We start from the raw sequence: 121196 nt of genomic DNA, 5'->3' as shown, positions 1-121196 counted from the left end.
AGATCAAGCCCCACATTGGGCTCTGCACTCAGCGGGAGTCTGCTTGAGATTCTTTCCCTCTGCTCCTTCCCATCTGTCCGCTACCTCCCCTCACTTGCACAAAACACGTGCATACTCTCTCTCTCGCTCTCAAATAAATGAATAAATCTTTAAGAGAGAGAGAGAGAGAATCAGGGTCGGGGAGTGGGTGGGAGCATAAATGAAGAAAGAATGGTTATGAATTGATAATTGTTGAATCTGCATGATGAGGAGGGTCATTATACTATTCCCTATACCTCTGTATATATTTAAAATTTTCTATTATAAAAGATTTTTAAAAAATTCTTTATAATTACTGACTTGGAGGTCTAAAAACATAAGTGAGAAAAGGAAACTACAAAAACTTATGTAAAGATTATACTACTTACTATCATGGTCTAGTAGGGGAGATAAGCAAGTAAACATGCAATTATGATACAATGCAATTAACTTCTATAATAGAAGTATCACAGGGTAGTAGGTGTGTAGGTGAAGGTCACTCCACCTAGTCTGGAGTATCCGGGAAAGAGAAAGATTTGGAGAATAGTACTCTGCCCAGGGTTGAAATGTAATATAGCTCTGTTTGGCTCCTATGATGACAGACCCAAGTGTACCTCCAACTGCTCCTACCACCGGCCTCTGTTTTAATCATTCTCTTTATGAGCTCTGAGGTATCTGTTCATTTGAAAATACAGTCTCATCCTGTACCCTCTGCACCTTCTTGCCTTAACAGAAGGCTGTCTCTCCCTGTGGACCTTCCAGATAGAGGCCATTTATTTTCCCACACCGTGGTCCCTGTGGCTGAGGGCAGACATGACACTGACTTTCTTCTTCTGGATACCATCCCATCTCCTGCCACCTCCTGTTCCTCTTTCTCCTCTTATGTCCTCAATGTCTCATCTCCATCGGTCCCTTATTGTTCAACAATGGTCAAGTTTTTGCATCCTAGGGTGCCTGGCTGGCTCAGTCAGTAGAACATTTGACTCTTGATCTCTGGTCTTGAGTTCAAGTCCCACATTGGGTGTGGAGCCTACTTAACATAAAAAAAAAAAGTCTCTGCATCCTGAAAACAGAACCAGAAGAAAAGAAGAAGAAAAAGAAAAACAAACCCTAACTCTGTGGGCCACACCCCCACTAGTAACCACATCTCTCTCTTTCCCTTCATAGCCAGACTTCTTCAAAGAATAGTCTATGCACATCTGCCCTTCCTCACCTCCCAGGCACCCATTAGGCTTTTAGCCTCAGTGCTAGTTCTTCTTGAGTCAATTTTGATAGTTTCTGTGTTTCTAGGAATTTGTCCATCTCTTCTCAGTTATCTACTTTGTTGAAATATAGTTGCTCATAGTATTCTCCTACAATCCTTCATTTCTGGAGGGTGAGTAGAAAAGTCCCCTCTTTCTTTTTTTTATTTTATTTTATTTATTTTTTTAAGATTTTATTTATTTATTAGACAGAGAGAGAGAGAGCGTGCACAAGTAGGCAGAGTGGCAGGCAGAGGAAGAGGGAGAAGCAGGCTGCTCTCTGAGCAGAAAGCCTGACATGGGACTTGATCCTCGGACCCTGGGATCATGACCCGAGCTGAAGGCAGACGTTTGACCGACTGAGCCACCCAGGCACCCCAAGTTCCCTCTTTCTTCTTCTTCTTCTTTTTCTTCTTCTCCTCCTCCTCTTCATTTTAAATATGTCAGTCTTTATTTTTATTTATTTATTTTAAGTAAGTTCCATGCCCAACATTGGGCTTGAACTCATGACCCCGAGATCAAGAGGTACATGCTCTACCAACTGAGCCACCCAGGTGCTCCATAATATTCCCTCTTTCATTTCTGATTCTAGTACTTTGAATCTCTTTTCTTTTCCCTTGGCCACCCTCACTAAAGATTTGTCAACTATGTTGATCTTTTCAAAGAACCAATTTTTGAGTTGATTGATTTTCTCTATTGTTTTTCTTTGCTCTATTTAATTAATTTTTGTTCTACTTCTGATTATTTCCTTTCTCTGCTTGTGTTAGGTTTAATTTGCCTTTCTTTTTCCAATGTTATAAGGTGAAAGCTTAGCTTAATAAGTTTCTTAATAAGGTTTCTTCTTTCGAAAAGGCATTTAGAGCTATTAATTTCCCTTGCAGCAAATATGTGAGCTCAAATTTGTTATCATTTTCATTCATCTCAAAGTATTTTCTAATTTCCTTGCGATTTCTTCTTACTGAAAGTAGTGCTGCAATTTCTTTTTTTTTTTTTAAAGATTTTATTTATTTATTTGAGAGAGAGAATGAGATAGAGAGAGCATGAGAGTGGGGAGGGTCAGAGGGAGAAGCAGACTCCCTGCTGAGCAGGGAGCCTGATGCGGGACTCGATCCCAGGACTCCAGGATCATGACCTGAGCTGAAGGCAGTCGCTTAATCAACTGAGCCACCCAGGCGCCCAGTAGTGCTGCAATTTCTAAATGCAATGGCCACATTAGGTGTACTCAGTGCACATTAGACACTAATTACTCCCCCTTTAAGATTCTCTCTCCTCCTAAAGTTAAACAAAAAAAAAATTTAACTGCTTTTCCTCTACCTATTTATTCTTGTTCAGGTACTTCCATGGATTCCTCTTCTTCCACTAATCCATTAAATATTAATGTTCTTTGTCATTTCTCAGCAGGACAAAAATAGACCGGTGTCCCCAGAATCAGGATGAAGCTGAAGATGTCCACCTTGCTTCAGTCTATTGTGCTTTCTATGGGTTTAAACAAATGTATAATGACATATATCTATCATTATAAGATACAGAGCATTTTTTTTTTCTTTTTAAAGATTTTATTTATTTATTTGAGAGAATGAGATAGAGAGAGATAATGAGAGAGGGGAGGGTCAGAGGGAGAAGCAGACTCCCTGCTGAGCAAGGAGCCCAATGCAGGACTTGATCCTGGGACTCCAGGATCATGACCTGAGCCGAAGGCAGTCGCTTAACCAACTGAGCCACCCAGGCGCCCATAGAGCAGAGTATTTTAATTCCCAGAAAAATTCTCTGTGCTCTGATGTCATCAGATGTATATTCATCACTGCCCTCACTCTCAACTCTGGCACCACTGATCTTTTTACTGTCTCCACTATTTTGCCTTTTCCAGAGTGTCATATAGTTGGGATGGTACAGTATGTAGCCTTTTCAGATTGGCTTCTTTCACTGAGTGGTATACATTTAAGGTTCCTCTATGTCTTTTCATGGCTTGATAGCTCATTTATTTTTAGTGCTGACCAGTATTCCATTATCTGGGTGGACCACAATTTATTTGTCCATTCACCTACTGAAGGACCTCTTGGTTGCTTTGCAGTCTTGGCAATATAAATAAAGTTGCTATAAACATCCATGTACAGGTTTTTGTGTGGACATAGGTTCTCAACTGCTCTGGGTAGATGCTAGGAAATGCAACTGCTGGATTTGTATGGTAAAAAATATGTTTAGTTTTATAAGAAGCCGCCAAACTGTCTTCCAAAGCGGCTGTACCATTTTGCATTTCTACCAGCAATGAATGAGAGTTCCTGTTGCTGCAAATCCTTGCCAGTGTTTGGTGTTGTCCGTGTTCCAGATTTTGGTCATTCTACTACATGTGTACATTTCATTTACTTTTCACAATATCCCCAGATGTTATCTAATTTATGGAATATCAAGCAACTTATAAGAGGTCATGATTTAAATGTGGTTATTTAGATTTCAAAACCTGAGCTCTTTATTATGCAACAATACAGACTCTTGCAGAATCTTCCACATTATCTGCATGTACAAATAGCTTTTTTAAAAAAAGATTATTTATTTATTTATTTATTTGAGAGCGAGAGAGAGAGTGTGTGTGTGAGCGGGGGGAGAGAGAATCCCAAGCAGACTCCTAGCTTCCTAGCTGCGCTCAGAGCCCGATGCAGGGCTTGATATCACCATCCTGAGATCCGTAATATATAAGGTGAAAGCGGAAACCAAGAGCCGCTCAGATGCCCTTTATCTGCACATATAGTATCTTGACATAGAGACAGATGTAGCTCCACATGTGATTCAGTAGCATGTCTGGCATGAAAGCTTTCTTGTATTATTATTATTCCCTTTAAATGCATGTAGTAGGGCTCCTGGGTGGCTCATTCAGTTAAGCATCTGCCTTCGGCTCAGGTCATGATCCCAGGGTCCTGGGATCAAGTCCTGCACCAGGCTCCCTGCTCAGTGGGGAGTCTGCTTCTCCTTTTCCCTCTGTCCCTCCCCACTCATGCTCTCTCTCATGCTCTTTCAAATAAATAAATAAAATCTTTTTTAAAAAATAAAGTAAATAAAAGAATTTTAAAAAATAAATGCATGTAGTAGTTTTCTATTGCTGTGTAACAAATTACCACAAACTTAGCAACTTAACCTTCATTTATGAGCTTAGAGTTGTATACTTTTAAAAAAGAATATTTATTAAGTTAAATTACTGTTTGCTAGAATTTCCCCTGATATGGTCCAGAAAACACTCTTCTTGAAAGACAGTTTGTGAAGTAAGGGTTCTACAATTTAAGCTGTTGGAGAAATCTCACATTCATTTCCCCTCTGAAGCACTATATTCATAGTGTTGCATAGCAAATTGTAGGCTCTGAGAAATCCTGCAGTACAGAAACCTGCTTACCTTTTTTTTTTTTTTAAGATTTTCTTTATTTATTGGGAGAGAGAGAGTGTGCAGAGAGAGAGCGAGAGAGCGCAGGAGCTGGGGGGAGGGGTAGAGGGAGAAGCAGACTCCCCTCTGAGCAGGGAGCCCAATGTGGGGCTTGATCGCAAGACCCCGAGAGATCAGGACCTGAGCTGGAGGTAGATGCTTAACCAACTGAGCCACCCAGGAGCCCCGAAACCTGCTTACCTTTAAATCAGTTATTTATCAAACGTATTTGACCACACAACCATTCTGTGAGGAAACATACGTTATCATCTAGGAGAACAATTTCTGGGGGGTTTACTTTAAAAAACACAGATATGGACAATTTGCTCATTTCTCCAACAAACACAGGGCGGCCACTGTGCAGTACTCTGTTGGGCACTCATAGGAAGAGGCAGGACCAGAGTTTTTTTTCTTTCTTTTTTTATTTGCACATCTTTTTATTTTTAGAAGTAATTTTCTTATTTTCTTATTATACTTATTTTATATATTATAAGTATATTATATACTTATATCTTATTTTCTTATTATACTTCTTATACTAAGAAGTATTTTCTTATTATCTCTAAATGAGCATTGTTGTCAAAATTTTATAAACTGTAGACCCTAAAAAAGAATATTAAAGTCATCCTCAGTCCCAAGACATCAACATTATTAATAATGATACGTATGTCTTTGTGGACATTTTTCTATGCATATATTGATTACTAAAAATTAGGATGGCATTATATTTTTTTGAATGACTTACTTAAAGTAACATTAACTCTAACAGCATACTATATTTGTGTTTATGATTGTAGGCATATGCCATCATTTACTTAACCATTATCTTATTGAAGGAAATGGGTCTTTTTTTTTCCTTTAAGTTTTTTGGTCCTCTTTAGCTCTCTGAATTCACCCCCCACGTCCCCAGATTCCATGTTTGTAAGCCTTGGCCACTGTTCGGCTGGCCTTCGTGGGAGAGCAGAGGCCGTGGACGTGAGAGTTCTCATCCCTGGCAGGGGGCGCAGCCTCAGGAGGGCAGAGGCGCACACAGCTCCTGTGCATACAGGTCTGTGACTGCAAGGACCATAATTTCTTGACACCTTCACACTAGATGGGGAGCCAGACAGGACATAAATCGTCATCAAACATGAATAAAAACTGTGATAAGCACTATCAAGAAGTGTAGGGAACAGGAGAGAATGTCATTTAGACTGGGAGAGGGTCAGGGAAAGCTCCTTGGACACAGTGACGTTTAAGCAGAAGTCTGCAAATCGGGTAGAAGCCAATCAGGGATTGAGGAGGGAGAAGCATTCTAGGTGAGGAGGACAGCATGTGTAAATGCCTCCCGGAGTCCGCAAGATATTGGGTGGGTGGGTGGATATTGACAATATTAATTTGGGGAGAAAGATCAAGAATTTTCAGTTTTGGGGGGGCGCCTGGCTGGCTCAGTCAGTAGAGTGTGTGACTCTTGATCTCAGAGTCGTGAGTTCAAGCCCCAGGTTGGGCAAGGAGCCCACTTAAAAAAAAAATTAACAGAAAAAAAAGGATCTTCAGTTTTGGATATGACTCCTTTGAGATGTTGTGACATAAAAAAAAATACGCATTTGGTGTCTGCTCCCAGTTCCTGGCACAGAGCTTCTAAAACCCTTGTAACTTCCTGAGTGATAGGGTGAGAGGTTATTATTCATAAGAAGCCCCTTTCAGCCACACCTGGTTTTATGCTAATGAGGTGGCTCTTAGAGGATGGAGGCTGGTTGCCAGAGGGTTGGCACCTTTAAATCTCCCCTTACCCCCAGAAGGAGGAGAGGGGCTGAAGATGGACTTTATCACCATGGCCAGTGAATTAATCAATCATGCCAATGTAATGAAGCCCCCATAAAAACCTAAACAACAGGATTTGGAGAGTTTCTGAGTGGGCGAATACATGGAGATGCTGAGAGGGTGGCATACCCAGAGAGGGCGCGGAAGCTCCCTCATACACTCCTCCCCATACCGTGTCCTATGCATCTCTTCCATGCGGCTGTTCCTGACTTGTATCCCTCCATAACAAACCAGTAATAGTGAGTAAAATGTTTCTGAGTTCTGGGAGCCATTCTAGCAAGTCATCAAACCAGAAAAGAGGGTCATGAGAATCCCTCTGTCAGAAATACAGGTGGCATGGGGCTCCTGGGTGGCATAGTCGATTGATCATCCAACTCTTGGTTTCGGCTCAGGTCATGATCTCAGGGTCCTGAGATGGAGCCCCGCATCAGGCTCCCTACTCAGTGGAGAGTCTGCTTCAGGATCCTCTCTCCCTCTGCCCCTCCCCCTGCTCTCTCGCGTGCACTCTCTCTCTCTCAAATAAATAAAAAAGTCTTTTTAAAACATTTCTTAGTGTGGAAAAAACCCCACACATTTGGTGTCAGAATCCTGAATCTAGACAAAATTTTTTTTTCCTTTTAGATGCCCATGAGATATTTAAGGGGAGATGTAATAGATAATTGGATATGAGTTTGGAGCTAGAAAATAGATTGAGACTAAACAGCTAAATTATAATTTGGCTATATTTCAATAGAAATTTACTAAAATTACAGTAACTGGAAAAAAAAATCACTGGTGAGTATATGAGAAATTAGTCACCAAATTTTGTGCCCTTTCTAACCAGGGGGAGAATATCTGAGTGTGCCTTTAATTTAGTCTTAACAGAACAAAGCTTTAGTCTGGTGATTAACACTCTTAACGCCCCGGGAGTCCCAGCTGGCAGCCATAGTAGCTGTTTCATATCCAAGGAGGAAACGTGTTTGTGTCTGCTTAAAAATGGAGTAATTAATGATGTGGGAAGAAATTTTTCCTTTATTTGCTTCTCGGCATGACGGTTTTGTATGAAAAGGGATAGAGTGTTAGGATGGAATATGAATATTGCTAGGGAAAACACATGTGAGCTGATATGTCTGTGTTACATGAAGAATGCTCAGATGTTCAGAAGATAAGCTGCAAAGATCAAGATGGCATCTTAAAATGACTAGAGAGTTCTAAATATAAAACTCCTAGAAAATGATAACATCCACATGGAGTTTTGGACACCTCAGCACATATTTTTTTTTTTTTAAAGATTTTATTTATTTATTTGAGAGAGAGTGTATGAAGGACAGAGAGAAAGAAGTAGCAGGGGTAGGGGCAGAGGGAGAAGCAGACTCCCCGCTGAGCAGGAAGCCAGACTCAGGGGCTCAATCACGGGACCCTGGGATCATGACCTGAGCTGAAGGCAGATGCTTAACTGACTGAGCCACCCAGGCGCCCCTGACACCTCAACATATTAATAAGAATTGGGAAAGTAGGGTTATTGCAAGGGGGAGTGCTGGACAAGTTTTCCTGGTAACAAAGCAATGGTGGGAATTGTTTCTTCAGGAAGAGGACATGGGAATGTTGTGGACTAGCAGCATTGAAGAGAAGATGCAACTTCTTTGCCCATTGCCTTCATGCAGTTGCTTCACGTTCATCCTTGATCTCAGCTCAAATTTAAGGAAGCCTAGCCTGCTCATCTGCCATCCCCTTCCCCCCCCACCATCCAGATGAGGCCCCTGTCCTAGGCTCTCATAGAATCCATCCTTCTTTGACAGTATGTAACACCATTGTGGTTACATCATTCACTTTGTAGAGAAGTAAAGATCCTAGTCCACAGCTTAGGTGAGCAAGAAATGTAACTTAACTTATACTTCAAGATCCCCTTCAACCATGGTGGTAGAAATGATATTTGGGGTCCCAAAGGGTTCTACAGTTATGTAGGATTAAGTTTCTATAGTTGGAGGGAGGAAGAGGAGGAAAAGAAGGTATTGGGGGATGATCACTTTGTCTTTGGTGTTATCTGTCCATGAAGTTGTCTTGTTAAGATACTTAGAGCCCAATCTGGTTCTATTTCCTTAAATACCTAGCCATTGGACAACAGAAGCCAGAGAAACCCTTGGAAAAACTTTTTGCCTTGCCATACCTCCTCTGGAGCAATAAACACAGCTTCACTATTTGAATAGGGACAAAGCAAGGAAAGGAAAGCTAGAGAGGGAAAATACTGGTTAATATAAATATATTTTTATTTTAAAGATTTTATTTATATGTCAGAGAGAGCGAGCATAAGCAGGGGGAGTGGCAGGCAGAGGGAGAAGCAGGCTCCCTGTGGGACTCAATCCCAGGACCCTGGGATCATTACCTGAGCTGAAGGCAGATGCTTAACCTCCTGAGCCACCCAGGCATCCTTTTTTTTTTTTTTTTTTAAGAGAGTTTATTTATTTGGTTAATATTTAAAATAGTAGTTCAAACACATATTTACTCTGTCTGGGAATGTGTAGTGAAATTTATGTGGAAGAAATAATTTGCCAGTCTTTACCAGTCTAGTGTGGAAGCTTATTTGAGTCTAGCGTGGAAGCTTAAACTTCTTTAAAAGAAAAGAAAGTTTAAAAATATTCAAAGGTGGAAGCAACCCAAGTGTCCACTGATGACTAGCTAAACACAATATGGTCTGCACATATGATAAGATTTGTTCAGCCTTAAAAAGAAAGGAAATTCTGTCACTTGCTCCAACATGGATGAACCTTGACAACATTATGATAAGTGAAAGAAGCCAGTCATGAAAAGACATACTGTATGATCCACTTACATGAGTGTCGTCTAATACATAGAGACAAAAAGCAGATTGGTGGCTGCCAAGGGCTGGGGGAGAATGGGGAGTTTGTGGTTAACGGGTACAGAGTTACGGTTTTGCAAGGTGAAAAGAGTTAAGGAGATGGAAGGTGGTGATGGTTGCGCAACCATGTAGATGTACTTACTGCCACTGAACTGTACACTTAAAAATGTTTAAATCTACATTCATTGGAATATAGGCAAATTTAATAAGAAACACAACATAGTGGCTTAACTAATTTTTATGTTGTATATATTTGATCACAATAAAAATATTATCCAGGGGGTGTACCCAGCTGGCTCAGTTGGAAGAGCATGTGACTCTTGATCTTGGGGTTGTGAGTTCAAGCCCCACGTTGGGTGTAGAGATTACCTAAATGAATAAATAAAAACTTAAAAAATATTATGCAAATATATTTTTTGCATATAATATATGCAAAATATTATGTGTAGTTAGTTGTTTAATATCTTTCTCCTCAGCTAGAAGAGAAGCTCTGTAAGAGTGGGATCTCATCCATCTTATTCACTGCTCTATGCCCATCATTCGGCACAGTGCCTAGAATGTAGCAGTAACTCCATAAATTTGCCAAATGAATAAATAGTCCTAGGAGTGGGATTTGGGGAGCAAGGTATACCTCAGGAAAGCAATACCCCATATAATGAATTACCTAAGAATCATTGGCAGGATATTGCATAATTTGCAACTGACAATATTTAGTTGCCATAGTGCTTGGGCATTTGTGAACATATATCTTGATTAAATACAGAAAGAGAGGAAAAATAAGTATCACATTACATACCTTTAGCCACACTTTTTTTTAATTTTTAGAAGATTTTATTTATTTATTTGAGAGAGAGACAGAGCATGAGCAGGGGGAGGGGCAGAGAGAGAGGGACAAGCAGACTTCCCACTGAGCAGGGAGCCCTATGTGGGGCTCGATCCCAGGACCTTAGATTATGACCTGAGCTGAAGTCAGATCCTTAACTGGCTGAGCCACCCAGGCACTTTTAAAAAAGATTTTATTTATAGGGCGCCTGGGTGGCTCAGTTGTTAAGCATCTGCCTTCGGCTCAGGTCGTGATCCCAGCGTCCTGGGATTGAGCCCCGCATCGGGCTCCCTGCTCAGCGAGAAACCTGCTTCTCCCTTTCCCACCCCCCCTGCTTGTGTTCCTACTCTCACTATCTCTGTCAAATAAATAAATAAAATCTTAAAGAAAAAAGATTTTATTTATTTATTTGAGAGAGAGAGAGAGAGAGAGAGAGAGGAGATGTTGGGGGAGGGGCAGAGGAAGAGTATAGCCACATTCTTAATCACTCAATCCCTTGCCGAAGAGGGCTTCTTCCTGTTGAGGCTTTTAATATGATGATGATTCTTAAAATAATATTTATTGTATTTTCAGAGATTAGCACAAATATCTTACATCTTAGCCTATTAGATTAGACCTAAAATAAACATGCCAACTTTTTAATTAGGGAAGATAAAAGACAGGAAGAATATAACTGGGAAGTGAGGAAAGAGAAGAACTGTAGGGAGTGGAGGGAGGAGAAGGCTGGCTCTAGGGAAGCAAGCAACTGCAACTGAAAATAATATTTATTAAAATTAAAAATTCATCTCTCTTTTGAAAGCCTAAACCTGGGAATATCCCCCAGAGACAAAGCTACTCGTTCAAGAAGATACATGTACATGGATGCCATTGTAGCATTACTTGTTGTGACAAAAAGCTGGAAACAAAGCCCATGGCTGAATAATTTATAGTACACAACACCATAAGTTATTATTCAGGCATTAAAGAGACTGAATTAAATCTAAACCAGTTGAGTTGGAGAGATTTTCATGAGGTACTGTTGAGTGAGAAGAGATAGATGCAGAAAACATTTATAATGTGATCCCACATCCGTAAAGCAAAGAAAGAGATAAAAATCCTCCAAATCTCTATACCCAAGTTTGGGGGCATGGAGGAGAAAATCTGGGAGAACGCACAGTTGGTTGGTGATCCGGTTTGTGTGTGGGTTGGTGTGGGAATGTCTGGTGCCAGAGGGGAGGAAGAAGAAGACGAAAGGAAGGAGGAAACCAAGTAGAAAAGAAAAAACATGTACCAAAATAATAAAAGCATATACGATTTGCACTTATGTAAAATTATATGTGGCATAGAAGAAAATTAAGTTAAAAATTATGTAGAAAAAGCTAAATTGTTTCCTCTTCAGGTAAAGGTTCAGAGCCATTCTTCAGCTCTGAGCCTTCATCTCTGAAATGCTTGGTTAATGGCAGAAGGACAAGATGGCTCTTTGGTGATGGAGACTCAAGTTCTTTTCATTTCTTCGTCCCTGTCAAGGCGAAGGCCATTCACTATTGTATTTGCCTTCCAGCCCGTTAGAGGAAGACAAAGGAAAGGGGAGGGCGTGCTCTTTCCTTCAAAAGGCTACGCTCAGAAGGTGAACTCGGTCCCATTGGCTAGGCGCTAGTCCTATGGCCACACCTAGCTGCAAGGGATGCTAGGAAATATGGTCTCTGGCTGGTTTGTGTCCCGCTAAAACTTTCATTACTCAGGAGGACAGGGAGATAAGACATTTACCCCAAACTCTCAGAACTGTTTCCTAATAAACTGTGACAAAATGGTAGAGTGAACTCTGAAAGTATAAAGAGGAATCCTGATGCATTCGGGAGGATGGGGGGCTGGGGACAGAGAATTGACTTTTTCCTGAGGCAATGATTTTGAACAGAGGTCCAAGGGAGTTAACTACTTGAAGCAAGGACGAGGGCTCTAGGAGGGAATAGTGTGCACAGAGGCCTGGAAATGGGAGGGACAAGCATGTTTGAGGAACTGAAAAGAGGTTTAATTTAAGCAAATACATAAATCAGGTCTCTTCTCAAGGGCCAGAGGCTGGCTAGTGAAATATATTCTAACGTGCACATCAGCTCTCAAAGACGCTATTTATTTTCTGTGGCTTAGAACTATCCCAGTGTGGTGCAGCTGACAGCCCAGAGAAAGCTGACATTGGTTTGGGAAAGTCGAACTATTCCTTATGTAAGACCTGAGTAAATGAGTAAAGTCTTTGTGTGTGTTGCCTTAGAAGAATTCGGCAAAGTGTGCCCTGTTTGTGTTATTTATGATTTTAAGTAACATAACAAAATAGGCCTATAATTTTCTATAATACATTGAAATGTGGTAGCTTTGAAAATCATTTGCCTTTTCACATCAAAGGAACACATTGGCAGTTGGGTAATGGATCCACCTTGCCATGTGGGAGGTGAGAGCTACAGTAATCGTTGACTCAGAAACTCATTTCCATACACAGCACATGAAAATCCATTTCATTACTTTATCGTTTCACCTCCTATTAAAGCCCTGTTAAGTGTGAGTCATAATAAACTTGAGATCCTAGAATTCGAGAGAGCCCTGTATAAAAAATTCATGAAATCTTTCTGCACTGCTTACTCTACTTTTCCTTGTTGCTACTGGGTAATTGTTTTTATTTTTTATTTTTATTTTTTTTTAAAGATTTTATTTATTTGACAGAGAGAGACACAGTGGGAGAGGGAACACAAGCAGGGGGAGTGGGAGAGGGAGAAGCAGGCTTCCTGCGGAGCAGGGAGCCTGATGTGGGGCTTGATCCCAGGACCCTGGGTAATTGTTTTTAGAATATTAATGTGCTTCTCTCCTTTGCTTTCCCAAGGACATAATCTTCCCCTTAGTTGGTTCTAGGCATATATCTGATTTGGAGGAGATGAAACTCTGTTATGGGAGCAAAGCAAAGAGGAAGACTGGGTAATTTCCAATTTGGGCCATTTATAGCCAGGATTTGGCAATGATGCTCTTGTCTTGAAGATGGATTTTGCATGTTAGCGTTTTTAGTGAACTCAGTAACCAGGCCCTGGTATAGTACAGGAAAGTGTGGTATCATATAGAAAAGATAGCCCTAAGGAGGGTTGCTAGATAAAATGGAGGATGCCCTGTTAAATTTGAATTTCAGATAAACAATGAAAACTTTTAAAATATAAGTATGTTCTCATTATTGCATGGGACATACTTACACTAAGAAATTATTTGCTGTTTATCTGAAAATCAAATTTAACTGGGCATCTTGTATTTTTATTTGCTAAGTCTGGCCTAATCCTATCCCTAATTTCCAGGACAGCCAGGCAAGTAATACTATGTAGTAGGAAAATAAGATGTGAGGGAAGTCTAGGGCATGCCAGTCAGACCGGCCATACAAGCTTTGAAGCCCTTTTCCCTATTTGAGCAGAGCCTGCCCCTACTATAGAACTAGAAAATACCAGGAGCACCTGGGTGGCTCAGTCAGTTAAGCATCTGCCTTCAATTTAGGTGATGATCCCAGAGTCCTGGGATTGAGCCCCGCGTCGGGCTCCATGCTCAGTGGGGAGCCTGCTTCTCTCTCTCTTACCTGCTCATGCTCTATCTACTCTCTCTCTCTCAAATAAATAAATAAAATCTTAAAAAAAAAAAGAATAAAAAAAAAGTCTGGCTAGACTCTCCACTGGTGTGGCTCCTCGTCCAAATGATGAGCTTTCTTCTTCCTTCCAATCTTTGACCCAAACTGAGTCCCCTGTCTGAAAGGAATGTGCCTGAGACCCTAAGGAGATTGGGGCCCTCTCAAAGATGTACTTTTGTAATTTATTTAGGGTGGCCCCCAGGGCCTGAAGCTGCTCCTTTATCCCTTTATCTCCAGCCTGATGCAAGTTTCCTGGAAGGCTTCCCAAGCATGGGGGAGGCCATCCATATATTAATTCGAATGGGGAGAAACCTGATGTCCCGGGTGTGCAGCGAGCACACAGGAGAGCTAGGGGGTAGCAGATCTGGCCATGGAAGTTAGTCTCCTGACAAAACTTTGCTAAGGTTCCCTTGAGGGTGTGAGTCATTCCCTCTACTGTTCAGAGACCCCGTCTCCTCTTGCCTTGGGTTCAATCGGAGGCTAGTGTGTCCAGTGGGCTCAAAGGTTATCTGAGCCCTAAGCTTGGAGAGTATGTCTCAGCCCAGGAGAGGGATGGGGCAATCACACAGATAAAGGAATTCATGTCAGACCTTGTGGCCCCCGAGTTCACACTGGTGAGCCTGGCAAAAGGGCTGTTGTATTGCCCGCATCCCAGTGGCCCCAAGGATGGTTGCAGTCCTTTTGCTGAAAGGGGCCACTGGGGAGGTGACAACAGAGTGCTTGGTCCCAGTATGAACCATAAAAGTCACTGGTTGGCCCCTCACCTTCATTCTGACCATGGGCTCAGGGGGGCCAAGGAGGAAAGAGCCTGGTCCCCCTCAGTCTGAGTCCATTCCCTCAAGGCCTAGGAGGTCCTCCTTTTGGGGTTCTTCCTTGTAGCGGCTGGGCATTTGTTTTTCCACTGCCCTTTCTCTTTACAGTAGGCACATTGATCCCTTGCCAAGGGGGTTCTGGGCTTCCCCCCTTTCGGTGGTTGGGGTCTCCCTGTCTTTGTGTTGTCCTTTTCTTTCAGGGTGGCGGTGAGGAAACTGGCTTTCCTTTTCATCTTTTTGTTGGCTTCCCGTTCGGCTGTGACCTCCCTGTTCATGTAGACCTTATTGGCAATCTCTATCAGTTGGGTGATGTTCATCCTGGCAAAATCCTCTAGTTTCTGAAGTTTTTTTCTGATGTCTGGGGTGGCCTGAGCCATGAAGGAGGTGTTTACCATCTGTTGGTTTTCCTGTGCCTCGGGGTCAAATGGAGTGTATATCGTGTAGGCTTCACATAGTCTTTCGTAGTAGTCCCCGGGGGACTCCCCTGGTTGTTGAGTGACTGACGATACCTTAGTCACGTTCTGGGTTTCTTAGCTCCTACGCAGACCCCCCGGAGGAGGGCCTCCTGGTACTGGTGGATGTGGGCCTGTCTCTCGGTTGTGGTGAAGTCCCATGCTGGACGCTCTTCGGGTGCAGCTATATTAGCCCAGGTAGCAGGGTTGATGACTCCTGCTGGTGTGTGCTTTTCCAGGTACTGACATGCACCTTTCATTATTCTCCTCCTTTCCTCTGTGTTAAACAGGGTGCGGAGTAACTGTTGGCAGTCTTCCCAGGTTGGCCGGTGAGTCTGGAAGAGGGATTTTATGAGGTCTACTATGGCCTGTGGTTTCTCAGAGTAGGATGGGGTGTTATGTTTTCAGTTGAGGAGGTTGGTTGTGGAGAAGGGCTGATAATACATCATGGAACGGCTGGGTTGGACCATCCCATCTTCATCACGCCTCTCGGGTTCCCACGTCTCTTGTCAGCTAGGATTTGTGGAGACGAGCTTTTGCTGATTTTCTTTAGGTCACTTGGATGAGGCGATTAAGACCCTGGCCTGTCCCTGCCTATTGCAAGCAGATCGCACCCAGGGGGGAAGGGTCTGAGCAATTTCGTACAGGAATCAATATACGGAAACTGGTCAGGGTGTTCTGGTTCTCCTGTTACGACTTGCCATACTTGATGAATCGTTGGGACATCCAATGTCCCTTCTGAAGCCCACCTGACATCAAAGGTGGGCCATTCCAGTTCACGTAGGGTTCTCAACTTTCCGGGGTTCATCCTGACTCCATAGTCTCCTGAAAACCCCTTTCCCTGAACTTTGGGGCCAGTAAGCAGTGTGGTCTCCAGGTGATGTTGAGAGATTTGGTCAAGACCTGTACAATGTCTGCCACAAATGCGGGTCCATTGTCACTATGGATTGTTAATGGCAGGCCGAACTGGGGCACGATCTCCTGCAAGAGGACTTTAGCTACTTCCTGGCTTTGCTCCGTCCTGGTCAGGAAGGCTTCAACCCACCCAGAGTATGTGCATACTATTACTAGGAGATATCTGAACCCCCTGCTTGGCTGCACATCTGTGAAGTCTACCTCTAGATCTTCAAAGGGGGTTGCTCCCATCCTCTGGACACCTGGCGGGGGCTGTGGTGCAGACTGAGCATTATTTGTAGCACATGTTATGCATTGTTCACTTGTTGCTCAGCATAGTGCTGGCAGCTGACTGATGTAGTGCTTCTTGAGAAGGGCTCTCATGCAGTTTTTCCCAGCTAAGTGAGTTGGTGGTATTCCTTGACTAGATGCCCTCCAGTTGCTGTTGGAACAAAGATGCACCCATTTGGCATCATCCACCATCCCTTTTCAGTCTGGGTGGCCCCCTCAGCCATGGCCCATTCCTTTTCCTTTTTAGTGTAACTGGGCAGAGGAACTTCTTCTGGGGCTGTTAGGGCCATGATGAGGGGAAGGGGCTCTGTCCATGTCCTCACTGGCTGCAGTCTTGGCTGCCTCATCTGCCAGATGACTTTCCCATGCTATGGGGTCATCTCCTTTCTGGTGTCCCTTACAGTGCAGGATTGCTACTTCCTTTGGAAGCCAGACAGCTCCACGGAGTCTCAGTATCTTCTCTTTGTTCTTGATAGCTTTTCCTGCTGCTGTTAGGAGACCCCTTTCCTTGTAGATGTCTCCATGTATATGTATAGTAGTGAAGACGTACTGAGAGTCGGTATAGATGTTGACTCGCTTACCTTCACCGAGTGTGAGGGCTCAGACTAAGGCATATAATTCAGCCCGTTGAGCTGACCATCCAGCTGGTAATGCCTTAGCTTCTAGAACTTCAGCGGTTGTGGTTACTACATAACCTGCTGTCTGGGCACCCTCTTGTAGGTAACTGCAGCTATCGCTGAACAGCATGAGCTCTGGATTCTTTATGGGTTGATCCCACAGATCTGGACAGCTCGTGTAGACTTCATCAGTCACCTCGGAGCAGTCATGGTCTGGTTCCCCCTCTTCCGTGGGGAGAAAGGTTAATGTCCTTACTGTTTCGAGGGTGACCCGTGGGTTTTCACAGAGGAGTCCTTGGTATTGTGCTAGCCGAGAGCTGGAAGGGATCGGTGTCCCTGTGCGTTCATGAGGGACACAACTGCATGAGGGACCTTGACGTTAAGTTCTTGCCCCAGGGTAAGTTTGTCCGCCTCCTTGATGAGTACGACTGTGGCTGCCAGGGCCCTGAGGCACGGTGGCCATCCTGCTGCCATGGGGTCCAGCTTCTTTGACCTGTAAGCAACTGGCTGTTGCCAGGGTCCAACAGTCTGGGTGAGTACCCCAAGTGCTATTTTTTCCTTTTCAGTCCAGGCAGGGGGTTCTTGATCTGGTCCCACTAAGAGATCATAAAGGGGTCTTGCTATTGCCAAGAACCCAGGGATCCAGATATGGCAGAATCCTGCAGCCCCAAGGAATTCTCATAAGCCCCTTTTTGTCTGGGGCTGTGTCAGGGAGATGATGACCCTTTCCCTCTACAGCCCTAGTTCTCTTTTCCCTTGGGTAAGGAGAAAACCAAGGTATCAGACCTGTTGTTGGCAGATTTGTGCCTTCTTCCATGAGGCTCGGTATCCCGAGTCTGGCAGTTTTTTTCTGAGCCACTTAGGTGCCCCCAGGGGTTGCATTTTAAACACAGCTTCTGGGATATTCCCCCCATCCCACCCATTTTGATTCAGTGGGTTTGCATAGGCCGGATAGTATTATACCAGTGCTCATCACAAGACGTGCCCTCCGTAATACCCATCACCTGGCTACCCCATCCCCCAAATAGTTGCCTTTTTAACAAGGTCCTCCCAGGTGAAGGTTGTTTGGAAACAATGTCTAAGCCTTGCTGTTCAGAGTTCGGCCAGTGGACCAGCAGGATCTGTATCACCTTGGGTATCGTTTAAATTGTCAATGTCAGCCCTACCCCAGACAGACAACTGGAATCTGCCTTTGAACAGTGTAGTAGCTTGGCTTTTGATCTGACCTCTTCTCTGTTTTCATTTTAGTAGGGTTCCTCCGCCGACTTCCTTGCCCCAGTCCTCTCCAGAAGAGCCAGTGTCCCCTGCCTCTCCCTACCTGAGACCTTTCCCATCCCTGGGGGATGCTCGCCCCAACCTCCCACCACCCAGAGACAACAGGGAAATGTGCTCTGTGAAGCTAAAGAACCTAAACATCTGGAGATCTTGCCTTGTTAGAGAAGGCCGACTTAACTCCCAGGTCCTCCGACCTCTGCAAATTCCAGACCCCTGAGCCTGTCTCATGATCTCAATTTTGATTGCTCCGCTTTGTCTCCATCAAGTGTTCTGAAGCATTTCACACACGACTGGGCTTAGGCAATTTGGCCAGACCTTGAAATTTTTGATCATGGTCTCCAGAACTGTAGGTTTACTCTGCCCTGACCCCACGGTGATGTCCCCGTGTGTGGTGGCGCAGAGAAAGACAAAGGGGAGGGGGTGCCTCCTGAGGTGAGGAGACCAATCAGATGCCTGTCTGGCCTTGTCCCAAAGGAGGTTAGGTGAGGCTTAGCCGTAGAGGTCTCAGCGTTGTGACTTATGATCGGAAACTATTCCGATGCCAGCATAGACCATATGCAGTTCACCACGGAATTGCAGATGGGCCCACTCAGACTCCGTGGGCTTCCGGGGACCTTAAGGGTGCCCGCCCGTGGAGTCACAGAATCAGTCCGCTTGAGCAAGCCAGGTGGGACTGCACATTCACTCACACATTCACACTCCAGGGGTTATTACATTCCCTCCCTGGGAATCCCTACCTGTGAGACCTCTAAGAGGTTTCTGGGAGGTGATCAGGCTCCCCTTCCATCCCAATGGGGGTGGGCCTGTCTGGGTCCTGGGGCCCCAGGCCTTACCAGAATCCGACGTCGGGACCAGGTCCTCACCTGCCAAGTCTCCTCGAGTCTGGCGGGAACAGTGGAGCAGGGCCAGCCCGAGGCGACCGGGGCAGAAGGCTGCTGAAAATTAGGCAGGGCGTGCCTTCTCCCTTAAGATCCCTCGTTCCATCACCGCCTTGCTGTTGCCCCCAAACCGGTGGCAACGATGGGCCAGTAAGGTTGGGTTTCCCGGTCAGGAAACTAAATGTCATGGAACCTGGGCTGGATCGCTGGACGGAAGAACCAAGCGGCACCCGGAGATCTTGGAGGACAGGAGGTTTATTTAACGCTGGCAGCTCAGGAAAGTGGTCTCCAAAGGTCTGAGCCCAAGCACAACAAAGGGGGAAATTTGTACACTTCTACTTCCGCACACTCGGCACTTCTGGCGCGTGCGCGAAGCGGGGCAGGGAGAAGACCCCGGATTGGTGCGCGCGGGAAGCCGAGCCGGGAGAAGAACCCGGAAGAGCCCCGGGGCCAGGACTGGGACTCTCTCGCTGCCTCGCTTGGCCATCTCAGGACACAGATTTTCCTTTTCACTCCCTCCTTGTAGTCCCTTTCTGTGTCTATATTCTGACTACTCTAGATACATCATATAAGTAGAATCATATAGTTTTTGTTCTTCTGCATTTGGCTTATTCGTGATACCCTAAAGGTTCGTTCATTGTGTAGCACATGACAGGATTTCCTTCCTTTTAAAGGCTGAATAACATGCCGTTGTATGTATATGTTACATTTTCTTTATTCATTCATCCATCCATCCATGGACACTTGGGTCACTTCCATGTCTTGGCTAGAGTGAAAAATGCTGCTATGAACATGGGAGTGCAGATATCTCTTCAAGGGCTTTTAAGTATTTTGAGTTGCTCCTGGGTGCATCCTAATTTTGAATTGCTCCTAACCATCCCATCTTGGTTAGGCAGAGGGAGTCTCTGAGGTTTAATGGCCAAAGGTGTCCTTGATTCCAGTATGGCACAGGTAAAATGTAGGGTTCAGCTGAGGAACTCAAGATGTGGTGAAGATATTGCTCTATAGCAAAGTTCTGTGCAGGGTAGAGCGCCCAAGCGAGGGTCGATAGGGAATCACAGACCTCAGAGTGTGGGGGACCCAATGAGGGCTCAGAGTCCAGGGAGTGCTGCTGGCTGGCTGGGTCCAGCTAAGTCAGACCAAAGTAACCATGGACGTTCAGCCTCAAATGCCAGCATAGTAGACAGCACCCAAAGGGAAAGAGGGCTGTCACAGCTTCTTAAGGCCCCAGTGCTATCTGGACATCTTGAGGTTGTAAAAACCATAATCCTCAGCACTCTCTTGGGAAGAGAAACAGAGGGCAAGGTGAGCTATCTGAGAGACAAATGTCACCTACACGGATTGTGAAACTGCTCTATTAACTGTCTAGTTACTTCCGTTCTTGGCAAAGGTGTGCGTAGGGCAGAGAAGGAAGACTAGAGCGGTGATAGATTAAATTAAAAATTATTTTTCCTTCTGCATATCCAAGAAATGTGTGTTTACTTGTTGGGACTCTGCTGTATTTCCCCACTTCCCAACCAACATCGTGTGCCCCAGCCACACAGGACCACACATCACCCCACTCGGGCCCCGGAAAAGCCCGTGGGGCTCTAAGCAAATCGCTCAGCTGTTGCTGTGCACGTCCTGGAGAAAATCAATGGTTTCCAAGGTGCCTCAGCTGCGAATTCTATGTGCTTCTTCTGTTCGTTCTGTTCTCTCGCTGTGGAACTCTCCCTTCCCCACTTGAAAAAAATCATTAGCCCTTCAAGAGCCATACCAAATGCCACTGGGAAATTTATTGAGGTCTGCGCTCCATCCTGTGTTCTCTAACCAGGCAGAATTAATCACATCGTTTTCCCCTCCTGCCTTTTGCATTTGATGGTTGTCTATCTGTCTGGCTCGCCAGGCCATGAACACATGAAGGACAGAGAGCACATGGTTTCAGCTGCTGACACAGGACCTGGCAGAGCTGGGCCCTACAAGTGTTAGCTGAACAAATTGAATGAGCTCTCTCCTTTGTCTTTCCCGTTTTAACCACCCCAATCTCACATCCAAATGGCCTTTATATTTATCTTTGATCTAAATACTGGCAAGTGTCTATTCCTACCCATTTATTATAGCATTTATTGAAAGAGCTTGCATATAACAGCTACTCATACAGTGGTTGATTTGACTGGATGTCTTGGTTTCATGCCTTTGCTCACAGAATGTCGGTATTGGAAGAGACCCCCAAAGCACCTAGTACAACCGCCACCTGGTGTTGGTGACGTCTGCATGCCCCTGCGTTTGTGTCATCCGTGTGGGTATCTATACTAACACATCCCTGTGGCTCTATGCTGCTGGATGGTCAACTCTTTTTGTTCAGTTATTAACAGCATTTGGTGGGTGCTTTCTTTTTTTAAAAAAATATTTTATTTATTTATTTGAGAGAGACAGAGATAGTGAGAGAGAGCTCGAGCAGGAAGGAGGGGGAGAAGCAGGCTTCCCGCGGAGCAGGGAGCCCGATGCGGGGCTCCATCCCAGGACCCCGGGATCATGACCTGAGCCGAAGGCAGAGGCTTAACCATCTGAGCCACCCAGGCGTCCCGTGGTGTGTGCTTTCTGATGTTGATGGCGGTGATGAACAAGTTGAGACAGCAGTTCTAGAAAGAAGGGATGGAAGGTGCTAAGCAAAGAAGTGTGAGCAAAATGCTTGGGGCCATTAGTACATCTGGAGTTCAGTATTGTAGCCGCAGAGCTAGAGAGGCAGAGGTTAGGGAGGTAGAGAGAGACAGCTGATGAGGCTGGAGAGAGACAGGGGTCAGGTCATGAAGGGCCTCCTCTCTTGTTATTCAAAGGAATTAGTTTTCTTTATGTTGGCATTGAGGATCTTTGAGGACTTTTGAGCAAAAGATTGATATGTATATTAGAAAGACCTTGCTGATATCATTATGCTTGATAGGGTTGAGGCGGAAGGTAAGGAGGTAATTTTAATATTGCAGAAAAGGACGAGGGCCTGGTCCAAGGCAGTGGTGGGGGGGATGGGACGAGGAGCAGGAAGAAGTGGTATTTAAGATACACACGTAAGGGGTCCTGGTGAGGTGGGTGAGAGGCAGAGACTGGAGGATGACTTCTGGTTTGGTAATGGGCTCCTGGGTGGAGGGCAGTGGTGAGCTGAAGAGGAGAAGGAGCCTGCGGACCCTCTAGGTCACAATGGTTAATCTTCATTTTCATCTACTGCTCTGAAACTCGGAAGAGAGTTGTGGCTAAACATACAGACACAACACTGACTGTCCCTAGGGAGAGGAGGCCCAGGTTAAGGACCTCCAGGGACACCCAGATGTAAGGAATAGGCAGCAAGGGAGGAGCCAGCAGAGGACATGGAGGAGGAGGAGCCAGAGAGTGGGAAGAACAGGAGGTCATGCCAAGGTGAACGTATTACAGGGTAGAATGCCATCAATGGAGTTAAGTGCTACAAAGAGGAGTAGGATCGGTACCTTAACAAGGTCATTTATTTTGTTTTGTTTTGTTTTGTTTTGTTTGTTTATTTATTTATTTAGGTACAGATGGAGAGACATGGAGGAAGGAGGAGAAGGTGAGAGAGGGAGAGAGAGAGAGGGAGAGGGAGAGAGAGAGAAGAAGGAGGAAGAGGAGGAGGGGGAGGTGAAGGGTGTTGGGAGGAAGAAAGGAAGGTAGGAGGAAGGAAGGAAGGGAGGGGAGGGAGGAAGGGAGGGCACAAGGTCATTTATTTTAGAATTTGGAGGGGCCACGGGGAGAATAGTTGCAGTAGAGTGTTGAGTCAGGAAGCCTGAAGGTGGAGGTAGAAAATGCTCTAGGACTTTGGCTATGAAAAGGAGAGAGAGGATGACAAGCAGAGAGAGTCACATTTTTTTTTATTTTAATAAGATAGGAGAGACTTGGAGCTACTGACATGCTGAGAGGAAAGTGCAAATGAGAGGAAGGATTGAAGATCAGGAAAAAGGGAATCATTGGGGGAGCAGGGAACCTGACGTGGGGGTGGGGGGCGGATTGGAGGAAAGTTGATTCTTTCCTCAAAAGCCCCAAGGAAGGCTATTGGGACAGGTGCTGGGCAAGATGTTGGTTAGTGTGGCGAGTGCAGGGGTTGAACAGGAGACATTTGAGGGGGTCCATGCCCGGGGACTCCATGCCCGTGGACTCCGTGCCCGTGTGAAGTTATCCTTAGATAACCTAAAGGGATAGGCTTTGTTTCCCTTTTATAGAAGAGGAACCTTGAGATTTGGAGAATTCCAGTGACTTGCCTAGGGGCATGTGCTGGTCAGCAGCAGGGACCAGTGATTTGACTCCAGCGCCCAATCTTTTAACCACAATGGGGTACAAAACACACCACAAAGCAGCTCACAAACCAGACTGTCACCAGGCTTTTGAGGCGGCGGTTGCGGGGAGTGATGGGGTTGTGGCTTGCGCTGGGAAAGCACAAAACACGTGGGATAAACGGAATGGTCTGGCTTTGAGAAGCACTTCTAGGACATTGGCTAGGGGAAGTTGCCTTCCAAATGACAAAAGGCTCCTTCACATCTCACTGGAAACACAAAGCCAAATTCTGATGGATTCTGGTAAAGAAGCCTTTTGATAAATAGAACCTTTATTCAAGGACTTGGCTCAGCATTAAAGCTAATGGAACAGATAATGTGTATTATCTGGAAAACATATATGGCAGCATCCAGCAGAGTGCCCAGCACACCATGGTGATTAGCATGTGTTTACGGAATGAACGTCTGATTAAGTGATGGCTCTGTAGATGTGGTAAGGGGGTGGGGAAGAGATTTGGGGGATCCTTTAGAAATTAGTCTAACAGAGGAAGTCCTATTAAAAACCTTTCTCTCGAACAGTTTAAAGTGTTGGCAGTACCTAGAAATTGCTTAAAATGTCTGTAAAATTCTCACCTAAACAATTGAAATCACTCAACCATATTAGCTCTCCTAACAGCCAAGCCCCACCAGCTTCTAGGCGGTAATGGCCCAGCTGGTTTAAATGGGTCTCCATGGTTACAGGCATGCTCTGGTTTCCATGGTTACATTTCCCAGTCCCTTGCAGGAGTTAGATATATGTATTTGAAATTTCAAAGGATTTTTTCCCCTCTCTCGCCAGCCTACACAGAAATCCAGGGTTCGAAGGTCTGAGATGAAAGTGTCAGTGACCTCTGGGGAAGGAAAGGCGGAGATGGTAATAATACTCATGACAGTTGTCATCAATCATTGAACAAGGAAGGAAGGATCCCGTGGGGACCCATTGTGGCAGTAGAAAGATATCCCCATATTACGAGCTTCAGTATTTTGCTTAATTAGCAGAAGAGGAAACCTGGGGTCAGGGAGCAATATATTGTTGCCTGGATCTGGCTCCCCAGGGCAGAGGGGATGTTGTCCAGGGGAGGAGGAGGGAATTCTTCCATGTTAGAGTCCCTCTAGAGGGCCATCCATCTCTTTGCCACAGCGGCGCTGTAGCCTCCTTGCATTAATTTCCCCCACAGTCGTCCTTTCGAATCATCTCTCTTGGCCTATTTTGCCTCCACCAGGCACCAGCCCAGGTCGAGACACTCCGTTGGATCTGGCTTTTCTCGGCAGAGGGAGCCCCGGTGGAATTCTAGCGCCTCCTGGTGGTATCTCCGACGTTTCCAGTTCTACCTCACCCTCCAGGAAAAAAATCCCAAACCGAGGTGTTAACTGCTAGCATGTAGGAAGCAAAAATGCATCTTTCTCCATGCATTAAGGTATCCGTCCTTCTCTCCTTCCCTCCCACAAACTTTCCTGGGTATCCATTACATTTCAGCTAGGCCCTAGAAATAGTACTCCTAAAGAAGCGGGTATTGCCTTCACAGAGCTCACAATCCGGGTGCGGGGAAGGGACGGAGCAAGTGAACAGCTCCCAATAGTCATAGGAGCAAATGGGACAATGACAGCGGGAGGGACCCACCTGCCGGGGAAGCCGTGTCAGCTACGAAAGTAGAAGGCTTTTTTGAGCTGGATGTTCAAAGTTGAAAGATGAAATAAAGACAATGATTTCATCGAGCAGGGGTTCTGTCATCAAAACGAAGCGGAGTCTACTACGCAGTAATACCCATCTTTATGTGGGTCCGTGTGCTTGCTCCTCTGCAGTCAGAAGCAGGTAGAGATGGGGCTGGTGGCAACACCCGAGAAGGTGTCGGTAGCAGACTGAATCCAACACAGCGCCACTGGCTGACAGTTATGGGCAGGGACGGTAGGCACCTCTTGGAAGGACCAGCTTGTTCACGGGGCAGAAGGTGGGGTGTGTGGGAGCCGAGAGGCATGCGTTCACATGCACAGGGGGAGGGACAGAGGGAGAGGGAGAGAAGCAGACCCCTGCTGAGCGTGGGGCTCCACGTGGGGCTCCACAGAGTGGGGAGGGGGGCTCAACCCCGGACTCAGTCTCATCATTGAGATCATGACCAGAGCCGAAATCAAGAGTCAGATGCTTAACTGACTGAGCCACCCAGGCGCCCCTTCACTTAATATATCTTGAAGATGGTTCCATATCAGGATATATACAATTGACTCATTCTTTTAAAGTGTTGCAATTTCTTTATAGCCAGTCCCCTATGATGGGCATTTATCTCTTGCTATTACAAACAATACTCAATTTGAAATGACATGTCATTTTATACTTGTGCGAGTATACTTGTAGGCTAAATTCGTAGCGGTGGAATTACTGTTCTGTTGTATGTAATTTTTATGAATATTCACAAATCACCAAAAAGTCCACACCAGTGTACAGTCCTTCTAACAATGGAAGAACACATTTCCTACCACCCTTGTGTTTTAATATTTTTTACTTTTCCTAACCTATTAATTAAAAAGTGATTTCTTATTGTAGTTTTAATTTGCATGTCTTTTTTATAAGCAAGGTTGAGTTTCTCTTCATATATTTAATCTTACACTATTTTGCTTCTATGAATCGTGCTCATACTCTTTGCCCATTTATCTTTTGGCTTGTTGATTTTTTTGTTGTTGAATTTTTTTTTTTTTTTTTTTTAATGTAGGCTCCACACCCAGCATAGAGCCCAACGCAGGGCTTGAACTCACAAACCTGAGATCAAGATCTGAGGTTGAGCTCAAGAGTCGGATGCTTAACTGAGCCACCCAGGTGCCCCTTGTTGTTGTTGAGTTTCTTATTGACTTTTATCAGTTATTCAAATGCTAAGAAAATCACACTTTTGTCTGTGATGTGAGTTACAAATACTCATTTGTCTTTTGACTGCTCTCTATGCAGAATTTTTCTTTAATATCATCCAGTTTATCAACTCTTTGTTTTAGGACTTCTAGGTGTTACGTTATCTTTTGGCAGTCCTTGCCCATTCTGAGATTATGAAATTAAGTTTTCTCACATTTTCTTCCAGTACTCTTATGGTTTCATTTTTTTACATTTATTTATTTATCAGAGAGAGAGAGAGAGCACACACAAGCAGGGGGAGCAGCAACCAGAGGGAGAAGCAGGATCCCTGCTGAGAAAGGAGCCCAATGTGGGACTCGATCCCAGAACTCTGAGATCATGACCTGAGTTGAAGGTAGACGTGTAACCGATTGAGCCACCCAGGCATCCCTCCTCTGTTCTGTCTTTTCTTAAGGTATAGAAGTTAGAACAAGAAACAGTTTTCTAGGTAGACACACCATAGGTTTGTCCAAATGTAGCACTACTTTTTTGCCTTGTATTTCTTTTCTCTCTTATGTAATAATCTATTAGCTTTAAAAAGATTATTACTATTATTATTTTGGCTATAGCTACACACTGCATTGGTCTAAATGACTCCTGAACCCTTTTCTGCATTATAACTAGGAATTCAAAGCTCATACTCTAATAAGTATCACTTGTATTTTTAATGCCTCAATTAATGTGATTACTGCTCACATTGAAGTGCAATTGCTTGGGAGGCAGTACAAACAAAGCTCATTTAAAAAGAGTTACCTAGGGCGCCTGGGTGGCTCAGTTGGTTAAGTGACTGCCTTCGGCTCAGGTCATGATCCTGGAGTCCCGGGATCGAGTCCCGCATCGGGCTCCCTGCTCAGCAGGGAGTCTGCTTCTCGCTCTTGTGCTCTTTCTCTCTCTCACTCTCTCTCTCAAATAAATAAATAAAATCTTAAAAAAAAAAAAGTTACCTATGTAAGAAAAAAAAACCCACCTTATTTTTTTTTTTAAGATTTTCTTTATTTGAGAGAGAGAGAGAGAGAGAGAGCATGAGCAGGGTGAGGGGCAGGGGGAGAAGCAGACTCCCTGCTGAGCAAGGAGCCCAATGCAGGACTTGATCCCAGGACTCTGGGATCATGACCTGAACCGAAGGCAGACGCTTAAACTGAGCCACCCAGGCACCCCCAAACCCCCAACTTATTATCTTTAGAAACATACATTCACAAATTATCTAATTGCAACGTATAGGAGGCTGGCAGCACTATGGTAAAAAATTTGATTGCTAATTTTAAACAACTATTAAAGAACTTCTTCCACTTGACAACACTTAAAAAAATCCATTTCTCGTTACTCCCTGTCAGGCTTTTTACTTACTGTTTTGTTTGTTTTCAAGATTTTACCTGCCTAGAATATATTCCCTTCTTTAGGTAAAAATACCTCCAGTTTCCTTTAAGGAAACGTTATGGCACAGAGACTAGAAACCAGCGGAGTACGTGATGAATCGGTGGCCCATCAGTGCCCTCAGTCAATGCCCACGGCCAGCTAGAAGTTGCTAACACGAGGCCGCCATCTTGGCCCTGAAGCAGCGAGGGTGACTTCAGTTCCTATTTGGTCATTGGTTTTTGCGGACTGCTGCAAAAAAACCTGCCACAACTTGGCAACTTAAAACAACAGAATTTATCTTTCACAGTTGTGGGGGCCACAAGTCCGAAATCAAGGTGTGTCAGCAGGGCCACACTTTCTCTGAAGGCTCCAGGGGAGAATCGTTCCTCCCTTCTTCCGGCTTCTGGTGGCTTGTAAAGTTCCTTGGCTTGTGGCAAATAGGAACTTTCTCTAGTAAGGATACCAGTCACTGGAGGTAAGGCCCACCCTCAGTCCAGGCTGATCTCATCTTGAGATCCTGAGTTTAATTACATCTGCAAAGACCCTTACTCCAAACAAGTCACATTGTGGTGCTCTGGGTGGATATGTCTTTTTAAGGTTCTCTGCTGCCTCCTGCCCTTGGCAGTTCTCCGGACCTAACCTCCAGGTGCTCAGGAGGGAATTTGAGACTCTCCCATCTCCCTTCTTGCTGACACCTACTTTTATGACTTAGCGGGTTGTGGTCCCCACTCTGGCTCTCCCCTCTCAAGAGCTGCCTCAGACTTTGAACACCTTCTATCCGAGATACATGATTAATTGGCAAGGTCAGGCAAGCTTCTGTGCTATTGATTGGGTTGAAGCTGGCAATTTTTCATAATTTGTCATTTCCCTTTCCTTTTTCTTGTCTTGTTTATAAAAAGAAAGGCTAAATAAAGCATTTTGAATTGTACTGTGATTCATACATTGCGACAGATTGTATTGTGATTTGTCCATTGCAGTAGAATGTGGTGAATACGCTGTGATGCCTTCATTTGTCATCTACGTTGTGCTTCTTGATGTCAGAGGATTTGATGGAAGCCAAGAAATAGGAGACAAGCAGGACTGTCTTACTGGGTGGAACCTTACCTGGCTCAGGTATCTGTAAAGCACTTCAGTGTATGCATGCTCCCTCCCCATACCTCCCCACACACAGACTCATCACTGAGACCTGGACCAGAAGATACCTAATGGAAAGGAGATTCACCATGTGCAGGTAATAATAGTGATAACCTGGGGAGAACTGAGAGGCATGTGGGTGGTATCCCATTTTAGTAAACAATACTGGTATTCCGACTAGAAAATTGGTAGGATGAAAACTGGAATGGGGGCTAATGCAAGCCTCAGCTGTTTTGCCTTTGTAGCATGTGTTGTTTTGTTTCCAGATATAGCACTTTCATTTTCTATTAGGCAACTACCCTCCCAACTTTGAAGTCTGTGTGGTTGGGTAGGCTTTAGCTCCATAGAAAGGGGACGTGAACCAGCCTGGGATACCGGATGCTGGGTCTCCTGGCCATGATTGATTCAGGGATGAACAAATGACCAAAGCTTGTCCTTGGAGCCAATTAGCATTAGTCCTTGGGCTTTGGCTGGATTTAATGGGAAGAAGCAAAGCTGGTAGGATGTCGCTTTAGAGGTGCTGCTATCCATGTTTGTCACCAACTAGAAAGCCCATGTAACAATGAAGTCCACACAAAGGAAACCAGGCTGAGGGACAGGGACAGAATCCTGATGGCATAATTTGAGCATTTAGATCCAGTTGTACCTAAAGCCAGGGCTACCTCCTGGACTTTTCATAACATGAGGGGATAAATTATCTTTTTTTTGCTTAAGCCAGTATGAGTTAGGTTTATTATCACTTGCTGCCAAGAGCCCTGATAAATATAGGACTACTCTGAGATTCTAAGAAATGAGTGGATATGTCTACAAAAGTCTGAGAGGGTTCATCATCCAGGGGTCTACAATGATAACCATCATTTATTGTTGGATTTTGTGCTAATTGTTTACATGTGTCATCTCCGTAATCCTCATAACAGACTGTGAGGTATTACTGGTCTCATTTTAAGACAAATTATGGCTGAAATAGGTTAGGGAACTTTCTCAAGTCTACAGAGCCAGTAGCAGGGCCCGGATTCCGATCCAGGCTGCTCTTTCCAATGTTTCTGCTCTTAATTAGCATAGTGTAACACCCCTATGTTAGTGACGGCTCTTGTGCCCAGTGATAAAAGGAGCACATCCGTTTCCATCTCAGAGCATTGACTGTATGAAGAGAAAACTTCAGGACTAACTACCTTATCATATGGCCTGTTTGGCCAACATTACTCCATCCTAAGGAAACCAAATGGAAGGGCTGGACAGTAGAAAGGTGGTTATCAGAGAGACTTGAAATTAGTTTTGCAGTTCTTTTTAATATTCTAGCATGGGCCCTTGAAATTTTTCAGCCTTAACACCGACTGAACCACCCAGGCATCCCAAGATTCTTCCATTTTAAAAGGAGCCTAAGAGAAGGCAGTCTCATGAAACCAAATTATCATTGACAGGAGAATCTTGAAGCCTGTAGTAGCTGGCTGGTAAAAATGTTTGACAGAAATGACAATTCAGGCACCTGGGTGGCTCAGTCGTTGGGCATCTGCCTTCGGCTCAGGTCATGATCCCGGGGTCCTGGGATCGAGCCCCGCATCGGGCTCCCTGCTCGGCGGGGAGCCTGCTTCTCCCTGTCCTGCTTCCCCTGCTTGTGTTCCCTCTCTCGCTGTGTCTCTGTCAAATAAATAAATAAAATCTTAAAAAAAAAAAAAAGAAATGACAATTTTTCTCCACTCTTCATAATGCAAGTTATTGCTGGTACTAGTGATTGTAGCCATGCAACATAAAACGACTATGTAGATAACAAGTGCAGTGATTCTCAAACTTGAGTTTATAAAGACTGACCTGGGAAATTGTTAAAAACAGAGATTCCCGGACTCTAACCTCAAAGATTCCCATTCAAGAGAGGCGGGCCTGGGAACCTGCATTTAATCAATCTCCTCAGGTGATTCTGATGGTGGTTCAAGGATCACGAATTAAGAAAAAGATAAATGAAAATATTCTTCCATGCCCTGGCATTCTAAAGATTAATTACTCAATTGATATCTGTTGCATTCATCTGGTGCTATTTAGCTCTTAAAAATAATGTATATAATCCTTAATAATTAGGCCTATGAGGAGGAAATGAGCAATAATTCATAACAGATTTTGAAAAATAGAAAAACGACCCCAGCTCTACTTAAAATAATTAGTTTTGGTGACAGGTATGGGCAGAAGTTCAATGTGCTAATTTTCTGCTGGGATGACATAAGTGGAGTACATGCTGTCTTCAGAGCAAGGGCCTAAAGGGTGAATTCAGACATGGTTGGGAAATTCTAGAAGGCCGGTAGGGTAGATCTTTGATTTAGGACCCATCTAGCTAACTCCTGGGTGATGTTTATGACTTGGCTAAAGTATACTCTCCTCTGGGAGGCTTCCTTTCATCTTCTAAAACTGGGTCAGATGCCCTTATATGGGGTTCCTAGTATTAGTAGCAAGGACCAACCCTGAGCCCCCGTATTTCTTATATACCGCCCACACTGGTGCAGTTCTTCAAACACTTCAGAACTAATGCTTCAAGCCTTTGCATGTGTGGTCAGTCACTGTTCACACTGCTAGCATCTTTTTCTTTTTTAATTTTATTATGTTATGTTAATCACCAAACATTACATCATCAGTTTTGGATGTAGTGTTCCACGATTCATTGTTTGCGTATAACACCCAGTGCTCCATGCAGAATGTGCCCTCTTTAATACGCGTCACCGGGCTCACCCATCCCCCCACCCCCTCCCCTCTAAAACCCTCTGTTTGTTTCTCAGAGTCCATTGTCTCTCATGGTTCATCTCCCCCTCCGAATTACCCCCCTTCATTTTTCCCTTCCTACTATCTTTTTTTTTTTTTTAACATATAATGTATTATTTGTTTCAGAGGTACAGGTCTGTGATTCACCAGTCTTACACAACTCACGGCGCTCACCATAGCACATACCCTCCCCAGTGTCTATCACCCAGCTACCCTATCCCTCCACGTCTCTTCAGAAAGACTTTCCTTATCATTTTACCTAAAAAGTTTCTCATCCTCAACTAACCCTATATAATAAAAAATTAGGACTTTATAAAAAAGGGGGATAACTTCCCCACCCCAAATTATAAAAGAACACATGCTTTCTGAAAGAATTTGGGAAGTAGAGAGAGGAAAAAAAAAAAAAGCTGATAATCAAACACCCCTGAAAACACCTACCGTTATAAAACCTTATGATACATAGAACAATGGAATCTTGGTTATAAGCCTGTTCTAGTTCCTCTTGGGCCATGGTGCTCTTAAGAGCATTTCCAATTTGTTTTGCATGTCTAAAGAAACAGTTACTAATTGTAGTTATATTGGGATAATGAAAACTTGGCAAGTGAGTTTTCTTCCTAAAATGATCTGATTGGCCAGAATATATTTTTGTGGAATACTCTCTTTGCCAATATTGCCTGCTTCAGAGGAGTTAATTATATTAAAACAGAACAAAAATAAAAGACCACAACTTCTTGGATAGAGATGAAACTTTATTTATACATAACAAATTATACATCAGGAATTCTTTTCTAAAAACAGTCTTTTCCTGTAAAGTTCAAAATGAAAAGATTCAAAGGGGCAGTGTATAGCTCTTTATAATACTTTACAAACTAGAGTCACAGTTAGACAATTTTTTAAGCTGCAAAAAAATATACCTCTCCTATAATAGGAAATGCATGGCCTCTGTAAGTGCAGACGTAAATCTCATGATGGTGTCAAAAGCCAAAGTAAAATAAATTAATACCATGAAACAGAAGACTTGGCACCGATGTTACAGTGGCCCCATCTCTAACCACTTCCCACCACGTTAATTCTTCCTCTTAGGTACATAACTCAACAGAAAACTGTTTTTTCTAATAATACTTATCATTACCATGGAAGGAGTACAAAAGAGACGTGATAGGACTCTTGTGGATAGTTTAACAACATATCTCCCATGATCATATGTTTCTTGAGTAATAATATTAACATTATCCTCCCTATATAAGAAATAAAAAGTGCCATCATGTTTGGGGACCAAATAATTTATAGAATAACTACTAATCTATTCTGGAGCATGTAAGCTTCAGTACCATGTCAATCTCAACCTCACTTCTAAAAAAAGTCATTAATTCAAAGAACTATTAAAAGTTCAAGAGATAAATTAAATGTCAAATGGTTGCTATATCCAAATACGATTAAAAACTCTTAGAAAGACCATGGCTTTTTTTTTTTTTTTTAAGAGCAGGGCTTAATTTACAATATTTTGCCCAATATAAGAAGGCTTTAATTTACCTGATAATGACTGGGTGAAACCATCATCTCTCACCTTCTGTCCCCACTTCCAATTCCCTCACTTGCTAAAGCCACCATTTATTTATCAGTAATGTGGTTACTTTGTGGAAGTAATCTATCTGAGATGACGATTTATAGAGGTGGACAAAAATCATGTAATTTCAGGTACAATGAACTTAGATGTTACCTTCAACAGAAAAGAAAGCTGAAGTATCTGCTTGACCTTTTGAACTTAGTGTTGCTCTTTTTTCTTCTTCATTTTTAAGTGTCAAAGGAGGTCACAGTTCTATAAAACTTAGCCAAGACGTATAGGAAATTAAAAAGTTCTTATTAGAAGATGTCAACAATGCCAGTTTTCTGCCAGATGGATGGAGACTTGATTTAAGTAGGTTTTTTACCACTTTGGAAGAGGGGAGGGGCAGACATGGGCACCTTTCCATTCTGTGTAAACAACTCTGTTCTTTTATTATCAATGCTGTTATATTGGGCGTAGGCTCTCTGAGGGGCATAAAACCTCTGGTCTGGCCTTACATTTCATTAAAACTGTCCTGGGGTGGCATGAAAGAGCATTACATCCAAGTGAGCAGTAAGGTGGTAACTCATGGAAAGCATTAGGCAGAAAGAAGAGGTTTTTCTCCCTTTTGCTGAGGACAAAGACGCTTCAAGGCGAGGGGAAAAACAGCAAATATGTGATATGGAAATATCCTATCCCCTTAAGGTGAAGAAAACAAAAATAAGTAATGAAAGGTGACATTTTTACTTTAAAAAATTCCAAGTTTCTCAAAAATATATGTTAGAAATTTATATAAGGGTGAGGAACTTTTGAAAACATTTTTTCCTTTCATCGGGGAAAAATTATAACAAAATTAAATGAGCGCAATGGATGCTTTGCACAAAGTTTTGTGTTCAGAAAATATTACTCATTAAAAATGACACCTTAGGCAAACAGTGGTTCTGTTCAATTTTGCTTAGACAAGAAGCTTTTTCAGTTTGCTTAGGAGAATAATTCATCTTTTTAATAGCTACGCTCCTTGAGTAGGCTACTGTTTATGCTGGTATCATAAAAGCAAAGAATAATTTGTGCCATAATTTGAACAGTTCACTCAATTGTCATAAAGCCTAAATGAACTAGGAGTCAGAACGTTTTTCCATTAAAACCTCACACTTTCCACCTAGTCTCTCATTTTGTGTTCTTTTTTCCCCACAGAAAACAAAAAACAAAACCTCTCATGCTTTATCAAAACTACAACATAGAACTAGTGAACAGTTAGGATGGCTCTGTAAGAAAACATAACTTAGAGAATTCGAATTTAGGCTTTAACTGTTTAGAATGTTCTATTTAACATCTTATAGACTACCTCAAGCATTACAAACTTACATACTCTCATTAGGGTGGTTATGATTAGAGTTTCCATTTATATTTTTGTATTCAGGGATTATGAACTTGATTTTTTTAAAAGACTATTCATGACTGATATAAAAGATCAGTCCCCAATAAATGAGCTAAAATCTGTTAAATATAAATGGGTAAAATAAGATCATTGCACAGCAAAGTTTAAAGACTTAGAGAGCTTTGGCTGAGACCATGGAGACCAAGTCTTAGACTTCACACTGCTAATGCTTAATGGCATATTTTTTTAAAAAAGATTTTATTTATTTATTTGACAGAGAGAGACATAGTGGGAGAGGGAACACAAGCAGGGGGAGTGGGAGAGGGAGAAGCAGGCTTCCTGCTGAGCAGGGAGCCCGATGAGGGGCTTGATCCCAGGACCCTGGGATCATGACCCGAGCTGAAGGCAGCCACTTAACGACTCAGCCACCCAGGCGCCCCTTCATGGCATATTTTGTCCCTCAGATTGCCTCCCCTAGAAATACTTATTAAAGTTGGAAAAATCAAAATAGTTTTTCCTTAGCACATGAGATAATGCAGAGGCCCTTCTTTCTGACTTAAAAACCAACCAACCAACCAACCAAAACAAAAGCCCAAGCAACAAATAAAAAGCCCTGATTGTCCAAACAAGCAAAATGTGAACAAAACAGATGAAACCTCCAAGCCCTCTATTCGTAAATGTGTATTCAGAGGCTGCAGTTTAGAGGGAAACCCAAACAATTTCAAATTCATGGATTGACTACAAGGACCTGACACACTTACTCCAGGGCAGGCAAGTAATATTTGATGAGGAGGTCTAAGCTCTGGTGGAGATTCAGTGGATAGTCCTGACCAGATCTTATAGGATACTTGTGAGACACCACAGAAATTAAGGAATAGATGGGTCCTCCAAATAATTATTTGAAGAAAAGCCCACACTTCCTCAGAAGCCAAAGACACATAAAATTCTATTCCACATAAGAAATACTGACTTTAGGTTTTCACAGGACTTACAGGACGTACAGCACAAGGTAAGTTTGTATGCTTTTTAAGACTAAAGTCACCTCTAATCTTAAGGAACTCAAAACAAAGGGATAAAGATAGATAGACAGATAAAAAGAGTATTCTTCAACTTTTCTTCATTGCACAGGGAAATCCCCCTGAAGAATAAGAAAGTTCAGTAAGTTGGAAAATATTTCTAACTTTAACTGTATTTTCCTTTTAATTTTTTTAGATTTTATTTTTAAGTAATCTCTACACCCAACATGGGGCTTGAACTCACAATCCCGAGATCAAAAGTCGCATGCTCCACCGACCGAACTAACCAGGTACCTCTGTATTTTCCTTTAAAGCCACATTTTAATATTGATGTAGGTTTCATACAGTTAAAAATGATAAAGATTTTAAGAAGCAACCTTAGCTCTTAAGTAATTCCTTACTCACCTTTACGAACCCTTGTTAGATTGAGCTGTGGATGAAGGATATAAGGATTTTGAACCTTAATTTATAGAGAGGCTTTCAAAACAATGAACGTTTTCTAGCTGTGATCTTGTTTAACACACGGATTATAAACACATCTCCTTTCTCTGTTCTTTACGAAAGCTTGCATATTTACCCAAGCTTCAAACCACTCTTTCCTTTGCCATTTCTTATAAACTAAACTTTACTTTTAGTGTCCTTAATGGCAATGCCTGAAGACAAAAGCTACTCTTCTGGTAAAACTACATTTTTTATCCCACCAGGGCTGAATATTCAAAAAAAATCATGGTTGACTTATCAAAAAAGATTTTCAGGTTTATAATCTACTTTATTATAAAAGGAAATAGATTTTTACACACAATTATTTATGGATAACAGAGCACTCAGAAGAGTTTAAATTTATCAGTTTGAAAGTATACCTCACTGAAATACTTACTTATAAAAACATACTGCCTTTGCCATGGGAAAATCTGGTGTTTAGTTCTCTAGATTTCTTGATCAGAGCTTTTTTCTGAGCTTCGTCAAACCGATTAACCTTGAGATCTTTATCACGGTCAAATGGTATTCTTTCTTGGGGATTATTTTTCTCTTCAGCAGCCTTATTCTTTAATTTTTTATGATGAATGTCCATAAGAGATTCTGATCTTTTTGATTCCTGGGGGAAAGCAAGAGAGTAGAAATGAAAATCTTTCTTTGTATAGATTATGGACAGAATATGATCATGAAGCAAAATGATTAAGCAGTAATGATGAACATTAAGGAGGGCTTTTTACAAACCCTGTCAGGTTTTGCCAAATCCAAGACAGGATCTATGAAGAAGATCTGTATCAGAGGGAAATTCAATTCAACCAAAATGAAGACATCTACTAACTACCATTATTATATAATAGTAATAAAAAAAAAGCAAGACAGAGAGGAAATAAACTTTGAAATAACCATGTGTGGTGTGTCATAATTAGAGTCCAAGCCAAGAACATGGGTGAGAAGGAAGAGCAATTACATTGTCACCGAGGAGCCTGGGTAAAGTGTCATGGATGTGCTGGTCTGCGAAGCCTGAACAGGCGGATAGGAAGGAAAGGGCATGGCTAGGCTGAAGCAGAAACAAGGGCAAATGCAAAAAATAATGGCACAGGAGTGACAAAATTCACGGCCCGCTCAGGATATACTGGCATATTCCATAAGCTAAGAGATTTTTGTTCCTTTCAGTTTTCTGTTTTCTCCTACATCCCTCATTTTCTTTCTTCTTAGTTGGGACAGGTGCTCACGGTTTCAAATATACCTAGTAGGATGAGGTCTGAGCAAAGGCCATTGGTTTCATCAACTAGAGAGTCATTCTAGACCTTCCAGTATTGATTCAAGTACAAGAAAGAATGGCCCTGAGTTAAAGGAGCAGGGAGTGGAATGCAGCAGTGGTTCCAGGCAGTACAGACCGGCAGCCTTCAGAGGTGGGCAGACGTGGGCCTGCGGGCTACAGAGAGTGGGGTCCATGTGGTATGGAGGCGTGGATAATTTTAAGGTTATCCACCCACAATGCTCAACTTCTTCATGTACCCTCACTTAAAATTGATTTGCTCCATAAGGCATCTTGTTATCTTGATCTCTCCCCTTTTATTTTAGCCCTTTACCACTTCACAAAGGAGAGGCCTCTCAGATCCTTACTGTAAGAATACTGCCCAGGAGACCAAGTCTCCATGGTTTCAAACAAAAATGTGAAATACTGGCAAGAGGAAACTTCCTCTAACTGAGGTACTGTAAACCCAGGGAGGCTTTGTATTCTTCTATGTCTTTTTTTTTTTAAAAGACATTTATTTAGAGAGTAGGAGGGGGGGGGGCAGAGGATCTTTTTTTAAAAAAAGACTTATTTAGAGAGACAGAAAGGGAGAGAGAGCGAGCCTGAGCAGAGGGAGAGAATCTCAGGTAGACTCCCCACTTACTGGGGAGCATGAAGTGGGGCTTGATTTCACAACCCAGAGAGTGTGACCTCAGGGGAAATCAAGTCAGATGCTTAACTGACTGAGCCACCCAGGCACCCTGTTCTGTATCTTAAACATATTTCTCCTTTTTTTTTTTTTAAAGATTTTATTTATTTATTTGAGAGAGAGAGAATGAGAGAGAGCACGAGAGGGAAGAGGGTCAGAGGGAGAAGCAGACTCCCTGCTGAGCGGGGAGCCTGAGGCGGGACTCAACCTCGGGACTCCAGGATCATGACCTGAGCCGAAGGCAGTCGCTTAACCAACTGAGCCACCCAGGCGCCCATACATATTTCTCCTAAGTGTGTGGTATCCCTCAGAAATTGGTGTTTGGTTTTTGTTCGAATGTTCTGTGCTCAGACTGAATAGAAGGGCAGTGGAAGAAAGGGTCATTTTTGCTTAGCAACCACATCACTTCCAGGCCCTACCCTGTTAATGAATGTGTTTGAGAGCAAAGAAGTTAAAGAGAGCTTAGTGAAAGCAACATAAGAAGGCACTGGTAAGAAATGCTGAAAATGTAGCATCCTATTTCATCCAAGAGACAAACTATCATGCCTACCTCTCTACTTTAGAATTCAGAAGTGTCACTGGAATAATCATCAACACATCTATCTGAATGGAAAAACGAAGCGAGATTTTCTGACAGAAAGTAAGTCTTACTTTGGCTGATCTGACAACCAGAACCGACTTTGTCAATTAGGTTATATGGTAGTTATTCTCAATCAACTGAATAAGCTCAATCTGGAGCTATGGGGTTTAGCAGAATGTACAAAAGATACTATGTTGGGATGCCTGGGTGGCTCAGTCGGTTGAGGGTCTGCCTTCAGCTCAGGTCATTATCCCAGGGCCCTGGGATCAAGCCCTACATTGGGCTCCCTGCTCCATGGGAAGCCTGCTTCTCCCTCTGCCTGCCACTCCTCCTGCTTTTTACTCTTGCTCTCTCTCTCCCCCCCAAGCTCTCTCTCTGGCAAAAAAAAAAAATTTTTTTTAATCTTAAAAAAAAAAGATACTATATTAGTTAGGTATGTATTTGAATTACCACTACTTCCATTTTCCTAATCCCTCTCATTCATTTCATAAATCTTGGTAAAATCTTTTAGAAACAAATTGATTTGCAAGTCAAGTGCTTTCCAATTCTTTTTTTTTTTTTTTAAAGATTTTATTTATTTATTAGACAGAGAGAAACACAGTGAGAGAGGGAACACAAGCAGGGGGAGTGGGAGAGGGAGAAGCAGGCTTCCCGCTGAGCAGGGAGCCTGATGCGGGGCTCAATCCCAGGACCCTGGGATCATGACCTGAGCTGAAGGCAGATGCCCAACGACTGAGCCACAGAGGCGCCCCTCCAATTCTTTTTTTTTTTTTAAAAAGATTTATTTATTTATTTTAAAGAGTGAGCGAGCGTGAGGTGGGGAGGGGCAGAAGGAGAGGGAGAGACACTTGTCAATATAATCATAAAAGATTTTCAAGCGTAAGAGACTTTCATTATGATAAAATTCTGTGGCAGAAGAGAAATAAAATTATGAATTCAAGGAGAAAAAGGGATGAAATAAAATTTCCAAATGTTATGAAAGTGCTTGTTCACGTATATATATATATATATTTTAAAGATTTTATTTATTTATTTGAGAGAGAGAGAATGAGAGAGAGGAGGGTCAGAGGGAGAGGCAGACTCCCTGCCGAGCAGGGAGCCCGATGTGGGACTCGATCCTGGGACTCCAGGATCATGACCTGAGCCGAAGGCAGTCGCTTAACCAACTGAGCCACCCAGGCACCCTTGTTCATGTATATTTTTAATGGATAATAACTGATATTGAATTGTTATGGCACTTGGATTCCATTTGAAACATTTAACAGAGTAATGCCCTATAAAATACATTCTTGGTAACTATTGAAACTTACAATAAAAATTTTTAGATGTGAAGGATAAAGGTTTCTTTTAGCGGTTACCAAGCAAAAACACCTGAAGACTGCTGGTCTCCACTCCTGACTGACTGAAAAGAAATAGATTCCTGAGCCCCATTGTAGATTTCATCAATCTAAATTGCCAACTGTGAGTCTCAGAAACCCGTGCTTTTAAAAATCACCCAGGTTCTCAGACAGGTGACCCACCAGATGTGGAACCTGCTATGTAGATCATTCTTTCTGGTGACTGGCTATTAATAGAGAGGAGAGGGAAAGCAACACAAAGGACATGAAGAGCAGGGTTAATTGTATGATGGAGGAACTATAATGTAACAGAATTATATATGAATGTATAAATGTAAGAAAGCCATACTAGAAAACCTTAATCTTTTAGCATCATTTCTCCACATTTTCCCTCCCTTTCTCATGAATGAGAAAATACCTCATTAATGGGGTAATAAGGATGAAGGTAGACAGGCTATCAAGAATTGGAAGGGGAAAGGCGTGAGGATCTAAGAAGGTGCTAGAGAAAACAGAGAACAAGGTTTGGAGGAGATGTGAGAAAGAATGAAGCCGTAGAGGCCCTACTTCACCTAGAGGAACAGGATTGATACTGATGATCAAAACTGCACAAAAGGATGGGGGCGCCTGGGTGGTGTAGTCAGTTAAGTGTCTGACTCTTGATTTCAGCTCAGGTCATGATTTCAGGGTCGTGAGATCAAGCCCCCAGTCAACTTGCTCTTCCTCTCCCTCTGCTCCCCCATCCCTCTCTTAAAAACAAACAAACAAACGTACTGTACAAAAGGTAACAAAAGCAAACAAAAATGGAGAAATAAAGATAGCAGGTTTCAATTTACTGATCCCCTATATTAGTAAACTAAACATCAATAAAAAGAGGAATACATTAAACCACTGGACTACTACAATCAATTCCAACAATTCAAGTGCTCAAATTTGTTATGATAAATGAACTGTTCTTCCTGCAGCTTCAGGGATACTGTTTCTGCATAATTTGCACATTGTGACACCCATGACCAAACCAATGCTGGAGCTATAAAAAAAATAACGAAAACAACCAGAAACAGTTCACTAAAAATCACCCTGAGGACAATTCATGTACAGAGTAATTTGCTAAATGGCCAATTTCTGATTTACCAAATTTAATCATTTAACAAAATGTGTGTTTTATAACAATTTATAAAAGCCAGTGCAATTTATTTAGAATGAGATAATTTTTTAGCTGCTTTTGAAAATTCATGCTAAGAGTCTAGTTCTTTGGTTTTTTTTTGTCTTCATGTCTTAATGTCTTAATACTTTAAAGAGTGTTTGATTAATCCAAACCAAGAGTTAGACGGTAGTTTTTAAGACTATTACTATTTTGAAAAGTAAATCTTGTGAATAAAATTTCAGCATAAGATTATAACTCTAATCTTTTTGGCATATTTTTAAAATTTATTTTATTTTATTTTAGAGAGAGCGAGACAGAGTGTGCGAGGGGAGCTGGGGGAGGGGCAAAGAGAGAATCTTAAACAGGCTCTATGCCCAGCACAGAACCCAACTTGGGGCTTGATCTCAGGACCCTGAGACCAGACCTAAGCCGAAATCAAGAGTTGGATGCTTAACTGACTGCACCACCCAGGCACCCTTTGATGCATTTAAAAGTAAACTGCAGACATCATTACACATATCCCTAAGTACTTCAGCCTTCATTTCATTAGCTAGAATTCAATATTTATTCATAATTTTTTCCTTTAAGGTAAATTTACATATAATGAAATGCACAAATCTTAACTGTTACATTCACTGAGTTTTATAATACAAAATCTTATCAAAATCTGGAACATTTCTATCACTGAGAACACTTTGCCCCTTCCTGGTCAATGCCCACACCCCCCTCCAACAGCCAGTATTCTGATTTTTTTCAACCACAGACTCATTCTGCTTAATGTAGAGCATCACATAAATGGAATGGTGCAGTGCAGTATGTATTTCCTTGTACATACTTCCTTGTACTCAGTATAATGACTTTGAGACTCATCCAAGTTGTTCCATTTATTTGTAATTTGTTCCTTTTTTTTTTTTTTTTAAAGATTTATTTATTTATTTGACAGAGAGAGACACAGCGAGAGAGGGAACACAAGCAGGGGGAGGGGGAGAGGGAGAAGCAGGCTTCCCGCAGAGCAGGGAGCCCGATGTGGGGCTCGATACCGGGACTCCAGGATCATGACCTGAGCCGAAGGCAGTCGCTTAACCGACTGAGCCACCCAGGCGCCCTGTTCCTTTTTATTGCTGAGTAGTATTTCACTGTATTCAGTTTTTCTTTCTCTTACTGATGAACATCTGAGCTGTCCACAGAATGTTGCTAATATGAATAAAGCTTCAATGAACATTCTTGTAGAAGTCTTTTTTCCAATGTGCAAATCTTTTTTGTTAATTTAAATTCAGTTAATTAACATATAGTGTATTATTAGTTTCAGAGATAGTTTCCTTTTTTTTTTTTTAAGATTTTATTTATTTGTCAGAGACACAGAGAGAGAGAGAGAGCACAAGCAGGGGGAGTGGCAGGCAGAGGGAGAGGGAGAAGCAGGCTTCCCGCAGAGCAGGGAGCCTGATGCGGGACTCGATCCCAGGACCCCGGGATCATGACCTGAGCTGAAGGCAGACGCTTAACTGACTGAGCCACCCAGGCATCCCGAGGTAGAGTTTCTTGTAGAAGTCTTTTTGAGAACATTAAAAATAAAGCATATTCAAGTCTTTGTGTGGACAGGTTTTCATTTGCTTTAAGTAGATAGATGCCCAAGGATGAAACTGTAGGGTCACGGGGTAGATATATGTTTACTATAGGAAATGCCTATTTGGAAAAAGGCCCAGCTTATTGATTTTTAGCTCTTCTTTTCTAACAGAACTCACTAGAGCTATAATTTTGCCTCTAAGTACCACCTGATAGTGCAGTGCACATATTTTTGATATTTGGTATTTTTGTGTTATTCACATCTACGTATTTTCTAACTTCCATTATCATGTTGTCTTTCATGGAAAATTTAAATTCTGAATTTTTCTAATTTCCAGTTGTACAAGGCTTTTAAATTCTTCTGAATTTTAACTTAAATTCCTTGTGGTCAGAGAACATGGTTTTAATGACAGTAATTCTTTCAGTTGTGTTGAGATTTGACTCTTAAGCTGGTCAGTTTTCATAAATGTTCCACTGTGGTTTGAGTTTTGGTCAGTTTCAAAAAATGTTTCATGTATGCTTCACTGTTTGTGTACTGGTCTACATATGTCCAATTAATCATGCTAATTATATTTTTAATGCTTATGGAACTTTTCATTAACTAATACATTGGGAACAGAGGTAATTTTCCTTAAACACCTGAACACTGCAGGGGCCAAAGGGTTTAGTGATTTACATTTAGCTGGACCACTCATCAGTTTTTGTTTTTTTAATGCAAGAGCATATAATGAAATAACAAAATGTCAAATGAATACTGTTTATAAATTTAGACTGAACTGTATCTTAAAAACCATTTTTGTCCCATATTTAAATCCTCACATTGAACATTCCAAATCTGCTTATAATTTAAAATATGAACTGAGGATCTCTAGGAGTTAGTAGGGCTCTTGCTTTCTTTTGTTGCTGTTGTTTAGTTTTTATGCCATAATCATAAACTTAACTCTGCAATCCAGCTGGACTTGGGAGGGGAGCAAGGAAAACATGGAACCCATAGCACTGCAGCAAGAGCACAAAGATTACTGGATATTTCAAGCAGATCGAGTGAAACGGGGCTCTCTTGAGCTACAGAAGGAATGGTGTGGTAGTTAAGGTAAAATACAAGTCAAATTTATTAGATTTGTCTACAGTCAGCAATAGTGATCTTAGTGATCTTGCTGGTCTTGCCGTTCCTGGGCCCAAACTGCTCCACGGCTTGCACAGAATTCCTGCCCTCTCTCACCTTGCCCGAGACCACCGGCCTGCCATCCAACTACTCAGTGTTGGCAGTGCCGATGAAAACCTGGGAGGTGTTTGTGTGGGGTCCAGCCTCTGCCATGGACAAGATGCCAGGACCCGTGTTCTTCAGGATGAAATTCTCATCGCCAATTTCTCCTCATGGATGGACCGGCCGCCAGTGCCAGTACGGCATGTGAAGTCCCCAGCCTGGCATGTAAGTGCCGGAATGATCCTGCGAAAGCGGGCACCTTTATCACCAAATCCTTTCTCCCCAGCGCTCAGAGCACGAAAGTTCTCTGCAGTCTCTTTGGAACTTGATCTGCAAACAGCTTGAAGGTGATGTGGCCTGAGGGCTCCCCGTCCACCACAACCTCAGAGAAAGTGGTGGGACTGACCATGGCCGGGCGGTGCAGGCAGCTTGGGGGGGGGTGGGGGGGGGAAGTACATGGCTGCAAGACCAGGGCTCTTGCTTTCTGATCATCTGTTACTAATCTCTACAAATTAAATTTCTAATTTATGACTGAAGTAAATAAAATACAAACTGAAAAGATTACATGAATATAAATCCTATAAAAAGGGTTTTATATAAATATATATAACACAACAGAGTGGAATATTTCTCAGGGCAGATGTACAGAAAAAAACTGAGGTAAAAAGGAAAACATATAAAAGAAAGAGAAAAAATATGGGAAGAATACTGTAGGGAAAAAAAAAAGCTTACGGGCTCCTGGGTGGCACAGTCGGTTAAGTATCTGACTCTTGGTTTTGGCTTAGATTGTGATCTCAGGGTTGTGGGATCGAGGCCCAAGTTGGGCTCCGCACTCAGTGCGGGGTCTGCTTGGGATTCTCTCTCTCCCTCTCTCTCTGCCCCTCCCCCCATCATGCATGCTCTCTCTCTAATAAATAAATCTTTAAAAAACAACAACAAAACTTATGACCACTCTGTTAAAAAAAAGAAAAGCTTATATATTTTATTCTTACTTACATTGTATGAGGATATCTGCTCAGCCAATCTCTTTTCCCTTCCTGACAGTATATGTTCTTCATCCTTCTTATTGAATGACTTCTTTGCTTCTTGTGTTTCCTGAAAATGAACATAGGTAACACATTACTGAACCATATAGTTAAGAAAAACTAAAAAAGAAATACTATTATTTTTACTCATACTGAGTAATAAGAGACTAAACTAAGATTGTTGAATCTTTTCCCACTAAGAATATATATACATATAGTTGATAAGGGATCCGTTCGTGTTTTACTTCATGATTTTCTTGAAAACAAGAAAAAAACCTATACAATCAACTAACTGGAAGAAATCACTTACTTATCAAACTCACAAAGGAGTATGACAAACAATGATGAAATGTAGGAGAGAAAATTAGGCTTTAAAAGAAATCTTACAGGGGTGGCTAGCTGGTTCAGTCAGTAGAGCATGTGACTCTTGATTTTGGGGTTTTAAGTTTGAGCCCCACGGTGGGTACAGAGATTACTTAAAAATAAAATCTTAAATAAAAAAAAAAAAAAGAAATCCTACATTATCTGTTTTTAAAACTAGTAAAATCACTTTTAAGGGAAAAAATAAAGAGAAAAGGTTTAAAAAGTTTGGAAAAAAAATAATAAAACTATCTTTATTCACAGATGACATGATTGTTTATATAGAAAACTCCAAAGCATCTACAAAAATACTCCTGGAACTAATAAGCAAGTACACCTATAACAAAGCTGCAGGACACAAGGTAAATATACAAAATATACTGGCAATGAACAACTGGAATTTGAACTTAAAAAATTAACAATAGTGCATATACAAGATGAAGTACTGAGGTAAATTTCCAACAAATATCAAAGCTTTTTTTTTTTTTTTTTTTTTAGATTTTATTTTATTTATTTGAGAGAGAGAGAATGAGAGACAGAGAGCACGAGAGGGAAGAGGGCAGAGGGAGAAGCAGACCCCCTGCTGAGCAGGGAGCCCGATGCGGGACTCGATCCCGGGACTCCAGGATCATGACCTGAGCCGAAGGCAGTCGCTTAACCAACTGAGCCACCCAGGCACCCTCAAAGCATATTTTTATACTGTTGTTATCTGCTTAAGAAAACCAAGGAGGTCATGTACAATTTTTATCTTAATAATGTACAAAACAGGGGTGCCTGGCTCGCTCAGTCAGTAGAGCACGTGACTCTCAATCTCAGGGTTGTGAGTTCAAGCCCCATATTGGGCGTGGAGCCTACTTAAAAAAAATTATACAAAACAATGCTGTCTTTAATAAAGTACTGTTAAAAACGCAGGAATAGCTCAGCTCTTATTTTCTCATAAAAATTTTCCTAGAAAACAGATGCTTTCATTTACAAATCTTAAGGAAAAAATAATGTTATGGTAAGATAGAGATAAAAACCTGACCATTTAATATTAATTTTTTTTTTTTTTTTTTTAATTTGCGAGAGAGAGAATGAGAGACAGAGAGCATGAGAGGGAGGAGGGTCAGAGGGAGAAGCAGACTCCCTGCTGAGCAGGGAACCTGATGTGGGACTTGATCCCGGGACTCCAGGATCATGACCTGAGCCGAAGGCAGTCGCTTAACCAACTGAGCCACCCAGGCGCCCTGACCATTTAATATTAAGAGTTAATCTAGTCAAGACTGGGAGGTGAGGACATGATAGATGTCAGTCAATTTATATCGAACACTTCCATTTTTTTCTAAAGAGCAATCTTACTTCTTTTAGGCCATGTTGGCTAAGTGAATGTGAGAACTTAGTAGCATGGGAGATTATGCTGGGAAGTCAAATATTAAAAAAGAAAGATGAGTAGAAGAAAAAAAATACATGGAAATAAATGCAAATGAAAACACAATGGTCCAAAACCTTTGGAATGAAGCAAAAACAGTCCTCATAGGGAAGTGTCTAGCAATACAGGTCTACCTCAAGAAGCAAGAAAAATCTCAAATAACCTAATCTTACACCTAAAGGAGCTAGAAAAAGAACAAAAAATGAAGCCTAAAGCTAGCAGGAATAGTAAAGATTAGAGCAGAAATAAATGACAGAAACTAAAAAATAGTAGAACAGATCAATGAAACCAGGAGCTAGTTCTTCAGAAAAAAAAAAAATTTAATAAAATTAATAAACCTCTAGCCACACTTATCAAAAGAAAACAGGAAGGACCCAAATAAATAAAATCATGAGAGGAGAAATAACAACCAACACCCCAGAAATATAAACAATCATAAGAGAATATTATGAAAAACTATATGCCAACAAATGTAGACAATCTAGAAGAAATGGATAAATTCCTAGAAACATATAAAATACTAAAACCGAAGCAGAAAGAAATAGAAAAGATGAACAGACTGATAACCAGCAAAGAAATTCGATCAGTAATCAGAAACTCCCAACAAACAAAAGTTCAGGGCCAGGTAGATGGTTTCACAGAGAATTCTACCAAACATTTAAAGAAGAGCTAAGACCTATTCTCAAAAAAATAGGAAAAAAACTTTCAAATTCATTCTATGAGGCCGGCATTACCCTAATACTAAAACCAGATAAAGATACCACTAAAAAAGAGATGGTACAGGGGTGCCTGGGTGGCTCAGTCAGTTAAACATCCAACACTTGATTTCAGTTCAGGTCTTGATCTCAGGGTCGTGAGTTCAAAGCCCTGCACTGGGCTCTGCGCTGGGCATGAAGCCTACTTAAAATAAGTTAAAAAATAAAAAAAGGTGAGAACTACAGGCCAATATCCCTGGTGAACATAGATGTAGAAATTCTCAATAAAATACTAGTAAACCAAATCAAACAATACGTTAAAAAAATCACTCACTATGATCAAGTGGGATTTATTCCTGGGTTGCAAGGGTGGTTCAATATTGCAAATCAATCAATGTGAGACAAGACATTAATAAAAGAAAGGATAAGAACCATATGATCATTTCAATAGATGCAGAAAAAGCATTTGACAAAGTACAACATCCATTCATGATAAAAATCCTCAAAAAAGTAGCTTTAAAGGGAACATAACCTCAACATAATAAAGGCCATATATGAAAAAAACCACAGCTAAGATCATCCGAAATGGGGAAAAACTGAGAGCTGTTCCTCTAAAGTCAGGAACACCACAGGGATGTCCACTCTCACCACTTTTATTTAACATACTACTGGAAGTCCCAGCCATAGGAAGCAGACAACAAAAAGAAATAAAAGGCATCCAAATTGGCAAGGAAGAAGTGAAACTTCCACTATTTGCAGACGACATGATACTCTATATAGAAAACCCAAAAGACTCTACCAAAACACTGCTGAACTGATAAATGAATTCAGTAAAGTCACATAGAACAAAAATCAATGTACAGGAATCTGTTGCATTTTTATACACCAATAATGAAGCAAAAGAAAGAGAAATTAAGGAATCAATTCCATTTACAACTGTACCAAAACCAGTAAGATACCTACTAATAAACCTAACTAAAGTACTCTGGAAACTATAAAACATTGATGAAAGAAATTCAAGATGACACAAAGAAACAGAAAGACATTCCAGGCTCATGGGCTGGAGTAACAAATATTATTAAAATGTTCATACTACCCAAAGCAATCTACACATTTAATGCAACCCTTATCAAAATACCAACAGCATTTTTCACAGTGCTAGAACCAGTAATCCTAAAATTTGTATGGAACCACAAAAGACCCCAAATAGCCAAAGCAACCTCAAAGCAGAAAAAGCTGGAGACATCACAATTCTGGACTTCAAGCTCTATTAAAAGCTGTAGTTATCAAAACAGTATGGTACTGGCACAAAAATAGATACATAGATCAACTGAACAGAATAGAGAGCCCAGAAGTGAACCCACAAGTATATGGTCAATTAATCTTCAACAAAGCAGGGAAAGAATATCCACTGGGAAAAAGAACGTTTCTTCAACAAATGGTGTTGGGAAAACCGGACAACAACATGCAAAAGAATGAAACTGGACCACTTTCTCACACCACACACAAAAATAAAATCAAAATGGATTCAAGACCTAAATGTGAGGCCTGAAACCATAAAAATCCTAGAAGAGAACACAAGTAGTAACTTCTTTGACATTGGCCTTAGCAACGTCTTCTAGGTATGTCTCCTGAGGCAAGGGAAACAAAATAAAAAATAAACTACTGGGACTACCTCAAAAATGAATAGCTCTCTGATACTGATACTATATAGTTTATGCCACAAATAAAGTCTGTGGTACTATATGCTTAACACAGTATAGCATAAAATTTAAGGAGTATTAATAATCCCTTTATGAGTTCACTATAAAACTGAGCAAAACACTTTCCGTACTGAAAAGGATCGAAAGAACTAAAACACAGGGCCTAAAATCACTGTGTTGTCTAATTTCCATTTGCTCCATTTTCTGTGATACTGTCCTCTGAAGAAGACTCCCTGCATATCTGGCTGTAGGCTAGACATCTATTTTCCTGTAATGAGGAACAGAAGGACAGAGAAAAGCACAACTAAATGTAGGCATGATTAGATCCACGTAAACAAGGGAATGTCTTTTTTGAAACAATCTTAAAGGCTAACTTATAAAAATGCCAGTATGTTATTTTTATAAAACACCAGTTAAGAAAGAGTAGACAGGCACTCCAACACGAGTCATCCGAAGTGTGCAGCTCACTTCCACATCTCCTCTTTTGTGGCCTCCTCTGCTGTTACAGAAAGGTCTAGAATAGAATTCTTGTTCATTACTTACCAGTCCTCTAATTCCAGAAAAGTTGACCTCATAAAAGTTAGTTTCTCCCTCTAGAAAATGAAGTCAGTAAGTCCATGTCTCTGGGTTTTCTTGAGATTTAAATGAGACAGTTCACTGGGACATAGTAAGCAACTGGTGTCACTTCCGTTATTTTCTTTCAGGGGGAAATCTATATTTTCCCTTTGGAATCATAATTTTAAAAATAGTACCCTGAAATAATTATGCTTTATCTCCTTTCAAAATAGAGCGGACATGGGCAGAAATACATGAACAAACAAACCCTCTCACCTTGGCTTGCTTCTCCCTGTCTGCTGGGGTGTCTGTCCAGACTGATCGATCTCCAGATCTGTCATCGGCTCTTCTCTTAAAAGTTCTGGGCCCAAGACCAAAGTCTTTCATTTCTGGAGGAAGCTCAGTCATCCATGATTCTCTTGTCATTGGTTTAGATGAATCCTTTAGGAGAAATAAAAAGCCAGAAAAAAGATAAAAAAATCGGTAGCCTGGACTCTGGTGTGTGTGTGTGTGTGTGTGTGTGTAAAATATTCTATAAGTGGCCATGTTTCTCAGTTGAGGCTTTAAGGTTAAAAAATACACTTTAAGAGAAAGAATTTAATATAAAGGATTGATATTTTGTCATATATGTTACAAATACCTTCATCTAATTTATTATTTTTTTGACTCTGTTATGTTTTGCCATACAGAAATTTTTAGATAGGCAAATCTGCCAGTCTTTTCCTTTTCCAGCTTCTGGGTTACCTTGCTCCTAAATTTTCTTTATATACATTCGTGCATATACTTTCTTTCATGTCTATTTTTAAAATTTAGATTTTTAATCCATTTAGCTTAGCTCTCAGAGTATAGTCTCTTTAAAACTTACATTGTCTCCTTTGGTCAGTTTTTCTTTCATTCGCTGGGCCCTTTTCTCAAACTCTGTCGTGACGCTATAGTTAACTGGTCCTTTTGCAGGCATTGGTCCAACAATGTCCTCATCTTCACTGCTATCTGTTTCCTTTTGAGATAAGACATTACCTTTAAACCAGGAACAGAGCCACAGGTTATAGAAAATGATCCTAAATTACTTAAAATTTCACCGAAACTGATTACCTAGAGACACTAAAACAAAAATGCAAACAACGCACTGCTGGCTAATCACTGAGCAATGAGGACTTTTTCCTCGCCTTCCTAAAGTACACAGTACTTCCTCGTACTTCCTAAAGTACAGAGATGACAAATACACGTAATGTGGATTGCCTCCACCCTCCCATTTCCACAGCAGACCTCATTAAATTATTTCAGTTCTCTTCCTGATGGACACAGATGTGGCTTCACAATTCCTCTCAATGTAATAGTCTAGGTAATTATTACTAGTTAGTTAGAGATGACAAAAGTTGAAACCATTTTCATTCCTGGTACAGAAAAAGCTCTTTGGAATAAGACACACACAAGTAAGACATTCTTGGAAGCTCTATGAGCCTTCATGACTCAGCACAGTGCACGGAAATACAAATGCTTTCAACAGCCCACAAATACTGGCCCAAACGAGTTAACTTTGTTCCCAAAGCACCCCCTTTATCCTAAAGACCTAACAGTATTGTAATAAGTGAATTCAATTTGTTCTCAAGCAATCGTTTGAATAAAGGGTTTGTATGTAAGACTGTTAAATGCTATATACTCTAGGGCTTCAAGCAGTCCTTGTTCTCAAGGAGGAGACAGGTTAAGATAAACAACAATAAGACATTTGTCCTCCAGCTCTGATGGGCAGCTTCTTGCTTGTCTTTTTTCAAACTATCAGAATCAAGTTCATTTGTGTTGTTTACATTTTCCCCACTAGCTACTCAGTGTTAACGTTCTATTTGCGGTTTCTTCTCTGCACCCTTAATGCAATTGCTATTGGTACAAATAATTACATAACTACATGTTATCTCTTGGCTTACTCTAAATCACTCACACATACACATACACCCACTTTCTCTAACTATGGACTTTGGTATACAATGCATCATTTGATCCTTATAACAACTGTGAAAAGGCATTATTATTCCTATTTTCTTTTCCAGGAAACTTAGGTTTGGAGAAGTATATTTAGAAAGGTTAAACAACTTGTTCAAGGTTATTATTATTTTTTTTTAAAGATTTTTTATTTATTTATTTGACAGAGAGAGACACAGCAAGAGAGGGAACACAGGCAGGGGGAGTGGGAGAGGGAGAAGCAGGCTTCCCACAGAGCAGGGAGCCCGATGTGGGGCTTGATCCCAGGACCCTGAGATCATGACCTGAGCCAAAGGCAGACGCTTAACGACTGAGCCACCCAGGTGCCCCTGTTCAAGGTTATTTAAGATGAAAATATTCTAAGATTAAGGACAGTATGTTTTCAACTTACACTAGAGAATCCCCTCTATTTTTTTTTTTACTTCAACTGTTAATGTTTAACCTTAAGTGTTTATAGCTCATCTCTACAAAGGTAAGCTCTTTGATGTCAAAGATATTATCTTAAACATATTTATAGCCCTTACAAAATAATACTTGGTGACAGAAAATGAGGAAATATAAAAGATACAATGAACTTTTACAACTATGAGAGGCATGACATTAATATTGTATTAAAGCATAAGATGATGGGATAAGCAAATGTTGTTTTTACTTCCATCTAACATGAGATGATTTTATAAAGATAGAATTCGGCACATCTTGCACGTCTTGGTAGGATGATGCGTGGAATTTTTAGGAATAGAGATCACAGAGTGTTGGGAGTTATAAACTAAGGGAGCAAAATGAAAATCAGGCTCAACACACTAAACTGAAAAAGAGAAACTGGGATCATAATCCAAATCCAATCTAGCTATCTAATTATTTTGGTGTCCTGGTTGAGTTAAAATTTTTTTTTGTGAAGATTTTATTTATTTGACAGAGAGAGAAACAGGAAGAGAGGGAACACAAGCAGGGGGAGTGGGAGAGGGAGAAGCAGGCTCCCCACTGAGCAGGGAGCCCGATGTGGGACTCGATCCCAGGACCCTGGGATAGTGACCTGAGCCGAAGGCAGATGCTTAACAACCGAGCCACCCAGGCGCCCCGAATTAAATTTTTTTTTTAAAGGTGAGCTATTTTATACAGAAATACAGTAGAAATTATATATCTTACTGACTTATACTGTGGACTGCAGTTAGAACTAGTTTCAAGGCCTCAATTTGCTATCGTATTAGCATGTGGCTTCGGACGTGCTATTTAGCCTTTTTAGTAAAGGTCTTGGTTTTTTGTCTTTTATTTGTTTATGTATTTTAAGATTTATTTATTTGAGAGAGAGAGAGATGGGGGGGGAGAGGGAGAGAGAATCCTCAAGCAGACTCCCTGCTGAGCATGGAGCCTGACGCGGGGCTTGATTCTGGGACCCTGAGATCATGGCCTGAGCCGAAATCAAGAGCTGGCTGCTTCACTGACTGAGCCACCCAGGTGTTCTGGTTTTTGGTCTTTTAGATCGGGATTATAACAGCTCCAACCAGTAACTGTAACTCCTCTATTTTTAAGAGAACCCATGTTTTGTTCATCCTCTTTGGAGCCATGTCTTTCTCAGGAACCTGGGGACTTCTCTAACTCCTGCGGAAAAATGTTGGTAATTCTGAGCCAATCAATTTGGTTGAATTCCTCTTGCCCAACTGACTAGCCAAGGCGTGGGCATGTGATCCAATTCCGGCCGAGGAGACCTGAGGAGAGGCCTATAGGAAACCTGGAAAGGTGTTCCTTCCTCTACAAAAGGGGCACAGGGTAGGATCATTCCCTCCTCTGTCTGGACATTGGCATGTGTGTGGGAATCTTAGAACTTTGACAGGCTTCCTGGTATAACGAAGGGTCACCCTAAGAGGAATTAACATACTGTAGATGACAGAAAAGACAGAAAGAGGTGCAGGCCTGGATATCATTTAGGCTGTTCAATCAACCAACCTAGAATGACCCTAGTTCTATACCTTTTATTACATATGAAACACATTTTCCTTATTTTGGGAATATAGATTATAGATCACCCAGGCAATTACGTAAACAGCCCATTTGCTAACTAAGTAGGTTAAGACAAAGTTCCATTTTGAGTAGGATTTTCTGTTATTTGCTGCTAAAAGCTTTCTGGCTGACACACCATTTCCCAGGATTGCTGTTTCGATTAAATTAAGTTTATGCGGCCTGGGAATATAATTAAGTCATGCAAATATATGTTTATGTTGTGCTTTGCAGTGTCAGGCTTATGGCAATCGCTCCACAAATGCTAACAATTAGTATTATTGTGTGTGTCTTAATTTAGGGGTATATGTTGTGAATGAGAGACTAAAAGAAGTCCCTCTTTGAAAAAGTAAAATATGAAACAAAAAAAGTATTTTTTTGAAAAGGGTTTAGTTAGAGGGAAATTATAAAGTAAATGATTCAGAACCAAGAGTACAACCAAGTACAACAGGTATACAATGGTGTAAGCCCTGCCCTACCCTTACCCCTCACCTTTTGCTAAGAGAAGTAGAAAATATAGAAGAGATACCACCAGGGAATTATATAAACTATCCACCTGCTGTCTAGGTGAATTAGGACAAAATTCCAAGCATGAATAAAGCTGAATTATGCTACAATTTAACAATTTTTTTGGAAAATGTAGTTCACAACTAACACCCATGTATCCTCACCCAAATTCATCAGCTGCTAACATTTCACCATATTTATCTTTCTTTCCCCATTCCCCTGCCCCTCTGTGTGTGAGGCAGACAGACAGACATATTGGGAATCATCTGAGAGTAGGTTATGGAGAGCATGGAACTTCCTTCCCACTTTCGATGGGCCGCAGGTTATATTTCTCCAGGACTCTTTTTGCAGACAGAGTGGAACTATGAGGCTGTGGGTTTTATTCAGAGACTCAATTCCCCCTCCTCTGCCTGCACAGCTGAAGCTACAGCTCTGTTCCCCAAGCCCAACTCTAGGGCTATGGCTGGCTTCCCTAAAGCCACCCTGGTCCTCTGCTGTGTTTCCTGCCCTAGCTTTGAATTCTCTCAATGTCACTAGCACCTGCAGACTTCCCTTTCTTTCTTTTGAGCTTTGCTATGTATTAACTTTGTTGCTATTTCGCCCCTGCATTTCTTTGTGTTTTTGGCAGGGAGACCGGAGCATGACCTGCCAGCTCAGTCTTCCATATGCCTGAAGGTACTTCCTCTGGGAATTTATTCTTGTATTTAGCAACCTTGCTAGAAGGATTCCTTATACTTAGACTAAATTTTTCGAAGATACTCTCATGACATCAGTAGTGAAGATGGTAAGAATAATGACAATGATGAGAGCTACTGTAAGTTGAATACCTACTGTTCTGACTTAATCCTTGCAACAACCCTCTAAGATAAGGATAACAACCAGCATGATACTGACATGAAACTAAACTCACCCAGGATTTGAAGCTCCAGGGGCTCTTGCCTTCTCCTTCTTTCCACGCTAACCACGCTGGACTTCTTAAACCCTAACTCTCCCTCCCCACACTCTTTTGCCTTCAAAGAAGCTATCTGTACTTTCTGGAACAATCTTTCCTGCCCTCTTTGCTGAGATATCTCCAACTCATCAATCTTTAGACATTTTCTCAGAGACAAAGACTTTTTCTCATTTCTTCAGATTAGTTTAAAGTCGTCTGTCATGCTTCCACTATGTTTTGTCTTGCCTTCTGAAGCACTCATAATGTTGGATGTTTGTTTAATGGCTGGATTCCCCACTACACTGCAGGTGTGATTAGCTGGGACTATGTCTAACTTATTCATTCATTCAACAAACACTTCTGAATATATACTAGAGAGAAGACAAAAATCTCTGTCCTCAATGGACTCATATTCTAGGGGGAGAGGTCAACAATAAACAAAAAGGAGCAGTAAAATAAATGGTATCTGAGGTGGTGATAGATGCTCTGGAGAAAATTAGAGGAGGGAAGGAGACAGGAGTGAGGGGAAGACGAGTTAGCAATTCTGAATTAGGAGGTCAGAAACTACCTCATTAAGGTGACATTGCAGCCAAAACTGAAGTTCTGGTAGGCAAGCCACACAGATATCTAGGGAAGACCATTTTGGAGAGAATTACAGGCATCAATACTCAGGGGTAGGAGCCTGCCCAGCATATGTGAGGAGGTAGAGCAAGGAGCACAGTGTGGTCAGATTAAAGTAAGAGAGAAAATCAGGGAGCTAAAGGAGACTAGGTTGTAGAGGTTCCTGTAAGGGCTTTTTTTATTTTTCATTTTTTTTTTTTTTTAAAGTAATCCCTACACCCAAGGTGGGGCTCAAACTTATGGCCCTGAGATCAAGAGCTGCGTGCTCTACTGACTGAGCCAGCCAGGCACCCTGGGCTTTGGCTTTTATGCACAGACAGGAGGAGCAATCCGATGGTTTTGAGTGTGAGTGACATGATCTGACTTCATTTTATCCGAGCCACTCTAGCTGCTGTGTTGAGAAGAGGTAGCAGAAAAACAAGGGCTAAAGTATCAAGACCAATAAAACAGGTGAAATATGATATTGACTTAGACAAGGGTGGTCACAGAAATGGCTGGATTGTGGGTATCTTTTGAAGGTAGAAACAACAGGATCTGCTGACAGACTCATTTCTTTGACTATGTGCCTGATACATTGTAGGTGCTCTATAAATATCTGTTGAAGTAATGAATAAATGACTCTGAAGTTCATGGTCTTAATCACTGCGTTACATTTTCCTTAGTAACAACCTCAGTGTAACTGCTGAATTCTCAGTAGAGATGAATGTACAGGAAGCTACTGTAGAATAATAGACTGAACAGGTGATCTAAAGTCTTAAGAACTGAGTTTAAGGGCGCCTGGGTGGCTCAGATGGTTAAGCGTCTGCCTTCAGCTCAGGTCATGATCCCAGGGTCCTGGGATCGAGTCCCACATCGGGCTCCCGGCTCAGCGGGGAGCCTGCTTCTCCCTCTGACCCTCTCCCCTCTCATGCTGTTTCTCTCTCGCTCTCTAAAAAAAATAAATAAAATCTTTAAAAAAAAAAAAAAAAGAACTGAGTTTAAGGGGCGCCTGGCTGGTTCAGTTGGTAGAGCGAGTGCCTCTTGATTTTGGGGTTGTGGATTCAAGCCAGAGTTGAGTGTAGAGATTACTTAAAAATAAATCTTAAAAAAAAGAACTGGGTTTAAGCCTTGGCTTTGATAAGTATAAACTGCAATCTTGGGATCTTGGGTAAGTTAACTAATTTCTGTTTTTTTTTTTTTTTTTTTTAAGCATCTGTAAGATGGCGGATCATATCCAGCGCATACAGTTGAAGAGAAGATAAAAATAATATCCATCCACAGATAGGGAAAAAGCATTACAAGTTATAAAGGACTCTATAATTCTCAGCTATTGTTAAGGACTAGGCCCCTAGGGGCGCCTGGGTAGCTCAGTTGGTTAAGCAACTGCCTTAGGCTCAGGTCATGATCCTGGAGTCCCAGGATCCAGTCCCCCATTGGGCTCCCTGCTCAGCAGGGAGTCAGCTTCTCCCTCTGACCCTCCTCCCTCTCATGCTCTCTCTCTATCATTCTCTCTCTCAGTAAATAAATAAAAATCTTAAAAAGAAAAAGAAAAAGAAAAAGAACTAGGCCTCTGACAAGAAAACAGCTTTTATACTTGACTCTCATATCATTTGACCTATCTTTTCATAAAATCACTTAACTCCCAGCTTTGTTATATACAGACACCAGAGCTGTATAGGTAAGAGCTGATTTCAAGGCAAAGATCATTGTCAACAAATTCCTCAGCTTTCTCTTTTTCAGATCAACTCAATGATTCTTTAAACTTTTCATCATGTTCTATTCCCTAGCACTTTAAAGCTTCCCTCTAAAGGTAAGGCCTTTAGGTAACGCCCTTGTCACCATGTAACTGCCTTATTCTTCTTCTAACATTTCGGTTCTGGGAGAAGCTTTTGATTTCATCTATCTACCTTACAATCCTAGATTAATGGGAATAGGACTGCGTATTTGTTACATTTGAGCCAAATGATTACATTACTCTGTAGAATCTTGAGTTTGCTACATCTTATTCTTTAATCAAAAATTTTCCAAACCTCAGAGTTGAAATATGATGATACTTGTTGTCCTGGATCATCTCTGCTTTTGTCACTTTTCTGTGTAGATTTAATAAAACCAGGTGGTAGTGCAGGACCTATTATAGGCCTGAAAAATAAAATGTACCTTTAGCATTCTCCCTAACTTCAAAAAAAGCAGTTTTTAGAATCAAAGATCACAAATATAAAGCCAAATAATAGCAAATGTTGAAAATGAGAACTTTAACATATTATTTTTATTTTATAACCTAGTATTTTCCCATTTAGTTGTATCTTTAAAAAAATCTAATTTTATCATTTTTACTTTCTATTTGTTAGTCAATGCTAAGATACTAAACCAGTAATTCTCAAATCTTTGTGGCAGTGGTGTATACCCACTTCCTAAAATAACTACATTAAAGAAAAATAACAATTTCTTAAAAGTCCTTATTAAGAATTAAAGCCTGTGAAGATCTTTTTCTATTTTGTGCTTTGGCTTTCACTTTTGATCGTCACTGTCCATTGACACATTCTTCAGGGGCAATCTAACTATAGTCAGAACTCCTTAAGTAGAAATTGAGTTCTAAGAATGTAAACAGCACATGCACACAGCAGATGTTGGCAATTTATGGCTACGTGTGCCAAGGTAGTATAAAAATCTAACATCGTCCTCGCTAATGATCTAATAAATACGTGGAGGTCTACAAGAATGAATGTAAGTCACGTGAGACCTCCAGACAAGGGAAAAGGTGCTATGCTAACCACATGTCAACCAGAGCACCTTTCTGTTTCCTTCAAACAACCCTGGTTGGTATAAGTCACTCCATCTTCTAGGTGAGCAAAATCATGCCCAAGGACATCACAAATTAGTAAGTGGCTGAGCTAGAGTTTGAACCCTGGTCTCCTTGATGCCAAAGTTCATTTTCTTTCAAGCTGCCCCACTGCCACATTTTTGAGGGAACAGACATCAGTCCAGATGGGAGAAGTGCCTAAAATCTGGGTCTTAAAAAGAGAAAGCCTTACGTCAGGGAAAAAAATAACAGAGACAAGATATTTTCTCCTTTCTTTTGTGCTTTTCAGTTTCTTCATCCTTTCTTTCATACCAGTGTTTTTCCCAGAGATGTCACTGTGCCAGGATTACCAACCAGCATGGCACTGAAGTCCTAAGCTGAATTTTCCAGGTTGCACTGTGTTCAACTAGAGCCTCAGAGATAAGCTTCTTGGCAGAGAAAAAAATACTACCCAGAGTCAGCAGGTCTGGGTTCTGATCCTGGCCATTTAATAGCCAAAATATAACTCTCAAGAAAGAATTTGCTGTACATCTAATAATGTGTTTTCTTGAAAGGAATGTTATGCCCCAGTGGTCAGCAAATTTTCTGTAAAAGGCCAAATAGGACATTTAAGGCTTTGAGGGCCATCTATAGGGCTCTTAGGCATGCCTGTCTTTGTTCTTTAAATGATCCTTTAAAGATTATTCTTGGCTTGGGGGCCATATAAAATCAGTGGAGAGTCTATCCCTATTAATCTAAAAGGACCAAAGTAATATGAAAATTGGAGCTGACGAATGTGATTACAAAGTTTGAATGTAAAAAGTACAATGTACTTTTCTATTTGCTCTTGCGTATTAGTAATAGTGTTCTGGTATAAACAATTTGGTGTGCAACTTCATATCCAGCATTTAAAAATTTTTAATTCTGAGAAGAAGATAGGAATCAATACTTACTATATACTTACTTGGGGCCAGGCATCACGTAAGAGACATACACACACACGTGTATATGTATGTAAATATGAAATCTCAATCATCACAACAGTTTTGAAAGGTACTTGTTGTTATCCTATTTTTCAGATGGCAAATTTGAGGTACAGGGAAGTTAGTCAACGTGGCATACAGGAATTATTTCTTCTGTCACCAAATAACTAAGAAAGCATCTGATTTTAAAGTCAAATACCAGGATTCCAGCCCCAGGCCAGATAGGATATTAACTATGTGTGCAACCTTATCTATTTAAAAAAAGGGGGGAAGAAGGATAATGTTCCAGTCTACTATAAAACACTCTTATGAGCACTAACTAAGAGATGTGGAAGTTTTTTTATAAACTACAATTAAATAATCATTTTTGTTATAGGAAACAACTACTTTTCCCTATGCATTTCAAATGTTATATAAATCTCTAAGTTAACAACAATTTCGGACAACTCTTCAGTGAATTAACAAACACTAATTGAAATATTTAAAAAGACAGGCTTGAACTATCACACATTATTACCTTGGAGGAGAATCATCCTGCTTTTTAAATCCAGGAGGAAGAGCTGGTCCAAAAAACCCTTCATCATCATCGTCGTCGTCGTCATCTTGATTTCTCCTCTGTTTTCTAAAAACACAGTAGCGCAACTTTATGCAATTTTTTTTCATAGAGAAATTTTAAGTTTTAAAGGAAGCACTAACTCCCAACTAGTTGTATAAATACTGAAACAATAAATTACTCTTGCCCAGTAAGAACAAATGGATACCACAGTAGATCTTGTACTAACCTTTTCCTGGAATTTATTTTTTGGTTGATTCTCTACAGCAGGAATACTTTATCAGTTTTCTGTATTTTCTACAGTGTTAATTAAAGATTCCACTTGCTGAGGTTTTGAACCTCAGTCTACATGCTGAAAGTTTTTGAGCAAAAAGTTCATGACTCTTGATTTTAATCTCATTCAGCAAGGGTTTTAAGTTGCTATTTCTGTCTCATAATCTTTAAAATGCATCAAAAAAAATCTTGCACCCAATACTAAACAAAGATTCCACTTCTTATGTTCATGGACCTATAGTAAGTAAGATTGTTAGAGGGAAATCATTCATTTACTTAAGCAAAAACCATCCACTGCATAAATAATTTTTAAAAGAAATGCTATGGCTTATTTAGAATATTTAGTCACTTCAGTAATCCCTTCGGAAAAAATCCTTTTTATAAGAATTTAATTGAAATCCTAGGAATCTCCACAGCTATCTGCTACTAGAATACATTTCTTTCTCAAAAGTATAGTTCATGAGGCAATACCATATGAAAGGATTTCTTTTTGTGCTGTAAAAATACAGATACGGTGTTCTCTGACTAGCTTCTGTTCCAGCCAATGTATACTAGGTTTGAAGCTTGGTTTATCATTTAATTTAAGTGACTGACCTTGCCACTGGACTGGTGTCATCTTCTTCAGATTCTTGATTTTCTTCTTCATATAATGAACTACTGTCCTCATCGCTGTCTGAGGACTCCGAGCTACTGCTTTTATAATTAGGGGGTAGAGCTGGCCCTGCAACTAAAGAAAATTTCATGTGTAAGTCCTAGCTAGCCACAACTGTTTCAATGAACCCCTTAGCTGACATCTTATATTTTCTTTTCTGAAATTCACAGCACTCGCTATCACTTATTACGAACTTTAATTTCATTTGTTCCTATTTTGTGTGCGGTGGTTTTGTCTTTCCAACTCCAGGAGGGCAGAAATCATGTCTTATGTAGTATGAGATTCACAAAAAAATTAATACCCAAACTTGTAACTATAACAATGGCACATAACTTCCCTGACATCTTACAATTTTTGCATTGGTTGCCATTTTGGTTGGTGCAACTGCCAAAATAGTTTCATGAGTTTTTGTTCTTACAGACAGCATCTGGTAGACAGTATTTATGGAATGGTGCTAACCAAGCAACAAATTTGCCATTGCATACTCTAATGTATCAATCATCAAAACTATCCATTCTGGTTTCTGATTAAGAACCACCGCTTTAAAAAGTATCTTTTCTGGCATCACCATACTTCTCAGTTTTTTTAAGATTTTTATTTATCTGAGAGTGAGTGAGAGAGAGAGTGAGAGAGAGAGAGCACGCACAAGCAGGGGCAGAGGGAGAGGGAGAGGGAGAAGCAGATTCCCCTGCTGAACAGGGAGCCTGACTCGGGGCTTGATCCCAGAACCCCAGAATCATGACCTGAGCTGAAGGCAGATGCTTAACTGACTGAGCCACCCGGGTGCCCCTCAGTTTTCTTTTTGGGATGATTTTTCAAGCAGAAATAAAAATTAGAGTCACTCTAAGCTTTACTGCTTACTAGTAGAGACACAGAGAAGAGAATGAGGCTACACCAGGAAGGGGATGCCAGGGAGGGGGGTGGGAGTTTTCTGGACCCATTCACCACAACGACTTACTCTCACTTTACAACTTAGCAAAATTATAAATTACTGCATGATGGCAATGCATGATGTCATGATGTCACACATGTCTATGTAGAACCTGAGTAGTGATGCTAAAACTCTACTGCCACAGTTCCCAAGCTTGGAGGTTTATCACATTGCCAAAATATTCAAAAAAAAAAAAAGATTCCTGGGCCCTTTCCACAGAGATTCTGATTCAGCTGGAGTAGGGCATGAAAATATGATTTTCCAAAGAGCTTCCTTGATATGCTATTAATAAGAGCAAAAACCTGAAAATAATAAATATAAGACAAATAACATGTCTTGAGTTCTGATATGCTATGCACTTTTAAAAAAAAGTAATCTCTACACCCAGCACAGGGCTTGAACTCACAGCCCTGAGATCAAGAGTTGTATGCTACACTGACTGAGCCAGCCGGGCACCCCTTCTACACCCTGTTTTAAGAGAGTCACATGCAGGGGTGCTTGGGTGGCTCAGTTGGTTAAGTGTCTGATTCTTTTTTTTTTTTTTAAGATTTTATTTATTTGTCAGAGAGAGAGAGCACAAACAGGTGGAGCGGCAGACGGAGAAGCCGGGAGATGTGGGACTCGATCCCAAGACCCTGGGATCATGACCTGTGCTGAAGGCAGACACTTAACTGATTGAGCCACCCAGGCATCCCTAAGTGTTTGATTCTTGATCTCAGCTCAGGTCTTGATCTCAGGGTCATGAATTAAAGCCCTGCACTGGGCTCCATGCATTAACCATTAACTTATTTAATTTTAAGGGTAGTAGTATTATTTTTATTTTTCAGATGAGGAAACTGAGGCAGAAAACAACTTTCCCAACTTCACACAATTCAACAAGGGAGTTGGGATATGAACCCAAGAGTCTGATTTCAGAGCCCATACCCTTAATCACTATTACTGGACAACATTCAACAAAGAGTCAACATCCATCCATCCAACAAATATTTACTGAGTAAATACTTCTACAAAAACAACATAAAAAGGAAACAAATATAAAGAGTGACTGTGAATATGTGGGAAAGTAATTTTAAAGAGGTCAGGGAAGGCCTCTCAGAGAAAACAACATCTGAATGGAGACTTAAATGATGAGATGACAGTGGCCATCCAACTGAGGAAAGAACATTCTAGATGGAGAAATAGCGAGTGCAAAAGTCCTATGGAGAAAACAAGCTTGATATGCTTGAGGGACAAAAAGACTTGTGTAGCTAAAGCCAAGTCAGTAAAATGACAAGATGAGGCTGGGATAGTTTAAAGGGGCCAGACTGTATTCTTTGGAGTCAGACTCTTTGGCTTTGAATTCCAGCTTAGCTGCTAACTAGCTGTGTGATTTGAATGTTATTTATTTATTAAAGATTTATTTATTTATTTGAGAGAGACAAAGCACGTGCAAGCAGGGAGAGGGAGACTCTCAAGCAGACACCCCCCACTCCCCAAGTGGGAGTCTGACATGGGGCTTGATCTCACAACCCTAAGATCACGACCTGAGCTGAAACCAAGAGCCAGTTGCTCAACCGACTGAGTCACCGGGGTGCCCCTGGATCTTATTTAACCATCCTGTGTTATACTCTTGATCTGTAAAATGAGGTTAATAATATTTCCAATCTCACTAGGCTGTTGTGAAGATCACATCAGTTAACACATGCAAAGCATCTAACACAGTAGCTGGCATACAGTAAGCACTCAATACATACTAATATGAGATGTGGTAAGGAGTTTGGATTTTAATAATAGGCAGTCACTGAGAGGTTTTAAGTCTGGAGAGATCATTGGAATTACTTTTTCTTTTTTTTTTTTTAACATGTCTGCTTATGGACAATAGACTGGGAGATTGGGAGCAAGGGAGACAAGTTAGAAAGCTGCCAAGAAATGGTTTGATTTCCAACATAATGTGAAGGAAAGGCAAAGAGGACTTGCTAATGGTCTGGATGAGAGAAGTGACGGGGGGGAAAAAGAACTTGAGGATGAGTCTTAGGTTTCTGGCCTGACTGGCTAGCTAGGAGGATGGTAATGCTATTCTCTAATAGGGGGAAGACTAAGAGGGAAGCAGGTTTGGGGGAAGTGTCAAGAGTTTGTTTTCCACATCTTTTTTTAAGATTATTTATTTAAGTAATCTCTGCACTCAACATGGGATTTGAACTCATGACCCCAACATCGAGAGTTGCAACTCTTCTGACTGAGCCAGTCAGGTGCCCCAAGAGTTTGCTTTTCACATTGTAAGTTGAACATGACCACTAAACATGTCAGTGGCACTACCAGTGGTACTTGGGTATACTTGGTATAAGTATATATACTTATACTTGGGAAAATTTAGGGCCGGTTTTGGAACATTTGGTCAATTTCTGAACATTCTTTTCCTATCCCCTCTTGATGTACTTTTATAGACAAATACTCAATATACAATAAGTTAACTTGAAAATCCAAACTTTTATCTTAAAAATTTTGATGGATTTTTTCCAATATTCTTCTATATGTCATTAAATAAAGGCAGGTATTTTAGAACACACTAAACTAGTAATATAGCATGCCTAGAAAAGAACAATCAAGCAGCAAAAAGAGGAAAATATTAAGAATTAAGGGATAGGATCCATGTCTCCAACTCCTGTTCAAGAATGAGTGAAGTGAGCATGTGAGTGTTTCCCAACTATACATGGAGATCATATCTGACTTGTAACCTTAATGAATAATGTCTTTGCTAATTTCTAATGATCTCTTTATGTATATTAATTCCTAGAGAAAATACCTTTTCGACTATAGCAAGAAGGGGAGGATACCACCTTCCATAAATACCCTTCTTCAAAACTCTGGAGGTCACAGCTTGACCACAAAGACTAGAGGATTACATTTCCCTTTCATAGTGATTGTCTCTTACATCTTCCTCTTCATTCTGCATATTAAAGAGAAGATTTTTTTCTCTTTTGCTTCCATCTTTTCTTATATGAGAGTGTTACCAATGTAATTTGTCAATTTGACATTAACTGGCTAATTTTGGATTGGTTTGGATCAAGAAGAGATTTTACGGGGCGCCTGACTGACTCAGTCTGTAGAGCATGTCTCTTGATCTCAGGGTTGTAGGTTCAAGCTCCACGCTGGGTGTAGAGATTATTTAAAAATGAAATCTTAAAAAGAAAAAAAGAGATTTTACTATTCTTTTATACAGTTCAAATGATTAAAAGACTAAATGGTCTAAATATGTGCTGTCCTTGGTTTTATAACTAACAGATAAACTTGCCTTAAATTTTTATGTTTTGTTTTGTTTTCTGCCTTAAATTTTTAAAGAAACAAATGTGGTATATAAAAAAGAAAATAGTTAAATAGATGAAGATAAAAACTCATCTGAGAAGAACGCAAAGCCTTATGTCTTAAAATGATCACAGGAAAAATAATGTAAAAGAGTGAGATTCTACTTGGGTTGTATCAAAGGAAATAACTATTATATAATGAAGTAACAGAATATTAAGAGACAGTGACCTAAAAAGGAAAAAGAATATTGAAAAAGAAGTTGGTATAAGGCACACTACAGACTTTCTAATAAAATTAAGGACACACCTGGCTTCACTTTTTTATAGTTATCCTTCTTTAGAACTGTATAAATTGTCTCAAAATTATTTTAGGCACTTGTAATGAACTAGTTCATCTCTGTCCTAAAACAATAATGCTATATTATAATTATTAAGATAGCTCTCCCACTGCAATGGTAATTTTACAAATAGGTAATAAATTCCATGAGAATAGGGGTTATGCCTTATATTTCATTATTTTTCCCTTGTAACATCTGTAACATGAAATTATGCACAGAAAAAAATATATTCAGTATGGTAAATAAAACCTCATTATAGGGGCACCTGGGTGGCTCAGTTGGTTAAACATCCAACTCTTGATTTCTGCTTGGGTCATGATTGTAGGGTCATGAGACGGAGCCCTGTATCGGGCCCACACTGGGCTTGAAGCCTGCTTGCGATTCTCTCTCTCCCTCTCCATCTGCTCCCCCACCCTCAACCCCCATGTACACACGCGTTCTCTTTCTCTTAAAGAAATGACCTTCATTACAGATCAGCTATGGATTCTGATTATAGGGAACACTAACTTAGAACCCCAGTTAAATGAAATTATATTCCCACCAAAAGCAATCTCATTCTTGTTAGTAGACTTATATACTACAATAAAATTGTACTCCTTTATGTTTTGAATTTCAACAAAAATTTATGAAAATTTGTTTTCTCTCTTATTGTATACATACTTTCACACTAATCTTGATTTTGCCTGTTAACCTGCAAAGCCTAAAATGTTTACTATCTGGTCCTTTATAGGAAAAGAATGCTGATCCTGTGACAAGATTAAGCACAGAAATATCAGTAAGGAGAACCCAACTCAGTCTTTTGTAGGGAATAGATAGTTACGTCAGAGAATGTTTCCTAGAGAAAGTGATGGTTGGGGTGGGGCTGAAGGATTCAAGTGACTTAGCTGGTGAGGACTGGAGGAAGGGCAGTCCAGGCAGAGGCAAAGCATCTCCAAAGAACTGGAAGCATAAGGCCTACCACATTTAGAAAAACTGAAATGTGATCAGGGGGCTGGAACCAAGAATGGATAGAAAGGAGGGATCCATGGGGTTAAATGTTGCTGTGGGGTCAAGCAAGGTCAGGACTAAAAAAGAGTGCTTTGGATTTTAGCAAAACGTGCTGAAAAACAATTGGTGGGTGGTCCTTATTTATTTTCACAGTGGATTTAGTGACAGCATTCTCAGCAGACTGCCAAGAACAGAAGCCAGAATGTAGTGGGTTAAGAAGCTACAATGCAGGGGGTAAGGAGAAAATGGAGAGGATTCAGAGAGAAAGAATACTAGCTACAGGGGGATGTAGAGTAGAATTTTCATAAAGATGGGAAAGACTGGAATACTTTGGTCAAATGCTACAGGCAAGGAACCCTGAGAACAAATAAGGGAAGGGATTCAGAGTAAAAATGGAAGGCTTAGCCTTAAAAGAAAGTAGTGTACCTTTTCTACTGTAATCAAAGGGAAGACAAAAACGCGGGGCATACATTCAGGGAAGTTTTAAGCATAGTGACAGAAAACTGAGGAAGATCTTTTAAGATGGCATTTATTCCTAAGCAAAGTAGAGGGAGAGACAGTCTCAGAAAGGAAAAGAGGCTTTTAAAAAACCATGGTTGATAATGGGAAAGAGAGCTGCACGGGGAAGCCTCTGAGGATTGCTGGGCAGAGCTGAGAACCCAACTGGGGAGAAGACTAATTTTTAGTAACATTAGCCTGTAGAGATCTGAGGTTTTTTCTAGCAGCATTTGGAAGGCTGGAGGTAGGCTCACGAGAGGTCAACATTTGGATTCATCTAGAGCTGGGTTTTTGCCAGGTGGGTTTAACAGAATCCTGAATGGGTAAGGCAGTTGAAAATACTACAAGAGAGGGGATGAAGTGATGGATCGTGAAGTCTAGGTCAAGCAGGGGCAGAAGAAATTAAATGAAGGAGGCCAAAAAGGACAGAGGGCAGAGAGAGACTGCATAGCTTAATGAGGTTTTAAAACAAAAATGAAAAAACAAGTATAACAGGAAATAACTGAATGAGAATGATGGCTGAATAAGGGATTCTTGCTCTGAATGAAATTTGAATTGAAGTTTTCAGAGATGGACGAGTCCAGTGTGTGATTACAAATACAGCTGAAATTAGTGGAAGTGAAGGTCATTGCACATGAGGAATCTGGAGTTGGAGTCAAAATAGCCAAGGCTCCACTTAGCTTCCACAAAGCAGCATCTGGAGGATATGGCCTGGTCTTGAGAAAACATTTCCCCCTCCAGTTTTTCTAATGACATGATCTGAGGGGACATTTCCCAGCATTCAATATTCTAGGATATTTGAATAAAGTTAATTTGTTCCATCTCAGACCTGTGTGCTCACTCCCTCCTCCAAATTCTGTCAGTGATCTCTTTCAGGGACGTAGCTGAGTATGAGGGACACAGGGCAGGTATCTGACTGGGTTTCTGGTGCATGCTACAACAACTGATGAACCCGAAGACATTACGGTAAGTGAAATAAGCCAGTCACAAAAAGATACTGTATGATGCCACTTATTTTTTTTTTTTAAGATTTTTATTTATTTATTTATATGAGAGAGAGAGAGAGAGAGAGAGAGTAAAAGCACGCTGAGCAGGGAGCCTGACACGGGGCTCAATCCCAGGACCCCAGGGATCATGACCTGAGTTGAAGCAGACTTTTAACTGAGTGAGCCACCCAGGTGCCCCTGTATGATTCCACTTGTATGAGAGACCTAGAGTAGTTAAATTCATGGAGACAGAAGGTAAAATGGTGATTGCCAGCGGCTGGGGGAAGTGGGAACGGGGACTCACTGTTTAATGGGTACAGAGTTTCAGTTTTGCAAGAAGAAAAGTGTTCTGGAAATGGACAGTGGTGATGGTTGCACAATGTGAATGTACTTAATGATGAATGATACATTTAAAAATGGTTAGCATGGGGCGCCTCGGTGGCTCAGTCGTCAAGCATCTGCCTTCAGCTCAGGTCATGGTCCCAGGGTCCTGGGATCGAGCCCCCCACATCGGGCTCCCTGCTCCGCGGGAAGCCTGCTTCTCCCTCTCCCACCCCCCTGCTTGTGTTCCCTCTCTCGCTGTATCTCTCTCTGTCAAATAAATAAATAAAATCTTTAAAAAAAAATGGTTAGCATGGTAAATGTTATGTACATTTTATCCAGAATGAAAAAGAAAAAAAACTAGATGCACATATATGGTCACATGATATATAAAGAAGGTGACATTACAGTATCATAGAGAAGGGAGGGTGATGGGCCAATTGGATACCTGTGAAGAAAAAAATAAATCTTCACCCCTATCTCACACCATACACAAATACCAATTCCAGAACTGCAAATATAAATGTGAAAGCCTAAAACAATAAAGCTTGTAGGATAAAATGAAGAACAACTCTGTAACCTTAGAGGAGGAAAGGACTACTTCAATAGGGTACAAAAAGCTCTAACCATAAAAGAAAAAAATACCTTAAAAACCAGAATATGTTAAAATTAAAAACTTCTGTTCATCGAAACATACTAATGAGAGAAGGGAAGCCAGAGAATTAGAGAAGATATCTGCAACCACATAACTGAAAAATGACTTGTCAAAACTATATAAAGAACTCAATAGATCAGTTAAGGAAAGGCAGACAAATCAATGGAAAAATGAACAAAAGACTGACACACATCCGCATTTCCAAAAAAAAATATGAAAAGGTAGTGAACTTCATTTGTTATCAGAGAACTGCAAATTAAAACTACCATGAGATACTGCTACAAACCATCAGATTAAAAAGACAGAAACAACTAAGTGAGAGCATGGAATCATGAGAATTCTCATCCAGGCTGGTGGGCATGTAAATTGGTACTACACTGGAATGTGTTTGGCAGTATCCACTAAAGCTGAACAGATGCATATCCAATGATCCAAAAATTTCAAAAGGAATGCAACATGTGTTCACTAAAAGACATGTACTATAATGCATAGCAGGACTTTATTAACTGCCAAAAAAGGGAAACTATTCAAATGTCCATTGAGAGTAAAATGGGTAAGGAAACTGCAGAACATTCACATAATAGACTGCTAGACAGCAGTGACAATAAACAATCTGTAGTAACACCCACAATAATTCGACATGATGAATCTCACAAAATGTTATGCCAAAATATAAAGCCAGTTACAAAAAAAGTTCATATTGTATTTTTCCATTTACATACAGCACACAAAACCAATCTATGATAAGTCAAGATAGTAGTTCCCCTTTGGCTGAAAGAGGGATGGGGAGGCAGGTAGTGACTGGAAGATGGCACTAAGGAAGGTCTATGGTGTGACCGAGTGTATTTCAAGGATACTGGTACTGATAAATTTCTTAAGAAACCAGACAGAAGAATAACGAGATAAAAAATATCTCAAGATGTTTTGGCAACAGTTTTAGGATCAGCCATCTAGGAGGTTATGAGGGGAACAGAATTATAGTAGGGGGGATTTTGTGTTAAAAATGACATGCTGTGTGCAAGAGGTTGTCCGTGGTGAAGGAGTGGCCAGCAAATATCTACCATGGATCTTCTCTGCTCCAGGCAGGAGTAAAACTTGGTCAAGACAGAGGGGGGTACATACACACACAGTGTTAAGTGCTGAGAGTGGGGGTGAGAGGAGAAGGAATACACAAAAGAAACAAACATAAGAGAGTGGACGGAGAAAGGAGTACCTGAAATAAATGCTGCAGAATGATGGAAGTAAATCATAATAAAAGTACCTGTTTGGGAGATAGTGGTTATTTACCTGCAAATCCTGCCTTGGTTTAAAATCAGGGAATATGGTAAACCAAAAAACAACATACATGTAGGAACCCAACTAAAAAACCTGGTTAACCCCACTTTTCTTCAACTGTAGTTGAACGGATCCTTCCTTGCTAAAAATAAAAACATGACTTGTTAGCCGTTATAACAGAAAGGAAATCTGGAAGAAAATCTCTAGGTGGAAACATGCCACCACCCCCCCCCCCCCCAGTCAAAGAATGAAAATTAGATTAAGAAATCGGAGGGTTAGGGGCGCCTGGGTGGCTCAGTTCCTTAAGCGTCTGCCTTCCGCTGGGGTCGTGATCTCTGGGTCCTGGGATCCAGCCCTACATTGGGTTCCCTACTCAGCGGGGCGTCTGCTTCTCCCTCTCCCTCTGCCTCTCCTCCCGGCTTGTGCTCTCTCTCCCTCTCACTCACTCTCTACTCTTTCTCAAATAAATACATAAAATCTTAAAAAATAAATGGGAGGGTTAGTTTTCCAGCTTTACTCTTTTCAACTTTGGTGTCAATCCCAATTAGAGAAAACATTAAGGGAGAGAGATAGGAAGCATTTATTTGGTAAGTGCCCACTCTATTAAGGGGAGATCATACTGTCATGGTGAGGCAGATATGTCACAGGTTATTTTTTTAAAAAAGTGTATTAAATATGTTACGTAATTAAGTAGAAGAAAACCTCGTGGGGGAAAAAAGTAAGGCGTAACAATTCCTGGGAGAGTTTGGAAACGCTTCACTGACATTTAAGTTGGGCCTTGGAGAATGGAGTAGGAGCTTGTCGGGTATGTCAAGAAGTGGAGTGAGGCCAGAAAGAGCCTAGAGAATTGAGGAACGGCGCAGAAACTCGGGCTGGTTTCTGCACTGGGCTGTGTGTGTCGGATACAATGAGAGAAAGAGGGGCTAGGAAGGCAGGTCGGGGACTAGGGAGCAAAGCATCTTCTTCAAGAGCCAAGAGCATCACACGTCAGAAAGCAATATGGCACAGAGGTTAGGAGCACTGGCTGTGTTCTAAATCGGGCTCCACCGTTTACCCGCTGTGTGATCTGGGCAACAGCCTGGGCCTCAGTATTCGCGTTTGTAACGTGGAAATAATCTTTACCTTATACAGTTGCTAGATCGTTTAGCACAGGGTCCAGCCCATTCAGCGCTAAATGAGAAAACATCATCGTTGTATGATGACCAGCCCTCTCACCTCCCCGCGACAGCTAAAGAAGCAAAGTTCGCTCCGGTCGGCCGCGCCCACTTGCCACTGCTCCGCCCTTTCAGGCCTTAGACCTCTATTCAGAGAGTGGGGCCGGGCCAGAGAAGGGGCGGGCGGGCCTGGCGGGCAACGCCGCCGCTTACCAGGGCTGGGGTCTCGCTCCTCGTCCTCCGCTGTCCCGCGGGCCTTGAAGCCGGGCGGTAGCGCCGGCCCGATCAGATCCCTCGCCATCCGCGGTGGCGGACACGGGTCAAGCATACAACTCTAACCACGCAGAGTCAAGTCCACCCCCGGATCCGTCGCAAACGCAGGAGGTTTTTCCGGCCCCTACCAATGACGTAGAAGCCCCTGGTTGGCAGAGTCGGGTAATCGCGAGAACGGAAGTGACGCCTAAGGCTTGTTCCACGTTCGCACGCTAGGTTCCCTACCTGGCGGGAGGCATGGCTGAGCAGGCTAGTGGTTTCGTGACTTCGGCGAGGTGGTTTCCAGCGTCCGAACGGACCCCCACGGTGGGGCCTCTGAGCGACACTGCCGCGCCGCGGGACAACTGGATGCTCTGGGCAATGCTGCCGCCGCCACCACCACCGCCTTCGTCGTCGCCTCCCGTAGCAGGGTCACAGCCTTCCTCAGAGGAGCAGCCCCCCCGGGAGGCCCAGGCTCTCCCCGAGGCGCCTCCTCCCTTCGACGCCCAGATTCTTCCCGGGGCACAGCCTCCCTTCGACGCCCAGTCTCCCCTTGATTCTCAGCCTCACCTCAACGGCCAGCCTTCCTGGAATTTCCAGGCTTCGACATCATGGTACTGGAGACAGTCTCCTGGTGTTTTTCCTGGGCACCAGAACGCTCCGGGTAGGCTGTTATCCTCTCCTTACCACCCCTTTACTTTTCCTCTCCCCTTCTTCTCTCTCCCACTTTCCCCCTTTTCCTCTCTCTATTTCTGATTCTGCCCTGCACTCTTGGAGTCTGTTCATTAACGTCCACAGTTTGTCCCACAGTAGTGTTTTCCCCGCCTATTCAGTCGGTTCAGCAGTTATAACAGAATAAAGCGGTGTGTATTAGAAGGCAATGGGTGCTACGGAGAGAGACAAAGCAAAGAAGAATGATAGGTAGTGCAGTTTTAAATGTCAGTGTAGTCATAAACAAGGTGACATTCGAGCAAAGACTTCAGGGAGGTGAGGGATCAGAGCTGTGGGGAATAGGGATGAACTGCAAGTGCAAAGACCTTGAGGCAGGAGCTATAGATCAGAACCAAAGCCCGTGTGGCTAGAGAGGAAGGAGCCTGGGGTGGAATTGTAGATTGGGGAAGAGGGCAGACCTGCTAGGGCCTTGTAGATGATGGGACTTTGACTTTTTACAACTCTGATAGGGGTAGTGCAGGGGAGTGACATGATTTGATTTATGTTTTAGAAGGATTAATGTAGCTACTGATGGGAATCCACTTAAAGGGAAACGAATTGAGAAGCTTTTGCAAGTTATCCGAGTGAGAGATACAGGATGGAGCTCAGGAGGTGATGAGAAGTGTTGGATTCTAGATCTGTTTTGAAGGTAGGGTAGGGCCAACACGATTTGCTGAAGGATCAGATATAAGGTGTGAGGTAAAAATGAGACAAGAATAACTTAAAGTTTTTTGCCAAACAAGCAGAAAGGATGGGAGTGGAACAGATTTGGAAGGAAGACCAGGAGTTGAATTTGTGTCAAATAGAGATATTGAATAATAGGCTGTTAGTTTGTACTTTCCAGGGGAGATTTGTGGCTGGAGCTGTGAATTTGGGTGTCATCAGCATATAGATCATATTTAAAGCCACGAGATTGTTAACTTAAAACCGTTCTCTAACTGCATAAGATTTAATTTACATTAACTTTAATCCAAATCACTGTTTATTGTGTGCCAAATGCTGGGAATAGGAATGTGCCTAAAACAGTTCTAAGTCAGATGAGATGGGCTCATAAATGTAAATCAACGCATCGTGACTGGTGATGGAGGCATATGAAAGGTGATTTCAGAGTTTAGAGGAAGTTGGGGAAAGCTTTTGGAAGAAGTGTCTTGGGAGATGTTTAGGATTTAGGAAGAGATCCTTTTTAGACGGGGCAAAGAGGTGTGAGTACAAGGTGAGTTCTGAGAATTGCACTGTTCTGGTGTGACTGAAGCAAAGTAACTGGAGGTATGGGGGGAAGAGTAGGATGAGAAAATAAACCGGATTCTCATTAAAGGACTCTGGGAATCATTTATAGATTTTCCAGCAGGATTGTGACCAGTGGAGGATTATTTTTGTGGTGTCAGTGTGCAGGGTCTGTTGGAAGAGAGGGCTTAGGAACTGGAAGACAATGGGGGAGGCTGTCAGAGTAATCAAGGTGAAAGATAAGGGTTTCAGAGTTGGGTCATGGCAGTAATATTTCACAAGGCTCAGTTTTCCTGGTATAAAATTGATGCTGAAAGCACTATATTGGGATTTTATTGTTTACATTTCTAATGTTTGAAATAACTACAAGAAATTTCATCAGGTTAGAGTGGCTATTCCTTTCTTTACTTTGACACCTAAAGCATGTATGGACATGTAATCTTACCAATTACGTATTCATTTGAAAAATATTTATTTGGTAGACTAGTCTTAATCTTTGTTAATTTGTTTGAACTACTTTTCTTCTTAGAAGAGGTAGTTTTTACTCAAGTATTTGTGACATGTTAGGGTAAATAAAAATTTAAAAGTTGTGTAGTTGCAAATATTTATGGATTTCTTTTTGTTTTTTAGTTAAACATCCTTATTTTCCACGAAAATATGATCCAAAGTTCACTGATGTCAACTTCCCTCCCAGTAGAAAACAGAAAAAAAAGGTATTTTTAAAGATATTCTTGAATGTGACACTTGGGTCCCTATGTCACTGTTTCATGCCTTTTGTTTCTATTACAACGGTCTCAGTGTTTTGCATCCATTTTTGACACAGTGAGGCCTTGCTATAATAGGATCTTTAAGGATCTTAGCTTAAGTAAAAACTTTAAGCAAAATCTTTTTGAGAAATAAATGGAGAAATTGTAGAAAAAGAAAGCATTCAGTCCATTTCAGTATATTTTCATGAATAAATATAATTGAGAACTATGATTACTAGTAAATGTAAATGTTATTAAACCTTAGTGAACAAAAAAAATATATATGTATATATATATGTACATGTACATTAGCAAATTGGGATAGGAAGGATGGAATTTAGGGAGAAGAATGGAAATCCAAACTCTTCTCTTGTAAAATTGAAAGTATGGAGTTAAGAACAAATTACAATGACACAAACCTTTTATTTTTTACGATTTTTCTTTATGACATGGATCTTTTAGGAACAAATATTTCTGTGATTAAAAAAAGCATTTGCGGGGCGCCTGGGTGGCTCAGTTGGTTAAGCGACTGCCTTCGGCTCAGGTCATGATCCTGGAGTCCCTGGATCGAGTCCCGCATCGGGCTCCCTGCTCAGCAAGGAGCCTGCTTCTCCCTCTAACCCTCCCCCCTCTCATGTACTCTCTCTCTCTCATTCTTGCTCTCTCAAATAAATAAATAAATCTTTAAAAAAAAAAAAAAAGCATTTGCAGGAGTTTTTCTTGAGTCAAATTCAATTAAAATTAAATTTAATGTTAATTTAAAATAGTTTAGTTTATCTTCTATGCCTGAAGTAATGTCTGAAATTATTCAGAGTTTTTTTGTGTTATTATTGTTATTTATTATTTATCTTAACTCATTGTAATGCTTCGATTCTTTTCGGTAGTGGATATTTATCATTTTTATGAAAAAAGTTGTTATTTATTTATTTTTTTGAAGATTTTATTTATTTATTTGACAAAGAGAGACACAGCGAGAGAGGGAACACAAGCAGGGGGAGTGGGAGAGGGAGAAGCAGGCCTCCCGCGGAGCAGGGAGCCCGATGTGGGGCTCGATCCCAGGACCCTGAGATCATGACCTGAGCTGAAGGCAGACGCTCAATGACTGAGCCACCCAGGCGCCCCAAAAAAGTTGTTATTTTTTTTAAATCAGGATCAACTCTTGGTTATGCTTTAGAGACCAAATCTTAAAATAGGCTTCTTTTATTCTTTTTTTTTTTTTTTTAAGATTTATTTATTTACTTTAGAGAGGGAGAAAGAGAGAGAGAGAGCTTGCGCACATGTGTGCACAGGGGGAAGGGACAGAGGGAGAGAGAATCTCAAGCCGACTCCCCACTGAGCACTGAGCAGACCAGGGCGCGATCTCAAGACCCTGAGATCATGACCTGAGCTGAGATCAAGAGTCCTGGACACTGAGCTACCCAGGTGTCCCAGGCTTCTTTTATTCTGATGAAGCTTATAAATGTGGTCTGTTTTAAGGTGTATAAATGTCAGGGTGCCTGGCTGGCTCAGTTGGTAGAGCATGTGACTCTTGATCTTGGGGTTGTAAGTTTGAGCCCCACGTTGGGTGTAGAGATTACTTAAAATCTTAAAAAAAAAGTAATGTCATTATTTTAGAATGAGTTGAATAAAGTCTATAGCATGAAATTAGTATCGTTCATTTTGGCATGGCAACTGTGTAGCTAATACTAAGAAAATACTGTGCATATCTAATGTATTAACATAATCCCAACATTAAACAATGGGAGGCCATTTTCTATATACTCTATCATTGTAGTAATCTTTTTTGTTTTATGTTTAAGCATAAAAATAGCAAATTTGGAATAAATAACTGACCTTTACTAAATGATTCTTTTTTTCCTTTTTGGAGTTTAAAAAAATGTGATATATTTGTTTTTCCTAAAAGTTGAAATGCTGTTTTTACCATGAATATTGACTATTAGATCATTTGACATATGCTATACTTTTAATTAGATTACCAATTTGAAATCTACTCACAGATTATATTAGCTGTACTCAGATTTAAAATTTCTTTATCATGCCTGGCTTTTCCTAATATACTTCCTAAAAATAAAATAAAAGAAACAGAATTATCCCTTCATTAGAAATGTATTCAGAAGTTTCTCCCACATATAGGGGTTATGTGAAAAATCAAAGTACATACCACTGGAAGGATAGTTATATTTTTATCATTGATTAAACATTTTTTATCAAAAGCCTAACGTCTCTCTGTTTTTGTTTGCAGAAAAGAAAGGAACCAGTTTTTCATTGTTTTTGTGATACCTGTGATCGTGGTTTTAAAAATCAAGAAAAGTATGATAAACACATGTCTGAACATATGAAAGTAGGTTTTTCTTGGTTGCCCTGAAATTTATAGAAAAATGGGTATATTTGGTAGAAATTCTGAGCTTTTTTCCTTAAAAGTTTATAGTTTTCGTAGAAAAGTTGTTTGATTACTTGACAAATTGAGACCGAGGCCCTGGGATGTGCGGTTTGAGGGTGGGGAGCCCACTGCTTCAGGAAGAGGCAAGATGGCAGCAAAGAAGGGAGGTCTGACAGCTGTGTGTGTGCACCTCCCCTGCTTTGTAAGAGTGTTGGGCCTCACCTCCAGCTCCTCTATGCACCTTTGTGTGTTTTTTCCCCTTTAAGGCTGCCCTTGACCATTTAATCACACCGTAATTTGCATGGCCCATCACTCTCTAAGGATGGTCTGGACCTTATTAAGTACTTTTAAGAAATTTTTAATCAGAATGTTCTTAATTTGGAAAGGTTCTTTTCAGTTAATAGGAATGCCCCTTCAACTTTAGGAATTAAGAAAATTTTATAATGTTGCTGATGTCATGGATTTACTAAGTAGAGAAGTAATTGATATATATTACTGTTCTGTATGCTTTGAGGATGTCATTTTTAAATACAATCCTATTTTGGAGTGCTGTTTGTTTTGCTATGGACGTAAGTATGGGATGATAACACGACGTAGATGGGATAACTATGTAATTCAACCAGATTATGTCTGAATATGTAGTAGTTGGGTAAATTTAATATGGAAAACATTGAATGATCTTTTTTTTTAAACTCTTGCAGTGTCCTGAAGTAGATTGTTCTTTTAGTGCCCATGAGAAGATTGTCCAATTCCATTGGAGAAATGTAAGTTCTTGTGTGGGTTTTTTTTTTTTTTTTTTAATTCATGCTCTTTTTATTTCATTGATTTGCTATCTTCACAGCTCTTCATTTACATAGCCTAATAATAAGTAACATTCAAGGAGTACTTTGTACTTTGTATTATTCAATTTTATCCTCACAAACCACTATGTGAAGTAGATAAATATTGGCCAGAGTTGATCGATTAAAAAAAATGACTGCCCAGGGCCTTAGCACTAACTCTTGCACTTGAGTTTCTTGACCACACATTCCATACTTGTTTTGCTACACTGTGCTGCTTCATATCGTTCTGTGTATTCATTATTTCTTTAGCTACCTCAGTCACTTTGGGCTGGTAGGTCATTCATTTGGGTATCTGATGTCAGTTGGGAAATGGGGGCATACCTGCTTTGTAACCAGAGTTATGTTACTCCTTTTTTTCTTTATCAGTAGCACTAATCTAAATAAGAAATTGCTCTTTTCCTTTAAAGGAGAAGTCATAATAATGGATAGATAAAACCTGCTCACTTTGTTTTAAAATTGTCTCTGCTAGGAAATTTAATGTTGAGTACAGAGTCTCCATTATCCCCCGTGATACTGGAAATTTAGTCAGAAACATACAATATGAGGGCGCCTGGCTGGTTCAGTCTGTGTAGCATGTGACTGTTGATCTCAGGGTTGTGAGTTCAAGCCCCATGTGGACATGGAGCCTACTTTAAAAAACAAAAAGTTACAACAACAACAAAAAACGACCAACACATACAATATGCTTCCTGTTGTTCAGCAGGCTTTTTCTCCCTAGATGCATGCTCCTGGTATGAAGAAGATCAAGTTAGACACTCCAGAGGAGATTGCAAGATGGAGGGAAGAAAGAAGGAAGTGAGTCAAGAGTTCAGAAATGTGAAATAACTTTCTTGTACTGTGGCAAGGCTGAATACTTCCAAATAATGCCCATTCTGGCCCTAATGAGCAATGTGAAAAAGGAAATGATGGTGTTTTTTAACATTGCAAATATTCCTCTGAAAATGACTAGTACTAATTTTGCTGTTCTTCAGAGTTGGTATATAGTGAATTTGAGATTGTTACTTGATGTTTTAAAAATAAGCATACAATTTTTACTAGGGTAGTTTTGATTCATTGAGTTCCCTTACAATGTTGGTACTAGGGAATGTGGCTGTGAGCTATATAATATGAGGTTATTATTGAATCAGTTTTGAGAGGACCTAATACGAACTCTTTGTAAATAACTGGTGTCATAATGGGACTGTACCCTACTCTTTGAGGGGAGCTACTACATGCCAGCTATGTTAGATGTTCAGTGCTCAATCATGAGTGGGTGCTATTATTTAAAAAAATACATAATACTTTGCTATGTTTTTCTTTTGATTTTTTTTTCCCCAACAAAAATCTGTTGAATGACTGCAGTATGCTAGGTAGAGGAAGTATAGCAATGATACGTGGGTTTATCCTTAATTAAAAAAAGACCAGGAATTCTTTCCTATGAGTAATGGCTAAGAAAATTGAGCCACAATGTGACTTGTGGCTTTATGCTTATCAGGGAGGAAAGTTTCATAGAGGTCTAGCGAGAATATACTCATGAAAAATCCCAGGAGGACATTCTTTTACTGTCTTCTCAGAAGGGAATATGACAGCTCACCCTGAAGCCAAAACTAGGCAAAATTATTAGAATGGTCAGATGCATTTTTAAGTCAGGTGATGTTTTTCTGGAATTAAAAAATGAGGAGAGCCTGAGATGAGAAAGGGGATAGTTATCTTCTGAGGTCAAGAAAAATACTTAAAACTCTTTGGACCGGCAGGTCAAATTTTTGCTTTGTTCCACTTAATTTTTTAGTTTATTTTTAAATTCAACATTTTTATTTATAACGAATAATTTGAGACCGTGTTGACGTTATGAAAAGAGGATGTTAGTAAAATTATGGGTATTTATTACCACCACTGTCATCATCCTCAAAGTCTTGGGTATGTGAGTAAGATAAGCTTGATCAGATGCCCAGCAAACAATAAAACATGACATGGCGTGTTTTATTAGTTTGTTAATATGTGCTGTGGGTACAGTGTGAGGTGAGTAAATGTATCAATGAAATACACTCCAGGGTATCTTAATGCTTTTATATAGCACTCACTGTCTCACTTTTAAACCTCTTAAAATACATGTTTTTTTTTTTTTTAATATTTGAGTATAGTTGGCACATAATGTCATATTGGTTTCAGGTATACAGTGTAGTAATTCAACAAGTCTGTGCGTTATGCTGTGCTCACAAGTGTAGCTACCGTCTGTCACCATACAACACTATTATAATACCATTGACTACATTCCTATGCTGTACCTTTTATCCCAGTGACTTACTCATTCCATAACTGGAAGCCTGTGTCTCCCACTCCCCTTCACCCATTTTGCCCATCCCTCCACTCACCTCCCCTCCAGCAACCATGAGTTTGTTCTCTGTATCTATAGGTTTGACTCTGCTTTTTGTTTATTATTTAATTTGTATTATTTTTCAGATTCCACATATAAATGAGATCATGTGGTATTTGTCTTTCTCTTTCTGACTTATTCCACTTACCATCATTCCCTCTAGGTCCATCCATGGTATCTTAAATTTTTAGTTTAGATCCATTTACATATGTGGTGTTGTGGCAGATATTATACTGTTAGGTGAAAAAGTTAGTGACTGTCCTTTAAAACTCTAGAGGTAATTCTGTGGGAAGCCAGCATAAACATAAAGATTTAGAACCAACTGAGAACAAATAGAATTTAGTCAATGTGTATATAAGTATCAGTTATGAATACTGTAAAATGCAGGATGGATGAGGGTGAAGGGACAATCAGAAGAATTTAATTTTTAAGCGATTAGAGTCTAGCCAGTCAGCATGGACTTGGTGGATTTAATAGAATTTTAGTCACATCTTTGGCTAACAAATGAAGGAGCTTAGGCCACCAGGAGTAGAGTATACTAGAATGCCTTTTTCTCTTTATCTCCTTGGCAGAATCTTATTATCTTGAAAGACCTGTTTCAAATGTCCCCTGATTATCACACTCTTCTTAATCTTCATTTTCTTTATCTCGGTGCTGCCAGGGTGCTAGTCTGTAATAAGATGAGGAACTTGTATCAGAATGTAAATTGATACATTACTTTTTTTACTGAGAGAAAATCTTTGTAGGAAAAGATGTCAGCTGATTAAATATTTTACTTTGTAACATTGTTGGTTTATATTCTGGCATCAGCATGTGGATTGGCTGCCAGTCCTTGGACCACCCTACCCTAAGGCACTATTTACTACCTCATTTGTGACTAGGTAGCTTATGAATACAACCACAGTAGCGTCTGTTGCATTAATCAGTTATCCCTAGTCTTGGAGATCTTTGGTTCTGTTGCACTTCGGGCTGTTCCTGGAATTTAGTATGTGGAGAATAAATATTTGTGGATTGACTTTCTGTTAAATGGTGCAGGGTAGTAAGACCCAGTCTCAGCATGAAGGGAGCCTAGCCAATTGCATGATCAGACTTAGAAGTTAGAGTAGTTAGGCCCATGACGTGGTTTGACTTAGTGAAGAATTCTGAAGCATGGCATATTGAAGCACCCTGCTCCATTTAGCTGGCTTCTTTATATATACAATTTTTTTCTCCTCACAACTCCCTAAGTATATGGTTATTTTGTTTTGTTTTTTGCTTTGCTTCTTTGTTTTTATCAATAGGTTATATCTTTTTATCACTTTACACAGAAAAATAATAAAACAAGAAGAATTAACTCCATTTCCTGTTTGATACTTAGTTTGAAGAGCAGATGCTGACGGTGTTGAAGATTGTATCCTGCTAGATGGGGTGGAAGTGACCTAAGTGCTAAAACAGTAGGCTGTTCCCCTTGCAACTTAGCCCTGACTTTGATCAGTTGGAAGTTAGTGCAGCTTAGTGGTGCTAGGCCCTTTTATAAATGTTTAATTCTTTTGAAGAGGATGACAATGGCTGCTAGTCAGCATAGATTATAAAGCAGTTAGGAAGTTAACTAAACTTAGTTGTTGAATCTTGCAAGTTTTGAGTCCACTTAAGTCAGTAGGAAAGGTCTGAGATGAGTTTCTAATTTGCCAGCTTTGGTTCTTTTATCTCTAGTGGCTGTGTAAATTGGATCATGAACTCTGAGAAAATTAGACCACTATTAATAATGGTCACCACTTTCAATGACTCTGTTCTACAAGTCCAACTATTTCACTCCCTCACAGTCCTTCCCTCCTCAGCATGTAGTCTGGAGGAATGCAGTGTTTCTTGGCAAAGGTAGGTTGAGCTGAACTCAGATCTAACTAGGAAAAGATGAGGGGAGGCAGGGATAGTATCCAGATGGATTGGCATGTTCAAGGAACTTGAGTATAGGTAAGAGATGATAGAAGTTTTTGGAAGATGGCAGTGATACGGACAGAAAGAACTAGGTGGATATAGAACATTTGGGAGGTAAATGGGCACTGTTTGGAGATTGAATGATAAGAAGTTGAGGAGGAAAGGTTTTGAGGAAACTTCTGGGTTCCTGATGTGAGCCCCTCTGAATAGTGAATCCTGGAAGAGGGTTTGGATGTATTGATTTTGGACATTGTTGAGTATGAGGAGATTCTGAGATATTTATTTGAACATGTTGCATAGACGTTGGGTCTTGGACCAGACTGGGCTGGAGATATATATTTTAAATCATAAGGTTATAAATGTAAAGACATAGAGTGAAAGAAGACAGCCTAACAGAGTAAAAATCAGTAAGACTGCCAAGTGAGAGCTGGAGAGGTAGAAGAAAACTAGGAATATGACATGTCATGGAAGCCAGCAGAGGGGAGGATTTCAAGAAGGAAGATGTGATTAGTAGTAGCAGCGTAGTTTGCTGTGGAAAGGTGAAATAAAACAAGAAAAGTGACTGATTTTGTGACATGTAGGGCCTACTTGATGTGGATGCAGATGATTGGTTCTTCACCCTTCTTTGAATTTCCTGCCATCTGTCTACACAGCTCTCTGCGGTTCTAACACCCTCCCCAGTGATTCGTAACAAGATGGGTTGCAGTGGGTTGCAGTTACCTTTGCCACCTGCTGTTGGCATATTAGATGCTCCAACAGAAGCGTGTATACTTTGAATTCCCCTGACTTTTTGAGACTCATAGCTTATAATAAATAGTTCATTAGGGCCTTTTTATATTCAGATTTCCTTCACCTTCATGCAATTTTAGCCACTCACTTCCATGATCACAGTCTGGATTTTATACTCTGGATTTTTGCCTTGGAAATTCTAAAGCTAGGCATACTTGTCTTTCTATAAATTAAAAAAAAAATTTTTTTTTGTTTTGTTTTTAAGTAATTTCTACACCCAATGTGGGGCTTGAACTCACAACCTTGATCGAGAGTCACATGCTCTACTGACTGAGCCAGCCAGGTGCCCTTGGGCATATTCCTCTTTGATCATAACTTCCATTCTATCCAGCTCTCACTGTCACCTCTACCTAGTCTCGCACTAGTTGAGACCTCGCATCCCTTACCCCCTTTACTTTCTTCTGTCATCCCCTCTGTGTTCACCTCCCTACCCAGTTTGTTTATTTATTTATTTAAAAGATTTATTTACTTATTTATTTATTTGTCAGAGAGAGAGTGAGCACAAGGAGGGGGAGTGGCAGGCAGAGGGAGAAGCAGGCTTCCTGCTGAGCATGGAGCCTGATTTGGGACTCGATCCCAGGATACTGGGATATGATCTGAGCCAAAGGCAGATGCTTAAGCGACTGAGCCACCCAGGCATCCCTTTATTTATTTTTTAAAAAGATTAATTTATTTTAGAGAAAACGCACGCATGCATGCATGAGTTGGGGGAGGGGCAGAGGGAGAGAATCTTCAAGCAGACTCCCCACTGACTGTGGAGCCCCACTTGGGGCTTGATCTCATGACCCAGGAGATCATGACCTGAGCCAAAACCAAGAGTCTTACACTCAACCGACTGTGCCACCCAGGCACCTCTCCCTGCCCAGTTTAACTCACTTCAGCTACTCTGGTCAGTATCCCAGCTCCCTTATTCCTTTATCCTTCATTGCACCTACCTGGCAAAATCTCAGCTCTGGCTCAGTTGCTAAGTGCTATTCAAGAAAATCACACAATTGAAGTGTTCTCTGCAAGCGAATACTCAGCAGTGCTATCACGCTTAAGGAACTGACTTGACTGATGAGAAGGTTATGTTGTTTTCTTTGTACTTGTGCAAAATTATATGTTCAGTAGGCATATATTTCTTAGTTATATAGGTGTAGAATAAAATATAAAAATAAAGTCGTTAAACTCATTTTATTTGTTTTCGCCAACTAAAATGCCAGTGAAGACAAAGCTCCTTGAAACTGGCAGGCAGGATTCTGTAATGTGGGCTTAGCATGTCTTTTCTGATTATTCCTACATTACTTGCTCATAAGAGCTCTTTCTCCTAGCCAGACTCGTTATTTAGCATATCCCAAACAGGGTTTTTGACCTTTCAGCCTCAGTCTTGCTCATGCTCTTGCTTCTAGAATGTCTTACCTTCTCCATCTTTGAGTTTTGCCCTTAGACCAGCTGAAATCCTGATGCTTGAGGGTTTTTTTTTTTCACCCAATCTGGCTAGAGGAATATCTTGTCCTTTTCCATCTGCCACTTTGGTATAGATGTCCTTTATGATCCTGTTAATGAACTTCTTTGCATATGTGTCTTTAAAAAAAAAACTAAATTATAGTCTTTAGAAATATAAGAATTATTTTTTATGTGACTGTTTATATTCCCTGGTGCCATAGATGTAAGGGATGGTTGTAAATGTTGGTATATGTAAATGTGGCTTTGATAATGTTTTTATTATGGGTGTAATTCTATTTTGGTATAACCAAGTAAGTGGTTGTGGGTATCTTGCTGAGACTTATGTTTTTAATTCATGTTTCAAACTATACCTTTGTCATTTTAATTTTTAATTTTTTTACCTTTGTTGTTTTTAGTTTTTACTTTTTTAAGATTTTATTTATTTATTTATTTGTCAGAGAGAGAGAGAGAGAGAGCGTGTGCGTGCACAAGCAGGGGGAGCAGCAGGCAGAAGGAGAAGCAGGCTCCCTGCTAAGCAAGGAGCCTGATGCGGGTCGATCCAGGACCCTGGGATCATGATCTGAGCCGAGGGCAGACGCTTAACCGACTGAGCTGCCCAGGCATCCTACCTTTGTTGTTTTTAAAGAAGTTGGGTAAAAGTGTGTTGATCTGATTAATAATTGTTGTTGGAAATCAGTAATAATAGCTAATGATACTTAAACTGCTGTGGTTTTGAACATTAAATTCTCACCACATAGGACAGAGCATCACTAGACAAACCAAATTAATCTGTGTTTGAATGCATTACTTTCTAGAGTAGCTTTCCCTGTGTGAATATGAACTATGCCCCCTTGTGGTTTTGTGTAAAAAGTGCTTTAAAGGAAAAAAATTACACAGGCTAAAGAAACTTAAGGTCTATTAATATTTGAAGACAAAAACCAGCTTAGGTAGCAAGTGTAAAGGCTCTGGTAGAAGGCTAGTTTGATTTTCTAATGTTAGCGAGAAATCTTAGTAACCTTTGAATTTATATTATGTTAATGTAAATTATGATATGTTCGGATACTTTATGTTAATGTATGTTAGGATACCTTTGGCTAACTTCTTGACAGTCGTTTAGCTTAAAAATTAGAGGTAAACATTCAGTATTTGAAAAGGCAAGGATTTTATTATATATGGCTGAGGTCACCAAAAACATATAGGAGTAGATACTGCCTTGCCTTTAAGATTCTTACTCTAATATGAGATATAAGATAAATATATGTGAGATGGCCATGAGACCACAGGCAACTGAAGCAATAATTTTAACCATGTAGGGATAATAATGTCTGGTCAAGGGGTACTTGGAATCTTTGGAAGGCAGGGCTACTAATTTGTTTTGCAAGACTTCTTGTAGGAGGTATGGTGCCTGCCCACCCATCTTCCCCATTTATTTTAAGGTATGTTACACATACAGTGAAATTCATCTTTTTTAATATGTAGTTCTGATAGATGTATATCATCATGTAATCACGGCCACAATCAAGGCATAGGACTATTCTATTAACCCCCCAAAATTCCCTCATGCCCTTTGTGGTCAGCTTCTACCCCCAGCTCTAGCCCCTGATAACCACTGATCTTTTTCCTGCTCCTATATTCATATCTTTGCAGAACATGATGTAAATGGAATCATACAGTCTATGGCTTTTTGAGTCTGACTCTGACTTAGCTATAGTGCATTCGAGATTCATTTATGTTGTTGCATGTAGCAGTAGTCTGTTCCTATTCTGTTCCATTATATGGATGTACCACAGTTTGTTCATTTATTTCCCAGTTGAGGGACATTTGGGATGTTACCCGTATTTGGCGAATGTGAGTGAAGCCTTTGTAAACATTATATACAGGCTTTTGTTTTGTTTATACTTTTTTTTTTTGACTTGGGTAAATAGCTGGGAGTGGGATTGTTTTGTCATATAATAAGTATAACTTTATAAGAAGCATATGGTTAACTTCATAAGAAACTGCTTTTAGGAGGCAAGTTTTTAAATCAAGATATGCCTAGTAGGGCTTGGACAGCATTCTGATTAAAGAGGATGGCTAGGATGCAGTGGTGCTTGCATCAGTTAGGATCCTGTTTCAGTAAATGGAACAGCGACCTTTACTACCTTAGCTTAGCACAAAGAGGGCTATTTTTCCCAGATAGAAAAAAGTCCTGGGCTACTGTATCAGGCACATTTTCTTGCTTGTTGCTTGTTAGTAGGTGGCTTTCATCTTCATGTCCACCAGGAGGTTCCTGCATATCCAAATATTAAGCCCTCATTCTAGGCAGGACGATGAGAAAAAGGCAAAAGGCACACAAAGCTGAAATCGCCTCTTTTCATTGGGACAACAATAGCTTTATTTTTTATATCCAATCGGGAGACTTCCATGTAGCTCTCATTGGCTACAAGTGGGTTGCTTGACCACCTTTAGTGACAACAGAGTTGATGGAATATCCGCAAACAAAATTGGTTTTTTTTTTTTTTTTAAGATTTTATTTATATATTTGAGAGAGAGAGAATGAGAGACAGAGAGCACATGAGAGGGGGGAGGTCAGAGGGAGAAGCAGACTCCCTGCTGAGCAGGGAGCCCAACGCAGGACTCGATCCAGGGACTCCAGGATCATGACCTGAGCCGAAGGCAGTCGCCCAGGTGCCCCGCAAACAAAATTGTTAAGGAAAGGGGGGATAACAGGCAGTTAGTAGTTTGCCTCAGTGCTTGGTGGCAGAGTTTAAAGCTCATTGTATTTCAAAACTCTTTTAAAAAGATTTTTTTTTTTTAAGATTTTATTTATTTATTTGACAGAGAGATAGAGCCAGAGAGCACAAGTGGAGAGAATGGCAGAGGGAGAGGAGAAGCAGGCTTCCCGAGGAGCAGGGAGCCCGATGCGGGGCTCAGTCCCAGGACCCTGGGATCATGACCTGAGCCAAAGGCAGACGCTCAACGACTGAGCCACCCAGGCGCCCCTGTATTTCAAAACTCTTTAAGTGGTATTTGGAAGCAGGTCTGTCTTGAAAAAGGAATAAACTTGAGCAAGTGTTTAATATGCTTATTGGTGATGATTTTTATGTAAGATAGGTGAGGACACAAGGGATAGGATAGAGTGTAGTTCAAGTTTCTAGAATGTAGACTGAAGGTATACTGTGATAGTGGACAGAAATGTCTCGGAAGAGGAATGGGCAAAACCTTTGAAGTGAATAAATGAAATTACAGTTTTGTGAAATTTAGAGATGGTTAGAGAGAATGAGGAAATTGTGTGAGGATGACTATTTGGGATGAAGTGTATTGGTCCCTGTGATATAGCCTTGTTAATACGGTGTTCTGAAATTATCGCTTGGCGCTTGCTGATTCATCTGAGGTTATTCCATATCTTGTTTCTGAAGTTCTTTTGCTGTAACATGCTCATACATTATTTCTATAAATGTACTTTGTTAATAAAAGTATGGGAAACGTTTCTCTTGGCACATTTGATACATTTCTCAAGAATACATTAACATTCTCTCCACTAGCAGTTTCTAAAAAACCTATTATAAAAATATATTTACTTTATAAATTTCTATCGTTCTGAATTTAAAAAAAAATGTTCTTTGAAGGCCTGAAAAGAACAAATTTAATGTTGATGTGGCAGAATAGTCCTTATGTCTTGAATTTTCTTTTGAGGGCCACATTCTTTCTGAGGAAGGCACTGTATTCTTTAATATGCAGGAAAGATAAGATCTTTATGTAATTGTTATGTTAGAAAACCTTGTAAAAGACTTTAATACAGCAAGAATTTTAGAGTTGGAAGAAAATGCTAAAGATTTACTTGGTATATTGTCCTTTAAGGAAGGCACATCTTTGCTCTTATTCCTTTATCTAGCCAAACCCAGAGATGCCCACTGTGTTTAATTAAAAACTTTAAGGCTTTCTAATAAGAACTTTCAACCCACCCCTCACCCCTCACTCCACCTCACCCTGCCAAAAGTGATTCTTTCTTTTTTTTTTTTTTAAGATTTGATTTATTTATTTGAGAGAGAGAATGAGAGACAGAGAGCATGAGAGGGAGGAAGGTCAGAGGGAGAAGCAGGCTCCCCGCGGAGCAGGGAGCCCGATGCAGGACTCGATCCCGGGACTCCAGGATCATGACCTGAGCCGAAGGCAGTCGCTTAACCAACTGAGACACCCAGGCACCCGAGAAGTGATTCTTTCTTAATTCCAGATCTGTGAGGTACAAATGCTGTATGATTGGGCATTATAGAAAATACTGGTAGAAGTTTGCTAGAAACATTGAAACATATTTTACATAGATTGTGAGTCCACTAGGTGGAGTAGTTTTGTGATCTATATTTCAATGGTTACTGTGGTGCTGAGGAAATCCTTCTAAACTGTATCTCCATTTCTTTCAGAATTCCGACAGAGGGGGTTGGCTTCTAAAAAATGCTATGTCTTTTTGAAGTTCAGAAAGACTTTGAAATAAAAATACAGTGGTATGGCTTGTGTTGAAGCAGTTGTGGGTCAGTGCCAATAAAGAGGAATTGTGTTTTTATAGCGAATAGGCTTAGGGGAAAAGTCAATAAGTGGGTGGTGATTTGAGAGGGAGAGTCGATAATGTAACCAAAATGATATGTGCAAGGGTCAGATTTGGCACAGTTTTGCCTATTTATTGATGGTAGTGCTTAAGGATTGTCACTGCAGACTTAAGGCTTAGGCAAGGGGAGGGCAAAGAGTAGGGAAGACATGAAAGGAGGAGAAGGAGAAGAGACATACAGTTTCAGGGCCAGTTCCTCGTGGAGTATTGGGGAAAGATGGAAGTATAGGGAAAAAAGTGATTTTAGCAGGTAAAAGCAGAGAAACCAACTGTGAAAATAGCACTTGTCACAGGCTTTATAAGTTCATAATACCCATTCTCTAACAGGAGACACTGGACTAAGTTTCATCTGTATGTAATTGTGTAACGTAAGACAGTTTGTGATTTTTTTCTCAGCAGTCTTTGGATTCATTTCACGTGTACTTTAGGAACTTTAACTGCGTTTCATTTTTTTGTTTATCAAAGCTCCAGACTTTCCCTTATTCTTGTATTTCAGTATCATGTTGCTGGAGGGGGCTTTCTGATTTTTTTTTTTTTTTTTTTTTTAATGTGTAACAAGGTTTTGTGTTTCTGGTTTCCTTTTTTTTTGGATCATTTTTTTTCTAGTACCTTTGTTTTTCCTAGTTTTTAGTCTCTAGGTTCTGTGTAAATAAGAATGGTATACATTTTGGAAGAGGGTTTTATTTTAAGCACTGAAAAATGGCATCTTCTAGCTTTGCAAGGGATATTGAAAGATCCCTTACCTTTCAGGAAGTGTTACTTTGATCTGCCAGAAAGAGAAAGTGAGCTGTTTGAAAAAACTTCCACCAAAGGAGATTGCACAACATCTTTGATATCTTATTTAAGGAATTCTTTCTCAGATCTCATGTAAAATCTACTTGCTATGACAAACATTGACATTTTTTACCTTTGGGACACACTTAGGTAGCATCTGCTCGCTTGTACATGGTACACTCTAGTACCACATCTTTATTGTTCAGTATATGGCTCAACATGTTAAGGGTCTGCAATACTCAGAAGAAAAATGTTGAAGAGACCCAGTAGTAAGAATATGTGCATTTCAGAGATGTGAAGGGTATTTGAGTAGCTGTGAGTTATATGCCTAGACAGCGCGGGGCCTGTGAAAGTCATCACTGATTTTCTCACCATTTCTGCTCCTGCATATTTCTGTCTTCAGATTGAGACCAGCTGGCTACCATCCTTTCTGTAAGAGCATTTACTGTCACTTCTCTTCCTCTTTTAGAGGCTGCAAATAGTTCCAGTTCCTTTCATCTTTCCTCAGAGGTTTTAGTTTTCAGCCTGTTAATCATCTTTGAGTCTCTTCTGAATCCCATCCAAGTTTTATTTTTCCTTAACATTCCTTTTCAGTTTAGAAGCACAAAACTGAACACAGTGCCCTGAGAGTTTCTGACCCCTTTCGAGTACTACCAGAGGAAGATTTCACACTTGTACATGGGCCAGACTCCATTTCACATAACCTTAGATGATGTTTGCTTTCCAGAAGTCCAGTCATATGGTGCTGACTGGCTGTCAGATTTTTATCTCTTATGACCTTGATCTTTCCCTCTTATGTTTATTTATAGCTTGTACATTCATCATCTTTTATTTATGGAGTTTACTTTTCTTGGCTGGATAGATCTTGGCTAGATTGCTTTGCACTGTCCTCATTGAAATTCATTGCCTCTTTTTCTAATTACTTCACCTCTTACTCAGTGTCATTTCCATGCTTATCTTCCAGTGTGGCCAACCCAAAGGCTTCATATTGTCTGTGCTATTCAAGTCATTGATGCAGATGTTAAAAAAAGAAAAAAAAAAGGGAGGGGGGAACAATGTCCTAGAAACAATGGCAGAACACAATTTGCTGGTGTTTCTTAAAATTTACTCTGATGACTAGCCGAGCTTAGTGGTAGAGGGCTGCCTATGTTTCCCCTCCGTTTGTACTTTCATACTCCTAGGATCTCTTCCCCTTACCGCCAGTTTGGTGCTCACATCTCCATACATCTGTGCCAAGGAACAAAGAAAGCTTTGTCAGAGCAGTTCACCTTGCACACTGTTGTCAGATTTAATCTTAATCACTGCCTTGTACGTATCTCTCCCTGTTCATAACTTTCAGTGGCTCCCAATTGTCACTGAATTAAATATAAAATTTCTAATCTGGTATTCAAAGCACATTATTTAATGGCCTTAGCCTCCCTTTCTGTCTGATTGCTTGTAACTATACAAAACGAACCACTTGCCATTCCCTGGATATCTTGCACACCTTCTGAGGCCTTGGTTTGTTTGCGTTGTTTGCTCTACTTAGAACCCTGAAGCTTTAACATCTAATTTCTGTTTATTAACACCATGTAAGATCACCTTCTTTCATCTTTCTTTTTGGATTTCTGGACTTCTCCAGCTAGATATGATCTTTTCTTCCCACCTCATCTTTATACTCTATAGTTATTTGTGTGCTTTTCTCATTCTTCTACTAGACTACCTTTTTTGAGAACTTTTTCTTCCTCATTTTGGTAACTTTGGGTGTACCTAGTATGTATTTGCATAAGTATTTGCATAGACTTACTTTTTTTAAATAGTATTTATGGGTATATGGCAAATAAATGAACTATATCGGTTTGAGCACATTTTATGATATTTGATTCAAATTCTAGTGTAAGCTCCTTACCTACTCATAGACTGGTGGCAAAGTTTGCAGACTGACAGCTGGTCTACATTTTGAGTAGTATTGGCACAGTCAACTTTTTTCCCCTTAAAAAAATTCTAGAAAGTATTAAAGTTTTAAAATGATTTATTGTATTAGTCATTAATTAAACAAAAGTTGCTAAATGCAGTAATTGCTTGATTGCATAATTAAATTTGTATTCTAAAAGCCCTTTTATAATTGACTTTTATTGTTTCCTAGAAACTACCCAACTCTGGCCAATATCGAAAGAAAGAAAAAGTTAAAACTTGAAAAGGAAAAGAGAGGAGCAGTTTTGACAACGACACAGTATGGGTAAGTTCCTTAAAATTGCTTGCATTCTTCATGCTTATTTCAAACAAGTATTCTTACAGATAATAAACAAGAACATGTACCAAACAAAATCTTAAAATTTCTGCACTCCTAATTCTAAAATCTTTGCTTGTATAATGTTTTTTACTTCAAAATTTCTTTAAATTATATTTTTAAATAAGTAGTACCCTATATTCATGTGGTTTTCAAAAAGATACAATAAATCTTTTGTCTTTGTCTCCTAACTAAACAGTTCTCCTCCCCAGAGACAACCCATTTTATCCTTCCAGAGATACTTCATTTGTATATAGCACATAAGATAATAGTCTTTTTTTTCCTTTTTGACACTATTCTATACTTTGCTCTTTTTAGCCAAATGATATACTTAGAGATAGTAATGCATAACTAGCCTTCTCATTCTTCAAGGATGTGTAGAACCCTAAGGGTGTCCCACAGGGTTGGTTGGTTTTTTTTTTTAACCAATTTCCTATTGACAGATACTTAAGTTCTTACCAGTCTTTTACTAATAAAAATTTGCCATTACTGCCCTGTACATACATTTTACACATATGCAAGTATTCCTGAGGTTGGATTTCGAGAAGTGGATTTGCTGAGTCAAAAGATAATATGTATATTTGTTTTGTTTTTTTAAAAATAAATTTAAATTTATTTTTTGATTTTTAAATTTATTTTATTTTTTTAATTTATTTATTTGACAGGGCACCTGGGTGGCTCAGTTGGTTAAGCGACTGCCTTCGGCTCAGGTCATGATCCTGGAGTCCCGGGATCGAGTCCCGCATCGAGCTTCCTGCTCAGCAGGGAGTCTGCTTCTCCTCTGACCCTCCTCCCTCTCATGCTCTCTATCTCTCATTCTCTCTCTCAAATAAATAAATAAAATCTTTAAAAAAAAAAAATTTATTTATTTGACAGAGAGAGACACAGCGAGAGAGGGAACACAAGCAGGGGGAGTGGGAGAGGGAGAAGCAGGCTTCCCGCAGAGCAGGGAGCCCGATGTGGGGCTCAACACTGAGCCGAAGGCAGATGCTTAACGACTGAGGCACCCAGGGGCCCCTGTTTTTTTGTTTTTTTTTTTTTAAATATTTATTTATTTATTAGAGAGGGAGAGAGAGCATGGCAGGGAGGGGCAAAGGGAGGGGGAGAGGAAGAGAATCCCAAGCAGACTCCCCACTGAGCGTGGAGTCTGACTTGAGGCTCGGTCCCACGACCCTGAGACCATGACCTGAGCTGCAGTCAAGAGTTGGAAGCTTAACTGACTGAGCCATCTGGGCACCCCATATATATTTGTATTTGTAATATTAATGGCTAATTGCCAAATATCTATCATAGTTAACTCTCCCACCAGCAGTGTGTAAGACACCCTATTTTCCCCAATCCCTCACCTTCATAGAATTTTTTTCAGAATTTTTTCCATTTTTTTCCTGAAGTTTATTTTTAATATAAATGAAAGATACAAATCTCAAATGTACAATTCAAATTTATACACATATACACACCTACACACCCATGTAACCTCCACACAGATTAATAACATTCAAAACATCTTCACCTTATAAATTTTTCTTAAGCTCTCCCTAGTTCATTGCCTCCCCACAAAGATGACCTCTTTTCTGATTTCTGTAATCATAGATTTATCTTTCGTGCTTTTGGAACCATATATAAATAGAATCATATGATGTGTATTCTTTGGTGTGTGATTTCTATGGTTTGGAATTGTTTTGTGGTATTCACCCATATTGTGTGTAGCTCTAAACTGTTCATTCTTATTGTTGTGTAGAACTCATTTGTGAGGATATCCATTCTATTGTTGGACATTTGGGTTGTTTCCAGTTTGGGTTATTATGAATAAAGCTGCAATGGACAATTTTTTACATGTCTTTTGGGGACATAAGTACTCGTTTTCACTGGTCATATATATATGCTGAATCATTGGCCTCTATATATTTAGTTCTAATAGATAAAGCCAAACGATTTTCCGTAAAAGTTGTACCAGTTTATGCTCCTACTGATTGTGCATCTAATTGCTCTGTCTTTGGTTCATGCTTGGTTACACCTTTTCCTTATGTCCTCCCATTTCCCTCTTGACTAATGATGTTGGACACCTTTTTATTTTTTATTTTTTAATTTTTTAAAAGATTTTATTTATTTATTTATTTGAGAGAGAGAATGAGATAGAGAGAGCATGAGGGGGGGAGGGTCAGAGGGAGAAGCAGACTCCCCGCCCAGCAGGGAGCCCGACGATCCCTGGACTCCAGGATCATGACCTGAGCTGAAGGCACTCGCTCAACCAACTGAGCCACCCAGGCGCCCAGTTGGACACCTTTTTATATGCTTATCAGCCATTTTGATATTTCCTTGTGAAGTGCCAGTTCAAGTTTTTGACCAGTTTTTAATTGGGTTGCTTTTCTTGATTTGTAGGAGTGATTTACTTAGACACAAATCCTTTCTTGAGTAGATAGATATATTGCAAATATACCCTCACAGTTTGTGACTTGCCTCTTTACTCTTAATGGGTGTCCTTCCCCCCCCCATATAGTAGTAAGTATTAATTGTTCCGACATCTGGGGTCATGTGGGGTTCAGTTAGACATATCTGCTGATCTTGACAAGGCTCAGTCATAGCTGGGGGTTGGTTAGCTGATGGCTAATCTAGCCTGGCTGAAGGCTGAGATACTTACAGTTACCATTTCTGGTACACTTCATTCTTTAGTGTTGATCCACCATCTGATAGCATTTTCCTTTTGCCTAAAAGGAAAGTTTTTCTTTGGCATTTCTTGTAGTGAGGATCTGCTGGAGGTCTAAAAAGACCGTCTTTTTTCTTTTTGAAAGATATTTTTGCTGGTTATGCAATTCTACACTAACAGGTTGTTTTGTTTAGTTTTAGTTTAGTTTTTTTTTTTTTTAATTTAAGGATTTTGCTCCATTGTGTTTTCACTTGCATTGTTTCCAGAGAAATCTGCTGTTATCATTATTTTGTTCCTATATATAAAATGCTTTTTTTCACTAGCTCCTTTTAATATTTCTTTATTGCTGGCTTAAACAATTTTATAATGTGCCTTTGTATTATTTTCTTCATCTTTCTTGTGCTTGGGATTTGTTGAAATTCTTGGTTTATGGGTTTATAGTTTTTATCAATTTTGGAAAAACTTTGACCATTATTTCTTAAAATATTTTTTTCTTTCTCTGTCCTTCAGAGACTCCATTTAAATGCATATTAGGCTGCTTGAAGTTGTTCCTTAGCTTCCTGATGCTCTTTTCACTTTTTAAAATTATTTTTTCTCTTTGTCTCATTTTGGATAGTTTCTGTTGCTATGCCTTTATGTTCATTAATCTTTTCTTAGGCAGTATCTAATCTTCCATTAATGTCTTGGTGTATATTTTGCATCTTTTACCACAAACATTGTGGTTTTCATCTTAAGTTTGACTTGGATCTTTTAAAAATATCTTCCATGTCTCTATTTTAAATCTTTTGAACATTTTGGAGTATAGTTATAATAGCTTTTAATGTCTTTTTTTGCTAATTCTAATACTTGTGTCAGTTCTAGATTCATTTTGATTGATTTTTCTCTTCACCATGGGTCATATTTTCCTGCCTTTTTTGCATGCCTGGTAATTTTTTATTGGGTAGTAGACATTAGGAACTTTATCTTGTTGGGTATTTTCATATTTCAATAAATATTCTTGAACTTTTTCCTAGGAACACAGCTAAATTACTTAAAAACAGTGGTATCTTGGTTTCTCTAGGATCTTAACTCTGTTTTCTCAATTCAGGGAGTCTGCCAGATGCAAGGTTCTCTTGCTGCACTGCGATCTGAAACCTTCTAAGGCAGTAGGATAGGGTAGTCATAGGGCTCACTGCTCATTTATTTCTTATTTTCCCCACATTCACTGCTCTTGTTACCTGATGTCCAGTGTCTTAAAAACTGTTGTTTCTGTGTTTTGCCTAGATTTTTGGTTGTTTGAGGTGGGAGAATAAATCTAGTCCCTGTTACTTTATTTTGGCCTTAAACAGAGGTCCCTAATGGTGTCTTTTGATAATAAAAGTTCTTAATTTTCATGAAGTCCAATTCATAACCAGTGCTGTTTATGGTCTGCTTAAGAAATCTTTGCTTACAGCAAGGTCATGAAGCTATTCTTCTGTGTTTTCTTTTAGATTTATTTCTTTACTATTCACATTTGTGTCTTGAATTAATTTTTATATACAACATAGGGATTAAGGTTCTTCTCCCCTCCCCATATGAACTGTGGTTAATCCAGCACCAATTTTGCTATACCATGCAAACAAAAGTAACCTGATACATGGTATTAATATCAGACAAAGTAGATGTTAAAGAAAGAAGTGTTACTGGAGTTACATATGAATATTTTATTTAAGGTTTTATTTATTTCACAGAGAGAGGGGCAGCGAGAGAGGGAACACAAGCAGGGGGAGTGGGAGAGGGAGAAGCAGGCTTCCCGTTGAGCAGGAAGCCTGACACGGGGCTCTATTCCAGGACGCTGGGATCATGACTTGAGCTGAAGGCAGATGCTTAATGACTGAGCCACCCAGGCGCCCCCATATGGATATTTTGTAATATTAAAAGGAACAGGAAGCAACAGGAAGACAGAATAAGCTGTAAATCTATGTGCAGCTGATAACATAACTTTAAAATACATAAAGCAAAAATTATTGACTGCCTCAAAGGAGAACTAGATAAATTCACAGAGTTGAAGATTTTTAACACACCTTTCCCTGTATTTATTAGAAAGTGATCTATAGGATTTTAGAAGATTTGAATACAACCAGTCTAATCTAGAATATTTATATTCCCAACAACTTTTTGTTTACACAAAGAATATACATTGTATCAAGCAGATCACAAAACAAATATCAATAAATTCCAAAGGATTGAAACAATACAAAACAATTTTGTTTTGACCAATATAAAAATAAGCTAAAAATCAATAACAAAAAGATAGCTAAAAAAACTCCAATGCTTAGAAATTAGACATTTATTTACTTATTTTATTTTAAGCAGTACATTTAAAATGTAACTTATTAAAACTGACTCCAAAAATCAGAATAGTTTTATATTTGTTAGCAAAACTAAATCCGTAATTAAAAACTTTTTTACAAAAAATTCTGTACATTTATAAAGAACAAATGTCAGTCTTACAAAAAGTTTTCCAGCAAGTAGAAAATAAGGGAACACTTTCCAACTCATTTTAAATTTAAAAAATTTTTTCTTTTGAGAGAGAAAGAGCGGGGGCGGGGGAGGGATGGGACAGAGGGAGAGGGAGAATCTCAAGCAGGCTCCACACCCAATGCAGAGCCCGACCTGGGGCTCGATCTCACAACCCCAAGATCATGACCTGAGCTGAAATCAAGATTTGGAAGCTTAACCAACTGAGCCACCCAGGCGCCCCTCCAACACATTTTAAGAGTCCAGTATAGTCTAGATAACAAAACCTGACATTACAATAAGGGAAAATCAGAAGCAAATATCTGTTGAGCAGAGACACAAAAGTCCTAAACAAAATGTTAGCAAATCAGTCTGGAAGTAGGAAAAAAGTATATATACATCATTACCAAGTGGGATTTATTCCAGGAGCAAGGTTAGTTTGGTATTTGAAAATCAAAAGTTATTCATCACGTGAACAAAATAGAGTAAAATGATATGGTTATCTTAATAAATAACAAAAAATTTTTGATGAAATTCAATATACAGTTGTGAAAAAAACTTTTGACAAACTAGGAATAAAAGATAATTCCCTTAATCTAATAAAAGATATCTACAAACAACCTATAGCCAGATTATACTTAGTAGTGAAATACTGATTGTTTTCCCCCCTGAGATTGAGAATAAGACAGAGATGGCCACTATTACCACTTTTATTCAACATTATAATGGAGGTCTTGGACAGTATAATAAAGCCAAAAAAAAAAAAAGTTGGACATATAAAATCTGAAAAGGAAGAAGTAACGGTCAGTTGTTAAAAGTTGACATGATTGTGTGTATAAAAACATATCCAAACAAATCTATAATGAGAGTTAATAAAGTGAACTTAGTGAGGGTGCTGAATACATATAAAATCAATATTTTAAAAAATTAGTTGTATTTTTACATGCTAACAGTAATTAGGAAATGAAAATTCAGGAGATACTATTTTTGATAGCATCAAAACATCAAATACCTAGGATACATCTAATGAAAGACTTGTAAGACCTCTATACTAAAAATTGTGAAATGTTGCTCAAAAATAAAGGCCTAAATAAGTGGAGCTTATTGTTCATGGCTAGAAGACGCTATATGATTTTCTCTCCAAATTTATCCCTATCAAAATGCCAGTAAGTTTTGTTTTGTAGGGTGGTGGAAGCAGTTAGTATTGATAAGCTTTAAAATTTATATGAGAATCCAAAGGATCTAGACAGCTAAGAAAGAGATGAAGGTAGTGTAGCATTGCCCAAGGATAGGTAAACAGAACAGAATACAGTCCACAAAAGATCCTCTGGTAAACAGTCACCTGACTTATGGCTGGTGGCAATATGGTGCAGTGGGGAAAGGAAAGCATTTTCAACCCTTTCCTTTTATATCTTCGTATCCATATATTTAAAAGTATTTCTTAAAGAATATATAATTTGGTCTTATTTTTTATTATCTAGGCCAACAATCTTTATCTTTTAATTACATTTAAAGTAATTACTAATATAGTTGGGTTTCAGTCTACCATTGTCCTATTTGCTTTTTTTTAATATGTCCTTTTTGTTATTTTGTTGTTTGTTCCTTGCCTTTTGTTTGTTTGTTTTTTGTTGTTGTTGTTGTAGCCTCCATGCCCAGCCCCAAGAAGGGGCTTGAACTCACGACCCTGAGATCAAGACCTGAGTGGAGATCAAGAGTTGGACACTTAACTGACTGAGCCACTCAGGCGCCCCCTCTTCCTTCTTTTGGATTAATTGAATAATTTTTTAATATTCTATTTCTCCTCTGTTAGCTTTTTAGTTATAATTATTCCTTAATCTCTCTACTCCATGTGTAGCTACATCTTTACTTACATTATACCTTGTGTAAGTATTTTTCAATGTTGATTAAATAAGCTTTTTCTTTTAAATGATTGTCAACAGTGTAAAGGAACTACTTCCTCAAAGGTAGGGTAGTATAAATACCAGATATATCACTTTCAATGAAGTCTTATTGATCTGATCAGGTAAATGTCATTCTAGGGGCATCTGGCTGGCTTAGTTGGTAGAGCATGAGACTTGATCTTGGGTTTGTGAGTATCTAGCCCCATGTTGAGTGTAGAGATTACCTAGAAAAAATAAAATCTTAGGGCACCTGTGTGGCTCAGTCGGTTAAGCATCAGCCTTTGGCTCAGGTCATGGTCCCAGGGTTCTGGGGTTGAGTCCCACATCAGACTTCCTGCTTAGCAGGGAGTCTACTTCTTCCTCTCCCTCTTCACCTCTCCCCGATTTGTTCCGTCTCTCTCTAATAAAAAAATTAAATCTTTAAAAGAAATAAAATCTCAAAAAAGAAAAAGTCATTCTGACCCATCACTAATGTGAATACCTTAAGATGATCATTTAAAAGCCATCTGTGTGGGCGCCTGGGTGGCTCAGTTGGTTAAGCGACTGCCTTCGGCTCAGGTCATGATCCTGGAGTCCCTGGATTGAGTCCCGCATCGGGCTCCCTGCTCGGCAGGGAGTCTGCTTCTCCCTCTCCCATTTCCCCCCTGCTTGTGTTCCCTCTCTCACTGTGTCTTTCTCTGTCAAATAAATAAATAAAATCTTTAAAATAAAAAAAAATAAATAAATAAAAGCCATCTGTGGTCAGGTGCTATAGGAGCAGGATATAGGGAAGGCATCTGTGAATGGGAGCCTAAGGAACATGGCATCTCTTCATTATCCTCATGGGGCTGATGGGCCAGAGGCAGAAACTACCTGTTTTGCCTGTGATGACACTGTCGAGGCCTGACTTCTGTGGTTGCACATTGGAAATTGATCCATGGTTTTCTGCAAAATTTGGAGTATATATATGATTTTTTGGAACGAGACTCTGTAAGGATCATGGCGACCCTAAGAGGATTAAGAACCTTTGGATTGCAGAAATATTAACCGAATATGTTGGTTTAGAAAATTATTTAGAAATTGTTATGGGGCGCCTGGGTGGCTCAAATGGTTGAGCGTCTGCCTTCGGCTCAGGTCATGATCCCAGGGTCCTGGGATTGAGTCCCGCATTGGGCTCCCTGCTCGGTGCAGAGCCTGCTTCTCCCTCTCCCTCTGCCATTCCCTCTGCTTGTGCTCTTCTGTCTCTCTGTCAAATAAATAAATAAAATCTTTAAAAAAAAAAAAGATTGTTATGATAATAACTACCATTTATTAAGGGCTCAATGTGGCACTTTATATTAACTCTATGTCTCTATGATTCCCTTTCTACAAATGAGGGAGTAAACAGACGCAGGGATATCAGTATTGTCCAAGAGGCACAGCTAGTAAGTGCAAAATTGGGATTTGAACCCAGATTCCTAATTTCTGTATTCCTAACTGTATCCTCCATTATTAATGAAAAAAAAAAAAAAGAATTCTGCCAATAAATGACAAGTTAGGAAAAACATGTATTTTTGTGAAAACTCAGCCCTACCAAAGGATGCCTTGTATTGTTGTCTATTGAGAATGTATAATGAACCTTTTTTTGAAAATTTGTTCCTACACAGTTTACCTTAGAATATACTCATACCAGCATTTGTTTTCCTTCTAAGAGGAGTAATTATAGTTGTTAAGAGGGTACTTGATTTGAGGTAGCTGTGAAATTGTGCTCAGTTTATGATCTTTAAGTTTATCTTATAAAGTGAAGAGAATAGTACCTGTCTAATCTACTTTCAAAGAGTTAGCGTGAAGATCAAACAAGGCAGTATATTTGTAAATGCATCAGAAACTTGAAGGCTCCTGGAGAATGAAGAGACAACAGTTAACACACTTTAAAATCTAAGAAACACTTATTTTATGTACAATCAGAATGAAAGAATTCTGGTTAAATTGACCTGCTGTTGATCATACAACATAGACCATTTTCAGAGGGGTTAAAATATGGGAGGAAATAGGCATCTCAGAATTGATAAGGTATAGTATATTGTGGTATATTATTCTTTTAAATATCTACCATAAAGTTGTCTGTCTTTGGAAGCCATTGAGTTTATTTATTTTGATTTCTTTAATATACTAGGCTACAAATAATTGATAGGGCAGCTAAGTTTCTTTTGCATTCAGTACTCTCCTTTCGATTTTTCTTGAGAGGTCAGTGCCTTTTATATATAGAATTGCATTTTTCTCACTCCAGCAAGATGAAGGGGATGTCCAGACATTCACAGATGGCAAAGATCAGAAGTCCTGGCAGGCATCACAAGTGGAAAAATGACCGTGTTGGACAGAAAGCAGCCATTGGATCTGGCAATTGCTTGCGTGATTCGAAGCCTGAAGATCCACCTGAGGCAAATGCAGACCCTCTGGGTGTTTTGGTAAACACTGATTCTGGTAAGTTAAAAGGAAAGTAGCATGTTTATAAGTGTATAGATCGTGATGCTGAAGTTGATTCTTCACAGCATTGTTTGTGGAGAATTTAATGGCAAATACGTTAAAAAGAAAAAAAAAAGAACAATGCTTTTTTTTTTTTTTTTTCTTTTAAAGATTTTATTTATTTATTTGAGAGAGAGAATGAGACAGAGAGCATGAGAGAGGGGAGGGTCAGAGGGAGAAGCAGACTCCCCGCCGAGCAGGGAGCCCGATGCGGGACTTGATCCAGGGACTCCAGGATCATGACCTGAGCCGAAGGTAGTCGCTTAACCAACTGAGCCACGCAGGCGCCCAATGCTTTTGTTTTTATTCCTAGGAGGAGTGTCTTGTCAAAACCCTCATTTCAGGACATCTTTTCTGAATCTTGGGGAGTAGTGGGTGCATGAGGCAGGCAGGATGTGGAAGAAAGATGATATTGGGTAATTTTCATAGTATGGTGTAATCTTGGAAATGTTCTTAAGATTGTTCTGTACGGGGGCCCCTGGGTGACTCAGTTGGTTAAACCTCTGACTCTTGATTTTCGGCTCAGGTCATGATCTCAGGGTCATGAGATGGAGCCTCATGTCGGGGTCTGCATTCAGAGGGGAGTCTGCTTGGGATTCTCTCTCTCTCTCCCTCTGCTGCTCCCCCTCCCCCCACGCTCTCACTCTCTCTCTAAAATAAATCTTAAAAAAAAAAAAAGATTGTTTTGCATGTATTGATGCTGTAGATTCAAATTTGCTCAATTATGTTAATTTTTCCCCACCTATGAGGTGGGTAATTTCAGTGAAAGCCAGTATTATTTATGCTGCTGAGCATTAATATGATCTCTTTGGGTAAATAATAATATTTCATTGTATTTGATACTATTCTTCCTCAGCACATAGAATATATTTATATTAGCTTTGAATTCCCTGACTCTTGCTTATTAATAAGTTGAAAAATTAAAGGACCAGAATGCTGCTAACCACACAGAGATATTATCCAGCCTCTGAGACTCCATTTTCCCTTCTGAAAAATGAAAATGTGGATGTAAATATTTCTACCATCTTTCCTTCAAATAACATCATGAGGCTTTATCTTACTGTATGTATTTTCTCTTCTGCAGAGGAGTAGTATTAGTGGTGAACTGATGCTGGTAGGCTCTGTTTAGCTTGGAAGACAATGACTTCTATGATAAGCACATGGCAAATAATTAAACTTATGGGTGGCAAGAAATGGGATAACTAATTCAATGACTGAATTAGGAGGGAAAGGATCTTGGCATAGGGAGTGTTAGGCTAAGAATAATAAGATATAATTTAGTTAGAATAATAGTAATTATTTTAACACCAGCTAACACTTAATTGAGTAAGGTTCTTAAGGTGCTCTATATGCTTTATACGTGTTAACTCTTTTCCTTCTACAATGCAAATGTACTGTTGCTACTTGCATTTTAGAACTGGGAAACACAGGGTAAGTAATTTACCTTAGCCCGGCTGTTAGTTGGCAGCAGTGCCAGAGTTTGAATTTAAGAATCGAATTCCACTAGACACTGCTGCTTTTTTTTTTTTTTAAAGATGTTATTTATGTATTTGACAGAGAGAGACACAGCGAGAGAGGGAACACAAGCAGGGGGACTGGGAGACGGAGAAGCAGGCTTCCAGCAGAGCAGGGATCCCGATGTGGGGCTCGATCCCAGGACCCTGGGATCATGACCTGAACCGAAGGCAGCCGCTTAACGACTGAGTCACCCAGGCGCCCCTAGATTAACTGCTTCTTCTAAATGCGAAGTCTGAATTTATCTAAAAAAAAATATTGTATGAGCCTAGGATAGTTGAGATGTGGAAGAGAGTTTAGAAAAGGCATCTTTTTATCCTTGCTGATAGCAAGGAAAAGGCAGATGACATTTGGGGACAGCACTGAGTTTACTCTTGGGCACTGATTTTTTTCCTTCAAAAGATGTTAGAGCCCACACACTTCTTCAGATTTAAAATGACCTTGATAAAAACCGTCTGTATCCAAATATAAACTTTCATGTCATTAAAATACTTGAAACACAAATACAAACACTACTGTTATAATTAGTAAGTTACTAATCTGAAAATTATGTAATTCTTCACTTCATGCCATTCTCTAAATGAGCATTCAAGGGACTCTGTAATGTTGAATAGTCTTCATTCTGTTAGCTTGAGAGGTCAGTGCCTTTGGTAGATGGGTAATTCTGTTCTCTTTCTCTCTTTCTTCTTCTTTTTTTTTTTTGTTAAAGTAATCTCTACACTCAACATGGGGCTTGAACTCATGAACCTGAGATTGAGAGTTGCATGCTCTATGGGCTGAGCCAGCCAGGCCCCCCTCTGTTTTCTCATTTTTATTTTTATTTTTTTAAGATTTTATTTAGAGAGAGAAGGGGGTGGGGAGAGAGGGAGAGCACAGAGGGAGAGGGAGATGCAGGCTCCCTGCTGAGCAGGGAGTCTGTTGCGGGATTTGATCCCAGGACCCCGAGATCATGCCCTGAGCTGAAGGCAGATGATTAACTGAGTGAACCACCCAGGCGCCGCTGTTTTCTCTTACTTACTTACTTACTTAATTTATTTATTTATTTTTAAGATTTTATTTATTTATTTGACAGAGAGAGACACAACGAGAGAGGGAACACAAGTAGGGGGAGTGGGAGAGGGAGAAGCAGGCTCTCCCCTGAGCGGGGAGCCTGATGCGGGACTCGATCCCAGGACCCTGAGATCATGACCTGAGCTGAAGGCAGACACTTAAGGACTGAGCCACCCAAGCGCCCCTGTTTTCTCATTTTTAAAGAAGTATTTCAGTATGTGATAATCTGGTGAAATACCAATAAAAAGATGATTATTTTGCTCTATTTAAGCCTGTATCTAGTTCTTCAGGAGATGCTTTAGATGTGAGAAACAGTATCTTTCATCCTCATGGTAGAAACCGTTTAGTCAGATTCCTAGGTGCAATTGTATGAGAGACCTCAAGTAATTTTGTTTTGGTATAAATGTGGAAACCTTTACCTATACGGAGGGTCAAAGATAGGAATGTACCTATATTGAGGGTCAAAGATGATTATGTAAGTCTTGAATATAAAAATCTTACAAGTAAGTTATAAATTCATAATACCATTCTTTAAGGAAGTCAACCAGTGATCAAGTTAGGGTAACTAAATTTTGTAGGAAGGATTTCATTTAAATTTATGTTATCCTTTACCTGGGATTTCTTTTGGACGTTTACATTTTCCAAATCAATGTTTAGACCATTGGTTCTTCAACTTTTCACTCCAGGTATAGCTACAAAAAACTATGTGGACCATTTTTTCACATGCTCATTTCACATTTCTCAGCATGTCTACTCTCTAATCTGTCCGTCTTACACTTGTTTGGAGGCAGCTTCCTTCTACCTGGGCCAGAGTGAGCCAACCTTAAGATCAGTTGTTGTGCTCATTATTCAGCTTGTCATTGGTGGGGTAGCACTGCAGTGATGTGGCCCTGTTTGTGTTCTCAGGTGGCAGTTAATACTTTTCATCACTAATTTCACTTTTAAAATGAAAATCTCCCGATGCCTTACATTTTCTTCCCCCTTTTTTTTTTTTCTTTTTGGCTTGGAGCCTTATCTAGATAACAGCATTCATATTTTAAACAAGACAGCAGTTCTTGAGCATCTTTACAGACTTCAGATCATGCTTAGAAAATCAGTATTTTTTGTGATAGTTGGTACTGTGTGAACTCTCAGTAATTGTATAGGTGCTTTAAACTGGGGATTAGTATTGTTTCAAAGGGAAAGCCGGTCATTTGGAGTCTCCCAATTTATCAGTTTTGAATATGGCCTGTTTTCACTAGATGCCTTTAATGGCGCCATGTTTTTTTTTTAGTTCCTTGTATGTTCTGCTACCTAGTGTCCTCAAGATGTTGTTGTTGTTTGGGGCACCTGGGTGGCTCAGTCGTTAGGCGTCTGCCTTCGGCTCAGGTCATGATCCCGGGGTCCTGGGGTCGAGCCCCGCATAGGGCTCCCTGCTCTGCGGGAAGCCTGCTTCTCCTCCTCCCACTCCCCCTGCTTGTGTTCCCTCTCGCTGTTTCTCTCTGTCAAATAAATAAATAAAATCTTAAAAAAAAAAAAAAATGTTGTTGTTTTAAATCTTTTTTTGGTATTTCAGTAGTTAGCACCATATTTATTTCGTGGCTGTTGTTTAAGTGTATCTACAACATGTTTTATGACTTTCCTGACCTGTGGTTTTAATAAGTGTCGCCTGAGCTAGAAAGAGGAGCTGGTCGGTAATGTGCATCAGGCATCACTGACTGAAGTGCCTCAGCATCCACAAAATGAAGAATATCCAATTTGTTAGTCATTCGTTATAGTATAAATACAGCTGTTGTCATAGAACACTGGGGGAACATCCTGTATGCACTGACATTGAGCTAGGTGGGCTTCTGGTGTTTAAAAGGTAGATGTTAAAATAAGAATATAAACTAGCACATCAGCTGTCATGAATGCTTGTTGTTAATGTTTGTTTTTGAGACTTGGATACCATAAAGCAAGGTTTCCATTTTTTAGAGTGACTTTTTCAACATACTGCATTTTCTTTAGGGTACTTAATCTATCTGTAGATCTTTTTGGGGCTAGAGCATGTAATTGTGTTTCACTTCATAAAGGCAATAAGAAATAGGGGGATGAAGAGGGAGAGACAAGTAAAGAAATAAGTTGTAGAAAGAATCCAGATGGGAAGCTTTTACAACTAGTGTTTATACTTATGCAAGACTTACAAAGGGCAGGTTTTTTTTCTTTTTTCATTTCAGTAGGGATTTACTTGAGGTCCTATATTCTCTTTGTCCATCATTGTAATTCAGAGAAGTTTCTCCCTGACTTCAAGAAATTCATAGTCCAATGATAAATTGTAGATTTATATATATTTACATATATATATATATATTCAGAGGGCACATGGTGTGTATGTATGAGAGAGAGAGAGAGGTGAGATTTACTCTAAGAGAAGTATTGCTAGGGTTTTAACAGTAAGAGAAATTATTTGAGCTGGTATTTTATAATCATTTTAAAGTTTGATTTTATCATCTTCATTGCTCCTATCTTTATACTGGCATTTTTAGTTGAGAGAGGTGTTTTGGCTGTTTTTGTTAAAAAGTGAGTGAATTTTCTTCAGTATTATTTTGTCAGCCAGTACAGTGCCGTCAACATAATCTTTCCAACTGCTGAAAATGCCTATATTCGAACTGCTAGTAGATCCAAGGGACTTTGGGAACAGGCTCCCCCCACCCCACCCGTTTTTCAGATGAAAAGTCACTATAGAGGGTGTTTTAACAGGGCCAAAAGGACGATACCTCTTTTCAAAGTATTATTACATGTCATAGATTCCTGAAACATAACTGAGGGAGAACGACCTAGGGGAGCAATTGTTCATTTGTGTGAACTCCTAACTCTTACCCATGGGGAGACATTCAAGTATAGTGAACTTTGTGACATTTCTGGTAATGAGTACACCAAGCATCCAGATTGTGGTTTTACCATTCTCCAATTGAAGAGACCAGGGCCTTTTGGAGAAATGATTGATTGTAGAGCTGGGACAGAGAAAATACAAAGTGAACCTAGAGCATCTTAATAGTGCCAGAAGGTTAGAAAGTGCTCAGAAAACAATCAGGATTGTGGGCGTGTCAGAAGGATATAGGGACCAACTGGAAAATGCCCCGAATAGCCAAAGTTGGAACAATTCGAGCCACAAAATAAATAATAATAGATTATAACCCAAAGAATAAAATAAATATTCACAAGTCCATACTGATACAAATAGGAAATGGGGAAGGAGGGACAAATCTTTCGGAAAAACTCTAATTAATAAATGTAGAAGACATGAAGGAAATAAAAAGTCACCATTAAAATACCACAGTAATAATTGTTTCAGGCAAGACCCACTGATGAATGGTAAAATTAGTGACAAAACTTTAAAACAGGCTATTATGTAGTTTCAGAATATCTCCCCCTAAATATTAGTTACTGTGGTAGTTTTAACATGTCTAAATTTCTTTTATATTCCTTACTCTTAAGAGGGGGGAGCTTAATTCCCTTCCCCTTGAATGTGGGCTAGACTTAATGAATCATTAAAAAAAAAAAAGAACAATGGAAGAGAAAAATCATAACTTTATGGCAAAGAAACCAGGCCGACTACCAAGAGCTTAAGGTTAACATCACTAGTAGTAAGTCATGTTGATGTCATGGACTCCTGGTATGATGCGTGAGAAGGGCACTACCTAAAATCCATAGCCCCTGTGTAATCATCAAAAAATATCAGAGAGACGCTAGCCTAAGAGCCATTCTACAATAACTGACCAGTAGTCTTCAAAACTGTCAAGTTCATTAAAGACAAGGAAATACTGACAGATTGTCACAGATTTAGAGAAGATGCAGATAAGGCATCATGATGAGTAAATGTATAATGTAATGTGATGGTTTGGATCCTGAAGCAAGAAAAGGGTATTAGTGGAAAAACTAGTGAAATCATAATAGAGTCTGTAGTTTCGGTAGTATTGTACCAATGTTAATTTGGTAGCTATGTTAATGTGCCCTGGTTATGTAAGGGGGAAGCTAGATGGTAGGGTATATGGAAGTTCTCTGTACTATCTTTGCAACATTTGTATAAATCTAAAATCGTTTCAAATATAAAGTTTTTAAAAAAGGGAAGGCAGGAAAAGGGGCGATATGTAGGTCTATTAAAGCCTTGCCCTCCACTTCTTGAATTGAATTGTGAGGAAATAACTTTCCTCACAATTTTTTTTGTGATTTTCCTATGTTTTTCTATTATATTCTGATTATAAAAACAGAAAGAACTGAAGATCATTTTAAAAACCTCCACTTAACTTACAGAGACAGCCACTGCTCACATTTTGTTATATATCCTTTTAATATTTTTCATATCGCATGTATATGATTTTTAAAAATAAAATGGAATCATGTTATTAAAGAAAAGAAAGAAAGAAAGAGAAAGGAGCTTTAAATCCAGACAGAACTAGGTTTGTGTTGTGGCTTCACCTTTTCCTAGCCCTGTCGTTCTGTACCAGTTAGCCTTTTTGTTTGTTTGTTTGTTTTTAGATTTTATTTATTTATTTGTTTGAGAGAGAGAATGAGACAGAGAGAGCATGAGAGGGGAGAGGATCAGAGGGAGAAGCAGACTACCTGCTGAGCAGGGAGTCCGATGCGGGACTCGATCCTGGGACTCCAGGATCATGACCTGAGCCGAAGGCAGTTGCTTAACCAACTGAGCCACCCAGGCGCCCCCAGTTAGCCTTTTTGAACTCGTCTTTACTCATTCATGCAGCAGTTTGTTCTTCAAATATTTGTTCAGCACTTACGTACTGTTCTAGGCTCGGAGGTTACAGTACCGAACAAAGCCAAACCCTTTCCCTCCTGTAGCTTGTACTTGTTTACGTTTGAGTACATCAGATAGTTGTTTAGAGTTTTGCTATAACAGGGAACAGAGAAATGGAACCATAGCTGGAAGAAGACATTTATTAGCATTATTACTGACCATAGAGACATTTTGGTAGGATGGCTTCATCTTAATAAAAGGACTTTATGTATCTGTAGGAGAGATTCTAGCCCATTAGTTAAGAAATTGGGATTTGGATTCAGAGTTTTGCTGTAACAGGGAACAGAGAAACGGAACTATAGATGGAAGAAGACATTTATTAGCATTATTATTGACCATAGAGACATTTTGGTAGGATGGCTTCATTTTAATATGAGGACTTTATGTATCTGTAGGAGAGATTCTAGCCCATTAGTTAAGAATTGGGATTTGGAGTCAAATAGCCCAGATTTAACTTTGTCCAACTGTTGTATAATTTTGTTACCTGAAGGAAAAGTTACTCAGATTCTCTGAATTTTGGTTTCATTATCTGTAATTAATAGTGAAAATGATGCCTCCTAAGGATTAAATAAGATCGTACTTTAAAAGAGCATTATAGTCAACTGTGTTATGCTTTTTAGTATCTCTCTTTGGGTCTTCGAAGGAAATAATAGTTTGGCTTATCATCATTCAGTGAGATGAACAGTCTCCATATTAATACTGTTGTAGATTTCTGTTTAGTCCACTAGTAATTTGTATGTAGAACTGCATTATTTTTCTTTCCCCTTATCAGTTCATGAGAAAAGATACTAAGTTAGCTTAAAATAGACAAGGAGCAGTTTTCAGAGGGCGTGGTGCTGGGTAGCGTGGATGGGTGGAGGAGAGGGGATTTAACTTCATCTACCACCAGGTGGTAGGTCTATATTCACATGGAAGTACCCCCATTCCTACTGGCCTGTTTTGTTTTCCCCTGGACTGACTTGGTGAATGTTTTTTTTTTTTTTTTTTTTTAAAGATTTATTTTTCAACAGAGGGAGAGAGACAGCGAGAGAGGGAACACAAGCAGGGGGAGTGGGAGAGGGAGAAGCAGGCTCCCCACTGAGCAGGGAGCCCGATGTGGGACTCGATCCCAGGACCCTGGGATCATGACCTGAGCCGAAGGCAGACGCTTAACTACTGAGCCACCCAGGCGCCCCTGACTTGGTGAATGTTAAATGCTGTCTTGAAACGTTTCATATTGGTTGTGGGTTGAGCTGGTACATTACATAGACAGGTTACTTCCTGTCTTCATTCTTCAGTGAGGCTCTGTTTTTTATTGGTTGTTTAGACTAGATTTAATACATTTTTAGGGCTGCCAAAAACAAATGTAATAGGTGGTATCCTGAGGCTACAACTAGGCTCACTGGGCTCTGATCAAACACTACCTTTGGCAGGCTCTTTGATTCTTGCCAAATTCTCTGGCTTGGCTTGTTTACTTAAGTTCTTAGAAGTTCTAAATGATAAAAACTTTGGGTGAATTCATTTCAGCATAACTCTTTGACTAAACCTTTATATATGGAATGGTTTAAATATTATTTGTGTCCTCAACACCAGTCTTAAAAACAAAAAAGGTAGGGTGCCTGGGTGGCTCAGTCAGTTAAGTGTCTGCCTTTGGCTCAGGTCATGATCCCAGGGTCCTGGGATCGAGTCCCACGTTGGGTTCCCTGCTCCGCAGGGAGTCTACTTCTCCCTCTGCCCCTCCTCCCATTCATTCTCCCAATCTCTCTCTTTCTCTCTCTCAAATAAATAAAATAAAATAAAAACAAAAAAGGTAGATATTTTTATATTATTTATTCCTAAATCTAATTTTTATAGTCAATCATCCTAATCCAGTGAAGTTAAATGAATTTCTGGCCTTGGCCTTTCTACTACCTTAATAAAATTAATAGCACAATAGCCTAAATAAAAGTAGTAGCAAAGACTGTATAATTAATTTAGAGAAGGCGCAAATTCCATAACCTGTGAAGCATGGTAAGTAACTGAGCTGTGTTATAGCTTCCATTGGCCTCTGTCTTCTCTTTGGGGCAAGTAGCTTCTCTGACCACGGTGGTTTAAACCAAGGGAAAATGTTCAGGTTTCCTGAATTTTGTTTTTGGGGAAGATTAAGGAAATGATCAAAAGTGACTTTTCACTAACATATGAAGGACCTGGGGGGCTGTCAGCTTTCTTTTTTATGGTGGTGGATATGTTTGGTATACTGTATTACTTCTTTCCTGTTCTGTTTCAGAGTCTGATAAAGAGGAGAAACCACCACGTACTGTTATACCCAAGGAAGTGACACCAGCCCTGTGCTCACTAATGAGCAGCTATGGCAACCTCTCAGGGTCAGAGAGTGAGCCAGAAGGTGAGTCATAGCCTCAGTCGTTACAAGTGGGTTTGTTTTGTTTTGTTGCTTTTTGAATTTGATGTATACTGTGCCTCAGGAGCATCCTTTCATGTGTGTCTTTCTGAGGACAAGATGTGTCAAGCACATTCTTTAATCTTCACATTTTTCATTTGATGTTAGCATGGGATAAAGGAAAACTTGAGAAATGAGGAAATGTGTTGCTCAGTTGTGGGAGAAAAAGGCAAAATACTATAAATAATACAATGACAGAATAGAAAGGGGAAGAGATAATATTCCATTAATGGAATCAAAGAAAATTCTAATAGATACAGGAAAGAAAGTTAATGTCTTTTTTCTACTCTCAAGAGCCCTTGTCTTAACATGTTTATGGCACCTTTGGTGGGTGAAGAGAGGTCCTTTGTGACAAAGTGGATGACAGAATTCCTTACATGTATATAGAGCATTGTTTTTTTTTATGGAGCACATTTACGTAAATTACCTCATTTGGAGAACACAGTAACCCTCTACTTGTGTCGAATCAGCCTGTGTGATTTAAAGACTGGATGAAATGGAATCCTTTCAAGGTTCTTTCTGAGTAGCCAGTGATGTACAGTTCAGGATATCTGTCTAACCTTTAAAGATGACAACAAACCAGCTTAATCTAGCATCTTTTTTTAGGGTCACCTAAAAGTTGTGAGTATGTTATTGATCTGTTGTAGCATGGCAATTCTAAACCGAGCGTTCATATAGATAATCAGCATATGTTTAGTGAATAAGTCTTTGCTCTTCTGTTATGGAAACCTGGCTCTGCATGGTCAATTTATTTGGGCTTTACCAGCCAGGAGAGAATTCATGTGTCTATGTCTCTGGACAAGATGTGTAATCACAATAAGAGCTGTACTGAAGGTAAGAATACAGGGTCTACAAGTGAGTGTGTAGAAAGAAGGGAAGATTTGAGTGTAATTGGATGAAGATGGCGGCACTTTTAATGTTGATTAAGCTAGAGATAATCACTGTTTGTATAGTTGGAAGATATTGAAGGAGAAGGAGTTGGGATTTAATATGAAGGATAATGTTTAGATGTATACGTAACATAGGGGTTTTTTTCTTCTTTTTTAATGGACCATGGTTTACTATGGTAGCTGGTTAAAAGCAACTGGAATTTTGAAATATAAACTACTTTGGTTTTATCAGAGTATTTCTTAACAGATGGTTGCCTCCTCTTGTTTTTATTTTGACTTTAAGAAAAACAGTATTTATTTCTTTACTCTTGTTTCCAGTACACTGATATGAAGATGGAGTTATTCTTTAAACACATATTACATTTCCTGCTTATCGCTTGTATTTATGACAGGTGATAGCAATGAAAGCTATTACCAGATTACTACTGAATCTTTTAAGAACAAGCTACACTAATGCTCTCTTCTCTCTCTTAAGATAAAACATTTAATACTTTCATTCTCATGTCTTTATTTGCGTGCACACAAGCAGGGGGGGTGGCAGGCAGGCAGAGAAGCAGGCTCCCTGCTGAGCAAGGAGCATATGAGGGACTTGATCCCAGGACACTGGGATCATGACCTGAGCTGAAGGCAGACGCTTAACCAGCTGAGCCACCCAGGCGCCCCTCATGTCTTCATTTTGAGGCAGCCACCATTTTTAAATTAGAAGGAAGAAAGGAAACTGAGAGGCATCTTTGAGGTCCCACTGCTTCATTTGTAGAAACTTAAGCTTAAAGAAGACAAGTTTACAAAGCTAGTATGTGGGAGAGCTGATGTAAAGCCTAGGTTTAGGGACTTAAAAATCTAAAAAAAGCCAACTGTATTGCCTTTCATTATAGTTGTTCTCTGTGTTATATTTGCTGTCTTCCTGCACAGAAATGCATAGCCTTTTCTTGTAGAGAAGATAGTATCTATTAAAAGATAAATTTTATCGTATATGAAGTTTTTACTAATTGTTTAAAATGCCTTGCCTGAAGGGAAAAGCCCTTGCTTTACATTCCTAAGGCTTAAGAATTATTGTATGCAGTTTGAATTCAGCTTTATTAAGCCATCCAGGTCTCTAGCAAGTTTCCAACTTCCATTGTAAATTCTGGCTATAGGATAGGCTATTGACACATAGGGACTTTGGAAGAAATAAACCAAAGAAATAAAGTGGGCTTTCTCTGAACCATGGATAGTATCTAGAAGACTGCTTATTTAAGTGGATTCTAAATGGAGAGGAGCAGTTTTATTCCTCACAGATTTTAACAGTTGTATCATCATAGTTATGATCTGTCTCAACTTAGGAAGTAATACAAAGGTGTATAGAGGATCTTAAACATGACTAGTGCTTTTCCAGAAAGAGTTTTAAACAAGGAGGGGGTCCCTCAAGAAAGACTGAAGCAAAACAAGAGGCTGTGCTTGGCTCTGTGGACATCAGAATCATTAAGGTATACATAGGAAAGAAAATTTCAATGAGTAATATTTCCAAGTATTAGTTTGATATCTGTTCCGGATTTTGCATGTTAGTTTTTTGTTTTTGTTTTGCCATGTTAGAAGTTAAGCATAGTTTTGTAGCTCTCCAAAATTGTTTTTTTCAAACTGGTTTGGGCTATGACTGGGGGTCCTCCAAATTGAAAACTCATTTTAAAAGGCCACAAACCTAAAGGGTGATTTATAGGTTTGAAAAAATTCAGTGGTTTGATAAATATTGCATTAAAATATGATACTAAGCTGGGAAATGTTGTGAGCCTCAAGAAAAATATAAAAAGTCCCAGTTCCTCATTCCTTAGCAGAAAATTGACAATGTAAGCTCTGATTCATTTGACTTTTGTATTTCTGGATTGGAAGATCAGTACTTTTTTTTTTTTTTTTTTTTTAAGATTTTATTTATTTTTTAGAGAGCGAGCGAGAGAGAAACAGCATGAGAGGGGAGAGGGTCAGAGGGAGAAACAGGCTCCCCACTGAGCCCGGAGCCTGATGTGGGACTCGATCCCAGGACCCTGGGATCATGACCTGAGCCGAAGGCAGACGCTTAACCATCTGAGCCACCCAGGCGCCCCCCTTTTTTTTTTTTTTAAGATTTTATTTATCTGAGAGAGAGAGAGAAACCATGAGCAGGGGGAGGGGCAGAGGGTGAAGCAGACTCCCGACTGAGCAGGGAGCCCATCGCAGGGCTCTGTCCCGGGACTCCAGGATTGCGACCTGAGCCGAAGGCAGACGCTTAACCAACTGAGCCACCCAGGTGCACTGAAGATTAATACTTGAAGGGGAAGGAAATAATAGAAAGTAGTACCCTGGTTTTTCCTTTTGCCTTTTGTTATTATTCCCATAGTTTTGAACTCTACAAACCACTTTGAATTCTTTGCTCCATTCTTACATGGTTACGTTTCTCTAATTTTCTTTTTTCCATCACTTTGAAGGCACATCAAAACCACTGTCATCACAGCAAATTTTTTTTGTTTGTTTTTGAGATAGAAAGCATGCACACTCATGTGCACTCGAATGGGGTGGAGGGGGAGAGAGGATCTCAAGCAGGCTCCATGCTCAGCGCAGAGCCCAGCCTGGGGACTCAGTCTCACAACCCCAAGATCATGACCTGAGCTGAAATCAAGAGTTGGATGCTTAACCAACTGAGCCACCCAGGTGCCCCCATCATAGCAAATTCATATATAGTGCTTATTCTGTGTCAGGCCCTGTTTTATGTGCTTTACTCATCTAATTATTGCAATAACCTCATGAAGCAGGTGCCATTATTTATAAGAATATTTAGGCAGAGATAAGTAGCTTGGAAGATCACAAGTAGTATGTGATGGAACTAGAACTTGAACTTAACAGTTTGGGACCAGGGTTTGTGCTTCTAACACTTACTCTGTACTTCCCTTCAAACATAATTAACACATTTGGTCCTATGTAACACTTGGGTGTAAAGGTTTTGAGGGATATGATTAGACTCCTACACTCTTGTCCAGGCAACTGAACCCAGTCTCCAAACTTCTGGAATAGAACTCTTTATATCACATCAGCTTGTCAAAAATACAGAGTAACCATTTTAGGATTGATAGGAGGGGATCCTTAAAACTTGTGCGTTTTCAATTAATCATACAGTTTTTCTTCTTTATTCTGTTAATATGGTGAAGTACGTTGATTTTCAAGTATCAAACCAATCTTGTATCCTTGGAATAAAATCTACTTACTCATGGTGTATTACCTTTTTAATACATTGCTGGATTTGATTTGCTAATAATTTATTAAAGATTTTTACCTCCATGTTCATGAAGGATTATTGATCTGCGTTTTTCTTTTCTTGTAATGGCTTTGTCTGGATTGGGTATGAGTTGGGATCTGTTTCCTCTTCCTCTTTTTTAAGGGTTTGTGTAGGATTACTACCATTTTTTCTTGTTTGTAGAATTCAATAGTGGAGTCATCTGTACCTGGCATTTGGGGGAGGTAGATTTTAAATTATGAATTAAATTTCCTTAATAGGTATAGGATTATTCAGATTTTCTGTTTTTTCTTGTTCAGCTTTGGTAATTTGTTTTTCAAAAAAATTTGTTTCATCTAAGTTGTTAAATTTATTGGCATAAGGTTGCTTACAATATTTTCTTGTGATATTTGTAGGATCTATAGTGATGTCCTCTCTTTGATTCCTCATAATATTAAATGGTATTTTTTTCTTTTTTTCTTGATCAATCTTGCTAGCTGTTTATTTTTTTTTATTTTTATTTTTTTAATTTTATTTATTTATTCATTAGAGACAGAGAGAGAGAGAGGCAGAGGGAGAAGCAGGCTCCCAAGGAGCAGGGAGCCCAATGCGGGACTCGATCCCAGGACCCTGAGATCATGACCTGAGCCGAAGGCAGACGCTTAACCATCTGAGCCACCCAGGCGCCTGCTAGCTGTTTATTAATTATGTTAATCTTTTCAGAGTATACCAACTTCTGGCTTTATTGATTTTTTTTCTCTATTGGCTGTTTCTAATTCATTGATTTTCACTCTGTTATTTCTTCCCTTCTCACTCTCTACCTCCTATAGTGGAATTTCAGATAATTGATTTTAGGCTTATCTTCATTTCTTTTTTTTTTTTTAATTTTAAATTTTAGATTTTTTTCTCTTTTTTCTTAATTTCTAATAAAAGCAATCAAAGCTATAAATTTGCCTCCATGCATTGCTTTAGCTGCATCCTACAAATTTATGTTATGTTTTCATTTTTATTGTTTTAAAAATATTTTTCTAATGTCTCTTGTGATTTGTTCTTTAATACATGGGTTATTTAGATGCATATTGTATAGTTTCCAGAGATTTGGAGGTTTTCTACATAGTTTTCTGTTAATGATTTTGCTTTAATTCTGTTATGGTCAGAGAGCATACTTTTTACACTTTCAGGGTCTTTTTGTTTTTTGTTTTTCCAGTTTATTGAGACTTGTTTTGTAGCCTAACACAAGTGAGTGTTTATGTGAACTTGACAAAAATGTGTATTGGGTTGAGTGTCAGTTGGAGTTGTTAGTGGTACTCAGGTCTTCTATATCCCTCCTCATTTTCTTTCCTTTTTTTTTTTTTTTTTTTTAAGATTTTATTCATTTATTTGACCGAGAGAGGCACAGTGAGAGAGGGAACACAAGCAGGGGGAGTGGCAGAGGGAGAAGCAGGCTTCCCGCTAAGCAGGGAACCTGATGCGGTGCTCAATCCCAGGACCCTGGGACCATGACCTGAGCCAAAGACAGACGCTTAATGACTCAGCCACCCAGGCGCCCCTCCCTGCTCATTTTCTATTTAATTGTTCTTCAGTTACTGAGAGCAGAGTGTTAAAAGTCTCCAACCTTAATAATGGATTTGTCTATTTCTTGTTTCAGCTCTGTGAGCTTTTGCTACATGTATAGTGAAACTCTGTTATTAGGTGTTACTGTTTTGCTTTCTTGATGAATTGATTTCTTTATTGTTATGAACTGTCCTTCTTTGTCCCTGGTGATAGTCCCTGTTCTGAAGTCTCCTTTGTATAGCCAATCCAGCTTTTTTATGATTGCTGTGTGCATGGTATTTTCTTTCCTCCTTTTACTTTTAACCTGTGACTGGTCACAGGCAGTCCTTGCTTTGTACTTCCTTGGTAACTGAGATTTAATCTCAGTTCTGTTTGTGAAAGCAAGAACTGCCTACAATTTAAAGTTGGTTTCTTGTAGACATTATGTAGTTGGTATGTAGTTGGTCTTGTTGTTCCCCACCACCCTACCCCAGTCTGACCACTCACCCTTTTAAGTGGGATGTTTAAACTATTTATATATATTGTAATTATTTATAAGGATTGTTTCTTTTTGTCTCACCTTTTTGTTCTGTTTTCCTTCTTTTCCTGCCTTTGGATTTGTGCTGCCTTATTATTAGGGCAGTGCAAATATGGAGATTGATTGAATCTCTTTGTTTTACTTTTTAGGAGTTGGTCTATCTAGAGTTTATAGTATGCAACTTCAGCTTTTCACAGTATACTTTCAGTGATATTATACCACTTTGTATAGGATTTAAGAATTTTATAGCAATATACTTACACTCTCCTCTTCCCTTCCTTTGTGCTATTGTTCCCAGGTTTTCTTACAGATGTTATGAATCCCACATACATTGTTACTATTTTTGCTTAGACTAGTCAGAAAAAGTGTCTTTTGTATTTATCCACATATTGACTATTTCTGACACTCTTCATTCCTTTGTGAAGTTTCCGTCTGGTATTATTTCCTTCATAGAGATCAGTTTCTGTAACTCTTTGTGGTAATCTCTTCAGTTCTTGGCAGTTATATTTCCGATTTGAAAAATATCATACTACGTTGAAAATGCCTAGTTTTTATTAATAAGTAGCCAGTATTATGGCTTTTTTGGTTATTTTTAGAAGTTTACCTGTTTTTTGTTGTTATCTTTGTATTTGTTTCTCATTACATTTAGAAACTCCCATTAAGACTGAAGCAGACCTTCTGGTGGAGGATGAGGTTCTTCATAGCAATACTCCTAAGAGACCAAGTCCCAGTGTTAAAGTGACTGCTAGAAAGTATGAGAGCAAAAAGAAAAGTTTTAAAAAGACAAACCCTAAGAGAAAAAAAGATTATCACAACTATCAAACGTTATTTGAACCAAGGACACACCATCCATATCTCCTGGAAATGGTAAATGATTTTTCTTTACATTCTAATCTTTGTGTTCTTCTCAGATGATGAAGATAGAGCCACTGGGTTTCTGCATGGGTTTATACATGCATGTTTTTAAAGTTTACCAGAGACATTTGCTCCTTGAAGACTCATTTGTGTATCTTAATTTTGAAGCTGCATTTGGAATACAGCTGATGTTCAATAAATGTGGAATAGTTACACTTTTCAAAACTGCTGAAAATGAATCTATAGATTTAACTGATTGGTAAGGAAATATGTATTGAGGTGTACTGACGTTTTTAAAGTTTCCATTGAAATCACAACTAAATACAAAGGCAGACTGAAGGGAGAAAGAGGTTTTTATGTGTTTATTTTGTGCATTATTGGCTTTATTCTTAGCATGATGTGCTGAAAACTCTGTTTCTTCAAGTTTTAAAAGAGGAAGCAGCACATCTTTTGATTCTAGGTAATGGACATGAGGCTGTTCAAAGATCCAGTTCTTTCATGCTAAAAGTAATAGAAAATATTCCAAAATTTTTACTAGAGTTGTAGAACTATTGACAATGTGTGTGAAAGTTGTTTTTGCCCTGTCAGCTAAGTGTTTATGCTATAGCTAAAGTATTCTGTGGCTACACTCTTTGAGGTCTTACATGCAGACACAGTTGCTTCTTGTTTAAATTGATCTGAAATGGACTATTTTGTAAATTTCAGTGCTTATATAAAGTAAATTGCATTTTTAAAATACTTGTAAGTGGTAAATTAAATTATCTCTTCACTGAACGTTCATTCCTTTGTAATGTTTCTAAACTACACTAATGACATCAGAAAATAAATTGAGTGATCTTATCCTTTTTGGCAAATCACGTATGATTCCTTGGTTGTGTATTTCTTCTAAATACCAGGGATTTTTAGATTTCCTTCAATTACAATAAGCACAAAAATGAGAAGTTGTGAAAGTCCAGGAATGTTGAGATTTTTTTACTGCTGGTTTCATCATTATTATATTTACTACATCTGCTTATCAGTTTCTGTACTGTTTGTAGGTTTGGGTTTAGGAGGGTCCTCTTTGACATGATTTATAGATTAAAGAATTGCAGACTTTTAAACCTATATTTCCTGTCCTTTGTTAGATACTCCTAGAGAGGACCCCAAATGTGAACATTTGTGCTGTTTAAAAAGCTAGATAGTCTTGGTATAAGTTAAAAGGAAATGTTCTTACATTATTTTTTTAACAAAATAATTTAAATATAGTATCTATTTAAATAGGTATTATATTACAAATTTATTATAAATTATATTATAAGTATATAAATATATATATATATCTTTATTGTTTTGTGTTCTTTATATGGGGAAGACACATATAATATTTTAGATTGTGTTTTTTGGATATATTTTATTTACCAGCTAATCATTTTATTTATTATTTTTTAGCTTTTAGCTCCAGACATTCGACATGAAAGAAATGTGATTCTGCAGTGTGTTCGGTACATCATCAAAAAGGACTTTTTTGGACTTAATACTAATTCTCCAAAAACTAAAGATGTATAAGTATTTGATGTTTCAGCACTCATGTGAAATAGTCCCATCTTAACGTTAGTGGAGGAAAACCTTTTTAAAAAACAAAAAACTGGATTAGTAATTAAATTGTAGACCTCATGGGATATTATGTTGGATTTTTAATTCTTTCCTTTGAATCTATGCAAATAAATACATAACTGATTTTTTAAGACTGTGTCTGTATTGTTGAGGTTGTGCATAGTATTTGCTGGCAGAATTATATTTTTTTATTTATATTTAATTGTATGTATTGCTGTCAGGTAAGGAAATCTGCTCTGGGGACAGTTAAGAATTGAAGATTCTGGTTTAGTAGTAAAGAAAAAAGTTTTAAAAAAATGTTACATTCAGCTGAGCAAAAGTGTAGGTTAGGGAGAGAAGTACAGTCATTTTGTTTTTAATGCAGGAGAGCAAGAATCATTCTTTAACTGTAGCAAGGGGGATTATTATTTTTTTTTTTAATTTAAAGATTTTTATTCATTTATTTAAGAGAGAGAGAGAGAGCACAAGTAAGCAGAGCAGCATCCGGAGGGAGAGGGAGAATCAGGCTCTCCCCTGAGCAGGGAGCCCGATGAGGGGCTCGATCCCAGGACCCTGGGATCATGACCTGAGCTGAAGGCAGCCGCTTAACTGACTGAGCCACCCAGGTGCCCTGGGATTATTTTAAAAATAAACCATATCAAATTAATATACTCAGAAGGTCTTGAAATTTAAAATTTAAATTTTAAAACTTCCCTGTTTATTTCAAAGGACATTTTGAAATTCACCTATTGGCACTAAATAAGTATTTCAAATATTGAATGTTTGGAATATTAATATAGATGGGCCTTTGTGTATGTTTAGATTCACTGAAAGTGCTTCTTTTTGGTATGGTTCAGAATTGGACCTTTTTAATTTTTCTGTTGAAAACTATATAAAGCATGTTACTTGGACTTGATGAAGTCCATCTAATTTATAGTCAAAACAGTAGTTTGTGAAATAATATAAAACCTTAAAACCAGTTTTAAGATTTAATTAAAATTCATCCTATGAGCATATTAATTGAACCCTTTTTAAATGTTTTAAATAAATAGATCTTTTTGAGTCCTTTAATACCAGAGATTTTGATCTTATGTTCTAGTCACTTGTGCTAGCTAGAGCTGGAGCCCTCCCCTTTTGATGGGGTTTTTAAAAATTAGTCTCTTGTAGTTGAAAAATTGACTTTATCTGACATTGTGATTATTGAAGTCCATGAATCTTGCCTGCAAGAAAAAGGCAAGAAAGCTGATGGTGGCCCTGAAGAAAGACCTCTTGCTCCTGTATGTTTGTAAGATCCTATCCAGAATCCTAGAGCACCTGGCATGTAACACTATGATACTACAGACCTGAGATCAAAATTCATATTTAGGTCAGTGTTTCCCAACTTTGTAACCACCATACAGACCTTCTTATTCTGTTTCATTTTCCGCCTCCAGTGAATCCCATGTTTTAGAAAATTATCTGTGCAGCATATTACTTAATTCAGTTTATATAACACTGTTGAGTGCTTACTTATGTGCCGCCATTGTAAGCATGGATTGAAAATATAAAAATGAATGAGGCCTTGCCTGACTTTAAGGAACTCAGTTTAATTTTTATATTATTCATAGCTGTGACTCTTACACCAATTCATCTCATCAGGATGAAGTAACCAGTGTTACAAAACTGGGTTGGTACTCTAAAATATAATTTAGTCTGTAGTTTTATCGTAGGTTGGCATGCAAATTCCATAGACTTTAAATACATAAAGGAATTCAGACTCCTAGGCTGCTTTCACAGACCCCTGTAACTCCAGGAATGTTCACAATCACTGCTTTAAAGTGCATTGTGCAAAAAGTTTTATTTTCAGTTTCTCTTGCTTTCTAATAAACGTATTTAAGACTGAAAATGCTCTTCTGAGTACTGCCTTGGCTATGTCTGGCAGTCTTGAGCTCTGGTGACTGTTTTTTAATTTTTTTATTTATTTCATATTTTTAAATATGTTTATATGTATTTTATATTTTAGAATTATATAATATTATATGATAATATATAATTCTACATTATATAATATAAATTATATTTTATATTTTATTTATA

At 39.7% G+C, this 121196-nt stretch overlaps 2 protein-coding genes and 1 pseudogene across 2 annotated transcripts; 1 reads left to right on the top strand and 2 right to left on the bottom strand.

Moving 5' to 3' along the window:
* Positions 1-33933: 33933 nt before the first annotated feature.
* On the bottom strand, positions 33934-71340 carry GPALPP1 (GPALPP motifs containing 1). Its single transcript, XM_045869483.3, has 9 exons — positions 71200-71340; positions 60503-60635; positions 59600-59704; positions 57351-57459; positions 50173-50304; positions 49584-49748; positions 44558-44656; positions 36191-36409; positions 33934-35435 (listed from the first exon to the last, which is right to left on the bottom strand). Exons 1-8 carry the CDS (start codon positions 71312-71314, stop codon positions 36191-36193), a joined length of 1077 nt encoding a protein of 358 aa, XP_045725439.1. The 5' UTR covers positions 71315-71340; the 3' UTR covers positions 33934-35435.
* On the bottom strand, positions 36418-44545 carry LOC129045652 (peptidyl-prolyl cis-trans isomerase A-like; annotated as a pseudogene).
* Positions 71341-71351: 11 nt separating the features above from the next.
* On the top strand, positions 71352-120938 carry NUFIP1 (nuclear FMR1 interacting protein 1). Its single transcript, XM_045869482.3, has 10 exons — positions 71352-71902; positions 73804-73886; positions 76162-76260; positions 77001-77063; positions 77860-77936; positions 91104-91196; positions 100522-100715; positions 110342-110458; positions 117343-117560; positions 118977-120938. Exons 1-10 carry the CDS (start codon positions 71497-71499, stop codon positions 119091-119093), a joined length of 1467 nt encoding a protein of 488 aa, XP_045725438.1. The 5' UTR covers positions 71352-71496; the 3' UTR covers positions 119094-120938.
* The last annotated feature ends 258 nt before the right edge of the window (positions 120939-121196 follow it).

The sequence above is a fragment of the Mirounga angustirostris genome, unplaced genomic scaffold, assembly GCF_029215605.1.
Source record: "Mirounga angustirostris isolate CCGP_5_RB_7025 unplaced genomic scaffold, mMirAng1.0.hap1 SCAF_3, whole genome shotgun sequence".
NCBI lineage: Eukaryota > Metazoa > Chordata > Mammalia > Carnivora > Phocidae > Mirounga > Mirounga angustirostris.
This window is presented reverse-complemented; position numbering and strand designations above follow the sequence as displayed.

Coding starts and splice junctions, on each gene's coding strand:
- GPALPP1 (XM_045869483.3), bottom strand. CDS start 71,314: ATGCTTGACCCGTGTCCGCCACCGCGGATGGCGAGGGATCTGATCGGG. Junction 59,705..60,502: donor GACACCAGTCCAGTGGCAAG/GTCAGTCACTTA, acceptor CTGTGTTTTTAG/AAAACAGAGGAGAAATCAAG. Junction 36,410..44,557: donor AGCAGATATCCTCATACAAT/GTAAGTAAGAAT, acceptor GCTTTCCCCCAG/GAATCAAAAAGATCAGAATC.
- NUFIP1 (XM_045869482.3), top strand. CDS start 71,497: ATGGCTGAGCAGGCTAGTGGTTTCGTGACTTCGGCGAGGTGGTTTCCA. Junction 77,064..77,859: donor TCCAATTCCATTGGAGAAAT/GTAAGTTCTTGT, acceptor TTTTCTCCCTAG/ATGCATGCTCCTGGTATGAA. Junction 91,197..100,521: donor TTGACAACGACACAGTATGG/GTAAGTTCCTTA, acceptor TTCTCACTCCAG/CAAGATGAAGGGGATGTCCA.